General features: G+C 38.7%; 1 protein-coding gene and 1 long non-coding RNA gene across 2 annotated transcripts; one reads left to right on the top strand and one right to left on the bottom strand.

The window, feature by feature from the left end:
* Positions 1-22,544: 22,544 nt before the first annotated feature.
* Positions 22,545-74,302, bottom strand: cdh2 (cadherin 2, type 1, N-cadherin (neuronal)). The gene is made up of 16 exons (XM_067417108.1): positions 74,106-74,302; positions 70,940-71,048; positions 46,765-46,973; positions 43,672-43,812; positions 43,348-43,503; positions 39,917-40,061; positions 39,662-39,834; positions 37,362-37,499; positions 37,088-37,273; positions 36,246-36,499; positions 35,409-35,551; positions 31,755-31,988; positions 30,610-30,843; positions 29,377-29,516; positions 27,004-27,168; positions 22,545-24,610 (listed from the first exon to the last, which is right to left on the bottom strand). Exons 1-16 carry the CDS (start codon positions 74,154-74,156, stop codon positions 24,404-24,406), a joined length of 2,685 nt encoding a protein of 894 aa, XP_067273209.1. The 5' UTR covers positions 74,157-74,302; the 3' UTR covers positions 22,545-24,403.
* A 138-nt stretch (positions 74,303-74,440) lies between these two features.
* On the top strand, positions 74,441-91,793 carry LOC137041130 (uncharacterized). The gene is made up of 3 exons (XR_010898049.1): positions 74,441-74,616; positions 85,336-85,354; positions 91,706-91,793. It is a non-coding gene; the product is annotated as an uncharacterized lncRNA (long non-coding RNA).
* The last annotated feature ends 52,386 nt before the right edge of the window (positions 91,794-144,179 follow it).

Genomic DNA, 144,179 nt, shown 5'->3' on the forward strand with positions numbered 1-144,179 from the left:
AAAACGAGCGATCGCATGTAATCATATGCATATTAAAAATAACCTGATCATCGTCAATAATCAGCATATGAATCAAAACTATCTAACGTTACTGAATGAAATGTGGACCCAGGACGAGCCACAGGACTCTGTGTAAGCATTAGGGGTGTTGATGGACTCGATCTACTCCATCTGTGTTTGATCATCGCTCTGAATCTGATCTGGAAACAGTCTTTCACAAAAATTAGATTTTCTCAGCTTTTTGTTCAAAATGTTGCTTTTTTTATAAAACCTACCCATATTCAAGTGTTGATAAAAAAGGAATGCATGAAGCTAGAATAAAACAATTTTTGTTTAAAAGAAGAGGGTCAGCTCTTTATTTTGATATATTGCATGCTCAGATATTCATTAAACAAAATATTCTATGGGCTATTAAATTTTGGTGAAAATTGTCAAAAACCCTGGCGGTGGCTGGCAACTTTTTTTTAAAAAGCTGGCGGGGAAAGAGTTAAAGGTCCCGTTCTTCGCAATTCCATCTTTCAAACTTTAGTTAGTGTGTAATGTTGCTGTTAGAGCATAAATAATACCTGTAAAATTATAAAGCTCGAAGTTCAATGCCAAGCGAGATATTTTATTTAACAGAAGTTCCCTTTCAAAGCCTACAGCGAACGGCCGGTTTGGACTACACCCCTGCACTTCCTGGCAGGAATGACGTCACTAGAACCGTTTGTTGACTAATCCTCCGCCCACAAGAACACGCAAAATAGGGGGCGTGGTCTTGTTGCTCTCTCACGTGGAGAAGAGCGCGCGTTCAGTGCTTGCATCTCCCCGTTATGGTCAGAGGCGGGACCTTTTCGGGCAAAGTGCGCTAAGCTGCTGTCCAATCACAACACGGGAAGTGCTGGCCCAATCAGAACTCGTTACGTATTTCTGAAGGAGGGACTTTATAGAACAAGGAAATCATCAGGCTGTTTTTAGGACAGAGGAAACAGCGCTGTACAGATAAGTAAATTGTGTGAAAATTACTGTTTTTTTACACGCGAAACATGAACTCATGTTATATTGCACACTGTAAACATAATCAAAGCTTCGAAAACACGCAAAGAACAGAACCTTTAAGACCAGGTAAAGACAATTTTAAGGAATACATAGAAGGGAACACAATGTCAATATCTTCTCTAAAAGTATATGTGTATTGAAAAACATAATGAGTTGTATTAGCAACACTTTAGAGTTTGCTTCCAACTTCCAAGAGGTAGCCATTACTTTAATTTATTTTGCCTAGAGTATTAAATCAAGATACATTTACTTGAGAAGCAAAATTATATCAGATAAGAAGATAAGAGGAGTGAGTTTATGACTACAACAAGAAATATCTAAAAATTCAAAGGGAAGATTGACTCATTGACATCATAGACTGTAAAAAAAAATCTGTGATGACACCTATAGGGTTCTGAAGAGCAGTTTTGAAGCCTCAAAGTTAGCCGTTGCCATCTTGGCAGCTTGTCATCATGAGTTACTCCCGGATAACTGAAAATGGGCAAAGAAGCCGGACGTGGGTAGAGCTAAGGTGACGCGATGACTAACAGACAGCAGACAAATGGCAATCCACCTGTCACTCAAAGTGGCCATTCTTTATGGAGAACTTTAAGGCTTTATATAATGCAAAAAACAAAATTCTACCACCTCACAGTTGTCATGAAGGGCAAAATTAGCTGTATAGACATAAATCACAATTTGTACCAGGATGTAAACATGTTTTTTGTTTTCTGCTGTAAAGCGAGGCATTTTAACGTTCCCTTCTGAAACTTCAAATAAAGATTCAAACGGTCATGAATCTGCTGAAAACTGCTGAAATCACGTGACATTGGCGATCCGAAATCATGAATCAATCCGCTGATTCATAACAGTTTGAATCTTTATTTGAGGTTTGAAAACAAACGCGGAAGAGAAGACAATGCTGAACAAAAGTCGTACTTTTTGTTATTTTTGGACCAAAATGTATTTGTTTTGGGTGAACTAACTCTTTAATATGTCCTGCTGAATTATTTATTTCTGTAAACAAAAATCTTGAAATAAACTGACAAAACTTTTGAACGCCAGCATCCATGTCAATATATCATGTCATAGGTAATAAAAAGAGACCATCTCTCAGTTAAAGAGGAGAAAGAAGAGGACAATGCACTAGCACAAGCCCACATTCAGTGTCTCTGGCTAAATTATTCAAACACAGACAAACAAGTAATTTGAAATATGTACAACCACAATCATGCTCTTCAACACACTGTCTTCACCTCAGCTAGAATAATAGCATCTAAAAATCTTTCATGTCCGAAAGCAGAATCTTGCTTTAGAGGCGTTAAGCAGTATTCATGCTTTTGTACCATGGTATATCCCTTTATAAAAGTCTATTATTCCCCAGGAGTATTCACAGACACAAGGCCTTTATTTCCGCCTGCTAGTTTGATGTAGGTCTGCTTTCTCTCCTTTCGCTTGCTTAAGGTCTGCTTAATGTAATGCTTCCTTTGCTGGATTATATCATTATGAGCAGTAAGCCACATTTCCCGACCCAGCAGTTTGTTGTAACATGCACACATCATAAAATTATTCAGCTGTTCATACACACATTATGTGTGATGTGGTTACCCAGAGTAAAATTGTATTGCTCAGAAGCTGCTCTTTAATAGCTCAGTAGATTTAATGCAGTATTTGGTTTCTCTGATTTTTCAATAAAAAAAAAAATCCTTATGAGGATTAAAAATAGACAAATGAGATAATTTGACACAGTACGAATATAAAATTAACAATTAAAGGTGCACTATGTAACTTTTCTGTTCTCTAAAGAGGAGCTATTTAAAACAAAGGCGTAGTTTGATGATAAGTTTCAGCGCAAAATCTTGAGCCGGTGGTAAAGAATCAGGATAGGACTCAGGATGAAATCAAGCTCATGGATGTGATTATTGATGTTACTGTAGTATGAAGAGCAGACCCGAGTGGTGTGGAGCTGAGCGAGGCCGCTGGAGCGATTGTTAATACGATGAACGCGAGCAGCGGGACTTTTATTATGCCACAGTCGCCGGTGCCATTTCCCCTTTTCCGGTCAGGAGTGAGGTAACGCAGCTCTGTTTATCATATTAGATACATTTGAGTGTGTTGAAAATTGTTATGACGTTACTCTGCGCTAGGGCTGGGCGATAAAACGATAACGTTAATTATTAAGATATTATTTTCCTCGATAAAATGATAACAACAGTTCGATAAATTCTCGATATAATGTTTACGCGCTATGCGTAATTCTGCGCATGCGCATTGCAGACCGGGCTTCTGGGCGCTGCACGCGCTGTTGTTTACAGTCAGTGGCTGACAGGCTTGGAGGATCGGAGTAAAGGGGAGCGATAAAAATGAGCGATAGTGAAGAAAACTCAGCGCTCACACTCAGCTTGGAGGACACAGATATCACTGACAAGTTACTTTGTTCAACTTCAGTGGTTTGGAGATATTTTAGCGATCCCATCCGACATAAAACAGCGATGTGCGTGGACTGCTTATCATAGGTTCACCACACAGAATTAATTATTGCTTCTTCAAAATTCTTCCATATAACATTGAGCCCAACACAGCAGTAAATCTACATTAACTACATTCATGCACAGGTATCACCTTGTTAGTTGTAGTGGGTGACTTACAAGCTAACGTTACCAAACTATAATCACTAAAACATTGGACTTCACTATCATTATTGTTTGTCTTTGGTGATGTATTAATGACTCAGCATTGCATATATCAAAAGATAAATCATTTCATTCGATGTTTAAAATGAATAAAATAGACATTTCCTTACTGGAGTTACACATTTACTGAACTTTGCTCTCTCCCTCCTCTCCCGACCACTGTCGGTGAAGTGTGTGTGTGTGTGTGAGAGAGAGAGACAGATGCACGGTGGACCAATCCACTGTGAGGCAAGAGAGGGGGGACTCAAAATGTTTCTGAACTTAAAACAAATTTTTTTTGCCCATTTGCGTTTTTAGTGTTTTACTACTTACACAATTAAGTATATATAATGATATTATTGCTATCGATTAAATGCTTGCCACAATTAAGATTTTGATAAATAAATAGTTTACCTGTTTGGGAAGTGTTTATGTTTTGACAATAAAGGATAGTTAAAACTTTCTGTTTTCTACATCTTTTACTCAGGAGAAAAAAATATGCCTTTAAACTTTAAAGAAATAAAGATTTTAGATTTATCGTGATCAACTGATATGTAAAATTATATTGTGATATTTTTTTGGGCCATATCCCCCAGCCCTACTCTGTGCGTTTGCTCGGCGGCTGCTGTGACATTTGTTGCACTCTGCAGTAAGAGTAAAGAGTTTCTGCAAAATAAAAACCGAGGGTAACACAGATATGACACAACTGACAGGCGACTCCCTCAGACGTCCTGGCTTCTTGGTAAAAATAGCAATTTTCTCAAGATTTACAAATAGTTGGAAACATTTGGGATATTGTAAGTACTCGCCTGGACAAAATATATAACTCAGTGTTTTTTTGTGTGGATATTTTACATATTTATTTTTTAAATAGTGCTCCTTTAGAGTGCAAGCTATAGCCAAAAAATATGTCTTCCAAGACATTTTTGATTGCTGATTTCAGCATCTCTGCAAATCTGAGCTGTTTGTGAAAAACATGAGAAGCATCAGACTGGCCATTAAAAACTCTCTGTTTGTTTCCTGTTTACTTGTTTTCTCTTTGTGGTTTATAGTCAGCATAAAGCAGGAGTTGTGATTATCTTTTCTTCTCTATTGTGAAGTGCACCTGAGTAAAATGAGTTCTCAAATATGACAAAATGTAGGGCGACCGTGGGACTTGATTTTGTTCATTGGGAAATGATTGGATGGCTGTGGGCTGTGATGTAATGAGTGGCAGGATGTCCCGCCGTCATGCCATATAACAGATGAGAAGAGGGAGGGGAAGTTATTTTAAATCACAAGAGAATGTGAATTAAAAAATATTAATAATGATGTGGACGAATAAATCATTTAAAATAAATACTGCAATATTCCATTATTTTTTTTTTTGAATTGTCAATTGTGATATCATGGCGCCTTTAAAGGGGTGGTTGCATGCAATTTCACTTTTTTAACTTTAGTTAGTGTGTAATGTTGATGCTTGAGCATAATCTGCAAAGTTACAGCACTTAAAGCTCAATGCAAACGGAGATATTGCCTTTAAAAGTTATGGCAGTTTATTGCTTACAAAAATGGCCGATTTGGACTACAACGAGCTTCTTCCAGGGTTGGTGACATCATAAACCCTTGCTAGTGCAGATGTGACTTCTGGCCGTAATGATAAGGGCCGTGGCGTGACATGAAACTACATTTGGCCATCTAACCAATCTAAGGCCCCATTTACACTGCATGGTTCAAGTGACCCAATTCCGATTTTTTCCTCTCATATGACACATCGCGCTGTTTTACTTCCTTTCACCGGTTAAGAACATCTTGGGCTGTTTTGCCAGTGTACAGTGTAAATGCGAATATCGGATACGGGTCGCTTTTGAAAAGATGATGTAAGCGGGTCTTCAAAAAAATCGGATATAGTCACCAAATCGGAATTGTGCATCAAGACCTGCAGTGTAAATGCAGCCTAAGACCATTGTGTTTTTCGGAGGGATGGGCTTCATAGAAGCAGGAAGCAAACGAGTCGTTCAAAGGACAGTTGAGACATCACAGCGGTGTGGAAGAAAGGTAAAATATAAGAAAAATACAGCATAAAAAACTTAAGTATTAAGACATGTTATACTGCACCCTATAAACACAACCAAGCCTAGGAAAAAAACACGGAACCACCCCTTTAAAGGTTCGGTGTGTAAATCGAGCGGCATCTAGTGGTGAGCTTGTGAATTACTACCACCCACCGCTTACCCCTCCCTTTCGAAGCACATAGGAGAAGCTACGGTGGCCGACACAGGACAAAATTTTCTTTGTTTGAGACAGCAGAGTAGCTAGCGCTCTGTAGAGCAGTTTGTCTGTTTAAGGCTACTGTAGAAACATGACGCAAAATGGTGAATTCACTGTTAAGGCTCAGATATACTCCAGTTTGGACGCATACAAGGACCGCTGCGGACAGCACAGAAATGGTGGGGTACACATGCGCAGTAGATTGCCGCGTACACTACCAATTTCCCTCCACACATTTTTGCACGTTATATTGTTTTAACGGCGGATTGAAGAGGTGCGGGTAGCGACGAACATCTTCACAGCCTCTCTTCGATTTCGAAGTCCATTTTGTTTTTTCCAGCGCATAAGCAGTTGGAGCCGTTGTATCCTAGAAAATATGGGAGGCACGAGGATGTCTGCAAAGAGCCTCCGCGCACACCCTCCAATGTCACATGGAAAGTATAACACTAGCTTAAGGGGAACTGTGGTGTATGCAGATAGAAATGGCTCATTCTAATGTAAAAATAAATAAATAAAAGAAACAAAAAACATACCAATTCATTATGTAAGGATACACCATTGAATTTCTGTCAATGGATCCTCCTAAATATTACACATTGCACCCTTAAGAGAAAAATTGAGATCTCATTTGTCATTTTCCTTCCAGTGTCCACAAGCATGTGCTTTAAGATATTCTGATGAACGGTTGATTTCAAGAAGCATCTAAACCACCTGAAAACAGCTGGTATGGTATATCATCAGAGGACACTTGTCTAAAGCAGCCTCTTTCTGCGACAACATGGCAAAGTGCTCTGATTTACTTGGCATTTCAGCACACTGCATCCAAAACGGGACTGAATGCATTATGTGAATGACTCTCTCTTCCCCAGAGCTGTGAACAGACCCTGTCAGTACAATGATATAGCTGGCCCGATCTCCCTCTCATGTCCACTCACATCAGCACAGACAAGGAGAGGGAAGCTCTTGTTGACTCTTCAGGCCATTTCTGTGGACAAGCCAAAGTAATGTCCTGCTTCATTCCCTTTGTCATGAGATCTGGGATGTCCGAGCATGTGGAGGTAACACACACAGCATGTATGCTGACACCCAGTCATCCACAAATGTAGAGATTGAAGGGTACATTATGACTCTATACACTTCAATCCTGGACTGAATGCTTCATGTAGCTCCCACTCAATTCAAATGACATTTCATTTATTACCCGTGTCATGTCACTTCAAACTCATATGGCTTTCTTTCATCCATGTATGCACACATTGGAGATCTTTTTTTAATGTAAAAAATATACATTTCAAAATTGTAAAAAACAAACAAACAAAAAACATTATTGGAGTACATTTTGCTAGAATATATATTTCAGTCTTTTATTGTTTCATGTTTAATTCAATGTGTTACCTGGTGTTTCTTTGTAATTCTTTTCTAAAAATTTAATAGCAATTTATGAGTAAAATCATAACGTTTTTTATAGTACGATGAAAGTGAACCGAGACCGGGTCTGTTACGCTGCATTCACACAGGGTGTCCGCGTTAACATTTCTCATTTACTTTGAATGAGTGACGTCATGCATTGCTAAACTGAATTGTGGGTTCCGTCGTGTCACTTCACTCGGGTTGCAAGGGGCAGAAGTTGAAGATTTCTCAACTTTCCAAGCGCCAACGCAGGCGTCATCCAATCAGATCATCCTATTCAAATACCCTAGAGCAGACGCTAGCCAATTGCATTCATGCAAGTAATGTGATTGGCTGTTGTGTCTATTATTAAATATAAATTTTTATTTTTTAATTACATTGTTGTAGCCATTAAAATAGTTCAGTTTTGTTTTTAATTTTAAAGTATTTATATTTTGTTTTGGTTCTTTATTAAGTTAATTTAGAAAAATGTTTAGAGCATTTTTTTGTTTGTTAAATTAAACATACATTTTTTTTAAGTGATGGCCAGCGGCCGACAGTGAGTTAACCGCATGTTTAATCAAATTAGCCTCTCAAATCAACTCTTGACTTGTCTTGCCTATAGTAAAATCCATAGATATAAAACACTTCAAGCATCACAATGTTACTTTAAACATTTAGCCTACTATTACCACCACATTAAAAAGGCATTTTTGGCGAGCTGAGGCAGGCTGATGCTGCTTGCCACAGCGCTCGCAAATGAAATGAGCTAAACAATCCAAACAAATAAAAAAATCTTATACCTTACACCTCCGTAAAATTAATATAAATCAGATCTTAAATTTCCGTGGTATATGCACACTTATCGGAGTTCACATCAATGAAAGCAAATGATTCAAGCTGCATTTTTTTCCGCAGCTCATATCAAATTCAAAGACCACGAAATAAGAAATAGCGACCAAAAGTGCTTGCAGTACCACCATCACAGGGCTTGACATTAAGCATGTTCATGTGCTTGTCCTTCTAATTTTTAGTTTTGAATAGACAAAAAAGAAATGTTGGAAAGAAATGTTTAAACATGAAACTAAACCTTCAGTAGGTGGCAGCAGATGGCCATCTTAATGAGTGAGTCATTGAGTCATTCATTCAAACGATTCATTCAAACGCTGAATCGTTCAGTTGCTGTGAGACGCGTTACAGTTCTGAAAATGAACGATTTTCCCTGCTTAAATAGAAAAAACACTCAATATTGTCTCTAAAATGATGTTAGTGAATGTTAATGAATTTTTTATGAAACTGTCATATGAAAGCAGTGTCATTTTCAGTCGTGATGGTGTTCAGGAAAACCGCTTAAACACTCTTAGTGTTGTAATTTCTCCTCGAGAGGCTGCACGAGCATCAACAGTTCATTATATATTATCCACCACTATCGATCGACACTTACACTAAATTAATGCACGATCATGCTTGCATTTTGGTGATTCGCTAGTTATTTTTTGTTTTAATCAGGCTCCTGTCCATCGGGCAAGTAAAATTCTCCTTCACTTGTCCCTTCAAAAAATCCACTTGTCCCGGACAAGCGTTAATGTCGAGCCCTGCATCATATCTGACTACAACATCTAGGCCTAGCCCATAACAGTACATGCAACCATTTGCCAGGAGTAAAATGTGCATATGTGGTTTAAACATCCAAATACATTTAGCCAACGCTTGTCCGCTTTCGTCTGAAATGCTTTTCAGTCCACCTTCTGAATTGGTTTGTTTGAGTGATCGATATTAAATACGTCTCGAAAGAATCTCGGAAGGTGTCTAAGCCTACTCCTGGTCATTTCACAATCGGATAGATATCTAGTCAGAGAAAACGAATGAAGGAACCATTTGTAAAAAGGCCATAACTCTAGCAGCTGCACTCTACTGTGTGAGCCAGTCTTGACAGTAGCATAAGCTATCATGGAGTCATGTTGTTTCCATCAGCACAGCACATCTCATTGTTTCTTTTAATTAATAAAATAAATATAAAAACAAAAGGAGAAGCCTGAAAAGGCCCAGAGGCCGTCCCGCATTTTAGGTATGACGTGAAAATTGTCCTGAAGCTCAAAAGTCGGGGCCCATCTGGCTCGGTGTGCTCTATCTTGTACCTCCCGATCTTCTATCTCCCCTTTTTACACCAAGGCAGTGCTGGTGCTGGTTCGGAGCCGGAGCCTGGTTTCAAATCGGTTCTTTGTCTTTCCACACCCAAAGCACCAGCTCCAAACCAGGAAAAGTGGATCTTAAAGGGTTAGTTCACCCAAAAAATGAAAATTCTGTCATTAATTGCTAAACCACAGGTAACGTCATTAACAGGCCATCACTCAACAGGACCAAAATGTATTTTCGATGCATCAAGAGATTCTAACTAACCCACAAATCTGCCACATATTGTGCTTGCCACAAATGTTATTATTACCTTTCTGGTCCTTCTGGAAAGGGAAAGTATACTGTGCATACGTTTTCAATGGAGAGACAGAAAGCTCTCAAACTAAATATAAAATATCTTTAACTGTGTTCCGAAGATAAACAGAGGTCTTTTGGGTGTGGAACGACATTAGGGACGACATTAATTTTAATTTTTGTGTGAACTAACCCTTTAAGCTACAAAAATAACAAACCATATTGTTTTGAGTGCCACAAAAAGTATTAGTTCATATGACTTGTAGGAGTGTGCGATATATATAGTCTGTGATATCGTGATTGTTGTTTTAACGATGTGCGATCTGACATTATCGAGTATATCCCTCACATACACCCAGAGAGAGTGTGTGTGCGCACACGTCCTTGAAGATTAGACTAGTGCGGATGCACGCTTTCACTGCGTGAGTCTATATTTGTAATTGTGATATATTTTATGCTTAAGTTTACTAAACAAGAATTTAATATTAAGTGACTTACATTTTAGACACCATATTGACCATTTTTACTCTATTTCGCCAACGAGAATAGTTCAAAACAAAGTCACAGCACTAAATCCGCATCTCTGGGCAACACACGGTGTTTCCTTACTGAATGAATCAGCTTCCTGAACGAATCAGTTGAATCAATGATTTAGTGACTAAGGCCTAGTCCACACGTACACGGGTATTTTTATTACCGGAGTTTTTCCTCCTCCGTTTTAAAAAACAATCGCGTCCACACGAGCACGGTTTAAAAAAAAAATCTGTCCACATGAGAACGCAAAACTACGCTATGATTGGCTGCCTGATTTCCACATGGGTCCCATCCACGGCACCGATGCACATTCAGGGTATATACAGCAATCCTTAAGTTAAATTTACTACTTTTTAATACCTTTTTTACTACCTTCAGAATATTTTTTAAAACCATCACAACACTGAATTGCAAGTGTTAATCAGCGACCTTTCTATTATTTACACAGATTTTGACATATATAACATACAAAAAAAGAATAGATTTAGAATCGACAGCAGAAGGAAATCTGTTATAAGTTATCATTCAGACACAGTAAAATAGATCTCAACATTCACAAAGGTTGGTGAAGGAGAAGCATTACTGCATACACATCTGATTTCATTTAATAATTGGTAATTCAGCAATTAAATTATTTAGTGTTTTTTTTTCCAACAACAAAACCTGAGCCAAATATTACATTTCTATAGCTGTGATAAGTTGTTTAATTTAACAAAATACTAAAAACTAGTGCTGTCAATCGATTAAAAACTTTAACAAGATTAATCACACATTTTTTCTGCGATTAATTGCAATAAAAAAAGAAATGTTTTTGTACGTTTTTAATATATTTTTTAATATAATAATTTCATAGTTAATCAAATTAAAGTAGAAACAACATAAAGACAGTATATTTTAAATACTTGTTTAAATGGCATTTTTTTGATGTCATGAATGAAGGTCAGTATTACTGATATTAATACAGCTACTGATTTTTTTTTTTTTTACATTCATTACATTTTTTAACAGTTTTAAATTTAAGTAAACTTAAAACAATGCTAACATAAACCCATAATATGTTTACTCCTCCCCTTCCTGTCTTAACAGTTAGAAAATATACAGACATTTAATAAAGTTATCAAAGTTATATGCAGTCTGCACTGCATAAACTATAAATTAAATAGTTAATCCTTATTAAAGCTACAAAAGTTATTTAGTCAAGAGCAGTGGGTCATTTTCTCTGTTCACTTTGTTCTTTAACTTTACTGACAGGAAGCTTTATTGGCTGCTGTCCCTTTAAGAGCAGACAGCCACGCGGATCTCTCTGTTTATATACCGTCTATGAATCGCGCCTCATTCTCTAACAACTCTTTTTGTTCATTTTAGACTTTATATAAATCATTTAAGATTGCTCTTATGAGGATAGTCGTTGAAGATATGCCTTGAAGCAAGTCTAAAATAAAACGTAAGCCAGCCACTTCTGTTGAGCGCGCAGTGCTCTGAGATGATGCCGAACGGCCGCCGAATATGACGTCAGCATCACACACACGCCGAGACGGAGACGAAAGATCTTTGATTATGTGCCCAGATATGCTAAAGCCCATATTTAAACGAACTAACGCGAACGCAGATAGAATTTCAATCAGAATAGGACACCTGATAGTCTGAAAAAATAATACCTAATTTGAAAAAAATAATACCTCTGAGACCACATTTAACACTTTTAATGGCCTTAAATTTGACAATTTTGATTTATCACTTTTTAATACTTTTTAAAACCCCGCGGACACCCTGACATTGCACTGACTGAGGGATGCCATGAGCTCAAGTGAAACCCTTCTACAAGTTCCTTTACTTTGGACTTAGTGACAGGTAACTGTATATACACAGGTGCAGGGCCGAAGTGGACTGTAATAGCTTCACACACTTGCTTTACTATTTTGTATTATTGCATTCTGGCGACTTTTTTCTGCAATACAATGAAACTGAACATGTATCTGTAGGCTATGTGATAAGCGTTGTTAGAATCCACCGCATAGACTCGACACACGTAAATCAAAAGGAGATAATGTGGAAAATCTGACGTCAAACATAGGAGAGAGCGGCGCGCACTTCGACTTAAAAAGCCGAAATCTCCGGTTTCACCATCTACACGACAACGCTGTAACCGGAGTTTCTAAAAATCTTCACCCTGGCCGGAGTTTTCAAAAAAGTCCGGTTTCAGTAACCGGATACAGCGTTTGCGTGTGGACGAACAGCCAAACCGCGTAGAAAAAGCTGCGGTTTTGAAAATACCCGTGTTCGTGTGGACAGGGCCTAAGATAGATTAAGATAGTCAAATGATTCGTTCCTGAATGAATCAGTTGTTTGAATGAATCGGTTGAATCTCAATGACTCACTCATTTACAGTGACTTGCTGCCGCCCACTGGCGGTTTTAAAGTAACTTTTCATGTTTAAAATTATTTCAAATATCAGTATTCTATGTGTTTAAAACATCAAAACATTATTTATGCATAACTGCAGGCCATTTGTCACCTCTAAACTCATTAAAAAGTCTGTGCAAATGCCACTTCTGTTTTAACAAATGCTCATAGAAGGGAATTTTATTTTATTTGACCACCACTTTTGACCACCACACAGAATATGAAGAATATCAAAAACTTTAGGAGTCAGCTGATCACCAGCACCAAGATCGTCTAATTATAGTTATCGAGAAAATCCCAGAAAATATCGAGATATAATTTTTTTGTCAATATCGCACACCCCTTATGACTTAATTTAGTGCACTATATTTTAAGTCTTCTGAAGCCATATGACAGATTTGTGTGGAACAAACAAAATTACAGTGATTTCTTTTAACCCGACCTCATGAGAAAACATGACTTTTATATGGAGATTTTGTGAGAAATGGTGTGATTGGTATAGAAATAATTTTTAAAGGTAAAGTATGATGGTCCATCCCTAAACATAACCGTCAGTGGGGAATCATCAGTAAAGAGATCATATACAAACATATAAATGAGTTTGTACAAATTAAAACAAAGTATTTAGCAGTTTGTCAAAACATAATTACAAAATGCCATGAGGGTGTGCTGTATTTGTCACCGTAAATCATCCCCTCTGGCTCCGCCATAGCTCTGAAATCACAGTTTCAATTGGTTATGTCCAATTTTGTGTTTTGTGTAGGCTACAATGGAATAAGGAAATTCAGAGCTTTGGAACCCCATGAGGGTGAGGACCTTTTATTAACCTTTTTATAGTATTATTTGTTAATTTTGTCTTCCACAATGAATCATAAACAAATGGTTTGGTTTGCATTAAAGCATAAAGGAAAATCTGAGTCATACACACCAGAATCGTACACTGTGGGGGAGTGAATTTGACCCTGACAGCAATGGCAAAGCAGGAATGTAAAAGGCAGAGTTAAGACCCCGGGAAAGAAAGAGAGCGAGATGGGGGATGAGAGTTGTTCTCTCTGTATCAGTTGATCAATGTCATCTCCATCCTCCAGCCAGCACCAAGTCCTATTTTTAGAGCCTCAAACTCAAACTCCCCTTCACAAAGTCTTTCCCTTACATACACACGCAGTCCTCCCTTTCTCTGGTCCTTTTCTACAAAACAGCTCATAAATTTACATACCTCTCAGAATCCCCCTGTAAGATGTGTAACCTATTTGTTTAAAAATAGAAAAGAACATAAAACTCTGTTCCTAATGGAAGCGCGTTTCTGCCACAGAATAAAAAAAAGGTATTTCTTGCATTTCCGAGTGTATATCTCACAATTCTAAGAAGAAATATCAGAATTGCAAGATATAAACTCAATATTCTGTCTTTCCCCCCAGGTTTATAAAGACACAATTGCGTGACAAACTTGCAGTTGCGTGTTAGAAAAATATAAACACACAATTCTGCCTTTTTTCTCACAATTGTAATTGTTCGCAATTCTGACTTTATAACAAGCAAAAAAGTCCGTCATTTTTTCCTAAGAATTGACTTTATAACTCTCAATTGCGATTCACAATTCTGAGAAAAGAAGTCATAATTGCTAGACTGGTTGCCAGCCGAACTTAGTCCCGCCCATAACATTTGAGGTCGGAAAGTTTGGTCTGGACTCGATCTGTTGTGGAGCAACTATGCTTGAACCAGAGCTGTTTGAACCAATCAAATAGTCAGGGCGGGCTTTATACGAGGATGGACAGATGATCAACAGTAGCATAATCATCCACGTCCATAGACTGTAAAAAAAAAGGACATAGTGTCTGTGACATCACCCATAGGATTCCAAAGAAGCGTAAAACGTAAAGTGTATGCGTGAGACGAGCTGGCCGTTGCCTACCTGTCAACATTTGGGTATCAAAATCCGGGAGACTCTTGGGTTGGGGTTGGGGATTTTTAGATTTTTTTTTATCTAAAATTAATACCATTTTTTTTTATATAAATTAATAAATTTCTTCGTTTTTAATTAACTATAATGATATTTTTTATTTTTTTAATTCTTAATTATTTGCCAATAAAAACATGAATTATATATAGATTAATCCTTATTAAAGGTACTTTAGTCAAGAGCAGAGCATATTTAGTGAGTAATTACTTTTGTTCTTTACGTTGTCATTATAAGTGGTTACTGTCACTTTAAAAGAGCTTCCGCTATCGCACATGATGCGTATTTCACACCTCTTTAAACTCATTTAAGACGTTATTTAACTTTTTTAAGGCTGCTCTTATGAAGAAACTTAACAAAACTGGCATCTTGGCATAATTGTGTGTGCTATTGTTCGTTAAAGCGCAAAAGACAATTTGAATCGGAGGATTCTGGGCATTGTGTGAGTTTTTCATACAGCACATTCTCTTTGTCTTGTCGCTCTTAAATGGTTTAAAAGCATTTGCTTGAATAAAATCGTGATCATATAATGTAACAGTAGCCAGGGGATTACAGGAAATAAATATTTACCAGCTGAGTCATCTCCCATCTCTACCATGGTTTCTATACTAATGATGGTTGATACAACTTCCCACGCCCTGCGGAGATATAACAGCACAACTAGGTTGCCAGGTCGAGGCCACAAATGGTTTGAAATCTGTGTGATGTGTCGATTGTATGAGTCGGCGTTTCATACAAGATCTGGCAACTGAAAAACCTTGGAATAACATATTTGTGATCATTTAAAGAACAAGGTTTGGGCCATACAAATTACGGGAGATTTCCAGTAGAAATTACAAAACAGGAGGGGGGGGGGGGGGGGGGGGGGGGGGGAATGGGTGTGAAACACGGGAGACTCCCGGCAAAAACGGGAGTGTTGACAGGTATGGGCCGTTGCCATCTTGCCAGTGCGTCATCGCGTGTCATGCCTGAATAACAGAACATGGGCAAAGAGGCGGGACGCGGGCGGAGCTAAGGTGACGTGATGACTAAACGACAGCGGATAAATGCCTACCTTTCACTCAGTGACCACGCCCTTAATTATGCAGAACTTTAAGGATTTATATAATTGAAACTAATTAGTTATACAAAGATTCACCACCCTCACAGTTGTCATGAAGGGAAAAATTAGCCATATAGACAAAAATTACAATTTGTACCAAGCTGTAAACATGTTTTTTTCTGTTGTAAAGTTGGGAATTTTAACATGAATTTTAACATATCCTTAAATTATTTTTACAAGACCGGCAAAGATCGTTTACACTAACCTTCCTCTTCTACTTTCCAGCGTGCATGCAGCGCTGTCACTCCCACCATGCGCATTATGTGCTGCGCGTAGGGCACCAAGTGCTGAGTTGGAACCAAAAGAATACACCCTCCTCCATTGGTAATTCACCTCTCTAGAAAGTAACGAAGAATAAGAGACCACGCGTCGCCACAGAAGAAGAAAAAGAAGATAGCTATCAACGGTTGTCTGGCTATCACCAGACCAACCTCAATTTAAGATTGAACATTGGTCCGGGGAGTCTGCTCTGTATTGTCTACTGCACAAGAAGCGTGATCAACTGGCATTATTCAAATAACTCTGTACACAATTGGATAGTCCTTCAACCAATCAGACCACAAGAGGTGTGATCAACGAGCAACGACCCATCGTTTCTCTATATGCACTCTAAAAACTGCTGGGTTAAAAACAACCCAAGTTGGGTTGAAAATAGACAAACATAGAAATTGGGTTATTTGAATGGGTCTACTCACTGGGTTCAAACAACCCAATTTCTGGGTTTGTCCATTTTCAACCCAGCAGTTTTTAGAGTGTGTCATCGTGTTAAACCCACCAATAAGGTGGATAAGCCAGGTGGATAAGCCAGTCTGTGATTGGTTCCCGCAAAAGTGTAACAGAAGCAGGAGAAATAATGTACAGGTTTCCAGATTGAGATGTCGGGTGAAATCAAATCGCCTGCAGATCAGGTTGGGTTTACCCAGTCTACAGCAACGGGACTGCGTGCATGCAGTTGACTTCTGTCGACAACTATGCATCGCTCAACATATGTCACTTACTCCGTTGCTCTGATAGGTTGTAAATCCAATTGAGCGCAGAGGCATTTTCTTTCCTGGTTCGGTTGAAACACACCCCATAATCACAGCCCAATGGAGCAAGTATCTGACTCATATTCTTTGTCATTATGACAACGTCAAGCTACAGAATTGCGAGATTTGACTCAAAACTAATGACTCTTATGGTCTGATATAGCTGAAAGAACTGATTCCGGTTTCTTTTAATAGTTCAAAATCATGCATTACCATTTGAATCAATATAATCAATCTTTTACTGAACTGAATCGATTACAGAGGTTAAAGGGTTAGTTCAACCAAAAATGTAAATTCTGTTAATTACTTACCGGCGTTCATCTTTGTCAGAACGCCGTTTTTTTATTGGCTAATTCCTGCTTTAGCATCACACGCATGCATTGTGCCGCTCTTGTAAACAGTTTCTGCCAATAAGGAGCCAGCGTTCTGGCGTAGAACTATGTGAACAGCGTAGGAGAGTGATATGGAAGATATTGTTGAATAAAGTCGTATTTATTTTTTTCCCCACAAAAAGTGTTCTCGTCTTTTCATTCAATTAAGGTTGAACCACTGGAGTCACATGAACTATTTTAACAATGTCTTTACTATTTTTCTGTGCCTTGAAAGTTGTTGCTGTCTATGGAGGGACAGAAAGTGCTCGGATTTCATCAATAATATCTTAATTTAGGTTCCGAAGATGAATGAAGGTCTTACCGGTTTGGAACGACATGAGGGTGAGTAATGACAGAATTTTGTGTGAACTAACTCACTGACACTGATATATAGACCATTTGTGAGATGTCGTCACAGTTTTTATTATTTATTTATTTATTCCTTTATTTAACCAGGTGAAGTCCCATTGAGATATTCAAATCTGTTTTGCAAGGGAGCCCTGGAGTTACATCATTTGCAGCTGTGTGCGCATTGTGGTGACAGAAAAATAGTAGTAAAGTGTTCGAAAATGGGCAAAAAATGGAAATAAAAGAAACAAACAGTCTTCTTGTGCCTTTTGGATGTCAGAAACAAAATGCAAAAAAGGTGTTCTTCATATTAATAGAATACCATCGTTGAAGATGTTGTGAAGCTAAACAGACATTTATAGTATAGCAAGCCACAGACTGATGAAAACAGAGTAGGCTATTGCTGCCATGGAAGCCAGCAAACAAACTAGGTCAGAAATTGCAGATTCTACCTGACCTAAAAAGCCTCAGTATATAAGTAGTATAATGCTATATTCTAGTATAAACTCGAAATTACCTATTTGTTGTTTTATTATGGCTTCCATAGCGTGCTACAGCAGGACTGTAATTTTCTGCCACTAGTCAGGTTCCACCCACAAAACACATAATCGATCAGCAAACACACAAATGGTCTATAGACAAGGGTGCACATAATATTTTTGGTCTGGTTCTCACGTGTGTACCTTGAGATGGTGATACTCACACTTCACGCGGCATACTCATCCTACATTGTCATCACTCCTCCTGACTGCTCTTCTTTTCTCAGAAACATGTAGATGATGATGTAGGCCTGCTTCTTTCTCCCTGGGTAAGCCTGCGATTTGCTGTTTGTATCCACAATTCAGCAGCTGGCCAAAAAGTCTCTGTTGTCATCTTAGACAAGTGAATGTAGGCTAATAGATATTTATGTCAAGTTAAACAGAACTTTTATTTTGACGGGTTGCCGTAAATACCTTGTTTCTGTGTGTTTATGATATATGACTTTTTTGTTTTGTTTAACTGAAACGGTAAAAAATACTGATGAAGTGACTCTCAGAGTGGGTCTGGAAATTAAGTTCATACATTCATGTCCTCAGTGACAGTGAGGCAGAAGCTGTGTCTGTGTGTGTGTGCGTAGCCGTGTGGGCGTGCGTGTGTGCAGGCGCGAAACCGCGAGGCTGCACCATTCACACAACATACAGGATTCTTATCCGCAGAACATACAGGTTCCTTATCCGCATTTTTAGCATCGAGGAAATCATCATAGGGTCCTAGAAAAAGCCAACTAAGACATTAAACAACTACTAATGAACACACGTATCATCACGATTGCTATATTACCAGAGATGAAAAAAAACTCCTATTCTCCAGTAAGTAAATGTGTCTCCGTAGCCTACTCAAACGCGCTTCCCTACGTTTTCTGCCGTGCAGTAGGCTACATTATTTATTTTTAACACGCTAAGTAGGCTGTTATTTATTTATTTTGTTTTGTGGGTCTTTTTTGTCTTTATGTTTTTCAATTATCTAATGTCTGTCAAAAATCCTCCAGAGCTGTACTTTCTATAAATCAGAAGTGGCCTTTGTGCATCTGTCTGTCTGCCTCTTTGTCTCTTTTGTTCATCATAATTTGTATAGCTCAGTGATTATTTTGTACTGTAGAATACCTGCTATGTCAAATAACTTCCTTAGAGCAGTACTAAAATTAGAGTTTTATGATCCGTCCTGGTACAAGAAGATTTGTATGTAGGCCTACTGTACATACTAAAAAGAGTATGTAAACATATAGCTCATCCCAAATTACATATTTAGTAAATCCCTGCAGCAGTCATGTCCTTCCTTCTCTCTGTTACACACACACACACACACACACACACACACACACACACACACACACACACACACACACACACACACACACACACACACACACACACAGAGAGAGAGAGAGAGAGAGAGAGAGAGAGAGAGAGAGAGAGAGAGAGAGAGAGAGAGAGAGATACGTATCCCTTTGGCGTAACAAAGGATCAAGTGTTCCACTGGACTGCCCAGACCATTACTGACAAAACCGAGCACAACTTTTTTGAAACAAAGGACAGAGAAAGAGGGGGATGGAACGTGAAGAAAAAAATGAAATAGGAAAAGAACTCTATATATAAAATGCAGGAAGGAGTTTTATATGTGTATATACATAGAGAGTGGAATGAAGGAGATAGCAGTTCAGAGAAAAGCTTATTCCCCATCCTTCATGTGACCTTAAGCAACAAGACTTCCACTTTTTAGCTCTCTCATTCTCTCAGTCACACACAATGGGACGTGGGGAGGCCAGGCTTTGATGTTGGCACAATAATCTCAGTCCCTGGAGAACGTTAGATAGAGAAGGAGGAGCAAAGGATAGCCCTGAAGGGAGCATAGAAATACACAAGTTTGTGTGTGTGTGTGGACTGTAGACTGACTCAAATGATGGAGGCAGGCACGCACAGACCCAGATAATGACCCAGCTGCCAGTAATCACTTTTAAGGTCAAGGTATGCAACGGCATTTCCTTTTTCCATTTAATAGAGCCCATTCAGCGTTCATATATACAATTATCTCATTCCGAAACCTAACGAGCTGCCTATGTAGGCAACATTTTAAGGCATTACAGGCACACGGATAAAAAAGGCTGCTCAAAAATAGTAATTAAGGCCCCGTCCACACGAAGCCAGCGCTTTCTCAATCCGATCTTTTTTTCCCCTCGTTTCAAGAAATATCTGCGTCCACACGAGATTGCGAAAACTGACTAAAAACGATGTAGTTTGCATGCCAGGCCAGTGTGTGGCGCTGTAATTCTGCCACAGAAATACACTAAAAATGGAGAAGAAGAGTTGTGGCTAGCAGGGGTATAGCAGTGGTCGGAGGTGAGGCAAAATATCACAATAAATACATTTGCTACTTAACAGATGTGTTTTTTTAATGCCTACACCTACCCCAACCCAAAACATACCCTTACAATAATGCAGATACGCTAATTAAATGACGCGATATTGATGTGCGCACGCCCAGTGCCCGTAGTTCTATCCCTTTTTCACCGTGCTGGACGTAGTGTGATGACAACACCGTTTCAGAAAATATACGGATTCGCTGTACACACAAAGACGGAAGATGATCGTTTTCAGATTTACCCGCTTTGGGACCCGGTTTCGAAAAATATCGGATTCATGCTTCTAAAACGCCGGATCCGTGTGGACGAAACGCTGATACGGTACAAAATGTATACGTATACAGCTAAACGGGTCTCCGTGTGGCCTCAGATGCACCGCATCGAGCTTGTACATGTATTTTTTGTGCTATGTATTTTATTAGTCTTGCAACAATATATATACAACTTTATTCAACAATCTCTTCTCTTCCATGTAAACACAGTGCATGCAGCACTTCCAGGTTCTACATCAGAATGCCGGCTGATTATTGTCCAACGCTGTTCACTGGAGCACCACATTACACTGCTTTTAAATTGTTTTATACTGTTGTCTGAGTTTTGAACTCAGACAACAGTACATTCAAAAACATAACTAATAAGTAACAGGTTATTTTCTACACTGGTTTTGAGGCTCTCTCCTGAACGCTGGGTTTTGATGTGCGTGCCACACTGTAGATTTGGAAGTAAACGCCCACAGCTAAGATTGGATAAGATTTGCATATTTAATGAGCTTCAGCTCACCTGTCATTTCACGTGAGGTTTTGAAAGCAGCAACCGGAATGATTCTCTGGACCACAGGGCTCTTAAACGTCTTTATCTAACAAACACAATGATTTATTTCTCATCCACATGCGATTAATTTGAATATTTTTTTTGTATTACTTGCCCCGCCCGATCGGTGGATATAAGAACAAACACACAAGTGTGCGCCCTTCAAATTTCAAGTCAAGAGAGTGAACAGCGCAATCAAGAAAGGAATATTATTTCACTATTTGAGATTCACCGACCTGTTGACTGGCTTATGTTTTAATAGCCCATCTGGAAAAGACATAGCCCCACTTTGCGAGCCCTGGTCCATACATGTCTGAGTCTGACCCCGAATCGCAATGAACCAACAGACAAAGAATTCTCCAGACTATGACAGCGTGCTAAAGGTATGTTCTGTTAGACACGGGCACATTATCAATACGAGATATAACTTTGAGATACTATCACAAATAAAAAAAACGTTTTACACACATACGTGTGTTGCACCATTCCTGTCGGATCCAATATAGAAGGCACAACATTGTGTTTTAATCTCAATATGTCTGCAAATCCAGTCTCGACCTGAGACTTGTTTACAAACGATTCTGCAGTGAAATGAAGCTAACACGCGTGCGTCTTGCCCATGTGAGCTGGAACTTCATTAAAAATAAAGTTCAAACCACACATTCCTAATATTATGATCCGAAGGAAGCTTATGCAGCGACTGTGTTCTTCCACAAGCAGGAATAGCGCAATATCTTGCTATCTTCTTCGGCATGTTTATTGCTGCTGGCTAGCGTGATCCGAACAGCTCCATGAGTCGGTGGGCGGGGCTACTGAATTACACGTGCTTATTATTCTGTAGAGGCGGTGTTTCGCCACACGATGACATCAGGATGAGGCATATTGATTGATCGTTTTCTGGGCCTGGTGTCTATAAAAGCATTTCTTTGGCTAACAAGAAAGTTTTCAGCTCTGAAACGTACAGGATATTATTATACTACCATGACCTTTTATATATCAACAGCTCAGGGGAAAATACATTTCTCAATTCATCACCTTTTAATATTTTCGGTTATTGAAATCTCAGCACATGACTAACTTTTATGCTTGTTAAGAGTATATAGCGTTGTTTCAGCAACATACTAACACAAAACACCATTGAATTCAATTACGAGTCGAGTCTCTCATGTGGAGTGCTATTTGTGATTTGCTACTCATGTAGAGCATTCTAAATCGGTCGCTGGTGAGCTCCCATGATGCCTAGGATCCTGCTATAGAAGCCAGCTGCCTATCTAGGGAGTTGCTAGGTTTTGGAACAGAGCTAACACGTCGATGTAGCAAAGAAACCCAACAAATCAGCATTTCCAAAATTAGACTTTTATTGGTCATTTGGGCTGCAATGGGTCATAATATCAACAAGTAACTGCAAACAGAGCCCGCAGAACTCTGGACAGCCATCGTCCATTAAAAAGCTGTTAATCATCTTATGGCTGTGAGCCTCATGAGTGGACTGGCCTTGTACTTCCATCCTGCTCTTTTAATTGGCCCTCTCTGACGGCATCCAGTGATACACACACGCAAACACACCATTACGGTTCTCTAACAGGCAGAGACAGTTATGATGAGGGCTTAGGTCCACCATTACAGTTTAGTTCAAACATGAAGATCCCGAAGGATCGTGCATTTAGGAGTATGGCCTCGGAGCCTTGAACGTCAGTCGACCTCTTTGATCCGTGAGAGTGGCCCGGGGGAGAAGACAATGGAAATGCAGAACGTAGCAGAGAAGAACAAAGGAAGCGGAAAGTCAACATGGAATCCTTGATGAAGGACGTCAAGCAATGAAATTAGAGAACGGGCAAATGGAAGGTCATTAACTGGGCCAAAAGGGCGAAAGGAAAAAGGAATGTTACGTCATGAAAGGGGAGGGATGAAAACAACGGGTATCTGGACCAAACTTCTGTCTCACTTATTCGCTTTAGTCTCCTTTCGAGGTGGGCATTTCTTTATTTGTGTGTAAATAAATTTCAGAAAGACCGTTTTATACGTAAAAGATAAAAACATGCAAAAATCCTTTTGTCTGTAGTCCAAATTATACATATACAAGTTCTTCACGCCCTGTTCTTCTTCATAGACTACATCAAAAGAGGAAAAATGAAACAAAAAACTATGTACACACCATTTAATTTACAGTGGAGTAAAAAATGAAAGAATACCAGGCATGAAAGAATACCAGGATGACTAAGGCAGATGACATTTCAAAAAACAGAATGTTTTCATTTGCAAAATACTAAATCACTTCAAAAAATGCAGAGAGAGAGAGAGAGAGAGAGAAAGAGAGAGAGAAAGAAAATAAATGAACAAAACAGAGTTCTGCTACCAAATAATAATGCTCGTCTCCCATTTTGCAACCGGCTGCATAAGTTAACGTTTTGGTGGAAAAACAGTGAATATACTTTTTTTTTTTTCTTGAAAAAAAGAGAAAAAAACGCAACAAACAAAAGAAAATAAAAACAAACTGAAATCTATTTTCTAGAATACTGTACAAAGCTGTTCTCTCTGTCTATTCGCTCTCATTCTTCCAAAGCCTTCGTTTTGATACGTGACGTGAACGAACAGCGTGATGGTGAGAAACGCGAACGAAAGCGTGTAGAAGCGTAAAACATTATAAACAGGCTCACGACATTAACACTCCAAAACTCTGAGCCACCAAAGCCATTGAACAGAAAAACATCGTCAGATCAAATGAACGAAAAATGTAAAAACGAAACAAAAAAAATGTACAAAAAGGCACGTAATATCCCAGTGCTTCTGTACTGTGAGATTCAAGTGTAACTTAGCATTCATTTAACGTTCCTTCATACGTTTCGTACCGATGATCCTTCAAACTTAGGCGAAAAAATCCAGGACTGAACCAAAACTAGGCAGATTTCCTTCATTAGACCCCCTCCGTCTACCAACAGAGGGCCTCGGAGAGACCTGGTTTTGTTTCCATGGTGATCTTCCTTCCACTTTCTTGTCTCTTCGTTTCTGAGGATTCATTCTGTCTCTTTAGGGTATATTGGTTTCTTCATTGTTTTGATTCTGCAGACTGTCCACTTCCCGCAATTAAAAAAAAAGTGCCACACTGTTTGTTTTTTTTGATGTTGTTTCTTTTAATTTTCCTCCTCCTCCGGTTCTTCCTTCTCTTTCGGTGGTCCTGCGGTGATGGCGTAAGCTAGTCGTCGTTGCCTCCGTACATGTCGGCGAGTTTGCGGAAGCGAGGGCCCCAGTCGTTGAGGTAGTCATAGTCCTGGTCGCCTCCGCTGCTGGAGGAGTGAAGGGAGCTGAGCGATCCGGCCGTGGAGCCGCTGCCCTCGTAGTCGAACACCAGCAGGGAGTCGTACGGAGGGGCCGTGGGATCGGTATCGGCCGCCTTCAGACCCTAGGGAACGGGATGAGAACGGATGCGCTTTTAAAATAGACACATTTCAAAAATAGCACATCAACATTGTCTAGTACGAGCGTTTTCTAGTCAAATGACTCATTTGGGACAGCGTATTGCTGTTTAAGTGAGAAGGGGGATGGGATGGAGAAAAAGAAGGAACAAAAGAGGAGGAGGGGAGATGGGAGGAGAGGGAAGCGGAGAAGGATTGGGGTCGCCGTGCAAACAGATGCTGGGCTCTGGAACCGGCTAAAGCGTTTATTTATAAGCGGCTGCGTTCTGGAAACGCCACAGCTAAGCACAGTCTGAGCTCGCACAATTAAACAATGAAACACTGAATACTCTGTCAGGGCACTGGAGGAGTAACAGCTAAAGTGAGAAGAGGAAGGAAGGAAGGAGGAAGGAGTGACAATAGAACTGAAACCCATTAAGAAAAACAAGTGCGAGCGTCCCATTTCAAATGCGTCTGCGCTATTCTCTATTGTTTTGTAATAAATGTGTGCAGGTGAATCCACAATTTGAATGGACACAAAGACCACTTGTACTGACTAATATTTCCTGTTATGAAACAATGTATCTTGCCTCTCTGGAAATCTGCAGCTTTTCCAACATTTAAAATGCTGCTCCACCAAATTATTAGTTTATTTTTTATTTTATTTTTTAAGCTCTTGAGAAGTTTAACCTATGAACCTTCTCATATGGTAATCTTTAAAGATTATAAATAATAATATATTTTAACTTCATTTTATTTCTTCTATTGGCGAGGCACTTGATTGCATGCATAGGCGGCAAAAAACAAGATATTCTCCATAAATTTTAACTGATCAAAAAAAATCGATTGATTGGTGGACCTCACATTGGGCCACGATAAGTCATAATACACACAATTCTACCGTTATATTTAGCATTATGACATAACAACCTGACACAAAAGCTTGTGATATTTTTGCACAATGATAAATTAACAATATGATACAATGATAAATGAAAATGATAAATACAACATAATCTAACTATTTGTAATTATAAACAAGTGTGGCATAAATTTATGTACAACATAAATGTGTGGCAACTGTCTTATTGATTATAGTAAATATATATATATATATATATATATATATATATATATATATATATATATATATATATATATATATATATATACATATACATACATATACATACATTTACTTAATTATTTGCATATGTATCCTTTTTTAGTTTCACCTATTTGATTAAAACGTGTTACTATGTAACTTTGTGGAACTTAGATGTTCAAATAAATAAAGATGATGATGAAATGGCATTTTTGAGTAATTTAATTCAATAATAGGGGATGGGTTGTGGAGTGTGGGCACCGAATGTCAGAAACATAAATATGCCTGCATGTTTTGTCTGTAATAATAACAAAAACTAGGCCTTTACAAAATATTAAAATACTGGATGATGTACTTCATCAGCCAAAAAAAGCTGACGCTGGATGATCACAACAACATTCGCTTTCCCAATGGAGCATAGAGGCGCTAAACATGCTAAAGCTAACATTTTAAATTTCAGTTCATTTAAAAGGGAAACCAGCAGTAATAGGCATGTAGTACAGTACTCTGGATATAAAGTGCAAACAGAGGCAGAAACATTCTATAGACAAGATCACGTCTACCCAGAATTTTGGTAGTGGATCAAACATCCGAATGCACACTGAATTTGAATGTTTAAAATGCCTCTGGTGCCTAAAAATGCTGTCTAGCTAGGAAGCTCACTTGGTTTCGCAACGCTGCCATATTGTACAAATAAAGTTCTATTCTTAGCATAACACTCTCCAGACAGAGTGCTAACAGACTAAACACTGTATAGACATACATGTGACATAATTCTGAATCCTGAAGTCGCTTGTCCAAACAAATCTTTCCACAGACGTAAAACGACTATAAACAAAACTCAGAAGTGACAATTTCTGTTCACGTTCAAAAGCTAAAAAAAAAAAAAAAAGACCGCTAAAAAATCCTAACTGACGGGTTTCTTTTAAATACAGTTTGGTCCAAACGATTGGCAAATGCTGCCATGCATAAAGCCTGTCTGTCTTTTAAGTGAGGCTGCTTACATTTAGCAGTAATGTTTAATTCATTACCTGATTTAAGCAGTTTTTTGCTAATCTCACCCTGCTTTGAGTGCAGTCGCACTGCTTAGAGCGTGTGAGGTCTGCATGTGTGCGTGGGAGGGCGTGCATCCACAGACTCCAGCATGAGATATTGAATCCTTGAGCCTGGCTAATGATCAACAAAACTAAAAGGGCCTTGGTCCAATTAACCAATCAATCACCATTAAGTCTTATCACTGGTGCCATCGAGCCATTTTATATGGCGCGACTTCAGGAGAGCGGACTCGCAGCCTACCTCGTGGATGAACTCTCCTATGTCTCCGGGATGGGGCGCGGCCGAGCGGATGGGATAGTTGGGCTCGGAGTGCATCGGTCGCTCGTCCAGCCGGCGGATCCCGACGGGCTTGATCATGTCTGGCTCCAGAGTATCGGGCTGCTGCAGCTGGCTCAGATCATAGTCCTGAAAAAACACAGATAGCCAGAAGAGACAATCACAAACAGGGTTAGAGGTCTGCGCAAAGCCCTTGGATTTCTGGAAACATCTGCATGCCGAACAAGGAACGTTTTGACCTTAGTAATGCAATTTAAATTTGCTTTGTTCCATATGTAGGGCATTCATGTGGGTTTTCTTTTCAGAAGTTAGCTAAATATGATAAAAACCTTCCTATGGGAAAAGTCCTATTTAGAACAAAATACTTAAAGACCCCCAGAGGTAAAAATCTAGTTTTTTAATGTTGTTTATATGTTTATGTGGGGTTTTAAATATGTGCAAATTAATAAGTCAACACCATTGTGGAGTATTTTCATCCTTAAATCTATGAGTCTCTTGTTTCTTACGTCGGCAACTACCTTTTAACCAATCACATCAAAGTTTAGCCGGGTTTTAGCATTTTATTAACTATTCTCTGAAGCAGTGGAGTCTCAAGAGAAGCCAGGTTATTCCGGCATAGTTCTCTGTTGATATGAAAAATATAAACTATGGTGAACTATGTATATGGTGTATGTATACTATATGCCTTTCTCGCGTTTCTAAAGATACTGATTTTCAGAAGGCATCTGTCTGACTCTGAGATCGCGAAAGGGAACATGGTTTGTGTAACATTAGCAATGCATTATTAGCTGTTTGATAATGAACTCAAGCAAAAAGCTAATCATATTAAATACTGTTATGCGTCCGATGTTGTAGAGAGCGGTACATAAAATGAATTACCATTCTGACACATCGACTTGCAAGCTTGTATGAGTGAGTGGAGGTGGGGCTCATTTGCATATTCCTTGATCCGCATATACTAAATGAAGCAAGGGTGTAGTTCATAGGAAATTTGAATGCCATTTTGGCGATCAAATATGAGTTTTAAGGGATACAATTATTGACTACAGTGGGACTGTAATGTACATCTAAAAATATATATAAATAAAAACGTTAAAATTAAAACTAAATGTTTTTATTTATTCCGATTTTTTATTTCTTTTAATTTAGCAAGTAGCCATAAATAGCTTTGTATCCACTTTATTTTGCAACGCCAATGTAAACTACTTTTCTGTGAATGTGAGACTTCTCATCAGCCACTATAGGTAAATAAATAGAAGAATAACAGTGCAGTAAACAGTAAAACTATTTGCGCTACAAGCCAGTGTAATTATGATTATGATAACACATTAAAATAATTTGAAAAGAAATAACCGTTTGAAATATCAAGCAACATAATGGACTGTGTTTGTACTGCTAAAATAACTGGAAGTACATTTACGTTACAAATGGCCATGCCTGCTGTTATGTTAAATATAAGCTGGATAAAAAATATGCATTGATTTTCACCATGACGCTACATTTTGCAATCAGCAGGGTCGTTGTGTAACACATGCCTGTAATTGACTGCACTAATTAGTTGGTCCACTATGTGGCAATACTCACAGTTGGCTTGTTGTTTTCAAGAACTACTTGAAGAAGACGATGGAAAATGCCATTAAAAATAACCAAAGAAAAAGGTGGAAACAACAAAAAATGGATATGGAAGAGGTTAGAATATTTGAAAGATGACATGTCTGAACAGATTTTTAGTCCATGGAGTATTACTTTGAAAAGCTAGAAAACCCAGCCGTGCTCAAGATGTAGAGGCAGGTTGAAAAAATTCAGTGAACCCCAGGCTTTACAGTACATTACTAATGTTTTTTAGATTTAATATTTTAATTAAAATAGAAAAATGCCAAATGTTTCCTGTGGGAGTTTAAGGAATGGAAAATATCATTAACTCATAAAACCATAAAAAAGTCTCCAAAATTATTAAACTGAAAATGTGTGTTGTGTGTGTGCGTCTGTGTGCGCTTAGCACAGAGACGCTTTACAAAAACCAAAGTTTGGCTCAAATGCAAATCTACGAGTCTCACACATACACGCTCCCACCGCCAGGCAAAGCAGGAACTGTTTCATCAAATTTAAAATTAGTCTCTAGCATGCTATGACTTGTAATCATCATTACTTGTGAAATGAATGCTGAAAATGATTTGTTGAGATTTTAAACCAAACCACACCGCACAGCTCAAATTAAAATCGTGAACATTTACCTGCTGCTAATAAAAATTTCGAACATGTTTTTATTAAACATGCTAGGCTGAGTCTAGTTATTGTGAGCTGAAATAATTGTGTATGCCCAGCAGCAAAATGTACCTGGTCTTCCTCTCCGCCGCCCTCCTCGTCGTATTTGAGTATGTTGTCTCGCACGTCGTCCTCTGGATCGATCAGCAGCTGCTTGGCCTGTCTCTCTTTATCCCGTCTCTTCATCCACATCACAAACATCAACACCAGCACTGCAGCGAGAGACAGAAAGTGAGAGAAAGATCAATATAAAACGAGCAAAATGACTTGAGATCAGACAGTTATAGGTGCAGGGTGTAATTTTTAACACCGCCAACCAAAATTGACATTCTCCAAGCTCCGCCCTCTCAGTTACCACTGCTTGCTGAGACAAGCTTCAGAGGTTTCCGTGAGCGGTGTGATTTTTCAGTAAAATGGGCGTATAAGGTAGTAATTATTCTGACAAAATTCTGTGACACTGCAAAGTATTTTATCTGGTGTCTTTCTTTAAAGTTTACATTTTAAAACTGTAGAGATTGCGCAAGCGCTAATCATAAGCTGTGTTTCCATCCAAATTGCTAATTTAATTTAAACGGAACAGTTTCTACATCCCATGTGTTTTAGAACAAAATGTTCACTTCCATGGAAGTCTGAGCGAAATAGAAATGGAAGGTATGGCCATTGGGAAACTACTCTGGCTCTTTTATTAAATGCAATAAATGACTTTAGAGTGCAGAGACATTCAAAAAATGTCACTGCTAGTGAATGGAGGCAGATACCTTATTTTTTGTGGGCGTCAGAATGTCAGACAGTTTTGGTGGTGACAGGAGCCAATCATTTTGACGACAGACTTTGGCTTTGGCAGTGTTTCATGAAAACCAAAGTCATATTTACACAATGAGATTGGTCCAAAGTGAATCATTCAGTCACGTCTTGAAGCACATGATTTGTTTATGCTCCTCTAGAAATGTATTCTATAAATCATAGTTTGTATTTATGTCATCGAACTGAATAAAGCATTCATCCACCTCAAATGTGCTTAGAAGTTAAAATATATATATATATAAAATATCAAATAAAAATAGAAACCCAGCTAAAGTCAACCGAAAGGAGAAAAGCATCATTTAATTTTGATTCAACTGATAACATTGGTCTATGTGAACAGAACTGTTGCTATCATTTCCACAACAGTCTCGCTATGAAATCTTTTGTGACTATATCGCCTCTGCAACCAAAAGCAGATCACATGTGCTTGACAGAAATGTGACCAACTGATAAGAACTCCAATGCCTGGAAGAAACAATCTCTGTCTAGTGTGTGCCTTACCCAGCAGGATGATGATGCAGATAAGAATGGCGATGATGGCTCCGGTGCCCAGCCCGGCTGCCATGATGCGCTCCATGTCCACGCAGTCGCCGTGGTGATCGCACTGGCACACTTTGATGCGCAGGTAGGTAGTGTTAGACATGGGCAGGTTACCCGAGTCTGTGATGCTGATGGGCAGCTCGTATATCCCACTTTCCAGGTAACTAATTTTCAGACTTAACTGAGCATAATCGCCTACAAACCAATCACAAATATGACAAAACACATGCGTCAGATAAAGTGTGGCGAGAAAAATAAATACATAACTGACTAATTCCGATTTGTTAAAGGGATAGTTCACCCAAAAATGTACATTTTATGTTTATCTGCTTTCCCCCAGGGCATCCGAGATGTGTGTTTGTTTCTTCAGGAAAACACAAATTAAGATTTTTAACTCCAACAGTTTCTTTTATAATGCATGTCAATGGGGTGTTTTCTATGAGAGTAAAAAATACAGACATACAAATCCATATTAAACACAGTGGCTCGTGGCGAGACATTGATGTCTTAAGACACGAAACGATCGGTTTCTGTGAGAAACCGTACAGTATTTGTGCTATTTTTTGTACCTCATATCAGAGAAATTGTATCTAGCATTCCCAATGTTATTACTTCCGTCAAAGAAGGTCAAAAACCCTATCATAGTGATTGCGCGGATCGGTCGAATGAGGAATCTATGTAAATATATATCTATGATCGTGCAGTGTTTTTAACCCTACTTGACGGAAGTAATGGCATTGGCAATACAAAAGTAGATTCTTCTGATGAGGTAAAAAAAATAACATAAATACTGTTCGGTTTCTCGCAGAAACTGATCGTTTCATGTCTTAAGACATCAATGTGTTGTCACGAGCAGCTGTGTTTAATATGGATTCGTATGTCTATGTGTTTTTTACTCTCATCGGGACTCTCATAGAAAACACCGCATTGACATGCATTAACTATGATAACGGTTGGAGTTAAAAATCTTCATTTGTGTTCTACTGAAGAAACAAACACACATCTTGGATACCCTGGGGGGAAGCAGATAAACATAAAATTTTAATTTTTGGGTAAACTATCCGTTTAATCCCAGAAAAGAGTTTTGATGAAGCATTGTGGCATACCACTGATTCGAGTCAGTGTCCAGTTCCTGCGGATGTCAGACGGTCGGTTAGGCAGTTCAAAAGCATAGGGCCCAGCGTTGGGGTTGAGGTCTCCATCTACAGCTGTGATATTGATCGCGTTGGGCTCAGGGCGCTCGCACACTTCTGCTTCTTGAGGGAAGACTCGAGGTGCGTTATCATTTATGTCCAGTAGGTAGATTTGCAGAGTCCCCGTCCCACTCGCAGGGGGGACACCTGATGAAGGACAGAAGAGAAAAAGAAGGAAAAGTCAATACAAACATTTTCTCGTGTAGCCAGACCTTTGACTAAGAATAGTCAAATAATCACATTTTAAACACTATTTTCAACATTTAATCTAAATACGTAACCTATATGACAAAAGATAAAATACATTTTTTGCATCTTGACACCTGGAATCTGACTTTAACAGAAGATTCCATACAGCCTTTGCTTCTGAACAGTCAATATGCTTCGTGACTGTGAACGTTTTGTGGGCGTGAGATCTGAGCCGAGACTAATAGTTGAAAACAGACAATACAGATGAACTACAGCAGTTAATGACTTTAAGTTCCTCTCATCTGGGTTGGCTGGCATGATAACTCGTTTATAAACCATAATGCACAATCTATATGATCCAATCAACCAGCCCACGTCCATAAAATATCTGCAAACCACCACAGACTTGGCCATCCCTACTTAGAAAAGAGCTTAGTTTCTGTTTCAACAAGAGTAACAAGACCTTTCGACTTCACTGATCTTTAAACAAAGAACAAGAGATGGGGAGAGCCGTGCAGGCAGGCTGACGGAGCTGCGGCTTTCCGTTCTACTCCTGCTGGCCTTCACAACCCTTTTTTTAATCTGTTCCAGCCTGAGAACAACTAAATCAAGTACGACTAAGTACCCTTAATTTATTGAATCAGGTGTGCGATTCAGCATTGAACTAGATGCGGAAAGGCTTCTTTGTGGGGAAGGGTTTCGGTCAGCAACATACTGCTACTTGCACACAAAGATTTAACTGAGCGGAGGCAGGAATTCACTAAGAATGCTAAGTTAGCGTTGTATATTTGCACCCGCTCTCTGCATTGTTTTAGCGGATCTGTTCAGAAGACAGTTTGCACAATGCAATTCTTGTTCCACAACATAACTCTGCTTAACTATCATAATACGATGCATTGTTTGAGAAATGAACTAGCTAGTCACAAGAGTTTCCTGAAAATTTAGTCACATATAAACCATGTTGCTTCTGCAACCATTTGGCTTTCGCTACAGAGGAACCTTTTCATAGTTCCTAGAACTATTGGCATTAGTACCCACTTTTTGCAGTGTTTGCACTGCAGCAACTAGGAACGATTTTAGTTCTAGAAACAATAACTTTTACTCCTACTTCCTACCCAGCATAACAAGAATTACCAGTGAGATAACTGTAGGCTGATTGGCCAAATGCATGCAAAACACCGGCACCAAGCTGTTATATATTTACTCCACGAACTACCTCAAACCTGAAAATCAGTGATAATGGACCTCTTAACATAAGGCATCAACCACATGACAAACGCAAATACTTTTAAATATACTGTCTCCTTTATTTGTATAACTGTTCCTAGAAAGAACTGTTAAACAGATCATAAACTAATGGAGATTGTGAGTGCTGTGTGCTCAGGCTCTGGCGTTTTCAGCTCTGTCAAAATAAAAGTCCCCCACGCCAGAGTCACAACAACAAGTGCGGCTTACGTCGCTTCCGAGTCTCTACTGACAGAGTGAATGAAACCAGCAAACTGGCCCTAGGGGAACTAGAAGTTCTCAGAGAACCACCCTGGTGGCTAGTTTTTATAACTACCCTGTGTGAATGATGTAAATGACGTCATGTCGGAGGGGGAGTAATAACTTCTCTGGGTCCTTTATTTAACTCAACCACACGATGATGTTTGCAAATGTTTGTTGAAACTATGGTCTCGGAATAAGTGAATTAAGTTGGTAATAGTGGCAATTACGACTGTAGTTGGCTAACGATTCTTTTGGGAAACGCACCCCAGATCGGTTCAGAGTCCTCAGTTGTGGTGGATGCAGCAGACTACAATTATATGAAATACTTTTCTGTAACTGTACAGCATCACTGCACTATATGATCTGCCTTTAAAGGGATAGTTCACCCAAAAATGTAAATTTGATGTTTATCTGCTTTCCTTGAGGGCATCCAAGATGTAAGTGTGTTTGTTTCTTCAGTAGAACACAAATGAAGATTTTTAACTCCAACCGATATCATGCTTAATGCATGTCAATGCGGTGTTTTCTATGAGAGTCACAATGAGAGTAAAAAAACACATAGACATACGAATCCATATTAAACACAAAGGCTTGTGACGACACATTGATGTCTTAAGACACGACACGATCAGTTTCTGCGAGAAACCGTACAGTATTTATGGTATTTTTTACCTCATATCAGACACATCTCATCCAGTATTCCCAATGCCATTACTTCTGCCGAAGAAGGTCAAAACAATGGCACGATCATAGATTGTGTACATCTGCGCAGGCAATAATGAGGAATATATATATATATATATATATATATATATATATATATATATATATATATATATATATATATATATATATATATATATGTATGTGTGCGTAGACATAAACGTATCGTCGCAAGCCACAGGGCTTAATATGGATTCGTATCTCTATGTGTTTTTTTACTCTCATAGAAAACACCCCATTGACATGCATTATACAAGCAACGGTTGGAGTTAAAATTCTTAATTTGTGTTCTACTGAACGAACAAACACACTTACATCTTGGATGCCCTGGAGGTAAGTATACAAGCATAACATTTTCATTTTTGGGTGAACTATCCCTTTAAAATGCCAGAAGTGCACTACTGTAGCGCACAGCTGGATATAACACTCTTCTCCATATTTTCATCAATTGCCGTTTCAGTGATTGCTAGAAAATGTGCACACACATCCCTTTTAAATTAAAATGTATAAAATTATTTTTGTAATTAAATAAAATTGCTTGATAAAATTACCCCCTGCTTTCCAAAGCAAAGATAATTGCCCATGCAAGTAGCATTTTTCCCCGCAAATACTGCTGATCTATAACAAGCCTAATTTGCATAGAAAGGTGTGTTTGTGCTAAAAAGAATGACAATGACTTCATTTACATACAGTGCATTGTTATTTCAGGGCATTTAAATATGGATAACAGGTGGGTTTTTGCACTGGAATACCACAGACAAAAATGGCACAACTGTTTAGTGAGTGTTTCAGGAGACAAGCTTTCAAATTTACAGCGTGTGTGTGAGAGGAGGTTTGTTTCAGAGCTCTGATGCAGCGAGAATGTTAAACACCGCAGCAGAATAGGGCCTAGCAGACTTCTGTAGACTCTTTCACACAGCGGGTAGTGTATGTGCATATGTGTGTGTTAGAAAGAGGCTGCTTCAAAGAACAACCCAGTGAAAGTGAGTGCGTAGACATTCAGAATGTGTTTGCCTATGTTGTTGGTGTGATCATTAACATGGATGTGTGGGCATGTGTATCTCTCTTCGGTTGCAATTCCTCCCTAAAGCTAAAATCAATGGAATCACTTGATCTCAAGTGCTTCTGCATATATACACATACACATACAAACACCGTTGCCCCTACCGTTGTCAGAGGCCATAAATGTGGCATTGTAGAGATTGTTTTTAACATAGGGAGATTCTCTGTCCAAAATAGCAATTGTGGAAATTCGTCCATTGTTGGGGTCGATCTCCAGCCAGCTGGCAGGGTCAAACAATTTAGAGTACCTTTAAAACACAAACACACCAAACAGAGACATTTAAATTTTCATACAAAAAAAAACAAAACAAAAAACACAATAGTTATATGTGGAGTGGCATACTTTCTTAATACTATTTCTGCAGTGTATAGTACATATACTAAATTTGTCAAAATAAGAAGGATACAACCGAGCATACTGCACTTGGCACTGTATCCAACAATGCAATGCCTACCATTTCCAGTGTGACCAGTGTTGTTATCATTAACTAAAACTATTCAAAATTGCTTTTGGTAATTAAAATAAAGCTGAAATAAAATAATGCCTGCTCTTTTTCACAATTAAAAAGAAAATACTGGACAGTATACAATTTATACCGTCAAATATTCAAGTAGCAAGCTAGTATTTCTTTCTGAACATACCCATTAACATTTAATCATAAAGACCATATTTATGACCATATATGTTACATGACTGTGTTACAACATATTCTTTTTGCTCCTGTACCTTTAAGACTTCTGTATGTAAATAACCTCTGACATGATTGACTGAGCGACAGTCTCTGAGTGATTCATTTTTGCAGCTTAGTTTCCATAAATGTTCTGGCTGGACTAGCAAGAAAGCTCTGCTTTGCTCTTCATAGTGCATTAAACTCTCCTATTTCAAACAATCCTTTCCGAACTTGGAACTGTGTGTGTAGATGCATGTGTGTGTTTTAATACCTAATAGTCTGCTGCATATATCTGTCTGGATCATGAGCAGTAAAAGTCGTTAGCATCGACCACTGTGGAAGCCCCTCCTCCAGTTTGATCTGTTTGGGGTTGGGGTCAAAGTTTGGGCTTTCGTTCACGTCGATGACGCGTATGGACACGGTGGCTGTGGATTGGCGGGTGCGATGGATCCCGCTTGCCAGCGGCACCTCATTTTCGGCGAGAACAGTCAGCATGAATGATCGATTCATCTCAAAATCAATTGGCTGTACACAAGAACACACACACAAACACACACACACACACACACACACACAAAATTAAGTTAAAGGAGCTGTTAGGGAAAATAATCAAACTGATACAATGAATGGATCGTGTTGCAATTAAATACACAGAGGAGAAATATTTGAATAATAATTAATGAATGACTCATTCTCAATTAAGAGACATATAAACCATTAGCTCAACAGCAGGTGGAAGCTGTTTCCATGGAGACCGTCTTTTACTCTGTATTTGAACCTGTGCCTATGAGACTCTACCAAGATTCTAGTGAATAGCAACACAACCCAATTACAGCGTTTATACAACAGTTAGTTCTGGTCCACGGATCTAATTGGCCGAGCAGAGTGCTGAGACTTTTCACTGTTTATATCACTCCGCTTATCTGTGTATGCAATGTTCCAGACCAAAGAATGTGAGCAGTGCGGACTGAAAGTAGAAGTACGTTGTGTGATTTTCTGTCATGTGTGACCAGAAAGTGTAAAACCCAGCGGTTCTGAAGCAGAATCGTTCACATACTCAGTTCCAGACCATCTGTCAGTATGTTTATTTCTCAGGACGTTTGTGAGCGTTACCTTGACAACGGTGACAAGGCCTTCGTTGGTAACAGGGTCAGTCGGAATGGAAAAGCGTCCGGTTGGATCCCCAGATATGATCCGGTACATGGCATTCCAGGCAGGAGTCCCCGGTTCATCTTTGTCAGCCACGGTGAGATTCGTCACTATAACATTCACACGGTTCTCTGGGACCTCACCATGGAACTACAGAGACAGACAGAGAGATCGATTTTCAGCAAAGATGGCTTTCGCGAGACGCGTGTTCAAGTGTCTGTGTGTGTGTGTCACTCACAGTCTCTCGGGTGAACTCCGGAGCGTTGTCATTGACATCCAGCAGGCGTATGACAGCAGTGGCTGTGTTGGACAGACCATACGTGGGGTTTCCCTCCATATCGGTAGCCTGAATGATCAGGGTGTATTGAGGCACCTTCTGCTCGGCACAAAAACAAGAAAAGTTGAGTTGAAAACACAGGAAGGAAATGGTTTACAGCAGTGGTTCTCAACTGGATAAGGAATATGAGAAGCGATATGTTTGCAGGGCTGCCAACTCTAACGCATTTAGCGTGAGACTTGCACAGTTGACGCGCTCACGAAACATCTTTTTTCTCCCGTGGCAAAAAATCACGAAGCAAAGAGGACACAGACAGACATGACGGAGCAGGTTATTTTTTATATGAAACAATGTCTCAGCTTTCAAATTCTGTAAATTTTATTACGCTTGTCAAACAATAAATGCTGTTTTGGCGCTCTTAAATGTGACGTGACAGATCACTGTAGCACCTCAGTTCAAGCGGCATGCGAACTGATCGTCTCTTCTTCTTTACTAGAAGTTAATAGTAAATAAATATGAATGAACATTAAAAGCTATGTTGAAAGATACAGTACAACTTACGGAAATGTATCATGTCTCATGTAATTGATCAATCAGTGTTTCAACCACAGAAAGGGCTGGAGAACTAGACTGGGTAAACCCAGCCTGATCTGCCGGCGATTTGATTTCACCCGACATCTCAATCTGGAAACCTGTACATTCATTTCTCCTGCTTCTGTTACACTTTTGCGGAAACCAATCACAGACTGGCTTATCCACCTGGCACGCTATTGATGGGTTTAACACGATGACAGATAGAGAAGCGATGGGTCTGATTGGTTGAAGGACTATCCAATTGTGTACAGAGTTATTTGAATAATGCCAGTTGATCACGCTTCTTGTGCAGTAGACAATACAGAGCAGACTCCCCGGACCAATGTTCAATCTTAAATTGAGCTTGGTCTGGTGATAGCCAGACAACTGGAGAACAATATGTCAAGTAACATTACATTTACCTCAGGAAAGCCATTTAATAACCCTATCATGTTAGTTGGCTAGAAAAAAATTGCTATAGAGAGCAGTATTTTGCTACATACAGTATATTTACTATATTACATATTTATTATATTTTTACTCATATCATTAAAGATATTATAATGTTTTATTATATATATATTTATTATTTTGAGTTGTTAAAAAATCAATTAGCCTAGCAGCCCTGTATTTTTACAGCATTAATTGAGAGATTTTTTTCCTTGACAAAAACGAACATGTAGCTGCTGTACCGGAATTAAATCGCAAGCTTTTTGAAAGTGTGACATTTCTGTCAAGCACTAATAAAAACAGTAGCCTACCATTCATCGTACTATGTTGTAACTAAACTAAATGAAATTCTGTTTAGTTACCAACATTTCTGACAATACACAATTACAATTCTTTAGGGTGACCATATTTGGATATAGGGGGATAAAGGACACGGCCCGGCAATGAGAACACAAATGATACTCGAATTTTACTCAGAGATGCCTTATTAACTTTATTACATTTAAAGTATGCCCTCTCTGTATGGATAGAAAATTGTTATATTACAAAATACTATCTATAACCAAAATGTCTGTGTCCTGAGAAAACAGGAAGTTTGGTCACCCTAACTTCTTAAAATAAGCTTTTATTTTTTCCAAAGTAAACGAAAAAGTTGGCAGCCCTGTCCAGCCCTAATCTTATTACTTCACCCCATTAGAACAGATAAGTGGCACATTTTGGGGGGGTTTTGACACACCAGTTGAGAACTATGGAAGCTTGTTTCCGAAGCAAAATAAAAATAAATAAAAAAAGGTAATTGCTATTGCAGAATTTTATCTCAAAATTCTGACTCTTTCCCCCTCACAATTCTGACTTGTGAGATATAACTTCAGAATTGCATGATATAAAGCTGAGATAAAAGTCACGGTTATCACAATTATCTATAAACTATAGATATTACTATAGATATAAACTATACTATTAGATGAAAAAGAAACTTAACAAAATAGAAATGTTGCTTCAGCAACTAACTGAAATTAAATAAAATAAGTTCAAGTTAAAGTATTAGAATTAAAACTGAAATAAAAAATATATTACAGCTAAAAGTAAATAATTAAAGACAAAAGTTGAACTAAAAAAAAAAAAAGTAGAATCTAATTGGAGATATTTAGAAATACTATATTAATATATAAATAATTATACAATAAAGCTAGTGGTTGTATATTTTTGACATTCTGCTAGCACACTTCTCCTCATACCTCACGGTCCAGGCCTGCAGCTACAGTGATGATTTTGCCCGTCTTGTTGTTGATAGTGAACATATTGGAAGAGGGGCTCTCTGGGGTCTGGGAGAGGATCTTGTATCTGAGCATCCCATTGGCTGTATTTGGGTCATCCTTATCCTGGGAGGTCACCGTCATCACAAATGTACCTAGAACCGAGCAAAAAATGTTGTTTTTTTGTTTTTGTTTGGACACATAAACTGCGTCAAAAGCGTGAATGTGTGTGTGTACCTGGTTTGGCGCCCTCATCCACGGTTCCGTTCCAGATCTGGTGAGTGAACTCGGGCCGGTTGTCGTTCATATCGATGACATTGATGATGATGTCAATGGGGTTCTCCATCTGGTTCCCGTTGATGTCCACGGCATGAGCACGTAGCTGTGAACGCAAACGCACACTTATAGGCACAGTTTACATGTGAAATCTTTATGAAAACAAAAGCTGGAACAATAAACACACAAGTCTACATCTGAGCAGCTATGCAAACAACATCTACCCTTTCACTGCTTTTTTTCATCCGAAAATACTCTACAGTTCAAAACTTTAGGAATGGTAAGATTTAAAAAAAACAAACAAAAATACGAATTTAAAAGAAGCCTCTTGTGCTTACCAAGGCTGCATTTACAATCATTAGCGCAATCCTTTGATAAATAGAACGTTTCAATTAACTTATTTAAAATATTTTTATTTGTAACATTTTACATTACTGTTAATTTGGATCAGTTCACTGTGTCCTTGCTGAATAAAATTATCACTTTACAAAAATTAAAACCGTTCTAACTTTGTTCAGCTATGAAATGCACAAAGTGAATTGCCTTCAGAATCCAGTTTAGAGAACGACACTGAACATCCACAGTATTTTTCAGTGTCTTTATGCCATTATGAGCTTTTTATAATGCAGCATTCAAACGAAATGTACAGTATTCAGTTCACACATTTTCTGCAGCCAAACGAGCAAAACTGTAAAAGCACTAGCAATACTGACACACTGTCAGCGGAAAAGAGGCTATTAACCGCCACACTCATTTACAGCGGTTATTCGGGTTAAGAAACTGATGTAGTTGACTTGGTTGCAGTTTGCGTGCTGGAGCAGTTTTAGGTCTGCTGCATATATGCATGAGCTATCCGAAGGAAGCCTGATGCTCCACCTTTGGCACCATTAGGAAGCAAATCATTTCATATTCATGTAATCTCTGCATAATTTGAATCTGAATGTGGATTAGGTAGACACTGAGGGAGGTTAACAGCCTCTCGGGTCCAGTAGTAAAGTGAAAGGGTATTGAAACCAGGCAGGAGAAGTTTGAAACTACTTCCAGGGGAGATTGAGGATTGTTCTTACTTAGGAAAAGCCAGATTTAGGGAATGCCCCCCTGCGAGCACAATGAACGAATGTGTGTGTGTGACTTAGTGTTAGGATAAGCTCCTCCGAGTTTAATTTTGCCTGCTCTCCTCTTCACGGTACAGTGGATTAGAGGGATGTCAAAGGTCACATTCTCAGACTGGCTGCCATGGTAACTATGACACATGTAATTTATTGGGAGTTTTAGAGGGCTTCTCTCTGTCCTGGATGGAATTCACAGATCTAAAGACCAAAGGCCTGGTGTTTAAACACTGTGTATGCATGAAACAGCATAGAAGAGTGCACAGGCTAACCCACGCACACGTTCGTTTTTTTATAAAAAATAAACTTTCAATTAAAATTTAAATAATAAATCAACTCTTTTACTGGGCAATTTGGCGACTCCGCTGGCCAAACAATGAACTGAACCATTCAAAGCACCACATTTATAATAATGCTAGTCTTATACTTTAAGCATCATGAAGGAGTAATACAATTTATTTTTTTATAGCTAATTGAAAACCCATTAGAACATTATACAATAAAGGGACATTGCGTAATTATGGAAGCCCATTTCCAACACTAAAAAATAAAAAAGTGCGACTTTTTATCTCAGAATTCTGACTTTGTTTCTCGCAAATGCGAGTTATAAAGTCAGAATTCTGAGATATAAACTCAATTGTGTGATATAAAGTCACAATACTGAGAAATAGTCATAATTGTGACTATATCAAGCAATTGCGAGTTTATATCTAAGATTTCTGACATTATATCACACAATTGCGAGTTTATATCTCAGAATTCTGACTACATCTCGCAATTGTGAAAAACAAAAGTCAGAATTTTAAGATAAAAAGTCCCAATTACTCTCCCGGAATAGGCTTCCATTTTTTAATAGATATTTTTGCATTAACAATATTTATATGAGAATTATAATACATATTTCAGGGATATATCTCATATATATATATATATATATATATATATATATATATATATATATATATATATATATATATATATATATATATATATATATATATATATATATATATATATAAGAAAATTTATCAGTTGAGCCCAATTAGATATAATGATGTTTTATCAAGATATTATTTTTACATTTAGATACATATGTAAGGCAGAAGGCCAGAAAATATACTATATGGGGTTTAGTGTTTTCCTCTTTAAGTTTGTACCATTTTTCTATTTTGTTTAAAATATACTAAAAACAAACAAACAATGCACAACAAAGATCATTACCAAAAACGCCCCTGAGTGCTTGTGATGTGTATCGCTCGATGTTTTGACGTGTTGCTCAGTTTAACTAGAAACGGTAAAATGGTCATAGTTGTCATTAGATCTTCCAGTCTGTTGGAACCAAGCCAGGGTCTGGACCCAGACCGTAGTCCGACATTTGAATATGCCTGACCTATATCTTATTGGCACAGATGAAATTTACCATCAGTATAATCAATTTTCCTTGCTAAATCTTTCTTTAGTAAATTTTACTACATTTTCCTTTAGTATTTTTACATGATTTGCCTAACATATCTGGATATGAGTTGAAAATTATATTCGGATGATGTTATGCATAACAAAATATGTGGTTATTTCAGTGGGGAATCTTCCACCATAACTTATTTGTAGGGCTGCCTTCTAATAGGTCAACTAAATGTTAGTCAAAGAAAAGAGGCTTAGACAACAAAATATGAATTATTTGGTTAGTCACAGAAAAAAACAAACAGGAATTGCTGAAGACACGCGACATATGTAAGTAAGTAGCCTACTGTCAGTCACTTTACATGCCACTCGCTCAAACGCTAACCTAGATAAATGTGCGCTATTATTAGGCTCATATCCAAGTGTTTGTGCAGTGTGGAAGTTTATTAATAAATTGTTAAAATGTTCAGACAGTCTGCTTACTGTTTTTCCAGACATTCATAATTACTTTTGCCGGTGTGCTGTGGCAAGCTTTATGTGTGCGCTTGAGCGCTTAATTCATATTTTAAATGCTCATTAGTATTTCTCTGTAATCTAGAACAGTGTTAAAATATTCATTCTCAACCCTAAATCTGAAACCATTTTCCGATGCCACTCCCCAACCCCAAGTATATATTTAAATAATTAAATGCATATCATAAACGTCCAACTAGTCGACTTAAAGGCTTACATGAGTGACTGCTAGTCGATTCGAAAATTCTTTAGTTGAACCCTACATAGTCAAAATCTTGTGCAATCATTCATAAGGTTTCATAAATTTTGCACATACGTTTTACATGACATCTCGGGACATTGAGACATAAACACACACAACACACTTACATGGAAGTTGGGGATGTGTTCTCTGTCCAGTGGTTTGGTGACGGACAGGATTCCTGAAATGGGGTCGATGATAAACAGGCCGGTGGGGTTTTGGTCGGCTCCTGGTCCGGTCACGCTATAGCGCAGTGTGTTACTCTTGTCCTTGTCTGACTGGATCTGAAACACACACACACACACACACACATTTTGCAGGATAAACATAAAACTGAATTTCATGCATGTGAATGACAACTCAATGAATGAATTACCGTTTATTTTTATGTACGTTTTCGAATACACTTCACATGATGAACCAATGTTGTTTTTCTTTGTGTACACACTCACTTTCACAAGCTCTTCGGGGAATTGTTTTCTGGAGTTCTCAAGCACGTTGACAGGAGGAATGACCCAGTCTCTTTTCACGCGATTCACACTGCCGTCGCCCTTGACAACCACACTGTGCCGCGGAAACAGTATCACTGGCACCTGGCGAAGAAAAAAAAAAAACAGAGAAAAAAGAACAACAGTTAGATTCACATACACCCACACGCTCAATGTACATTAGGTGACGTGCACACACCCACACACACACACACACACACGCACACACACACGCACACTCACACACACAGTGCAGCACTTGCAATACATCTGCCCTGGCCCCAAATAATTACAGAATTAATTTTACCCTCTGTAATGGGGTCATAAATATCACTGCTGCTCCATCGTGAAATCCCACAGCAGTAACACCCACATAGTGAATGTAAAAGTGTGTGTCAAGTTTGCAGTATTGTTCCATTTTCCTTTTCTATGAGCCGAAGGCAGCCAGAGATGTGCTTGACCAGACATTTGCCCTGCTCTTAGTGTTATACAGAACAAAAAACCTTCTAAGTGTTCACTTAAGAGTTCCTTACCAACTACCAACACAATACAAAGACCACTTTAAGATTTCTTTATGCAAGTACAAAAGAGTGTGTTTGCTTATAAAGCGACTCGATATTTCCTCTCAGTTAATATCAACCAAGCCTCCCTTTCTCTTGACCTATCTTCTCTCTCTTCCTCTCTGAGGTGAAATATTGCTGGTAATGACAGCGACATGGGGGCGGACGGCAGTTCGATGTTGACGGAGGGAGATAGATTCTCTAGTTTTTCTCTCTCGCTGCTATGACTCAGGTGATGAGCTAACTCATTACCCTTGTACCTCCTCACAGTCTCGCCAAACCAACAGCATAAACATCGAATGAACTGATGGAAAAACATCTTTCGTCACAGTTCGTTCTCGTTTACTTTTCATATCTCCCATTTTCTCTCTCATTTCACATTCATCGCCTTTCTATTGCTGTCTATTATCTTCATCTTTATAGGGCTGGGCATTTGATACTTAATGAAATTCAAAATGTTTAACTTTAAAATAAGCAAGGAATGTTTTTCCAATGTTTTATTTTATTTTACAAAATTAACTCAAGATTGATGGATACAGGGTTCCCAGTCTGCTTGCCAGTTAATTTCTATGATGTATCCATGAATTAGCCATTCGTGAATACTTGATAAGATTTTTATTGAGTTTATCGAGCTTTATCGAGCCATCTGTCGCAGAAATACTTGACCATAACTAGAAACAATTATATTGTCATGGCCTTTTAAGATTTTATTAATATCCATTTATTGTCATGACTTTTAGAACCCTGGAAAGCACACTTATGTGGAATATTTGCTGATATTTTCATGTTTATCAGGTTTGCGGGAACCCTGAATAAAATAATTTTCGTTCAAATACACCAATAAATCAATACATAGTAATAACAGCTATATTTATCTACACTACCTTTTTAAAAGTTTGGGGCCTGTACAATTTAGTTTTTAAAGAAAATGTAAACTTTTATTCAACAAGGATGCACACTTGCTTTCAACATTGGTAATACTAAGGAATGTTTCTTGAGCAGCAAGACTAGCCTGACAAGCCAGACCCACATCAAGATGTTTGGTCTGGAAACTCACCATAGACAGGGCTCAATCTGAGGGGCGGGATAAACGGTTGTCTTTCAAACTCCCTCTGCAGGATAGCGCTACAACCAACCAGAGCAACGAAGGTGAAGCAGAGCTTGTTGATAGATTAAACATTCACCGTATCCGGTCGGCAAAACTCCGAACACATCTTCCCTTTTTAAGAATGACTTCAGTGCCGTTCTTTGTTCTTTTCTCAGAGAAAAGCTTAACTCCAAGTCTTCCAGAATCGCGGTCAAAGCTGATTCGAAAGACCGCCGTTCGCCAGTTTCTGTGTTACTAGAAGCACGCAAACGCAACTCGGCCGTCATCATTATGGCCCCGCCCACCGACTCTATACACGATGTGATTGGCCTGACAAGAGTTTGGCGATTACAGCTCAGAAGGGTATTGAGGGTTGCTAGACGACACTCGCGGGCAGATTAGATTTGCTATCAGCAAGACAGCATATTAAAATTATTTCTGAAAGATCATGTGATGAGTAATGATGCTGAAAATTCAGGGTGCCATCACAGGAATACATTTACTTAAAAAATAAAAACTGCTTATATTACTGCTTATACTTCTGATCAAATAAATGCAGCCTTGGAGAGGATAAGAAACAAACAAAAATTATACTAACCCCAAAATGAAAACTGCCTTGCAGATACTTTTGCCACATTCTGAGAAATGACGAATCTTTGAGTTTTGAATAAAACATACCCATTCATTTTTGCTAATTACTTTAAATCGGAGGTGTAATGAAAACATCTCACAAGATAAGGAGGGACTAGTTGCAAAACTAGTGTAATGGCACGTACTTTAGAAAACGTAATGGACAAATTAAAAGCTCATTAAAATCGACATGATATTCCCAGTGTTGCAAACTCATGGGTAATATATTGTGACTGCCCACCCTTCTCCCTCCTTTGCCTCCTCGACCATCTCGGTCTTTATCTCGCCCTTATCCGCCCTCATCCCCCGCCGGCTCCTCTCGTCCTCCTTCCCCTTGGCGGCAGTGTGTGGGCATGTGCGAGTCAGTAATAAAGAGTAAATTCTCCCTGTCTCTGAGCAGAAGGCAGGGCTATGAGACATATGGTTAGTGTTCCCAAGCTGAGGGTCCAGATCTCCACTGTCTAATGTATCCTCCTGCCTTAATGTCTCTTTAGCATCGTTAAACATTAATTACAGCCCTACTATCAACGTGTTAGTGCTCTGCTAATTTTCTAATATAGTTTTATTAGTGCTTTGGCTTTGTCACAGAGGCCCTCGGATGAAGAGAGACATTTTGTGAGCTCACATTCGCACAATGGCTGTTTGATAGTGTAATTGCAGCGTGAGGCTAGTTTAGAAACGCCATGCGCTGTTAGCGATCTGACACGGTTATAATTAGTGTGATTTTCGCAGTCACGCAGCCGCCGTTCCGTTAACGTGCGAGTGCGCCTCACTTCCTACCTGCTTGGGCTGGGTGAAGTTGACGTGCACCAGCCATTGCTCTTGAGACTTTGCGTCCTTGGCCTTAATCTCCAAGCTCTGCCCCTTCCTGTCGGACAGCTGCAGGGTTCGCGCGGCGAAAACCGTCCCGTCGGCCTCTATCCGGAAATCAGCGGGGTCTCCGCTCTCGAAGCGCAAGCCGGAACCTCTGCCACAGTCCACGAAATCCACTGCAAAAGAGAGAGAGAGCAGACTGAGTGCAGGCCTTCTTTTGTTTTTAAACTGCAAATATCTTTTTGTGTGTGTGTGTGTGTGTGTGTGTGTGTGTGTGTGTGTGTGTGTGTGTGTGTGTGTGTGTGTGTGTGTGTGTGTGTGTGTGTGTGTGTGTGTGCAAAAAACAAACAGGAAATCACATTCCCACTCCTCGACAAGGGAATAATGGTTTTACTTGGTTTTAAAAGTGAGGACAAGGAGAGCGAGATGGAAAGTGCGCACTGACACACACACAGAGAGAGAGAGAGAGAGAGAGAGAGAGAGAGAGAGAGAGAGAGAGAGAGAGAGAGAGAGAGAGAGAGAGAGTTGGTAGGAAAGGAGAGCAGGTACAACTTCTGAAGCTCTTCTGCATTATTCATGCTGAGACATCCCCTGCAGGCCCCCAGGTGTGCTGAGGAACGGAGGAACAGGAGGACGAGGAGACAAAGAGAGAGAGGGACGAGGGGAGGGAAAAAGAGTGAAAACTGAGAAAAAGCCGAGTTGAGAGGTATCTGCGGCACAGCACTGGAGGGAATCGCATTAGAAGTACAGACATAAACAAATGAATGTGCTTTATTTATTATGCCGCAATTAGAGAACACAGACAGACAATTACACGCCCAGAACTGAGAGAGGCACCGGGACGCTCTCCTATCAGGACGCATTTGTTTGCAAGGAGCCTCGTATTGACTGGGCTCATTTGTCTGACATTTTTCATCTTTCGAGCAGAACGGCAGATCTCATTATCCAGCCCAGGTGGACGGCACACGTGATTTCTCAGAGCGTTAACGTGACACGGTATATAGCTGCAGTGGACGCACGATTACTGACAGGGATTCATTTTACCGTTCATCAGTTCTGTCAGGGCATGGACAAATCATAGAAACAAATGTAACCGCATTAGGGTTGGCCACCTCCATGCAAACATGCACAGACAGCGCATGATCAATTTGCAATATCACATCAATTTTGTTTTCCAATTAAATTTCCAGTTTCCAATTCTCCAAATATTTATTGGGGTGGGCGATATGGCCAAAATCTTATATCATGATACTTATTATTTTTTGCTTTAAATTTCATAATTCGTATCACCATTTTCAAAATAATTTAAAAAACTAATACTAGCCTTAATAACTGAAGTAAGCTGTGATAAAGAAAGAAACCAAACTACAGTAGTACAATGACACAAATGAAATATACCTACCTGACAAACTTCAAGCACTAGAAATACTACATAAATGAATAAAGTATAAAAAATATAAATAGTATTTACTGTGTAAATCAAATATATAGTTATTCTTATTAAAGTTACAAAAGTCAAGAGCAGTCAGAGATTTTCTCTCTTTTTTTGTTTGATTAGCATTAATAATGACAGCAGGTAAATTTAGATGCTATCACTTTAAGGCCGACTGCACGGATCCAATATACTTGTTGCAATATACTTTCTCTCTCAAATGCTAACGTTCACTTGAGACACAAATGCAAACAGATATTCACTGAGACACATAGGTATGTGTGTTTAACCGTTCAAGCACTCTATGAGCGTATATCAGACAGCGCTGAGAAACAGTAATGACAGACAGAAACAGACAGATAGTGAAATTAGTTTTCTTTCACTGCTAAACTAATTGTGATTCAACGGTTTAAAATCACATGATTTTAATCATAATGCTTAAAAAGCAGGCAAACAATAAGCTTTCGTGGCAGCACAGCACAGCAACGTCACATGAGCGTAAATACGATACTCCAAAATCTCTCCCTGTTGACACATTTCTACCAGTTAATCGTTTCTACTGGAATACACAACCCCAATTTCAGAGTACAGCATGTTTCCTCGAATAATAATAACTTATTTTGTTTTGTTACAAATTCAGCCTACAGTCCTTGCTGTACACAAAAACACACATAGAGCTTGACCAATGTAGTCTAATTCATTAACAAATAACTCTTATGAACCAAGTCATTTTAGCAGATCAGAAACATACAGTATGACAAGTGTAGCCTGACTCCTTGAATGAATGACTCGCATGACTCTTTTTCATCAAGACAAATTACAGATTGAATCAGTCTGAAATACAACTAATTACATAAAACATCATTTACAGAAGTAGCAGAGAGTATTTCTTACATAATATGTCTGCAAAATGGATAATATGAATGTGTCTTAGCTTAGTAACACATTGAACCACAATTCTCATGCAGGAAAAGTTCAGCTCATGTCATTTCCTGAACATTTCCTGTCCTTTCTCTGTCAATAAAAATGGTGCAAAAGCCAATTTTCCATCTCCATGGAAATTTCCATTCTTTCTCTCACAGAGGGACACACACTTTTCCTCCGAACAGATGAATTTCTCTCTTTCTACCAATCTGCTCTCAGTGTGTGTGGCCTTGTTTTTGCGATTCTTTGCTCGCGTGCATATGTGCGAGCTACGGCGCTGATTCGCCGTATAGCAATTAGGCCGGTCCGTAGGTAAATTACACCTTTCACTCTTGTTAATCACCATTTATTATGCGAGGACCTCTCAGGGTATTACAGTAGGCTAAAATAATCGCTCACTATTATTAGACATGGCAACCAATGAGACCTTATTGCTGATTATTAGATAAAGACCTGCTGAAGGGGCCGAGCAATTATTATGTTTATCAGATTGTTAATATTGGTAGTCCTGACGTCCTTGCGTAAAGGGCCTCCTATGTTGTTTAATTTTCATTTTTCGAGAATTAAAAGACTCCTCTTCCTGGCCCCTGGCACACCGGTTACCCATCACGGAGTAATGCGTTTAATGTAACGCGATTGCCCTGGCGGCACAAGATCTGCCGCTCGGCAGGTGCGAGGTAGGTGCTTGTGGTGTGTGTGTGTGTGTGTGTGTGTGTGCGTGTGTCAGTCTAGCTTGACGAAGTGCACCGAGTACGTTTTATTAGATGGCTGCACCAGTTTCGCCTGCAGCTGCATTTTCTTGTGCAGTTTTCATGAGGACGGGGGGGAGGGTGTTGTCGAGCGCTATATGTCTACCGCGCTGTCTCCTTCCATTACCGAATGCTGCTCTTCTAACGGATGAAACAGAGAAAACACTGTCTTTGAGTCTTTCTTCTCGTCTGCAGTCTCTTTACGCATCCCTGCAAACTTGGCTTAATGCAGCGAGTAAAAGCCGCATTACTCATCACGTCTCGTGAATAAACACGGCTACGGCAAAACAGTGGAAATTGATTTAATTATTAGGGTGATTTAGTGTAAGACAGAGGTAAATGAGGTAGCTTGCGTGTGTTTTCTCAAAGCCCTCAACAAATGAGTGCATGTATGGGTCTGCAAACCGCAATATGTTTAGGACATATAAAACGGCTAAGATTTTATTCTACACACCTGGTTTCACTAGTTACATTTTGTTTTATTATATATCACCCTTTTCCATACTGAAGAGTCTGACATTCATGTCTGGTGTTATCTGTTAAGTATTGATGATGTATGAGACAATATTCAATCCTTTAGCTACAAAATCAGGGGACGAACAAGTTCATGATTTATCTGTAATGAACTGATACAATCTAAATAAGAGGCAATTAAAAAAAAAAAAAAAAACACAATCCATTTTCTGTCACCTTGACCAATGAGATGGAAAATAATTTGTCAAAGTGCTAAATGCAAGCTGGAGATTTAGGAGGCTTGATATGCGCATGCATGCGTGTCTGTGAATTTGCATCTACGTGTGTGAGAAGGTGATAAGACACCACAGACGTGTTTAAGAAGCAAGACGAGAGTCAGTTGCCCTTCACTATGTCTCTTCAAAATCACCAGAATGATTTTAAGAGTCAGAAGCTATTCCGCCATTATTTACTCATTATTAACCCATCATGTAGCTTCAAACCTGTATGCTGTCATTTCTTCTGATGCACATTGTTATGCAATTCTGTAATCAGAGGCTGTCAAGCTCTAAAAAGGACACAAAACATTTTAAAACATATCCTAAAAATCCTCAATAAGACTAGAACTCTATTTCCAACATGGCCAAAACACAACTTTCAGTGAATTACAACTATAATTTGACTTCAGAGAGATTGGAACATTGTCACTTCGACTACTTTTTTACTTGTGTCCATTTTGCGCTCCACAGAATAGAATATTCAAATACAGTTTTGAAATGACATAAGGGTGAGTAAATATTGACATCATTATAAGGTGAACTATCCTGCTGTATACTTTTGCAAATGAGGGCCTGGCCACATGTGCTCTTTCAAGCTGATTTGGTGAGCCAGCAGAGGTGTGATGTGCTCTGTAAGCAATCTCTTTCATCTATTAGCATTTAGCATTCAACACCAACTTCACATCTTTACCGCTCAAAATGTCCCCGCTATTCCCTCCCAACGGGACTCTTAGCTCATTTTAATACAAGCCGGCTACAACTGGTGTGAGCTTTTAGTAGCAGCAAGACATAAATGAGGAAAGTAATGGAAAAATAGTTTTGTTTAGCCCACCGCCCCCTTGAGAGAGCGTAAAATAGCTGTCTTAATGTCGTCGTTTGGGGTTTCATGGTCTCCGAGACATACTGAGCCTTCCTGTGAAAGAATTCAGATGGATGTGGCACTTAGGACCCCACTCCGCACTGAGCTGAGCTGTCTTTTGTACTGCCTGCCTATAATTGCCCTTTTTCCATGACTTTTCTAAGGGTGAGCTTCCTCTAATGGCCGCATCGCTCAGCCACATCCCTCGGTGGGCATGGCAACTTAGGTTTAACTCGTACACACTTCCATGGCCAAAAATACACAAAAAGACTGACACATTCACATATAGACCTAAACACAGAATGGGAAAATGCACCAATGGGAACTAAATCAATTTGAAAACCAAAGTGCGCATTAAACTGTTAGAGCTTTTCAACTCATAAAGGGATTCATTATCTCTTTTGGAAACCAGCACAATATGTAGCTCCTATAATGAGCCAATGGCTATTGATAAGTTGCCAAAATGTTATAATGGTGAGTAACAGCTGCTTTTATGTGTTTCTCTGTTAATGTGAATCATCTTAGTCTTTGATCCAAAAGAACAACTAACAACATACCATATCTACTGTTTCCCCTTAAACAAAGTGAGTAAAACATAGAAAGAGAATATGACATTCCCACTTAAATTATCCTCTCGCCTCTTCCCTCATTTGTTGAGATTTATACTTAAGATCAAAAGAACATGGTGAATCTCACGGCTGATTAAGCTCAATCTCAACCTGTTAAATGACTTGATCACATGCAAATGCATGCACGCTTGGATAAGTACATGTAGAGAGAACTGTCATTTTGTGCCTCATACCTTTTCCTCACACTAATGATTTCAGTGTAACTGAATGCCTTTGCAGATTTTGCAGATGTAAATATGTCATCAAGGTACAGTTATCTAGCTGTCAGACATTGAGCAAATAATAATGCTGGGTCAAATATAGACAAACCCAACACCCTGGGTTGCATTATTAAATAACGTTTTCAACCCAACACTTGGGTTTGTCTATATTTGCCAAAAACCTAGCATTATTTAGACTGTCAGAATGAGTTGTGATCGTCTTTTGTAAAAATGTGTTTATAAATCTACTTTTTATATAAGTAAAATTTTAATTATATTAGATTTGCATTAGATTTTTACATTATTTACATTTATATGTCATTTTTTTTGACAATTTTGAAAATTTGAAAATGAAAATTTACATTAGATTTGTATCAAATACAATATAACTATTTAGCTATTTATTTATAATTTATATATTTATTTTATATTACATTTAAGTTGTATACAATATAGCTGCTGTTGTTTTAATATTATTGTTTATAGTCTATTTTTATTAGCGGATAGATTTCTGTAAAATTTCTGTTTATATTTTCATGGATTGTACCACACACACACACACGCACGCACGCACGCACGCACGCACGCACGCACGCAAACACACGCATACCACGCATGGGGTGATTCAATTAATTAAAAATAATGATTTTTCAAACTGTGTAAAGCATAAAACATTTAAATATTTGAAAAGGAAAAGGTTGCATCTTTCTTGTTGTGCCCTGGACATGTACCATGGTATTTTGAAGCACCACAGTGCATTTTTGTATAGTTAATTTGGTTACTCCCTGCTAACAAGTTGGACATCGTCATTTAAATATTTTGGATTTACATGCAAATTCTGAGCCCAAATGCTTTGCTCTAGAAGAAGGTGTGTAGTAATGTTTTGTCATAACCTGGATGCTAAAAATGCGAATAAATATATACCACAATGCAGAACACAACTATACACCACCACATTTCGCATGCAGAGCATTTGTCAGCTTCTAATGCCAATACAGAAGACACCTCCAAACAGACACAAATAAAATATGCAATAATTTTATTTTTTTTGGCATTCACTGGATAAGCTCTTTTACAGACAAGCTCAATTATTCATTCTGCATCATAATAGCACTAAGGGCCTTTAGGTTATTTTTTCAATCATAATTTTTTTAGAGCGACACTCCAGTTTTGCATGTGTGTTTGTGTATGTACGCATGCGTGCAAAGTCATTTTAACCCCTGACCTCGCTAGATTGGTGGTGTCTGCGAGGACTTAGGATTTATGACCGTGCACAGAGCCACACACACATAAACACACACTAAAGCACACACACATGCAGCATATGGCAGGGGCTTCACGCCAAACCGATCCTGAGCACCTAAAGCGGGCAGCGCATTCCACTGCTGTCTGTCCTTCTCACACACACACACACACACACACACACACACACACACACACACACACACACACACACACACACACACACACACACACACACACACACACACACACACACACACACACACACACACACACACACACACACACACACACACACACACACACACACACAAACACTTCTAACTGCTGTTTTACAAAACATAAGCTGATTTTAAGCCCTCTGACTAATTGTCAAGCACAACTTGAGGCTTCATAAATGCAGTCCAGCACTTAAACCTAATATTCCTGCTAGAACATTAGACACATTTCAATACCTTCATCTCATACCATTAACCAGAAATTGTTTCAAATGCACCAGACCATGCCACAGCAAATGGCTCCATCTTTTCTAAGCCAATTCATAAGAAAACATTTAAACAAACTAATTGCACAAGCATTCAATACAATTCAATATTACATGTTTTCCATAACTTTCTTTTTGTATTTACTCATATAATTACACTATAACATAGAGCCTATTATAATGTGTGACCGAACATCCATGACAATTACTACTATTTGGGTTTGAGAAGCCAGAAAATTGCTTTTGTGACAACGTTGCCTGTGGGGACGCTGACTGGGTCACAAAATTTGCCGCGTCAATGGACAGACATTACAGTAGCAACCTTCTTCCCCTGCCTCTCTTACGTGATCACGTCTCCTACACATACTACTCAGATAAAGTACTTGCATTTAAGTCTTCTTACTGGAAATTCAGAAAAGCATACTTAAAAATCACAAAACGCCATTCACAATGTATTTCAAGTGTGGTAAGTGTATTTCAGGTTGAAATAGAACATTCAGCGGGCATTAATGTAGGGCAGGACTTTATCTATTAGTATTTGATTGGATCATGTGAAAACATGTCAAGTTATGATATTGAGTTAATATTCTTTTGCACCTGGCCTTGCCTAGAATTTGATGAAAGCGCAGATTTCCTTTCAACACTGTACACTGTACATTATGACCAGGGAAATATATTAATAAAATAAGTCCAGTTTGATTTAATGTTGCCTTTAAAGCATCTCTCTGCTGCTGTTTCTTAAATGTGCTCTGGTTTCTGAGGTGTGATCTGAAGCGAGAATAGAATCCAAACTAGAGTGAATGTACGAGTTAAAGAACGGTTCATTTGAAACCATATTGATCTGAATATCAATGTGTCCCTCTCAATGTCTATGGGGACCACCGCCTGATTCGCTTTAAAGATTAGCAGTGAGAGAACCATATCTGACAGCTACACAACAGAAAAACCCTGACCTACTGCATTATACCGGGACAAAGCACTGCACTATCATCAATGGTCATTGGACGACGTTACAAAGGAAGAACTAGTGTGGTAATTCAGGGAGAGGTTTCTTTTGTTATTGTTCCGTAACAAAAGAGGGGGAAAAATGAAAAAAAATAATAATAAAAAATGACATGTTGACTTAAAGCATAAGAACAACAAACAGCCGCCCTCCCTTTTTTGACCAATGAATTTCATGACCTTCTAAGACCTTTACACTATGGATTCAGTATGGACTTTGATTCTTTGAATCCACACCTGGAAAACAGTGAGAATACTTAAAGGGGTGGTAAAACACGATTTCACTTTTCTAACTTTAGCCCGTGTGTAATGTTGCTGTTGGAGCTTAAACAAAATCTGCAAAGTGACAACGCTCAAAGTTTAAAGCAAAGGGAGATATTTGCTTTTAAAGAAATCAATTTCTAAGGACTACAGCAAACGGCCGGTAGGGACTACAGACTTTTCCTCCAGAGTAGCATATATATCAGCAGCTCGAATATTTACATAAACCTCTCCTCCGAGAATATTAAATAAGGTGGCCGAGGCCATTTTTTATTGCTGTGGAGAAGAGTTGTTGTGGTGTAGGCTGGAGTGTTGTTGCCACAATGCAGACAAAACACTGTTATTTTAATCCGGATTAAAGGTCAACTTTGTTCAGCCTTCCTTCCTTCTTTTTTTTACTTGGTCCCTCATAATTATTACCCAATCACTCTCTGTGCTGCACATTTTACGGAGGAAAGCTTCCACAATCGTCGTGAGTTCAATGTAGGAGTCGCACAACGGCTTTTCCTGAAAGATGGAGCAGTTCCAACTTTAAAAACAGGCCACAACCTGTAAGTATGATTTATTTTTCATCGATGTGTTTTCCTGTAATAGTTTGTATTGTTAATTGTACGTTAACAAGGAAGTAAACAAATGACAACACTGTTTGTTAAACCAGTTTGTTAAATGCTCATTCATACTCAACGTTATCCGACAAGCACCTGACGTTACACAAACTTTTTAAAATCTCAATAGCGAACTTGGAATTAGTGTATATTATTCTCTCGATCAGAAGTTTTATGTATTTTTTATCTACATGCTTGTTTATCCACAGACATGCTTAACATGGTTCTGTGTTTGATTTGGCTACTGTAGTAAAACCAATGTTTATTGTTCATTTTGGGTTAATAGTTCTTGCGACAGATATTTAGCTGTAATCGTTCCAAAAATACAAAAGGTACCATTCAGTAGCGATCATGATAGATCCGCAGTCTTTACAGACTACTGGTAAAGATAAGGGGCGTGACGTTTCCGAAACACGTGCAGTAGGCGGTTAGCAAATCACAACACACTGGGACACCAATCTGATCCCACTGCATATTTTTGAGGGACCGGCTTCATAGGAATCCGGAAACCATTAGACTGTTTTTACAAGGAGGGACAGAGCAGTGTAGAATACAGGTAAAATATATGAAAAATAATGTGCTTTTTAAAAACAAAGCATGAACACGTTACAGTGCACCCCACAAACACAATCAAGCCTTAGAAAGAATGTCACCCCCCCTCTTAAAAAATGCAGTGAATAAAGAAATTGAAGAGTAACATGAACTGGGACATTGTGAACCTGCAAACTTACACACACATACGCATACACTCTCCTCAGCCAAAGTGTTCAGAGTTTGATGTAAAATGGATGGTAAGCCACAGGATTCATTAATTGGAGGTTGACGGAGGGAGGAGGGGATTATACTGGCTCCAGATTATGTGTGTGTGAGTGATTGAAGACTCCCTCGGGTCAGTAACATTGACCACTGTAATCGCTCTTCATTGTGTATCACGAAGACTGACAGGAAATAACAAACAGCAAATAATTGCAAACATCTGCACTCTCTCACACAGCACTGAACGCAGATGATACTGTAATTTACCAAGATTGCTCAACAAACCGAATTCTGTTTTGAGATTTTGAAAATAGCAGCATGTGTGTTAACAGATTTGGCTGCCTGTCGTAATGCACCTTGCTAAAAACAGTCACTTTAATCTACAACAGATTTTATAATCTGTCTCTTCTAAAACACAACCCAATGTTTGTGTATGTACCAGGTGCCGGCGCATGTTTTCACGACTTCTTTTAATCTGTATTTAGAAAGCACAGATTGAAAAAAAAAATGAATTGCAAACAAACGAAGACAAAGGCAGGATTAAGACTTCCTCAAATCTTGAGTTCCTGGTAAAATAATAGTGATTTCAGCTCAAGGACTGATTAAATTTATAGTGTGTGTGTGGCATGTGTGCTGGCATCCCGCTGTTATTTGTTTAAGAGGTTCTTCCTCTTTGATCTCTTCATCTGACACACAGCAGCCGAGGATAGGCCATGTCAATAAAGGTACGTTCACGCAGACAAAAGCAAAAAGACAAACTGTAACACAAAACCGGAAAACATTGTTGTGGGGAATCACAGTACACCCTGAGGGAACGATATTTTCGTATGAGAAAATCTGCATAGCATCTCAGATGAGGCCCAAATACAAAATACGATGCAAACTTAATTGTGAACGAACCACTTTGTCTATTACGCACACTCCTGATCGCACTCATATGTGCTGAGAGGGGGCAGAATCGTGGATATTGATTTTTTTGGGGCTAGCAGAAATCCATAACCTCCTGTTCAGAACAGATGCCCATTAGATCCTGCAGTTCAGGGTAAAACACCCTTATTGCAGACCCAGAAAATAGAGTGCTTTTGAACAGGGTGTGTGAGGAAGTGGAGTACCTGTCCTCAGGTGTGTCAACGATACAGGCAGACCGTGTGAAACAGGACTCCAGCGAGCCTACAGAGGTTTCAAATACGCTCGCACACACACATATAGTGCAAAAATGAGCAATGGAGGGTCGGCTTTCCTTTATCGACGCTCCTCTGTGAGACACTCGATACCATTTTAAAGGCGAAGGGAGGGTGTATACCGTACCTACTACAACGGTTAAAAGCAAATCTAATCTTGCGCAGAAAGGAGTTAAAAAAGTAATACGTGTGCCTGAGGTGTTGGTTCTAATACTAGGTCAGAACTACATTACCCATAATGCATCAGGAGTGTAATGAGATTTGTACAGGCACTGACCCAGATAACCAAGCCCGCAGTGGAGGAGTGTGTGCGCGTGAACGTGTTGCCGGCTTTTCTTTGCGAGTACAGAAAAGCAAATGTCAGGAATAAAGTTACACATGCTTTTGGTTTAGTGGACTTTCGCGCATCTTTAAACGTCAGTCAGAGAAAGAACAAATGCATTCTGTTAGCATAAGTGTGTCAGCTTCTGTGTGTGTGTGTGTGTGTGAATGGTGACAGCTGGGGAGACAGTGGGATACAGTATTGCGGACAAGGACGGACTTAGTACTTTGATATGTGTGCGAGTGCTGGGAGGTGTGTGTGTGTAAGTGTGTGTGTGCGTGCGCCTCAGGATTATCGCCAACTGAGCAGAAGAAAAATAAGCAAGAGATGTATTTCAAAACTCTCAAATTACATAACCATGCGCAGATGTAACACGCAGATAAAACTATCAAACATCCATCCTGAACATGCATACGCTTTTGATTTGTAGTGGACGTCAAAGATTCCTCCGGCTGTGAGGTCACGTTTGCGCCTGGCTAGTTTCTGTTGACTCAGGAACAATACTCCCTGCGCAACCACGCTCAGCCAAATGGGACGAATTAGGCCAGGTTGCCTAGCGCCATGCTGGTCGCCCCTGACAACCCCAAGGCCTCCAGCTCAGGAGCAAAAGGGAAGGCTTTTTGCAAAGGGGAGGAATAGAGTTTCATTCGGCCGCATGCTCTTACAAAACACCTCCCCCCAGGCTCGCAAAACAATGTCGGCCGTGTCAAATCAATCGGCAACGCCCAAGGACATCAATATGGGGCCAATAAATCTCACTCGAGGGAAGCCCACTCTCTCACCTCTCCGGCCATATGGGAAACATTGTAATAACGTAGCTGCAACGCTCGACTGGCAGAGATATGCAAGTTGAAACATTGCGGCACATGGGCGGTGCTGTATTAACCGTGGCATTCGCACAGGTGATAGAGTATCGTGAAAATAAAAGACGGAAAGGTGATAGTGGAATAAAAGTGGGGCTGGGAAAAGGGGAGACGGAGAGCGTAACAAAAGACACAAAAGCTTGTCTCCTTTGAGGAACGGGTGAGTGTATAAACCGCAAAAGCGTACACTAGTAAACGACGCTTCAAAGGAAAGGCTGAGACAATACAACACAAAGATGGGAATATTATGATGAGACAGGCAGTGGGAGAGTGAGAGTGAGAGTGAGAGTGAGAGAGAGAGAGAGAGAGAGAGAGAGAGAGAGAGAGAGAGAGAGAGAGAGAGAGAGAGAGAGAGAGAGAGAGAGAAACACAGCGATCAAGGCGGAGGGAGACAGACCGAGATGATGTCAGCGCTCTAAGTTTTCGAGATGGCCCCTCTGAGGGAAGCTGTGCAGATCCGTAGTTTTAAAGGGATAGTTCTTTCAAAAATGAAAATACAATCATCTTTTTTTTTTTACCATCATAGCATTCCGATCTTTATTTTCTTCACTGAAACACAAATACGGATGTTAGGCAGAAGGTCCAAGCTGTTCTTTTTCATACAGTGAACACTGATGTTCATTTATAATGCCATGCTCCTAAAAAAAAAAAAACCCATACAAGTGACCCATATGACTTGTGTTCTATACAAATCTTATTCTGAAATCATGATTTATGTGAGGAACTGACCAAAATTCACTGAAAATGTTCCCCTTCACTGCAGTTCACAAATTAAATGTGGTTACAGTGAGTTCACTTGGTGGCCATATTGGAAAAGTGTTAATACAATCTTTACTGTGATTGTTATGAAACATGTTTAAACTCAGGTATAAAACTGTGACAGTGACAAATGTGGTATCAACTGACAATGGTGGTAGCAAACTGTTTTTTTTTTTTTTTTCAAATCTACAGATGACTACACAAAGCTGGCGGTTTATTTTACTAGAAGGCAGGACTTCCTTATGCATTTCCAATTGCACCTGACCAATACAGAATAGCACTTACTGATCACCACAGCAACGACCAAAAAGCACACACTCCTGGATCATATCTACATCTCTCATTCCAGATTTGTGCCTTCAGGCGGGTGTGTTACCATAGCTATCATAATCCGGTGTACTGTATTTTGCGTACGTGAGTTTTTGTTGTGGATGGCTATTGCTGCGCGTTTAGCTAGAATGCCATACAAAACCAACCCATTGGGCCACTGAATCTGCATTAACGACAACAGCTGGGGCAACAGCCTTAGTCCTAATGGGTTGTTATCATGGCTATCAAAATCCAGTGTTCGGTATTTTGCGTACGTGAGTTTTTGTTGTAGGTGGCTATTGTAGATGGCTATAAAAAAATAAAATAAAAATAAAATAAAAATTTGTGTACTGTGCTAATTAATTGAGACTTCTTACAGCTCTTACAGGTTGTTGGCCCCTTTTTTGTAAGTCGCTTTGGATAAAAGCGTCTGCTAAATGATTAAATGTAAATGTAAATGCATAGCAATTGATTGCCAAATAATATTTTATGATTACACAGTTTTAACATGTTTAACACAGGTTTAACAAACTATAATATATATATATATATATATGATTCATCCAGAGTGAGTCATTGAATCATTCATTCAAACCGATTTCTTTTGTGTGTTAAATAATAATAATAATACTTTTTATAAAATGGACTGCTGCAATTAACATTTTGTCAGAACCTCTAAATTATGTTATTTTGTTTAGTTGTCTGTTCAGAATCGTGGGAGAATAGTGATCGCTATTTCAAAACCAAAAATAAACAAGCAGTATGAACTACAGTGATACTTTTCTAAGGATTTTTGTGCTTTTTAATGTTTGACATTACAAACCATAACCATCCACATTCATTGTAAAGCTGCTTTATTCTCCTGCTTAACATCTCCGTTTGTGTTTCACCAAAGAAAGAACATAATACAGGTTTAGACCGTCACCAGGGAAAGTGGATGATTTTTGGGTGAACTATTCCTTTAAGCTAGAGAACAGAAGTCACATGAGCCGGTCCAATTATCACCTCCTGCACCCGCTAACTCCTGTGCCAGCTAATGTCTTTTCTCATTAAACACCAGAGAAATCATTTTTAATCGCCATTCCTTCCTCTCCCGTTGTGCATGAGTGCATTTAAAAAACGGACCCATATCGGGTACAGCTGCGATCCATTGTCCTGTATTAAGGTCATGCTAGCTTTACCCTGATCCAAATATATCCCTCCATCTTACGGGAAATGCAAGAATTCCACTTCACACTCTCTTCCCTCGCTTAGCTGCTGACACACCTAAATCGGCGAGCGAGCTGATAGCAGAAGCAGAGGTGTGAGGAGAAGGGAAACAGGAGGAAGGGTGTAATAATGATGGGACAAGAGCGTTCATACTGCAGAAACCTGAGCGGAGATGGACACATGCCAGTCCAGCTGTCCCCTCTCTGATGTAGACTATCCTAACTCCTGTAAAAACACACACACACACACACACACACACACACTTACACGGAGGGGGAAAAAATGACGCATTTGTCTGAGACATGCCAATCTTGGCTTATCCTGATTGTCGGGGGGCTGGAGGGTAGGGGTACTTACAGCTGTCAACCGGTGGGCTCTGATGGCATTGTACGTCCTTATATATATATATACACACACACACATGGATATTTGCAAACGGAAATCCAGTGCTGTTGTCAAATGCCATTAGGGCAGGATTAACCCGTTGTTCACCATTATCAAATAAACGGTCTTTAGATCTGAATAGCTCACACACTCATGCACAATTACGTCTACAGCTGCAACCTTTTATGGATAAAGATTAGAATAACACAAATACCAGCCAGATTAGGGGTGAGGGGGGAGGGTGTTTTGGACTGGTGGCGAGACAGAGACAGGGTAACGTCTGCTGGGCTCGCTGGAATGTGTGTGTCTCTGATGTGAGTCGACTCGCATTCTTCACGTCCGCGGTAGCCGTACACGCCGCAAGTCAAGGCAACATAAACACTAATAAAGTATTGAAAGAGCTCCTGCCAGGCATTTTAAACCATCCAACACACACAACTGTATGCTAAGAGTGTGTGCCCCATATCTTCCCTCAGCAGGATGGGAGAAGGAGAGATTTGGCAGAGCATGAAATAGACCACGGACATAGGAGCGCATTTGTACACACATATGAGGAGAAAAGCATCGCTCCATTCAGCGGGCTGTTTTAGCACGGCCGTGTTCTGTTTATGCGCACACTGAATCATTGGGATGGTCCTGATGACATCATAATTGGCCTTTCCATGTTTCTGCGCTGCACTAACTGGATTTAGGAATGATTCATAAATTCACAACCACCATCTAAAGACAAAAAAAACAATCCAGTCATTTGTTTCTGTTCTTTTTACTATTTGAGCTGTTTTCCTTCTTCTAACCAGCTGTAAAAATATCTATTTTCAAAAATCGGACGACTAGTTAAAGCTACACTGTGTGATATTTTCCCCCATCTAGCGGTGAAAAGGTATCTGACCATCCAGTGAATATTAGTTTCTGTTCCTCTCAATTCTGATTTCGTTTTAACTCCTACGGTGGCCGATTTAGTCCAAGATTAACAGGGCAATCCCCCTCTTCACATTCGACACGGTGCCATCGAGTGTTAAAACGCGAAAGGCGAAGCTTGAATTTACGGGTATGTCCCTCTTTGGCTAATGTACTTTCAAGACGGAGGGGCAACATGGCGACCGGCATTCGAACCCCTCACCCATATGTATTTTCAATGGCATATTATAAACTTACGAGAATACTTTATTACTTGAAAGAAGTAAATATACATTAATGAGCACATATATATTTGAAAGAACTAATTGTTTTTAGCTAAGAATAAACTAAAAAAGTTACACAGCGTAGCTTTAAGTAATTGATCGAGACAAAACGCATTTGCCAAAAATGTCAACAGTTTTCCTCAGAGGATCTTGTGCAATAGCTAAAGCTAACAGCATGCTAATTAAAATCCCTGCTACTATATACAGTGTCTGTGTGTGTATATATATATTACATAAAAAAAAAAAAAAAATATATATATATATATATATATATATATATATTTTTTTTTTTTTTTTTTTATATATATATATATTTTACACTGTGTTCTCCATTCCACTCCAGCCTTCATATCTCTCAATCATCCTCTCCACCAAAAGCCCCTGACTAGGCCTGATGATTGAAACCAGACTTCAGTGTAGTTCAGCCACCCCCGCATTCTCACAGTGCTCCAGAACACAGTCACCCAGGCATGCACCCAACCGCAAACTCCAGGCACGTAGAGGTCAGTGGTGCTGACCAGTGTGTGTGTGTGTGTGTGTGTGTGGGAGAGATTGCGAGCAGTGGGCTTCTGAACCGCAGGCTCTGTTTAGCAGCGGTCAGCCTACGATGACACAGTGAGGCCCAAACACACAAAAACTGCCTTTTACAGCCAGTGCTGCATAAACACCCTCAGAAACAGAGCGCAATGGGTCCGCGATCCGATAGGGAACTCTTAGTCTCACCGAGTAACCACGCTGTGATTAGCATACACGCCACATAATTACCCGTTTCCTGCGGTTAAACACCATTACTGTGTAAATGATGTCTAAAATGCCTTCTGTTTAACGATCAATAATCCTCTGAGTATGAATATTCAAACCACACCCATATTTCCCTATTTTTCTCCTCTGTTTTCTCTCTTTTCCTCTCTCCACCCCTCCCCTTGAACCAATATGGTCAACACGGTGGGAAGGAATCCATCATTACTGCGGAAACTAGGGCATCCCGTATGAACTTGCGTAGTGCATTTGAAAGCATGCGCGTGAGTGCGTGTGTATGCGTGTGAGAAACAGAGTCAAGCACAAAATTAGAGACAACAGTGTTTTTGGGTCACCTGACCTCTGACAACAAAAAGCCAGAGAGAATGGAATCAGACAGTTGCCATGACACCAAAGCGCCCAATAATAATCCCGCAACAGTCAAAAGGGGCTTACACGCGTGCACGTGAAAGACAGATAGAGAAGGACAGAAAGATTTGGTGTTGTGTTTGCTTAGTGTTCCAACACCCTCAAGCACTGTCGAAAAATGGATTCAACAATAAAGACGGCCCAGGGCCCAGTGGGAGAGCGTTTCGGGCCAGTGGACAGGATAGTCTCTTGCACTGTTGGGCCACTGTTGCGCTGTCACTACATTTTACGTTTGTAAATCAGGTGTTGTTATGCCTTGCAAATATGTGCGTGACATGCTGAAAATGAATGTTGAGTTCTGCTCATTTAAATGTCACACCAAGGTATTACAATGGCTTTATTAATGCCATGAAATTAAAATAGACAAATGAACAAATCAAGCTGTTAGCTTTTAATTCATGTCTTGCATGCATTTACTCCAAAAAAATAATAATAAAAAATAAAATAAAAAAATAATATATCACATGATATAAATTTATATCACGCGTGTTTGTGATTTAAATGTATATATATATATATATATATATATATACTGTTTTATATTCACACTGTATAGCAAATTTATATATTTATATTGTATATTTACATTCATATTTTTAAAAACACATTTAGACACTCCACCAAAGACCGACTCAGACAAATCAGCAGTTTTCCTTTTTGAATTATTTAAATGAAATGTTAAACAAAAATCAATATTTTTATGTAATATACTAACATTTTTATAAAATATATATTATATATTTTTTATATTACTATAATGTTATATTATACATTTTTATATAATATATATTTATAGTATATTTATATTTAATTATGCCATATTGTAATTTATATAATTATGCCATATTGTTATTTATATGGTAATGCTATAACTCAAATAAAAAATTGTGAAAAACATTAGAATGGGTTAAAAATAATAAACTAATTTTTCCATATTTGTCAAAAAATTATTGTTTTTTACAAATATTAAAATTAAAAGCAGACATATATTTTATATACAGTACTATATTTGTTATTATTTGTATATTGTACATTTGTATTGCTGTTTTTTTGTATTCCTGTATTTAGAACACATTTAAAAATGCTTGAAAAATGCAAATCTTATTTGCAGTGGGGCCAGTGAAAATGTTGGCAGGGTGAGTGCAAATCTGATCAACTGGCCCAACTGGGACAAACACACACACACACACACACACACAAAAATCCTTATTTTTGATCCCTGCGTAAGCTTTGCCAAAACTACAATCCAGCTCCGTGAGCAGCCAATGATAACCATCGAACACAGCATGAGTCTTGTCTGATGTCATTCTTTACTCTTCGAAAATACAGCTTATGTGTTAGAGCAAAGCGCTTCTCTAAAAATATCCGTCGAGAGGGCTGATGTCACACTGGACAGGTTCCACGCCTCCCCCCGCGGCACCAAACCTTGAGGCCAGCTGACTAAAGAAACACTGAGATTTTTACAGCGATTTAACGCAACATTAACAGGTGCGCATACACACAGACGCTAATGAGAGCGCCGGATCTCGTGGTCCGCAGTAATCCTGGTATGTCTGGTACAGACCACCCGAATTTATATTGAACTATAATGTTCAAAGGGCTAGTTTTTCGTCTTTCCCGGGTTCACAACCCAAGGATTAATCCATTCTTTTTCGTTTTTTGTTTTTTGTTTCTTTCTTTCTTTTCTCACATGCATCAACTCTCTCACATATGCATGCTCTGATCAATACTCTTAGGGTCTTTGTTTTGCCGAATCGATTTAGGGTAATGAAGTCCATGTGGCCAAATCCTACAGGGAGTGAGAGAGGGATTGTCAAGCCTAGAGGTTTGACCGTACGTGGATCAGAGGTTGAGGCTTTAGAGAGGTCACGTTTTACTCTCATCCATTCTTCTTTAACATAGACTACCTCTCCACATGGCCATTAATTAAGCACGTCCCGTCCTCCTGTTGCATTTAAATGATCAGGAAGATGCACATTTCTCCAGCCTTAAAGAGACAGCTCACCCAAAAATTCTGTCATTATTTATTTACCCTCATGTAGTTTCAAACCTGTCTGACTTTCATTGGAGCCCTTTGGCCAAATGTATGGTCAAAAAAAAAAATACCACGAGACATTTTTCAAATGTGTTCCACAGAAAAATAAAAGTCACACAAGTCCAGAATGATTTCAGGTTTCATTTTTTGCGAAAGCGCAGTCGTTGGCAACCTGATCTTTAAAAAGTATGACAGCAAAGGCCAAGCCGGGTGACTCGCGCTGTCACTCAAGTAAACGGGCGAATTAGGACTGAACTGAACCCTGGGACTCACATTCTGATGGTGAACTAAGTAGAGAACAATCCACTCCTGTAAATCTCCCTCTCACCCGGGGTTTAAAGTTTTTTTTTGTTAATTAAAAATGTCAGCTCATTATCACGTGTATATGAACACAACAAAGAATTTCGGTGCCTGAACAAATAAGACAATAGCACGCTTGGTAATCTTTAGACAGCTCATTAGGTACTTCATATTAAATTTAAAAACACTGAAAGGACAAAAGCACCAGGAGTGCCCACCCCCAATTCTAACACTCTTTCTCTGTCTCTCTCTCTCTCTCTCTGTTTTTTTCACTTGCTCCCCTGTATTCCCGTAACCGCTCTTTTAATTCCACCTCAGTCAGCCCATTGAGGGGCAGTGAACCGCATGCTGATGACCTCACTGCCGCGCTCTGATTGGTCAATCTCAGTGACCAACAGCCCCCACATGGGCCAGACAAAAAAGCCACTCTGTCTCTGTCACTCTCTCCCCCCTCTGTGTGTTGACTCATTATTGTTTTCCAGCTCTTTTCTTTTACTTGTTCGCAGAAACAGGCAGAGCTGAAAGTTGTGTTTCGTTCGCTCTGATCGGAAGTGATCAAAAACAAACACCGCCTTTTGGCTCGGTGCGATGCGTGCTCCCCTATACGGTAATCACCTCTCACCCACTGCATCTTCCTCTGATCGTTTGCTCTCTCCTGTTTTAAAACAGATCAAACGAGGAAAAACACAAGTTCCTGTGAACACAAGGAGGACATGGAGTGAGAGAGAAATTTGTGGAGTACACATACTCAGCGGTTAAAAGAGGCTTGAGTTAGGTATTTCATAGGGAAAAAAAAGTTACAAAATGACTCCTCTAGTAAAACAAGTTTGTCTTAAAACTTCAAAGCGTTATCTCTGTTCGGAAGAGATGGGAGAATTATATAAGGAAAAGAAAAACAGATGAAAGCTGGAGAAGAGGCCTAAGAGACCTAAAAGGGGAGAAAATAGTTTACTGGCTTGTAGGGCTATGAAATAGCATGAATATTCATGACATTTTTCCAATGGATGAATATTTCCAGGGATAACACAATGGTTTTCCTAAAAATGTAAAAGTGAGTGAGACTCAACGTTTTATTTTCATTAGACTCGCTTCTCGATCTGATCTGTATGCTTGATTTATTTCCAGGAATCAATACACACTGATCAGGCATAACATTATGACCACTGACAGGTGAAGAGAATAACTGATTATCTCTTCATCATGGTACCTGTTTGTGGATGTGATATATTAGGCAGCAAGTGTACATTTTGTCCTTAAAGCGAGTTTGACAAGGGCCAAATTGTGATAGCTAGACGACTGTGTCAGAGCATCTCCAAAACTGCTGCTCTAATGGGGTGTTCCCTGTCAATATCTATCAAAAGTGGTCCTAAGACCATGGGCGGCCCAGGCTCATTGATGCACGTGGGGAGCGAAGGCTGGCCCATGTGGTCCGACCAAACAGAAGAACTACCGTAGCTCAAATTGCTCAAGAAGTTAATGCTGGTTCTGATAGAATATATTAATAGTGAAGCCCATGCCTCGGCGGGTCAGGGCTGTTTTGGCAGCAAAAGGGGGACCAACACAACATTAGGATAATAAGCAATAATAAGAAATCAGCAAGAGAGAGGCAAATCAGCATATTAAAATGATTTATGAAGGATCGTGTGACACTGTTGAATAATGATGCTGAAAAATCAGCTTTGGCATCACGTGTAAATAATTAACATTTTACAATATATATTACAATAGAAAACAGTCTATTTAAAATTGCAGTGAGCATAATATCACCAAACTTCTGAACTATAGATTAAAGAAAAAAAGATCATTCTTTATATAAATACATGTATTGCTGTTTACTACTATGCATTTATATTTGTGTGTACAAATGAAAATGAGTAAATGTTAACTGATGAGTAAAAGACGGAAAAAACAAGCCTTGATTTTTTTTTTTTTTTTTTTAGCAATAATGGCTGTTATCAATTGCCATGCATACATATCAAAACATAAGTCAAAAGTCTACAAAAACATACTTTTACTTTTACTTTTTTAATCCACATTTCCAGCCCTACAGGAAGGAAATTAAAATTGTTCAAACCAACAAAGACTGCATAAGCACATTCTTTGGGTACGAATCACCAAGTGGGCTCAGTGAGACAGCACTAACTGTACATTCCTCTGTCCCACTTAAAAAGAAAAGGAGGGACCGAGGGGGAGAGAGAGTGAAAGAGAGGCTGCAGGGGAGAAGAGAAAGTCTTCATCCCTAAGTCATTTGCCTAAAAAGGATGTGATGAATGAATGTCAGGGACACAAAACATCCACCTCATGTTTAACAAGAGACTCCCCCAGTCCTCGGTCAGGAGGGGGGAGATGGAGAAAGAGTGAAGGGGGAGGGAGGAAGATAGAAAGCGAATTCTTGTGTCCATGGGCAAAAGGCACTGTGCGTAACAGAGTTCACATTGACTTGCTAACCGTACAGGCCGAAATGGTAATGAAACGAGAGGCGCTTTTGTGTTGGTGTGGTCAATGCGATACAGCTCACCTTTCTACTGAAAAGGACATAGGAAGTGAATCAGTGAGTCAACTGTGAGATCAAATGACTGGTCTGTGTGAGCGCAATACAACTCGGCCCTCAGCAGGTCCTGACTCACGCACACACACTTGGGAAATTCCTATCAGCCTGTGATATGTCGACTCTCAGTGTGAAATTTTAAGCAAGTGTTATCACTTTTATTGCAATTGTCACAGGTCTGTGTGTGCGTTTGTCCCACAGTTCGCAAAACAGACCTCAAGAGGCACAAAGCTACAGCAGTTCGTATTCCACGACTCACTCTTCCACGGTAACCCATGAATAAGTCAATGATATGGAAATGTAAAATAATATGGCACTTGTTGAAAGTCAAGTAACAAACAAGTAAAAAAGAACAACTCCCTGGCTTGTTGGGACAAAAATATTCGGCTTAGTGATACAACCAAAAATATCCTCCTGAAACAGCAAAAAAATAAATAGTTTTTGAGGGACCAAACGTTATAGATGTGTTTTGACTGTTCCAGCATCTATTTCATCCACATGACTATACACTATAAACTATACATAGATATTTGGATATGCTATAACAGATAAACAAGTAGGCAGTGTGGATGCGCTTCACCACAAGTAGCACTATGTCAATTTCTTTGGGTTGAAATATTGAGGGGCAGCTCTGCTATTACTGATTTAATCAACAACATTCAATGTTCATTTGCCCTAATTTTCAGCTAAATGAAAACTGTTTTTGGTAACACTTTATTTTAAGTTGACGTAGTTACTACATACTTAGTACTAAGAGTAAACTATGAATAATTACCCTAACCATAACTTTATAGTAAGTACATGTAGTTAAAGGGATAGTTCACACAAAAATGAAAATTAACTCATGATTTACAAAGAAAGTGTAACGCCTCTCGCAGTTCAAAATGCCGATGTCATAAGTCACGTCAGTTACGCTTTTTCCGTAAGTTGAATACAGAAGGCAGTCTGGTTAAAGCTAGATATTTTACTTAAAACATTTTTAAATATGGATATTTTTCTTACACAAACCCATTGATTCGCTTCAGAAAGTCTTTATTAACCCCCTGGAGCTGCTGTGTGGATTACTTTCATAATGGATGGGGACACTTTTTTAGGCTTCTAATTTTGGGCTTCCATTCACTGCCATTATAAAGCTTTGATTAGCCAGGACGTGTATTAATATAACTCCAATTGTATTCATCTTAAAGAAGAATGTCATATACACCTAGGGCGGCTTGAGTGTGAGTAAATGAAGGGGTAATTTTCATTTTTGGGTGAACTATACCTTTAATAAATAATAATTAATAATTATTTGAGTAAGTACACATTAAAATAAAGTGTAACCCTGTTTTTTTTTTTTTTTTGTCTTTCAGCTAAACAAATTATTTCGGTCCATTTTGCTATATAATGTAGGCTGAATCATGAGCCATGGCTGTAACTGGTGGTTTAGATTGGTTTATCTACTGGAAATGTAATACATGTAGTTATGGCCTTTTTACGACATCGTAATTAAACACAACGCAAGGATGTTATAAGGCCTCCCAAGTTTACAACCGCAGCACAAATGTGGCCCCTTCTGGATTGACAGATTGTATTGAGATGGCTGACTGGGATCTGTGCCATCGACCGACTGTATGGATACGGACTGGTCTAATCAATGCTATCGATCACGACAGGGGGGTTTCAACCACAGAGGGGGGACGGATGATTCAGCCCCCCAAATATTTCACACTGTGACCCTTCAAATCACATTTCACCAAAACGCTGAGCAGTTCTCCTCCTCCTGCTCCTTTCTTTCACTCACACATATATCCCCCTTTATAAACACCCTCCGCTAAATCAACCCTAACACTTAACCCCCTCCCCCCTCTTGTTCTTTCACATACAGGCGTAAAGCCCACCCATCCCCCCTGTCTCTTTCTCTTCCCAACAGAATCAGAGTGAAAACCGAAGCATGGTGAGGGAGCGGTTTGCTGCACATTCGACTGGCGTTTATTAGAGGATAAATGTAAATGAAACATCGTTGTTTACCTTTGAGCAGAAATTGTCCCTCAGTGATGACGTCGGCGGTCATGACGTTGTACTCGTTCTCAGTGAATCCCGCTTGACATGGCATCGCCCCCGTGCCCTGGACCGCCACCTGCCAAAAAACACAAAAGCACCAGACAAATTAATCCCCCGATTAATAGTGATTAATAAACATCACCCTTCAGCACGGGCCAACCTCCACCACGGCGAGAGCCAAATATCCAGAATCCCAAGAGGAATCGATGGACATAACGATCATGCTCTTTCACCATAAACAGAGGAAATGAGGCAGAACTCTGCTCAAGAAAAAGCACAGCGATGAGACTTTCCAGAGCCGCCGAGTCCATCGATCAAGCTCGAAATGAACTCTTTAAATTAGCAATGCTATTGTATTTTTCACCGATTACTCGCTAATTTGCAGCAGATCGGCGAAATTAAATAAGGTTCATGGCATGACGATTGACTGGGTTGCTCCAGGATTATTCCATTTTTCTTTATTCTACTTTCCTCAAAGGATAGCGAGGGGGTTCTATCTCCCCCTCCCCCGCTAGGGCATCTGTTATTTTGAAGGTGGGTGTAATTAGACTGATGAGGTCAGGAGGGCGAGACGTTAGAAAAGCAGAGCTGACCAGGCTACGCATACTCTGCCTTGAACGCCGTGGTCTGGCGGAGAACTTATCACATAAAAACACAAACACACACTTGTGCAGCTGCCGTAAGCACTCCGGTGACAGGCCACAAACCTTGCTTTACGGCTTACGCTTAAAACAGGCATGCACACCTAGCATTTAATGGGCAGGACAAAGACTTATTCATTCATTCTTGACTTGTCTTATTAGAAAATAAACCACCAGCACTGAGTCGCTCTTAATAGCGTGAGCTTATATGACACACAAAGTCTGAATCTTAAGCAAATAGGGGAATTTGTTTTTTAAAGGACGCTTGAGAAGATCAAAGGTGATGTCCACTGTGAAACAGGCTCTTTGTGTTGGAATAAGATCAGAGGCGTGAAGAAGATGGCTGGCTGTGTTTGTTAATGGCCCCATAGTCAATTTATCAAACATGTTTGTTAGCATGCTGCTTGTTAGCTCGGTGGATGCTGACTTAAAGCCCTACACCAATGACCAATCAAACATTTGCTTTTGTGCTAACAAAATCATCGTCAGGCTGATCAGTTTTTTGATGTCGTCATCTGGTGCTGCCTCGCTGATTATATATCTGCAGAACCCCTATATAAAGCTGCCACTACAGGGGTGTGTTTGAAAATCTGACTTTAAACTGTCCTGTCAGCAATTGCTTAGCAATATGCTGCCTCTGCACATCCACACAGAGCGACTGATTCTAGATGGAGCCGCACCAACGGTCCTGCTGACATGAAGAATCAGAGGCAGATAGAGGTTGCAGATGCTATAAAGCTAACGGTGATCATATAAAGACACTGTCATATGTGGCTTCATATATTTGTGGTGAATTACATTGAGATTTGTAGTTATAATTTCAGTTAAAACCTCTTTAAAATGTGCATTTATTATTTTTATGCACACGTTGCTTCAAAGAACCACTTTTAAACAAGCAATTCATTTATGTTAGCCTATCACTTGGTTCATGACATATCGCAGCATTGTGTATTATATATTTTTTAATTAATACGCCTGTTTTTTACAGTTTCATGTCTTGAGTGTGTTGCAGTCATCATTCAAAACATCAAGCCATTTAGAAAAATATCCTAAATATAATTTGTATAAATACTATACAAAGTTATACAAACCCCATTCGTTTTGGCTATAAAAAAGTCCAATTATGTTTGTGAGTTGACTAAACTGTCATTGAAATCAAGTCGTAAACATATTCCACCACGTTTCATTTTTAACATGTTCGTGACGAGTCAATAAATCATTGAGTTGTTGATTTGAGAACAATTTGAGCTCAGTTCGCTCAATGAATCGGCTCACTTGAAAGATTCGACTGAAAAGAATGACTCGTTCACCAAGCGAACATCGCATACAGCAGGGGGTTTTAAACATGAGGAACCGTTATAACACACACACACACACACACACACACACACACACACAAACAAACAACAGTAACATGCTATATTGGTGTTGCACTTTAAAAACTTGCAGCATTATCATATTTACGAGGTCAGGGCTGCTACTTCTACTGCAGACCACAAATACAATACAAACATTGAAACCCAGACCAAATGGCTGGTGGCCAAATGTTAACTTTATTGCCAATGCAAATACTAAGCGTTTGGTCATCATAACATAATTTGCCAGTCGTTTATTTCTCATGTGTGTGTGATGGAAACATAACAACATGAATGCTCTCCGCGTTCAAACATTAATTCTGCTGGACTCTGCATTTTCAGCAATTCAGAGGACAGCAGAGCAGACCCAAAACCTGACAGCACGATTCATTTCTCCGCTCGACGATTCGGGTCAGAGTGATTTGTCATATTTGGGCTACGCACAGACCCGTTGTTCGCCGTGAGAATTCGCATTTGCACATCTAAAAGAGACAGAGTCAGCGGAAGACGACAGTCGCCTCGCGGCCACTTTAATGAGCTGTTCATTAACTGATTATTGCTACATTTGTTTCATCACTCGGAAAGGGACCATTGTGACCTAATCACCTCCTCGGGGGCAACTTTTCAATCTCGTGCCGAAAGAAGAGAGAGCGCGTTTGAAAACCCGCATTCATCTGCGACTGGCTCCGGTTCAGCACGGGACGGTTTAAACGGGGCTGCTAGTACTACAACCCAACGACTATACAACATACAAAAAGCATCGCATACAAAGTCTAACCTCTTGTGAATAATTGGGAGGCGAATATAATATAACAAAGACTCTCTAGAATTGCATAGGAGGAAAATTAGATGCGACATGAAGTATTTAACCCTTCGAGATTATCAGAAAAACCGATAGTGCTGAATTTAATCTAGGCACTGACGCCCTATTTAAATATTCTGCCCCTAAGCAAAAGCGTTTCTTTGCGTTTTTACCAAAAAAAATCCACACCGATAATTGCTCTATAGTTTACAAACACAGAGTGTATAAATAATGGCACATTTCTGACACGCCAAACCTCAAACATAAAGCAGCATCGCTACAACGCACAGCTCGTGCCCGAGCGCACATCGCCTCTCGGACCTCTTCATTTTTACCTGCAGAGCGGCGAGAAGCCCCAGCATCACGCCTCCCGAACAGTACATCATTTAAATTCCGTCCTTTGTGAAGAAACCGATAGAGTTGGCCGTTTTCCGTTGCGTTATAGTGTTCCGTAAGGTGGCGGCGGCATGTAGCGACAGAATCGTTCCTCCGTTTCTCTCTGGCACTGATCCGTGCTGCTCTCGGTCTGGTACTGACGCTCCGCTCTCTCTCGCACTTCAACGGCAGAGCAGCGCACTCAGTGGCGCCCTCTAGCAGTGGCCAGCGGTACTGCGCCTGAGAGGGGGCTCCTTTCCTTATGTCACCCCCTTCAGCCTCCGGAAGTCACAGTGAAGAAGACAAGACCCCGCCTCCTTCACTACAACAAAAGGAAGATCTTCTTTCTTTAACCCCACCCAACCCCTTAATGCCCACTAATCGGCAAGAGGGACTGAGAATTCCTGGATTTAAAGTGCATGTCTCATCTCATCTCATGCGGGTGGGCTACTTTGAAAATCTAATGTTGTGGTAGGTAGCAGACTACTTCTGAAAGCATTGTTAAAAACCTCATGTAAGAGACAATGTGTCTGCAGGTCATTGTTGCTTTAAATTTAGTGTGAATTTGAGACTACTGTTAACACAATACTGATCAACTGTACTTATTTGGCATTCATGAAACGTTATTTGCGACAATGGACCACAACACCAGTCATAAGGGTATTTTTAATTTATTTTTTGAGATTTAAACAATCTAAAAGCTGAATAAATAAGATTTCCATTGATGTATTCTTTGTTAGGATAGGACACTACTTGGCCCGGGATGCAATTATTAAAAAAAATTGTTATCTGAAAGGTGCAAAAAAAAATCCAAATGAAGTCCATAGCATATTACTAATAATGCATTTTGTTATATATTTACGGTGGGGCATTTACAAAATATCCCCTTGGAACATGATCTTTACAATGTCCTAATGATTTTTGGCATAAAAGAAAAATTATTTTGACCCATTCAATGTTGGCTATTGCCACAAATATACCTGCGACTTATGATTGTTTTTTGATGGTGCAGGGTCACATATGTAGAATCCTTAAAGCATAGATATTAAACATTGTTTTTTGAGATTAATGGTCAGTTTTACAGAATTACTGAATGACCAATTAGAATCAATATTCCAGAGACCTCTAATAAAATCCAGATAAAGTAACTCAATATAGGCCAATTTGGCTTTAGTTATGCCAAAAATCTCATGAGTATCAGATGGGGGAAATTATGCCTATCTTATGCTGTGAATCTTAAACAGTGTGAATTGACAATGTAAATGGATTTTATGACAGTCCTGAAACTTGATTAGGGAATTTGCTCAGGTGATGTCTTATTCCACTGCTGTCTTGTGGGCATGACTGCATCTCTAGTCGTGACAGGCAGGGACAGGGACAGGGAAACTGGCACTTGGAGTGCCTGTGACAGCAGCGAATGTCTATGGAGCAGATGTCCTGTGCTCTCTGAGAGAGTCTCCGGTCATCAGCGCGCACCACCATCTGCTCATCATTACCGGCCCGGCCGAAACACACAAACACACACACCAACCGTGGAGCCACCGGTCTGTCTCGGTGACATCAGAGAGGTTGGCCTTGACAGAGAGCGAGAGAGATAAGCGATAAAGAGGGGGCAACAAAGGGGAACCTGTATTCCTAATAGTAATTTTTAAAGGGATATTTCAACCAAAAATAATCATAATTAACCCCACATGATTTTATTTCTTATGGGGAGCATGGTAAATATTTGAGGAATAATGACTAAATTTCAGTAGGATCCTCACTCAAAAACATTATGCTTTAGACATTGACAGCCCTCTTTCACTTTCTTTGCGAAAAGTGAAGATATTCACTTAAAAATTCGCCTTTTGGGGTCCACTGCAAGAAAGAAAAACAGGTTTAGAATGACATGAGGGTAAGTAAATGATGACAGAATTTTTCAAAACATGTATCCACAAAGTCTATCTTTGTACAGTGGTGTTACCTGGGCATTTCATCACATTCATATGTTTCATGATTGTGTATTGTCTTTGGCACTTTTATTTTTCTCTGAATTTAGAACTGGACAAGCGGTATCTTGTGTTTTCATTACAGTGGCTTAAGGTTTTCAAAGTTAGCTGGATTGCAGACTATAAATGATCTGTAATATTATCTACCTTCCATCTTATTAATGTCCTGAAACTGCTTCATGAATCCTTCAATCAGCTCATCACCTGATACAAATTTATATTAAAAATGTAACAAGAGGAGCTATCTTGTAGGATCGGGCAATGTTCAGACTTTAAGAACTAGCTCCCATTCATACAATGCGTGTGAAATTGGATTCAATTCGTTTCAGACCACAGGATCTTGAAATGCAACTTGAATGGGAATGGCAAGAAGACAATTTACTCTGTTTTTATTCAAAAGAATTCAACACAATCACAAAACAATGGCATGCTTAATTTACAAATAATGCAAATACACATATATAACATAAAAGTTGGTTATTAAAAGTTCAAACCCTGATTACAAATCAATTTGAGACAAATTGTGGATAAAAAAAGGAATGCAATAATTTACAAATCTCATAAACTTATATTTTATTCACAATATAATATAGATAACGTATCAAATGTTGATAGTGAGACATTTTAAAATGTCATGGCAAATATTGGCTAATTTTGGATTTCATGAGAGCTACACATTCCAAAAAAAGTTGACAGGTAGCAATAAGAGGCCGGAAAAGTTAAATGTACATATAAGGAACAGCTGGAGGACCAATTTGCAACTTATTAGGTCAATTGGGAACATGATTGGGTATAAAAAGAGCCTCACAGAGTGGAAATGTCTCTCAGAAGTCGAGATGGGCAGAGGATCACTAATTACCCAAATGCTGCGGCAAAAAATAGTGGAGCAATATCAGAAAGGAGTTTCTTAGAGAAAAATTATAAGAGTTATTAAAAAGTTATCATCATCTACAGTGCATAATATCATCCAAAGATTCAGAGAATCTGGAACAATCTCTGTGCGTAAGGGTCAAGTCCAGAAACCATACTGGATGCCCGTGATCTTCAGGCCCTTAGATGGCAATGCATCCCATACAGGAATGCTACTGTAATGGAAATCATGACATGGGCTCAGGAATACTTCCAGAAAACATTGTCGGTGAACACAATCCACCGTGCCATTCTACGTTGCTGGCTAAAACTCTAGAGTTGAAAATAGAAGCCATCCAGAAGCGCAGGCATTTTCTCTAGGCCAAGGAACATTTAAAATGGACTATGGCAAAGTAGAAAACTGTTCTGTGGTCAGTCAAATCAAATTGTAAGGTTATTTTTGGAAAACTGAGATGCTATGTCATCCAGACTAAAGAGGACAAGGACAACCCAAGTTGTTATCAGTGCTCCGTTCAGAAGCCTGCACCTCTGATGGTATGGGGTTGCATGAGTGCGTGTGTCATGGGCAGCTTACACATCTGGAAAGGCACCATCAATGCTGAAAGGTATATTCAAGTTCTAGAACAACACATGCTCCCATCCAGATGTCATCTCTTTTAGGGAAGACCTTGCATTTTCCAACATGACAATGCAAGATACATACACATACTGCATCAATTACAACATCATGGCTGCGTAGAAGGAGGATCTGGGTACTAAAATGGTCAGCCTGCAGTCCAGATCTTTCACCCATAGAAAACATTTGGTGCATCATAAAGAGGAAGATGTGACAAAGAAGACCTGAGACAGTTGAATAACTAGAAGCCTGTATTAGACAAGAATGGGACAACATTCCTATTCCTAAGCTTGAGCAACTTGTCTCCTCGGTCCCCAAACATTTGCAGACTGTTATAAAAAGAAGAGGGGAGTCCACACAGTGGTAAACATGGCCTTGTCCAAACTTTGAGATGTGTTGGTGCCATGACATTTAAAATCTACTTATTTTCCCCTTGAAATTACTATTTCCAAGTTTAAACATTGGATATGTCGTAAACATTAACATTATGTTGTATGTCGTAAACATAAACATTATGTTGTATTCTGAATAAAATATTGAAATTTGAAACTTCATCATTGCATTCTGTTTTTATTCACAACAGTGGCATAACTTTTTTTTAAATGTGCTAAAGAATTGAATTTCTAGCATTTGGTCATCTTCTAGGTTAGTGGAACGAGCATTTTGCATAAAATATATTTTTAACCTGGATAATATGCGATTTACAGTTAATATATAAATGTATTCTATAAAATATTGTAAATTGTAAATTGAACATATTAAACACATATAAATACATTCAAATTAAATGCACATTTCTAAATAAGGAATTTTAAATATTAATTATTAAGAGCATTAAATCTTTCTACACGCATCATAAAACTTAAACCTAGCATTTAATTTACAAATAATACAAATATATTTCCTGATTTTCCAAAAATGTATATATGTCTATGTGTGTGTGTGTATATATATATATATATATATATATATATATATATATATATATATATATATATATATATATATATATATATATATATATATATATATATATATATATATATGTATATATATATATATATATACAGTATATATTAGGCTGTCAGTCGATTAAAATATTTAATCACGATTAATCGCATACTGTCATGAGTTAATTCGCGATTAATCACACATTTTTATCCGTTTTAAATGTACCATAAATTAACGTTTTCAAGTTTTAATACTCTAATCAATAATATTGGGTATGGACAAATATGCATGCTTTATGCAAATGTACGTTTATTATTAATGAAACCATACTCATGGTTCATACTTTACCATGCTTGAAGACTAGACATGTATCAACATGTATGTTTTTCAAAGAACTAGTTCATGTCTCTTAAACCTGAGCTTAAAAATTCAGAATAAGCAGTGATTTATGTAATTTTAACAATATAAATAAAGGGAGTTTTTACACTGGCAGCTTAATTGACAATGGGGGGTGGGGGGCAGTTCGTATGACAAATTCAAACGGTCATGAATCAGCGTATTGATTCATGATTCAGATTGCCAATTTCACGTGATTTCAGCAGTTTGACACACGATCCAAATCATGAATCAATGCGCTGATTCATGACCGTTTGAATCTTTATTTGAGGTTTGTAGACAAACGCGGAAGAGAAGACAATGCTGAATAAAGTTGTAGTTTTTGTTATTTTTGGACCAAAATGTATTTGCGATGCTTTAAGAGATTCTACTAACTGATGTCACATATGGACTACTTTGAGGATGTTTTAACTCCCTTTCTGGACATGGACAGTATAGTGTGCATACACTTGGATACGCTCTCGGACTAAATGTAAAATATCTTGTGTTTATGTGTTTATGACAGGATGAGTCATTAATGACATAAATTTCATTTTTGGGTGAACAAACCCTTTCAATACTTATGGCCTGCAATTCTGCTACCTTGTGCCTTACTTGATCGTTATGGTAATAGCAATTCATTGAGGTTAAAATGTTGATTGGCCCATTATGTACAACAGACTACTTAATAGTCACACATATTTAGCTGCTTAATGAATTATTTGGGAGCAAATGACCAGCAAGTTCCTCTCAAAATCTATAAGTAGACACAGCCCACTAGTCTTGCAATGCTAAACGCATTATGGGCAGAAAAGAACATTATGGTCAGCTAGCTAACTAGCCATCACTCCTCATGGGAGGCCGCCCCACAGTTGAGCTTCAGACTCCCTACAGACTGGAGAAATAATTTGTTTTCCTCCAGACTACATTTTCCATGCCCTGAACCATATTTCAACCAGACCATGTTTTTCATGCCCTAAAGTCCCTTTGAGTCATGATTCATGCTGAATTGCAGCATCTGCTATATGAATAAAATGAAACTCTGCAAATATAACACGGTTGTCCCATAATGATATATGGAGATTTACTAGTTGGTCTTCATATGAGCCAGAAGTATTTAGAATCCATGCATGAATGATGCAGGAGACATGCAGGAAACTGTAGCTCATTATTAATTTACTTCACAGTGATTGGCTTTTGAATGGGGACGTAAAGTCTCATTGGTCCACTGAGAGATTGATATGGATGTATTAGAGTACTTTAACAGTTATTAGGGTTAAAGCTTGCACCAAGAGTGGTTTTTTTTTTGTTTATTGTAAGAGCTTATATGAGATGTGTCTTAAAGGGATAGTTCACCCATATATAAAAATTCTGCCATCATTAACCCTTAAAAAGCAAACCTCAGGTCTTTAGTGACCCAGGTCATCATTTAGTACCCTCCTCCTCATTATTATTAATATATATTTGTTAAAAGTTAGACATCCAAGTTACTCAACATTCTAAGTATTTCCCAATCAATTCATTATAAACAATATCACAAAAAAAGATGATAATTGAATCTTTTATGACTGTATGTGCAATTCACTTTTATTCCATAAGGTGGCAATGTCTAATACACAATGATGAAGTGACGTTTCACTCATAGTTACCGCAGACAAAACACCTCGGTTACGTATGTAAACTTCCCTAAAGAAGGCAATGGAGACGTACGTCAGATGTCACCAAGGAACTGGGATCACTTCTGAGAGACCCTATCAGCTTTGAGTGTATAGAGCACATGCCAATAGCCATTGGTTATGCAAGATTTGAATCTCGTGCTCCCCCAACAACGTGAGTATAAATAAGGAAGCGAATGCAACGCACATTTGACCCCCATCTGTTTGGGCTGGGAACTGATGCAGGGAGAGTCACTGCTGCTGTTCCACAAGACCCATTCAGCAGAGTATTGGATAATGCTGGGAAACCGTGCTCTGAGGGGATGCTGTAGAGTCCACATATTACCCTATAGGAGGTATTATGTGGAAGATACACATATAGACTGGCCATTTAGGAAGTACAGCATATGATATGTCTCTAAGGTGGCCCAACCGACCTGGATGGGGGACTACAATGGACAGAGGCAGCAGAAGACACAGGCTCGCTGTAGACATCTCAACCAGAGGGGGCAAGGCACGCCTTGGGTATGGTACGCCAAGGCGATTGCATCTATAATCCTCTGGGCCATTCTCTGCTTGGAGACAGCCTTTCTCTTCTGCTGGCCTCCATAACAGATTAAGAGTTGTTCTGAGGTCCTAAAGCTTTCCATTCTGTCCACATGGACGGGACAGAGAAAAGCCAGGGCTGGGTCTGCCTCCTCCAAGGTCAGACTTTACAGGTTCACCACCTGGTCCCAAAAGGAAGTGGTTGGAACCTTGGGCATATATCCGGGCAGGGGTCTCAGGATTACGTCAGAGTTAGCCGGCCTGAACTCCAGGCACTATTCGCCACCCAAAAATGCTTGCAGGTCCCCTACCCTCTTAATGGAAGTCAATGCAGTCATGAGCCCTGTCAGGAGTCTTCCAAGACAGGATTTTCAACTCTGCTGACTGCAATGATTCAAAGGGTGTTCTCTGCAGTGCCGTTAACACCAGAGACAAGTCTCAAGAGGGCATAGAGTGAAAGTGAGGTGGATTTAGTCTCTTTATTCCCCTCAGGAACCTGACTACTACAACATTATGTGTTGTGATAGCGGCAACATACACTTTGAGGGTGGAGGGAGACAGCCTTTGTTCCAACCCATCCTGAAGGAAGAAAATCACAGAAAGCACTTGACTAACAGGTTCCACTTAAAAGCATAGAAGCGTCTCATAGAGGGGGCTCTAGCCGCAGGGATGATGTCTATCCACAGTTTGTGGTAGATACCTAGAACCTCCGTGTCCCATCCACGGACCAGTTATGGAGTTGTTTTCAGAGGTCTAGACAGGTGCCATAGGAATGGGTCATGGAGGTGCTGCCTCAAGGAGCTCTAGTTCCTGTAACCAGGTCTGGTTGGGCCAGTATGGCACAATTAACAAGACCTGCTCCCCCTCCTTCCTGACTTTGCACAGTGTCTGTGCTACAAGGCCCACTTGGGAAAATGCATACTTGCAACAGCACATCTGTGCTGAGGGTCCCCTCGGTCAGGGAGTAAAACAATTGGCAGTGCAATGTGTCTGGGGCGGCAAACAGATCTACCCGTGCGGTCCTGAAGCGTCTCCAGATTAGCTGGACCACTTGGGGATGGAGTCTCCACTCTCCTGGGAGCATTTGCTGTTGTGAGAGCTCGCCGGCTTTAGATGCTTCTGACTCCAGAGGAGGAGATGTTGTGACATGCTATGAGAGTGTAGACCACCCTGTTTGTTGTTGTACTCAATGGTCACAGTGCTGTCCATACGGACCAGAACGTGCTTGCTTCGTAGCGGCCCCTTGAGGTGGCCAAGTGCAAGATATACTTAAGGCAGTTCATGTGCCATTGTATTTGAGGCCCTGTCCACAGACTCGAAAATGCAAGCCCATTGTACGTGGCCCCCCTAGCCAGTGGTAGAGGCATCCGTGGAGACCACAGAATTCCTGGACACTTGTTCTAGGGAAACACTTGCCTGTAGAAATGAAGGATCCACCCACAAGCTGAAAGTTTGACAGCAATTCTGTGTTAAATTTCCACGGAATGAACCACTCTACCATGCCCATCTCAGGACTTGGCCGTGTAGCCAGTGTTGAAGCGACTTCATATGAAGCAATCCGAGCTGCGTTACTGCAGCTGCGGATGCCATTTGCCCCAGGAGCCTCTGAAAATGGTTTAGTGGGACAGCTATTCTGCATTTGAATGAATTCAAGCAGTTTAACACCAACTGGACAAGCTCCTCTGTTAGATGTGCTGTCAGATTGACCAAGTCTACCTCCATACCAAGAAAAGAGATCCTCTGCACAGGGGAGAGTTTGCTCTTTTCCCAGTTGATCTGAAGTCCCAACTGGTTGAGGTGACTGAGCACTATATCCCTGTGTTCGCACAACTGCTCTCTCAACTGGGCTAGAATCAGTCAGTCGTCAAGGTCATTGAGAATGCGAACACCATGCTTTCTCATGAGAGCAATGTCCATCTCTGCGACCTTCGTAAAGACACGGTGCGACAGGGAGCCCGAAGGGTAGGACTTTGTTGTTACTGTCACTCGATGGTGGATCTGGTGAAGAAGCTGTCAGTGATCAAAATATGGATTTTGAAGATATTAAATGATAGTTTTGAGATTGTTTGAGAGTGCAAATATGAGCCAGATGCTTAATGTACTGGGAAAGGAGCTCTGATGAGGACAATGATGATGGTATAAAACATCTGCTCAAACTAAACCCTTCCAAGCTCCAGAATGTATCAAAATTTGCTTTGTTTTATTGCTCTGTAATTGTTACAATAATATCAAAAGAGTTTAATATTATAGCAACAGGTAGAGATCCATCCATGTTAGATATACTTCCGGGTTGCTAAAGACACGAATATGTAATAATGATTGGCAAAGCATTCATGCATTTTAGGGCCCGATACTATGAAGTATGAACTGGTGTGACTTTATTTTGTACAAAACAAAGTTCATTTAGGAAGTTCTCTCTGCTGGTTCAAACATTGGTCTGTGTGACAATTATGCAATTGGTAGGTAGGGCTCTGAGGCGCAGCCTTCTTTGTCACAGAAATCTACTGGGGTTATTTTCTTCTGTTAAGTTCGTTGAGCTCAGATGGGAGTAAAAACCTGAGCACAGTGCTTTATAGTATAAATAGAAGCTGCAATTCTTATAGAAAGAGACACTGGCATTGTTTTTTTTTTTTCATATGTATTACATAGCTGTGTTTCCATTCAAAGTTGCGAATTTAACTTGTGCACAAAATTGCAATATCACATAAAACATTTACGACTAAAACACTGTTTCCATCCATCAAAGAGAACATAATCGTCACTTCCTGATAAAATGCCGCTAAAAAATCACTAAGAAACATAGGAGAAACCACCATTGATAATAGTTGTCATAATAAATTATTTGTTTCTCAGAACATGCAGACAAAATGCAATAAACTTTGAGAGGCAGATGCTGCTGTTTGGGAATGCAGTCGTGTAAGACAAGGAGGGAATTATACTGAGCATCTTTGACGAAAGACTTCTGAATGACCAAAACAGCATTTTAAATGCTTTGCAACAAGATTTTTCCACTGGTTAGTACAGTTACGCCGCATTCACACGGGGCGTAGGCATTAACGCTTCCCAATTACTTTAAATGGGTGACATCATCCGTTGCCGTACTGAATTGTCGGTTCCGTCGCGGCGCTTCACTCGCGTTGCAAGCGGCAGAAGTTGAAGAATTCTAAACTTTTCAAGCGCCAGCGCAGGCGTCATCCAATCAGATCGCCGTATGCAAATATCCTACAGCAGACGCTAGCCAATTGCGTTCATTACTGCTCCGTGAACCATCCAGACCATAGACCGTTAAAAATCCAGACGCAGCTCCTGGACCACTACGTCATATTCTTCCCGCTGTCGGCGCTTTTTCAGGATTTAATGTACTTAACAGCTTCGTGCACCTGTGCAGTGCGCTGACAACAACTACACAGGCAATCGCACTCACACATACAACCAAATCGGCATCCATTTCGTCTCACAGACTAGCTGTCATAAAAAGGCGCTTTTTTGTGTTGTTTTGGTCCAAGCGGCAAGTTAATGTGATTGGCTGTGGTCACTATGACGATCGCGTCAGCACCCAGCTTCAGCCACGCTCTCCGTCATGCGTTAACGCCTACGCCCCGTGTGAATGCGGCGTTATTCTGTTGCATCGTGCAAAATTACTCTACTCTGGCTCTACTCAAACCATTTAATTATTTTGAGGGTTAGGGTTTAACATTTTAATTTAAACATCCCTCTCAGCAGTGTGGTCTTTGTCTTGTACAGGTTTCCAGACTTAGCTTTGTACGGCAAAATCAAATCGCTGGCATATCAGGCTAGGTTTACCCAATCTATTTTTTGTCGAGATGTTCGCTAAAAATAAACCCACTGCAAAGGTATTTCAAACTATGTTTTAGCCCTAAGTGAAGAGTGTGAAAAAAAAAAAAAAAACTTCAGCGTGAATATATTGTCAGCCAGTATTTACTTACCCTCATGTCGTTCTATACCTTTGACTTTCTTTTCAACACAAAAGAAGATATTTTAAAGAATGTTTGTGTCCATAATGAAAGTAACTGGAGTCTAAAACGAAACAACAGTTTGAGTAAATGATGGCAGATTTTTCTTTGTGTGTGTGTGTGTGTGTGTGTGTGTTAGCTGTGCCTTTTAAACTAAATGTAATTATGTATGGTCAATGACTCCAGTTTCATTCTCTATCTTTCTTTTTCTGTAGTGATTGTTCCCTGAGGGAGGTAAGTTATGAGAACGCTCTGATCCTATCTCTTACTTATCCCATTAGCCAGCCACTGTGTGTTTTCTAGTGAGTTTAAGATGCTCTGCATGTTGCATGTATGCATGTGTGTGTGTGTGTGTGTGTGTGTATTGAGCTAAGTGGGGTCACATTCTCATGCACTTCACTACAGTGTATCTAATAGTCTACATTCTAAATCCATTCCTCCCTTTTTCCATCAAAGAATACTTAATTTTTTCTTGTCCTGATTTCCCTCCAGCTTTCTTCTGAGTTTTACCGTAGGCCTTGTATCACTAAGAAAAGACAATCCACTTTGAAAGGCTTCATAATCTTCTAAAAGTCACAGTCAAAACAAAGTATCTAACCATATCAACAGTATAAAAAACAAAACAATGATGGTGCTGTGTGAATGGTTCTGATCTAAATGTCAGCTGCCACAAGGTTTATATGTATGAGTGAGCTGCAGAATTTGCATTCAATACTCCGCTTTTCGGAACCATTTGTAAACCATCATCTTACAAGCTCATATGACATGCACACTTTCACATGCCTCTAAGCTTCTCTTAGCATCTTTAAACATGAAGTGGATTTGCTTTACTATCTGACAAATTTTCCGCAATATTGGTCTGTCAAATCCAGGTTGTGAAAGTGAAATCTGTCATAACAATGGCTGAAAATATCATCAAACACTTTTAAGCAATAACAACACTCCCACACTTTAAAACAATGAAGGTTACAAAAAGTTTTTTTTTTTTTTTTTCCCCACACAGTCTGATGCCGTAGGATAATCTTATTATGCTCAGTTGCTCGACAGAAAACCATCTGGGTTGTTCAGAGAAAGCAGGAATACTTTATTTTTCCATTATTTTATCAGTGATATTTAAAACAAATATAAGGGTGCACTAATCTTAAAACACACACACACACACACACACGCACACGCACACGCACACGCACACGCACACGCACACGCACACACTTTTGGGAAATGTGGGGACATTCCATATGCACAATGGTTTATACTGTACAAACCGTATTTTCTATCCCCCTAAACTGCCCCTGCCCCTAACCATTGCAGGAAACATTTTGCCCTTTATATTTTCCACACAAAAAAAAAAAAAAACATAATTTAGTATGTTTATGAATTAATTTACATTGTGGGGCCAACTGGCTGGTCCCCACAATGTAGGTGATCTCAGGTTTTACTATTCTTATTCTTATTCCACAATGTAATATAAACAAGGGCACACACACAAGGAATATGTTATATGCATAATTTATGATTCAATAATAGGTAACCACACACACACACACACACACACACACACACACACACACACACACACACACACACACACACACACACACACACACACACACACACACACACACACACACACACACACACACACACACACACACACACACACACTGTATAGTGGAAACAATAAAAAAAGAATGTGCCATGTCATACAATGCCAAAAATATAGCTTACTGCAGTGTGCAACAAGTGTCTCATAGTAGCCGCCGAACAGTGTAGCAATATAACAACCTTTAACACACTCAAATTAATCTAATATGATGAAATAGCACTGCGTTACCCCACAAAGAAGCTTAAGCAGTCATACCACAATAAAAGCTGCACAAAATCAAGGCGTTATCAAGCTATGCCTATGTTTAACAAATGACTTCTAGCAGCGAAAAATTACATATTGTGGCTTTAATGGTAAATTTCTTAAAGGGGTGGATTCATGCGATTTCACTTTTTTTTTTTAACTTTAGTTAATATGTAATGTTGCTGCTTGAGCATAAACAGTATCTGCAAAGTTACAACGCTGCAAGTTCAATGCAAACGGAGATATTGTCGTTTAAAGTTATGGCAGTTTATTGCCTACAAAAACGGCCAGTTTGGAGTACAACAAGCTTTTTCCTGGGTTGGTGACATCATAAACCCTTGCTAGTGCAGATGTGACTTCTGGCCATAATGGTAAGGGCCGTGGTGTTTCCGGACAACCTGTGCTTGGCACTTCAGCCAATAAAAATACATGAAACTACATTTGGCCATCTAACCAATCAAAGACCATTGCGTTTTTCAGAGGGATGGGCTTCATAGAAGCAGGAAGCAAACGAGCCTTTCAAAGGACACTGGAGACAGTGGTGTGGAATAAAGGTCAAATATAAGAAAAATAGGTAAAAAAAAGAAGTATTAAGACATGTTATACTGAGCCCCATAAACACAACCAAGCCTAGAAAAAAAATGAAACCACCCCTTTAAAAAATAATATAATTATCTAAGTTGCATTTTCAAAACCATAATATTGTACAATTATGATACTGTGCAAATACATCTAAAGATGCTACTGGACACATCTTCAGTGATGTTCCTGGAATCATTGGGTGTTTCGGGTCTTTCAACATCATACACCCTCATCCAGGCGACCCAGCTGAGGCTGATCAGACCCCAGCTTGTGTCCAGTTGGCAAATCTAGCTACTTTGCCCCCATGGATCTCCTCTCTTGAGCCATAGCCATCTTGAGGCTTTCTCTGCTGCTTCGGTGATGTTGTAGATGGCTCTTCTCCTCCTCCCTCCATCAATGCCTAACAGACTGAAGGCTCTGCACAAGGATCGGGCCGCAAATCCCCTACTTCCGACTTCAACTGGGAGACACCTTGCTCTCCATCCTGCTTGCCGACACTCACTGACCAGTCCCTCATACTTGGTGAGCTTCCTTTCAAAGGCCTCTTCCAGGCGATCTTCCCAAGGGACTGTTAGCTCCAACAGAACCACTTGTTTGGTGGACTCAGACAAGAGAACAATGTCTGGTCTTAAGGTGGTGGTTGCAATGTGGTTGGGGAACTTGAGTTGCTTCTCCAGGTCCACCAGCAGCTGCCAGTCCCTTGCAGTGGCCAAGATGCCTGCAGATGTTTTTGCAGCTGGTCTTGGCTGTTCTCCAGCTCTGATGAAGATGATGGCTTTCTTACTTCTGGAGAGACAGGAGCGCTTGGCCCACTCGACTCCTGCAGCAATGGCTTCAGCGATGGCCTTCAGCACCTGATCATGTCTCCACCTATATCTCCCCTCTCCCAGTGCCTTTTGGCAGCAACTCAGGATGTGCTCTAGTGTTCCACGCCTGGAGCACAGTGGACATGCTGGTGACTCCACCTTGCCCCATATATGAAGGTTTGATGGGCTGGGAAGCACATCATAAACCGCCTGGATGAGAAACTTGATCCGCTGTGGCTCTGCCTTCCACAGCTCTGCCCATGTCACCTTCCTCTCAATCACATTCTCCCATCGTATCCAGGCACCCTGTTGCCTCATTCCCACTGTCCTGCAGGTTCTCTCCTCCTCGACCACTGCTCTCACCTCCTCCTGGACTAGGCGACTCCTTTCCTTCCCTTTGGTGGTGTCAATATGGGGAGTTGAAAAGGAACCCAGTCCAGCCCTGCCTCTTGTTACCACTCCTACCAGCCTGTTGTGATGTAATCTTGCTTCTGCTTGTTGAACCGCCCCCTCAGCCTTCCACTTCCGGCCAGTCCTAACTTCAATTCCAGCCTTTGCCACCTTTGCATCTCTTGAGTCTCTATATTGCAACACTTCCCTGGCTCTCGTTACCTTGAACTCTTCTTCCAAGGACTTGAGTGGCAGTTGCAGTTTGTTGCGCTGCCCATAGAGTGCGATGCTACTTAGACTTTTTGGAAGCCCCAGCCATTTTCTGAGGTGGCTGCTGACCTTCCTCTCTAAGGTTTCCACAGTCGAGATTGGCACTTCATAGATGAGGAGTGGCCACAGGATCCTGGGAAGAATGCCATGCTGGTATAGCCAAGCTTTGAACTTCCCTGGCAATCCAGACCGATCCACTGACTTCAGCCATCCATCCAGCTCAGTGCACGTTGACTGGATGGATGCTGCGTCCCTCAAGGTGCTGTCAAACACCTTGCCTAAGCTCTTAACAGGCTTCTCTGTGATGGTCGGGATAGTTGTCCCTGCCACACTGAAACGGGACTTGTCATCTACCTTTCCTCTTTTAAGCACCATTGATCTAGACTTTGCTGGTTTAAAACGCATCCGTGCCCACTCCATTAGCTTTTCGAGACCCTTTAGAATCCATCGGCAGCCTGGTACTGACTCTGTGGTGACAGTGAGGTCATCCATAAATGCTCTTATCGGTGGCTGCCGTTGAGCTGACTTCGTCTTGGGCCCCCTGCACTCTGGTTCAGCAGACTTTATGAGCATGTTCATGGCCAGGGAGAACAGAATTACGGAGATGGTACAGCCTGTTATGATACCGATCTCAATCTTGTGCCAGCCTGATGTCACTGCCCCTGACGAGGTTCTCATCCTGAAATTGTTGTAATAATCAGCGATGAGGTGTCTAACCCTGGTGGGGACGTGATGTTTTGTCAGAGTGAGCTGCACAAGTTTGTGTGGTATTGAGCCATATGCATTCGCCAGATCGAGCCACAGCACTGAAAGATTGCCCCTGTTCTCTCTGGCCTCTCTGATAAGCTGTGTCACCACACCTGTGTGTTCCAAGCATCCAGGCATACCTGCAACTCCCCCCTTCTGAACTGATGTGTCAATAAACCTATTATTTGAGAGAAAGATGCACAGCCTGTTGGAGACAGCACTGAAGAAGATCTTGGCTTCCACACACAACAGGGAGATGATGCGGAACTGGTCTATCTTCTTGGAGTTCTCCTCCTTTGGAATCCAGACCCCTTCAGCAACTCTCCACTGCTCAGGAATCCTGCCCCTCCTCCAGATGACACGCAGGATCCTCCACAGGCGCAGCAGGAGTTTAGGACAGTTCTTGTACACTTTGTACGAAGTGCCGCTTGGTCCTGGAGCAGAGCTTGCTCGCGCATACTGTATATGATTCAAATAACATTAATTGAATAAAAACAAAAGAAGCAAAAATCCCACCCAAATCACATTCTTTATTAAACATTTTGTAGACGTAAAAAAAACCATTTGAATAAAAAAAATTTGATAACCATTTTACTCCAATCAAAGTTATTAAAATGCATTTAAGTCACCTAAAGGCAAACTCATACAAATTTAGGAGGGTTTGAACGTGCCAGTATAGTTGTGTATTATCGGAACTACTTCGGCTTCCACTTGTCTGGACACAGAAATGCTGAAAAGCACAAGCAGTCGGACAGCGTTCAGTCACACTCACAGCACTCATTCAAACACAGGGCTTGCCAGAGGTCATGACAGTGAAAAGAAGCATCATCTGGAGTTATTTCACTTCACTAAATAATGACAAAGCTAAACATGACATCTATCAAAGGCTAAGACATTTTTGTGTTGTTTGACCTTTTGTAGAAATGTAGAAGTTGTTGATTGAACATGTTCTAATTATAAACATAAATGTAAAGAAGAACCCAGTAAGCAATTTTGTGTTTAAAAGGCGTCTAATCGCCATCCAGACCCAGGCCAGACGTCTAGGCTAAAACAAGGCACAGTTTGGGCAGTCAAATGTAACAGAAAATGTAACAGATGTCTAACTATGGACCAAGAATCATCAACCCGATCACACATAAATAGTACGAGTGTGCAATGTCGTGGAATGTATACGCCAAAACTCATTTTTTCGCGTGCATATGATACGCACTTTATGGCGTATATATGACACGCTCTCTTGGGGAGGTTTAGGGTGGTGGGATGGGGGGTTCGTATGTATAAATAAACATTATATATTTATTTATCTGAACCTAATCAACTAAGTTGATTTGACAAAAGAGAAAAAGTTGTGAAAAAGTTGTGTATCCTGTTTTTATTTTATATAGCATAGAACATGTCAATGAAATGAAACCAAACACCTTGTAATCACTGTTGACTTTGCTTACATAATGGAGTATCGTACATCTCTCAAGTTATTTTGTCAAAACCAAATTCAAGGTTTTGCCTGGGTCACTTATAGCCGGACTATCGAGACTATGGTTAACCGAGACGGTGAAAAGATGCCTGTTGCTTGCTGGAACGTGGCATCGCTCAACCTCACAAATATGTTGATACATAACAGAAAAAAATGACCTTTTCAATCTCCAAAAACTGGACTGAAGAACTCAAGAATTTTCAAGAACAAAGACAGTTTTCTGCTGAATTAAGGTTAATTAAAGCATTTAAGCCATTTTAAAATGCTATCTTAAAGGTTGCCAATTTTTGTTATGGAGGTCTACAGCTTTACTTGCATTCAAGGTCAAAAAACACTTTCATTTTCTCACAATGCAGCTCACAGATACAATGCATCTCTTTTCTCACATTTTGGAAAAATATTCTGTCTCTTTAAAGGGATAGTTCACCCCAAATTTAAAATGACCCCATGATTTACTCACCTTTCAGCCATCCTAGGTGTATAACAGTTCCCCTGAACACTGCAGGAGGAGTTCACATGCAGGTGTTCTTCTGGCGTCGCGTGTGAAATCTCTTCATCCCAGGTACAGTCAGTGGCATATGTTTCAGCATGCAATATGAATATAATTTCATGGGTTGTATTTTTTTCAAACGCCAAATAATCGCGATGCTCACGTTTACAAGCCAGCGTCATTATAGTAGTCTATTGGTTACCGTTTTACAGAATCTATATGATACTTCAGTTCAATGTTTGAGTGGTAGGTAATCACCATAACAAGCATGACAGCATCGGTCGGGCACGCCTCCTTCAGCTCACGCCGATGAGCAAACGCTGGTCCAATGTTGATCCTCGTCCTGCCTTTAATCCCATCACTTTTTGGTTTCCTCTTATTGCTTTCCTCCCAAAAAAAACTTTTCTTTCTTATTTGTCTGTGCTTCTTCGGACATGACTATATTATCCGAAGAACAAAGTTGGGCTCGCACGTCAGAATTTGAGGAAGTGTGGGTGTTGGTGGAAGTGACGTATATGCCGTAAAGCAGTCGAATTTTGTAGTTCTTTTTGTTCTTGGGTTACTACCCAAAACTCAAAGTTTAAAAGTACGATTAAAAAAACGATACAGACCCCATCAAGCTATGGAAGACGTGTCGTTCAACCTATTGCAAGTTGATGTATCATCACAAGAGTCTTGAAAATATATTATGAAGGTTGAAAAGTTACCTAGTGCTGCTTTAAATTTTTGGGTTAACTATCCCTTTGAACCCCTCCTTTTCAAGAGCCTAATCTCTGATTGGTCAGATGGCCCAACCTGTTGTGATTGATCTACTGATTACAGCAGGTGTTAAAAAAAGAAACACTTATTACCATTAACTGGATTTCAGCTCTAAAGACTTCCTCAGCACTTGTACACACAGTGATAGGAACAGTAACAAAGTTTTACCGTATCAATCTGGCCCCGAGTCCTCATCTTTTGGAATCGCTGCATGCAAAGTGGATTTTTGGATTTCACAGCTCAGAAAACAGCATCTTCAACAACACGAACCAAACACTTCCAGGCCTCAGCTGTTTGAGGATCAAAGTAGACGTTACTCGTGGGCAGCCAATGAATACAATAGGCTGGCATTATGCAAATTTGTTTGGGCAGGAAGTAAGACTGGAATTACTGATGACTCGTTTTGTCAGTTCAGAATCAGCTTTTTCGTTTGGGAGATATTAACTCCATGTAGACCGTTTACATTGACAAATAACTATATAACTCTCACACTTCATGAATATTAGATAATATTGTAATATTAGAAAAATCTTAGCATTATAGTTCTGTTTAGAAGGATTCAGCAAAATGTGTTGTATTTTAATTAGTGCTGTCAAAGTTAAAGGTGGGGTAAGTGTTATTTCAAAACTGTTTTAGAAAAAGGACTCGGGTAGCCTAGAAATCTAGACGCACCCTAGCGGCAGCAAATTTAATTTGCCCGCAAGTGTGGTCTAGCAACTCTCAATTCCTATCTGAGCTGTATTCCTCAGAATCTGGACGGCCCAATCACATCGTGTAGGTAGGCTAGAGAGTCGGCGGGCGGGGCCATAATGACGACGGCCGAGTTGCGTTTGCGTGCTTCTAGTAACACAGTCTTCTAGTAAACACAGAAACTGGCGAACGGCGGTCTCTTCGGTTGGTGGTAGCGCTATCCTATTGCGTGCAGAGGGAGTTTGAAAGACAGCCGTTTATCCCGCCCCTCGGATTGAGCCCTGTCTATGGTGAGTTCCCAGACCAAACATCTTGATGTGGGTCTGGCTTGTCAGGCTAAACACACGCCACTATCGCGCACACATCCAGTTCTCTTTCGCACTTAAACGAACAATAACAGCCAAAATGGCCCTTTTGTCGAGTATTCTCATAAGAGCAGTCTCTAATGAATAAATAACATCTTAAATGAACTTAAAGAGAAAATTAGATGCATGTGACAGTGCATGTTCGGCAGATCTTAAAGGGATAGTTGTAAATTAAAATTACCCCAATTACACCCTCAAGTCATCCTAGGTGTATATGACATTCTTCTTTCAGATGAATACAATCAGAGTTATATTAGAAAAGTCCTGGCTAATCCAAGCATTATAATGGCAGGGATTGTTGCTCTGTTTTTGAAATCCATATGGATTTGTCCGTCAAATAACGTGCTCCACATGGCTCTGGGAGGTTAATAAATGCCTTCTGAAACAAGTCGTTGCTTTTGTATAAGAAAAATATATTTAAAACTTTTTTAATCAAAGTTCCGGCTGATCGCCTTCCGTGGAAATGTGTCGAAAGTGCCTTCTCGGAGTTCAAGATGCGAACGCGACGTCTGACCAGCGTAGCCTAAACGTAAGCCTTTGAACTCCAGAGGCACTTTCAACACTTTTTCCATAAACTGAATACGGAAGGCGAACTTTACTTTATAAAGTTTTAAATATGGATCTTTTTTTTCTCACACAAACGCATTGATTCACCTCTAAAGGCATTTATTAACCTCCAGGAGCCTTGTGGAGCCCGTTATTTGACGGACAGATGCATTTTTATTGACCTAACAAACAGCAGCAATCCATGCCATTATAAAGCTTGGATTAGTCAGGACTTTTTAAATATATCTCAACTTTTATTCGTCTTAAAGAAGAAAGTCATATGCACCTAGGATGACTTGAGGGTGAGTAAATCATGGGGTCATTTTAATTTTTGGGTGAACTATCCCTTTAAAGTGACAGCAGCCTGTAATGATGTCCAACAAAGGTAACCGATAAAATGATAGCTTTAAAATGATTTTAAAAATGATAAGATGGTCTATATTTCATTTGTAATTTATGCAATTCAGACTGTTTAATAACTTTATTCGATATCCTATATATATGTTGGACAGGCTTCAGGTAAATATGATATTTATGATAATGGGTTTATGTGAAGATAAGCCCAGGTTGAGTTTAAGTTCAGTTAAATTAAAAGTTGTTAAAGCCTGATAGAATCTGAAATTGTAAATCTTAAATTATACTGTAATGTTTAATGTCTGTCATTAATGTGTGTTTTTTTGTTTGTTTGTTTGTTTTATATGTTTTATTAATCATAGAGAAATAGGAGCATAACTGATACTGGCCTTCATTCATTAAAAATGCCATTACAAGAACTATTTAAAATATACTGTCTTTAAGTTGTTTCTATTATTGGAGAGTAACTGTTAAATTATTACAATATAAAAATATATTTTTAAAAAACTCTTATGTTTTTGAATCACGATTAATTACATATATTTATATTACATTGATATTTACATGTTGTGTTCATGTTAAGCCAAAAGTACTAGCCCTAATACACACTTGTTCCTCTTTGTCACACTCTCTAATGGCATTATTCCATTCGTTCTACCCCGGCCCACATCTCTCACTCTTTCAATGAGCCTAATTACCTTTGTGAAAAGGAGTTCAGTTCACTGTATCGAGGTGACTTGTTTTTGGAGGTTGGTGGGCTCTCATACACATAAGTGTGTGTACACTGGCACACACTCTCCTGCTCAAAAAAGGTTTAGGTAGGTGGCATGGGGTGCTGAGCAGATAATTACACCGGAGCGGTGAAGAACAAGGGCTGAGAAGAAAAGCAACAGATCCCTCATTTTCTCCTCTTCACTTTACACACTCCTTTCTTCAGCCTAATGATCAGTATAGCTTTGAGGTTAGGCAAAGGATTTCCACATCTCCCTCTCCTGAGCTTTTCATTCTCTCAGCCTCTCTCTGAGATAGTGGAACAACTCTAAACATGGAGAAAAGACAGTCAGTGAAAGACTCAAAACTTGTATGTGAATTTATTTAAGGCCGATATCTGAGGTTCACTGTTCATGTGAATGGTTTTTCTGTGATTTGAGGGGTTTAGAAATGAGCTCAGGAGGCTTCAGTGTGCTAAGCAATGGAACTGCACAGATATATACACGGTTCTTATTGCTGGAGGCTACAAGGAGTACAAGGAGTTGCCTTGGGGATAAACATCTTTAACCACCAGCCTTTAGGAATAAGATCATATATAAGAGTGACAAATATTATTATTGTTACACTCATATTCTGCTGAACCAAGCCTATAGCAGAATTACACCTGTGTGCATTTGTAACAATAGAACCACATTATTTTTTATAGGAGCAGAACACATCCTAATGCTTTTTGTATGTCTCAGCTGGTGTAAATCCATTTGGGGTTAAGAGTATTTATTCCCATTTTTTCACACATTAATTGCACACACATCTAGTACAATTATGTGGCATTGTTTCATTAATGCAATGTATACGTTTTTCTTGATTTATCCCAAAAGAATGGAAGTGAAATGTGACAACATGCCCCATATGGGGTACATTTTAAATGACAGCTTAAAATGTTATCTGATCTAAAAAAAAAAAAAAAAAAAAAAATCCAAGACAAACTAAAACATTTTGTCAATAAAATAAAGGTATTATTATTTTTTAATAAAATTATGGATTTTATTTATAATTAAAAATATATATATATAAAAAAGTTTAAAAAACAAGCACAGCTAAATACAGCTAGGGGTGCATTTCCCAAAATCATAGCTGCTACCTAAGTTTGCACCCTTTGGTTTCAATGCAATTTGCCATTGCCAACCAACTAAGTTGCTAACAGGTTAGCAACTATGATTTTGGGAAACGCACCCCAGCATAGTTAAAAGCATCATAATAATTCATCATTTTGGAAGGTTGACTCTCAGACATTATTCACCTTTTTTTCTCATAGTTTTCTCATAGTTCTCAAAATAATTCATTAAAGTATAATATAATAACATAGTTCTAATAGGGGCACATAGCCTGGATGCCAGCCGAACTCAGCCCCGTCCACAACATTTTTAGGTCGGGCGGTTCGGTCTGGCCTCGATCCATAGAGGAGTGATTATCCCCGAACACAAACTGTTCAGACCAATGAAATCATCAGGGTGGGCGTTTGGGGGGTAAAATGTGTGTTATTTTGGCATGGTTGCCTTCTAAAATTCGCACTTATGGGTCTATATATCACATAATAGTCGCTTCAACCAGCGGACATAGAAAACAACACGTGGAAAAAAACATGGACTTGGCAACACAGTGCAGTTGAGTTCTGTTGACATTTGACAACCAACGTAATGCGTCGCTTCGTTGCTCTGATTGGTTGTAGGTCTATCCAATTGATATCTTTCCTGGATCGGTTGAAACACGCCCCATAATCACGCCCCATGAGTCAATTTCAGACTCATATTCTGATTAGAATTGAGTATGAACACTTCAGGCTATAAGGTAGGCTATATGTAACAATCAAAGTGACATTAGCATTAAGAAATAGGTAATGTCACAAAAATGACAGTTCTGCTGTTGTTCATAAGTAGGCCCTCTCTTCTTCTTCTCTTCTTCGCCATTGTTCTTGTATCTTGTTTCCTGTTTTCTGTTCTGTTTGCCAGCTTTGTAGTCCATTGTAGTTTTCCCAGTTCTCATTGTTCTCATGTGTGTCTTGTTAACCTATTAGCCCTTGTGTAGATTGTATGTAGCCCCTGAGTTTCCCTTGTTCTTTGTCAGTTATTGTTTGTCCTTACGACATGTTGGATGTAGCCTATCTTGTGTTCCCATGTGTTCTTTGACTCCTGGTTCTTTTGTTATTGTCTTTTTTAATTTTTTATTGAACACTCATTTGCATTTAGATCATTGTCTCTGCCTGCTATCCTTCCGCCCATGCCGTTACAATAATAGATGTTGTACAACCTGAGACAAGGACATTGTCGTGTCACCGGAAATAGAGACATCAGTATCCCAATGAGCCAGAGTCTTTACCAGTGCCACAATTTGTGTACATGATATATTGATTCACAATCGAGAGCTGATTGAGACACATCCTTTATGTCATTAGCTTAGCAACATGCTAATGTAAATGCCTATGTCGTTATCTTATATTTTAGATCATATATAAGATTATTACAATTACACTCATGCTGCTGAACCAAGGCTTTAGCACTATTGTATATATTTGTGCAACCAGATTCTTAGTTCTTTTTACATAACACAGGGTTGATTTTATATATAAATGAATATATATATATATATATATATATATATATATATATATATATATATATATATATATATAGCCTATATGTGTGTGTTTTACACTAGAGCTTTTTCTGATAGTGTTCTAGAGCTGAGCTCCCTGCGCATACAGACATTCCCTAAACCTGACCAATATTCTGTTATCATGCGCATTATCAGACATCCTGGTTGTTATCAGCATTATCAGGCAGGCTGGTATTAGGCCTCTGACCTCTGACCGGTCACTATCTGACCGTACGTTTACATGGGCGCAAAGCTGAGCAGGCATTTTTAATTTATTATCTTTGGGAGCTGAGTGTAAGGCTCGTGTGGGGTATTGTGGGATTGGCAGCGTTGAGAGCTTTAAAAAGTTGAGAAATGCACACGTTTATGCAAATAAGAGGCAAAAAACACCAGGCACCGTGTGAAGTGATGTCTGTCATAAGCCTTTCAAATTTTGCAAATAGTGCTGGAGGTTCTGGAGGATTCAGTGCTTAAAACACATTGAGACATATTTCATTCAGATTTCAAATGCAGCTTGCATCCTTTCATTGCATTTAGGCTGTAGTTGAGTTACACACACACACACAAAAAGTTATTTGTGGGTCAATGACATGATGCTTCGGTCCAGATATTGAAATATATATATATATATATATATATATATATATATATATATATATATATATATATATATATGTGTGTGTTAGCCTGACATGGTCATACTCAATTCTAGTCAGAATATGAGTCTGAAACTGCTCCATTGGGCTGTGATTATGGGGCGTGTTTCAACCGAACCAGGAAAGACATCAATTGGATAGACCTACAACCAATCAGAGCAACGAAGCGACGCATTGTCCAATCTCTACAGACAGAGCTCAACTACTGTGTTGCCAAGTCCGCGTTTTTATATGTCCAAGGGTTGAAGCGACTATTATGTGATATATAGACCCATGAGTGCGAATTTTAGCAGGCAACCATGCCAAAATACCACACATTTTACCCCCAAACGCCATTTCCCCCCCGGAGAACCCCCCGAGAAGCTATTGTTTTGGGCTATTAGTTGGCAGATTTTGTTGTAAAAACTTGGCAACCCTGTCTGCACACGCGCTGGAATAAATGATCTTTGCCGGTGTTGAAAAAAACCCCAAAAGAATTTATTGATACACAGAGTACTTACCCAACATGATCATCATCTTTGAGAGAAATTATGAAGGTGAATGCATATACAAACAAGCTCTCCGTTTAGGATTTGGATTTGAACAAATATAATCCAAGCCCCTTTTGATGACGTGCATGATTACGTTCCTGTTTATCATCTGTCCGTCATCGTCTAAAGCCCGCCCTGATGATTTCATTGGTCCGAACAGTTTCTGTTCAGGCTTAATCACTCCTCTATGGAGCGATGCCCGACCGAATTGCCCGACCTAAAAATGATGTGGGCAGGGCTAGGTTCGGCTGGCATCCAGACTATATGTCTGTATGTATGTAGGTACATATATATATATATATATATATATATATATATATAGATATAGATATAGATATAGATAGATAGATAGATAGATAGATAGATAGATAGATAGATAGATAGATAGATAGATAGATAGATAGATAGATATACATAATGTGTACACTCAAATGCATCAATAAGAAATATTGTAGAGAATATTTTCTAATATAATATTTTGCACCACATGACATTATTTATCATTAAATTCTCTTTAAACAGCTGTGAAAGTTTTTTAAAGATGTATGGAGCATGAATATATGGTGCATGAATAAAACAGCACATTTCTAAGGACTCTAAGGACTATATTTATGTCAAGTGACTCAAGTGTACTTTGTTCCTTTGTATATAAAGTTACATTTTTTCTAAATGCACAAAACCTGCTGTAATACTGAGCAAGCTTTAATAAATAAATACAATGAATAAATACACTCCCGATTGAGTGAAAACATTTTTTGTACTTCGCAAAATTTATTTGGATCTCTCACTTCAAGATTTTCAAAGTTCTGTTGGATTTGCAGAATATAAACTCTCTCTCTCTCTCTCTCTCTCTCTCTCTCTCTCTCTCTCTCTCTCTCTCTCTCTCTCTCTCTCTCTCTCTCTCTCTCTCTCTCTCTCTCTCTCTCTCTCTCTCTCTCTCTCTCTCTCTCTCTCTCTCTCTCTCTCTCGGGCTGCCTCGCCAACATGCTTGTTAAATAATGTACTTTGATGTTTTTTAAACACATATCAGACGTGTGGGTTGCTAACCAACGGAGGCCTTTAGGGAGCGCAGAAAAAGAGGTATAGAAACGAGGGATAGTTCACCAGGGTACCACTTCAATTCAGCCCAGAATATAGAGACAGTGAGAGATGAAGAGAGAAAAAATAAAAATCTCTGCGCTCCTGTACCTATTTCTTCAATTGTATATTAAGCCGTGCGCAGAGGGAAAAGCATTTACACCCTCCTCTGCCTCTGTTACTCTTAAATAGACTGCTGAGAGATTTTCTGAGCTCTTTGCACAGTCTAAAAGATTTTCAACATGCTTTAAAGTTCATTTTAAATGGTTAGTGGTCTTCTCTCATCTACAATGCTTCCTTCCTTTCTATTTAAGAGTCTATTTCCTAGAACCAGTTTAATAAGAAATCTACTGGGCAAGTAATGCAAAATTTACCCATATGGAAAATTTAGGTCAGACTAAGTGTGTATATATATTCCCTTTGATATTAATAAGTTTCCCTGGCCCATAAAATATCAACAGCGTTTCATGTCGTCAGTGACCACTGCATCGTCCAAAGGCATTCAGTTTGTATGACTGGTTCATGACCCATTTCATACAGTTGTCAAATCCCCAGGATGCAGTCCAAAATATCATCCTCAAAGATATGATATATAGCTGCCATTTCTGATAACCTGAAAACTCACAGGTAATCGAACCAAATGGTGTTGTTGCAAGTCGGGGCTACATTCCAAAACCTTGTTGGCAGCTTTTTAAGTCAACATATTTATTCTTTTGGCCACATTCTAAGGCAGCACTGTGGAAAAGGCAATCCCAGAATGCATTGTGACAAGCTCGGTGAAAAGATCCATCTAATTTGGCAGACAGAGAAGGTGTTGTGTTAACTATAAAAATAAAATAAAATAGCACCGAAGAAATATCTGCATCGTGAAAAAGGTTAGCTGGTGGACAAAATGATACACTTACTGCACCTACAAAACTTTAGGGCCCCACTTTATATTAGGTGGCCTTAAGTACTATGTACTTACATAAAAAAATAAATACAATGTACTTACTGTGTTCAAATTCTTGTGCTGATAGAGTTAGGGACAGGTGTGGTGATATGGGTCAGTTTAAGGGTAGGGTCAGGTGTAAGGGAAGTGCCAACTGTGTCATTACAAATGTAACTACAGAAATTAATTACAGATGTAATTACATGCAGGTATTTTTAACATATAAGTACAATGTAAAAACATGTATGTACACAATAAGTGCATTGTATCAAATGATTAATTACAATGTTAGTACATAGTAGTTAAGGCCACCTAATATAAAGTGGGTCCAAACATTTGGTGCATCATAAAGAGGAAGATGCGACAAAGAAGACCTGAGACAGTTGAGTAACTAGAAGCCTGTATTAGACAAGAATGAGACAACGTTCCTATTCCTAAGCTTGAGCAACTTGTCTCCTCATTCCCCAGACATTTGCAGACTGTTATAAAATAAAGAGGGGAGACCACACAGCGCTAAACATGGCATCATCCCAACTTTTTTGAGATGTGTTGATGTCATGAAATTTTAAATTAACTTATTTTCCCCTTATAATTCTACATTTTCTCAGTTTAAACATTTGATATATCATCTATGTTGTATTCTGAATAAAATATTGTGAAACTTCCGCATCATTGCATTCTGTTTTTATTCACAATTTATACAAGTGTTCCAACTTTTTTTGGAATTGGGTTTGTATTTGTAGTAGGGCCGGGACTTTAACGCATTAATTAAGATTAATTAAATACGTGACTTTAACGCGTTAATTAATTACGCAAAAAAAAAAAAAAAATTTAACCACACTTATTTTTTTTATTTTTAATTTTTGCACCGCGGAACGTTTTTCAATGAACGAGTTTCGCCGGACCGATTATACTGGAACACCAACTAGCGCTCCGGAGTCACGACAACAACAAACCATAGACCCTAAAAAACAAACCATGACCCTGCGTCCCAATTCGCATACTATCCATCCTAAATAGTATTCGAAAATAGAATTAGTATGTCCCAAATCGTAGTATGTTGAAAAGAGTATTCCAAAGATTCCCGGATGGTTAACTATTTCCGGTCCGAATTCGAAGTATGAATCGATGGGCACTCAAACGGCTGATATTGCCCACAACCCACTGCGAGGTGTATGGGGATTCGATCAGAACTACAAACGCGGATAAAAAGCGTTAAAAACTACAAACATGGCGGATGTGCGAGTTCGGTGGTTAAGTAGAGAAGTTTAGATAAAGGGGTTTGAGTGACCAACTATAAATATTTAACCTGACAAAAATATATTTATTCAGTCTTGTCCACATTATATTTCACCTGCAGCAGCATTGTGAACTTTTGTAATGACACGTTTGGGCATTAACTTTTAAATGCATCATTACATTTAAACTGCAAACATATGAGGAGAGTCTCTGCATTAAAGACCCACAAATGGCAGATCAATGAGCGGCTACATTTCTCTCCGATACGGTAGGAGATCAATCTGAATGTGGAGGATTTGAACTGTGATGAATCTGACGATGATTGACAGGGCAGATAAACGGTGACGGGATGCACGTAACTAAGCGACAGAGTCCGTTAAAGATGGCGAAGTAGTATGTCCCGAAGCTTGCATACTTTTCTGCTACACACTCAAAAGTATATACTTTTTCTTCACAAAAAGAGTACATACTTTTAGGACGTAGTATAAGTAGGCGAATTGGGAAGCACCATGAGTGAACATGAACATGAACGAAGAAGCTGATGAGACCGCTTTGCTTGGACCCGTGGATGGGAAATTTTGTTTTAAAAAAACGAAAGGATGGAAGCGTCGACAAGAGCAAGGTTGTGTGCAAGCTATACAACAAGGAATTTGCGTATCACTGCAGCACATTGAGCCTCAAATATCACAAAAATGGTTTTGCTACACTTAATGGCAAACATTGCACTGATCTGCTGGACTGAAATAAATAAACAATATTTTGTTGATTAAGCTTATGTATTCAGTCATTATTCAATGGTATACTAAAAATACATGTGAAAAATTACTTCTCATTGTTCTCAGGTCAAATATTTATATGCAATTAAAATGCAAATAATTTCGATTAATTAATTACAAAGCCTCTAATTAATTAGATTATTTTTTTTAATCGAGTCCCGGCCCTAATTTGTAGTGATAACTGTTTTATAAAAGTAATAAGCCCTGTGAAGCCATGTGGTTTACATGGTTTACAGTGAATTTATAACAGCTAAAGGGGTTTTAGGCACTCTGCTCCATATTGCGCCTAACAACGCCCCTTAGCTGTCATGAATTCACTGTAAACCATGGCTTCTTAGGGCTTATTGCTTTAATTAATAATCCTAGTATTTTTACTTCAAAGAACGCTCTCTTTATATTGGCTGAATCTGTCGATCACGCAGTTTGCAGGACACTTGCCAAAACTCCTGTTATAGTGATGCTCTTACACTACACAATGAATCTCTCACTGAATTTACATCTTGTCTGCATTGTTAGTTATGGTGAAAGGATCTTGTGAGTGTTTGACATCTGCTTAATGCTTATCACTGCAACCTTCTATGGGAATAGATATGCCTATAACGCAGTGTCTATTTACACTAAGTGCAAATAGCGTGCCTTGTTGGCAAGTGCTATTCGCACTAGCTCCACTTAACTATGCCTGGCTGTGCCAAACAAGATTAAAAAAACAAACAAAAAACACTCATAGTTCAACATCTTCAGTGGTGCAATCAGTAAATTTGATGCATGGCTAATATATCACTGCTTTGTCACGATCATCACAGCTTCAAATCCGCATTTTGCAAAGCTTGCTCTTCTCTCTTTTCTCATCACAAATCACATTTGAAAGGCATTTATTTTCAATAAAAATTAAGAAAATGTTCTAAATGTGGAAATAAAGTGCATAGGTGTAGGGAGGGGTTTTATTGTACCTTGAATGCGGCATTCCATTTAATAATTTAAATAAAAAGAATAATTTGCACTGTTATTATTGCATTCTATTATTGTACAACAATACTGAGGTGCAAATAGTATGTATCTGTTAAAATAAATGACAAATTACATCTAATTACTTTTTACATGGCAAAGAACTGCTACTTTTATATAGTGTAAATAGAACAAATCACTTTTTCACTTAGTAAATAGAATCTGCAGCTATTTGCACTTACGTAGTGTAAATATCATCTATCGCTAAGAAAATATGCTATTTTTACTAAGTGTAAATAGCTATTTACACTTGGTGTAAATAGCATCTATCGCTATTTGCACTTAGTGTAAATAGCAAATAAATTCTATTTACACTTAGTGCAAATAGCTGCTGCCTTAAAATAATGGAATAATCAATAGATTTCACGATTCCTTAATTAAAAAATGTAGTAAAAGTATTCGAGAGGGTTCTAAATGTAGTACTTATACAAATATGTCAGCCAATCACAGGCGTTTACATTGAAGTCTCTCAGCAGACATGCCCCTTCAAACAGAGCATTCAAATCAGAGGACTACAATCAGGGTACAAAAAAGCCATTTCTAAATTATAACAATATTTTGATGTAAATATTATATATATATATATATATATATATATATATATATATATATATATATATATATATATATATATATATATATATATATATATATATATATATATATATATAGGTCTTTCTAAAAAAAATAGCATATTGTGATTTTCCATAATGTGATGATACAAATTAAACTTTCATATATTTTTTAGATTCATTGCACACCAACTGAAATATTTCAGGTCTTTTATTGTTTTAATACTGATGATTTTGGCATATAGCTCATGAAAACCCAAAATTCCTATCTCAAAATATTAGCATATTTCATCCGACCAATAAAAGAAAAGTGTTTTTAATACAAAAAAAGTCAACCTTCAAATAATTATGTTCAGTTATTCACTCAATTCTTGGTCGGGAATCCTTTTGCAGAAATGACTGCTTCAATGCGGCGTGGCATGGAGGCGATCAGCCTGTGGCACTGCTGAGGTGTTATGGAGGCCCAGGATGCTTCGATAGCGGCCTTAAGCTCATCCAGAGTGTTGGGTCTTTCGTCTCTCAACTTTCTCTTCACAATATCCCACAGATTCTATATGGGGTTCAGGTCAGGAATGTTGACAGGCCAATTGAGCGCAGTATGGGGAATGCGGCACCTGTACACTCTAAAAACTAATACTATGATTTACTCAATTGTTTTGGTGAAACATTTTTACACTAAAATAATTGAGTACATTTTAAAGCAGTGAAATCAATTATAGACACTATATGAACTGAGTAAATGTAAGTAAAAAAATTAAGTAGATCTGATTAACTGCATTTGTTACATTAACAAATTCAATTGAGTAGAAAAAAATGGGTAAAAGGCATTTTAAAAACCAATATTTATGACTAATATGAACTGTTTTTATTTATGAGTATTACTAACTTGTATAGTATAACTTTAATTTCCTCTAAACCTTTGTAAAATACTCCACAGTCCACACAAACACACTTATACATGACATGGCCTTTATTGTCGACGAGTACAGCAATAACGTTACAGCATATATTACTGTTTTGGCATGTAAAGAATAGCAGTTATTTTACAACATTTAAACTCATGTGACAAACATTTTAGAAGTAAAAATTAAACATTTAAAAGTAATTCAAGTGTAATCAACCGGTCTGTTATCCCATTTCCACCGTATCAGCGCTGTTTCTCGAGCCTGAGATGCGGTCTGCGGGTGGACTTTGAACTTGAGACCGCTGTCCTGCGTTTCATTCGTAGCTGAAAGATGCTGCGAGGCGCCAGACTCCATAACCTGACAATTAACAAACAGTGCCCAGTTTTAATAAGATTTTATCATCCAAATTCATAATATTCATTATCTTTAGGAATAAAGTTGTGTGTTTTGAGCAACACAGCAGGCGTTTCAAAGACCAACGCCACACATTAACTTAAGGTGACTCACACTGTCCCTGTATGTTGTTTTGAATTAAATAAAATGCCTTTAAGCACAGTAATGATTATATAGATAATAAAAAAAACATACAAACCTGAATTTCACAGAGGAAATACCCCAATTCTGCGACGCTGAGAAGAAGAAACTGCTCTGGTGACTGAGGAGAATTCAAATATCCGCACTCACTCAACCATCTGTCGTTGCGTCAGAGGGTGGGGGAGGGGTGCATTGTTTTAATCGAGTAAATTTACTCAATTTCTTCAGTGTGTGTTAAATATTGATAATCTTGATTTTAATTAAGTAATATTTGTGGTTCTTGAAACAGATCGGTTTAATTTTCCATTCTCAAATATTTTGAAATAAATTTCGCAAATGTATTAAGTATATTTAAAATAAATAATTGGTTATTTGAATACTAAATTATTTTAGTGAAAAAAAATTAAATATAACTATAAATTTTAGACAAAATTAACTGTTGGATTTTTAGTCAATTATTTTGGTATGTTTAACTAAAACCATCAAGTAAATGATATTGAGAGATTTTATTAAGTTAATAAAGTTAATTATTACTGTGATATTTACTAAGTCACTGAATTATTTTTTAGAGTGTAGCCCATTTCCTGCACACGCCTGTGCACGGTGGCTCTGGATGTTTCTACTCCAGACTCAGTCCACTGCTTCCGCAGGTCCCCCAAGGTCTGGAATCGGTCCTTCTCCACAATCTTCCTCAGGGTCCGGTCACCTCTTCTCGTTGTGCAGCGTTTTTTGCCACACTTTTTCCTTCCCACAGACTTCCCACTGAGGTGCCTTGATACAGCACTCTGGGAACAGTCTATTCGTTCAGAAATTTCTTTCTGTGTCTTACCCTCTCGCTTGAGGGTGTCAACGATGGCCTTCTGGACAGCAGTCAGGTCGGCAGTCTTACCCATGATTGCGGTTTTGAGTAATGAACCAGGCTGGGAGTTTTTAAAAGCCTCAGGAATCTTTTGCAGGTGTTTAGAGTTAATTAGTTGATTCAGATGATTAGGTTAATTGCTCGTATAGAGAACCTTTTCATGATATGCAAATTTTTTGAGATTTTGGGTTTTCATGAGCTGTATGCCAAAATCATCAGTATTAAAACAATAAAAGACCTGACATATTTCAGTTTGAGTGCAATGAATCTAAAATATATGAAAGTTTAATTTTTATCATTACATAAACAATATGCTAATTTTTGAGAAGGACTTGTATATATATATATATATATATATATATATATATATATATATATATATATATATATATATATATATATATATATATAACTTTAAGGTGTTGTTTTCAGTAGGGCAGTCACTTACGAGGTTCTGTTTATGTCGCTTTGGAAGTCAGCTTCATATATCGGCAGTGTACAGCAAGGCTCTGGAACAGAGCCAGAAGGCCTATCTAACAAACCCATTTTAACACACACACACACACACACACACACACACACACACACACACACACACACACACACACACACACACACACACACACACACACACACACACACACACACACACACACACACACACACACACACACACACACACACACACACACACACACACACACACACACACACACACAGTCTTTCCCCTTCACTTCTCGCTGCAGTACACGCTCTCATCATGATCTCCGTGCTCCACACTTCTTTCACCTCTGACCCCTGTTGCCATGACGCCCAATTGAATACCCCTGGTGTCACCTGCACTGTCATGTCCTGTTTGTGTGGGCTTGCTTCCCTCTGATGAGTCTATCTTTATGTGTGTGTGCGTGTGTGTTTGTGCGGATAATACTCCTGACCCAGACTGTCTTTGTGTCATGAAGGTTGTGCTAATATTTGACTGCCAGCTGAAATATTGTGACCTGTCTCGCAAGTCACCGACTCCCGGCCTGTCAATCACGATCCGCACAGCTCCTCTCTGTCCATACCCCTCTAAAGCATCGATTCGTCCAACCAAATGACCACACACAGACATTTCCATGTTGCTAGCTCATTCTGATTAGCATGCTGCACTCTGTAAATGAGATGCAAATGAAACCTGAGGTGAGCTGGACCGAGCGGGTCACCTGCACGAGAAAGGCCTAAATTAATGTGTGGAATTTGACACGGGCAGGACGACAGGGTTATAACCTCCTCTAAATAAGATCAGCAGCTTTTCTTCACCTTTTGTGCCTGTGCGTGTGTGTGTAAGTTCAAAGCAGTCCGACCTTGAGTAGAGATCCATTCGTCTGGGATCAATACTCATCCCGATCCTCTTTCACTGCCGCCACACACACTAGCACACGGGCCACGTACGCAACCTGCCATTTTTATCCAGTTAAACCAGCTCAGACTTCAAAACCTTCATAACCATAGTGCATAATACAACAAAGCCTCATAGTGTTCAGTGAAAACAATGCAAAGACAAACACCGCTCTGTTCCCCTCCTCCACCCACAACCTCACGTCCCACTTGAAGCCCCTTAAAGCCCATGGCGTTTTTTTCCACTTACATCATGTTATTTGAAATAAACAATATAGTAGGCTATTGTGAGGTGCGGTTGCTCTGATATTTGCCAGAGAATGCTCAGTACTCATTTTTGGCAGTGTAATCAGATTTAGCTTTGTTTGACTTTCATCTCAGCTGTGTGTTATCAGAGTGGGATGATAATTAGTTGCTAGGAGATGGGCACATCCTTTAACTGTCTGACAGCACTAGAAGTCTTTGTCCTCTATTTCTAAAATGCATCTAGAGGCATTTGATGAGAAATGAAAAGAATATTTTGTGAATAGCAAACTGAAGAGCAACGGGTCATCAAATTATCCTGTTGGGATGAACACAAAAGCTAGCTCAAAAAGGTTAAAATAAATCAATTTGAGCTTAAATGTGTACATAGGTGTCATTGTTCTCTTATTAGTTGACTGATTCACTTAAAACCTAATAATTAAAAAAACTATTTAAAAAAAAGGACAATTAAGGTTGGTTTAGTTGACGTTCACATCTGTGTGTTTTTAGAGCTGTCAATCTTTTTATTTTTTATTTTATTAATTTTAACTTATTAAATTAAAAAATACACGTTAAGGAGACAGGTCGGTGTAATGACCGAGGTAAAAAGAGAGGTGCCGAAAGCTGAATTGCTACAAAATAAACTAACTCCTTACCCTATACCGCACACCCTGACAGACAGCTTTCACGACTAATGATGAAGACCTTTCTCCACACCCTAACCTTTCATCACCATTCACCATTACTTCAACCTGCAGATTCCCACACTTGATGTTGAAGGGTTAGTTTGTCTAAAAAGGAAAATTCTATCATAAAAAACTCACCATCATGTCGTTCCAAACCCATAATACTTTCATTCATCTTGGGAACACAAATGAAAGCTTTGTGTCCCTCCATATACAGCTACGCAACTACCACTTTGACGCTTCAAAGCGTTTATAACTAGACTGTAAAACTAATTCATATGAATTGAGTGGTTTAGTCCATATTTTCTGAAGAGACTCAATCACTTGTTAATATAAATTCATATATAAACATTGATCAGCGAACATAAACAGAAGCTCAACCGAACCTCCTTGGTGTGTGACAACAAACCTCATGGGCTCTTGCGGGAGCGCAGACGCATTGCGTAACACATGATTTAACCTCACTGGTTCTTGCAGAAGCTCAAACTCATTGCGTGGTGCATGCTTGAACCTCATTGGCTCCTGCAGAAGCTCAAATGTGCTGCGTCTCCCATGATTGAATCTCATTGGTTCCTGCGGAAGCTCAAACATGCTGCGTCTCACATGATTGAACCTCATTGGTTCCTGCGAAAGCTCAAACGTGCTGCTTACAGGACAGTGAATCTCATCTGGTCTTGCTGAAGCTCAAACATGCTGGTTAACACATGACAATTAGACCTCATTGGTTCTTGCGGGAACTCAAACATGCTGTGTAACACATGACAATAGACCTCATTGGTTCTTGCGGGAACTCAAACATGAGAATGAACCTCACTGATTCTTGTGGAAGCTCAAACGCGTTGCGTAACATGCGAGAATGAACCTTATTAGTTCTTGTGGACGCTCAAACATGAGAATGAACCTCAATGGTTCTTGAAGAAGCTCAAACGTGCTGCGTCTCACATGATTGAACGTCATTGGTTCCTGTGGAAGCTCAAACGTGCTGCTTACAGGACAGTGAACCTCATTGGTTCTTGCTGAAGCTCAAACATGCTGTGTAACACATGACAATAGACCTCATTGGTTCTTGCTGAAGCTCAAACATGCTGTGTAACACATGACAATATACCTCATTGGTTCTTGCAGGAACTCAAACATGCTGTGTAACACATGACAATAGACCTCATTGGTTCTTGCTGAAGCTCAAACATGCTGTGTAACACATGACAATAGACCTCATTGGTTCTTGCTGAAGCTCAAACATGCTGTGTAACACATGACAATAGACCTCATTGGTTCTTGCTGAAGCTCAAACATGCTGTGTAACACATGACAATAGACCTCATTGGTTCTTGCTGAAGCTCAAACATGCTGTGTAACACATGACAATAGACCTCATTGGTTCTTGCTGAAGCTCAAACATGCTGTGTAACACATGACAATAGACCTCATTGGTTCTTGCTGAAGCTCAAACATGCTGTGTAACACATGACAATAGACCTCATTGGTTCTTGCTGAAGCTCAAACATGCTGTGTAACACATGACAATAGACCTCATTGGTTCTTGCGGGAACTCAAACATGAGAATGAACCTCACTGATTCTTGTGGAAGCTCAAACGCGCTGCGTAACATGCGAGAATGAACCTTATTAGTTCTTGTGGAAGCTCAAACATGAGAATGAACCTCACTTGTTCGAATGCTCACATGTGCTGCGTAACACACGAGAATGAACCTCATTGGTTCTTGAAGAAGCTCAAACATAAGAATAAACCTTATTGGTTCTTTTGGAAGCTCAAACATGAAAACGAACCTCATTAGTTCTTGTGGAAGCTCAAACATGAGAATAAACCTCATTGGTTCTTGTGGAAGCTCAGAAAATGAACCTCACTTGTTCTTATGGATACTCAGATGTGCTGCATAACACAGGAGAATGAACCTCAATGGTTCTTGCAGAAGCTCAAACATGAGAATGAACCTTATTGGTTCTTCTGGAAGCTCAAACATTAAAACGAACCTCATTGGTTCTTGTGGAAGCTAAAACGTGTGGCGTTACATACGAGAATGAAGCTCATTAGTTCTTGTGGAAGCTCAAACATGAGAATGAACCTCAATGGTTCTTGAAGAAGCTCAAACGTGCTGCGCAACACACGAGAATGAACCTCAAATGTGTCCGCATGTCAATGAAACAGGCTTGAGCTTTCATTTAACTGGTTTGTGAGTTGATAATTTTTTTTTTTTTGTGTGTGTGTGTGTGTGAATAAAATCTTAAATTCAATCTATTCAGTTTATAAAGGAATCATGTATCTTCAGAAAACTAAACCGCTCAATTCATATGGATTAGTTGTACAATCTCTTAAATAACTTTTTGTAAACAGAAAACTCTAAGGTTTTATTAAAAATATATTAATTTGTGTTCCAAAGATGAATGAAAGTCTTATGGGTTTAGAACAGCATAAAGGCCCTTTCACACTGGACACGATTTTGATGCGCGAATAATTTGCGGAATGGTTTTATTTTCTGATCAACTGTTTGTGTAATGAGCGCTTCCACGCCGTACGCGAATGTGCTACGACGAAAAAACTAAATGTTTTTATTTTTGTTTCGTTTCAATGGCGATTATTTTTTTTATTTTTTTTTACACTAGCGGAGACAAAAACGGCTTTAACCAATCAGATATAAGGAAACAAAGGTGAAGAAATGTCCAGTTGATGTCACGAGCTATTCAATCTACATTAACCTTTACCAGGCATGGCCTTTCTCAGATTACAGCTGTAGGTCTAGTCAAAGCTGTGCACCTGCAGCTGTGTTTACTACTGTGTTTACAGACAGCAATAACTTAACCTTTTATAAATCGTTGTTAAAAAAAAAAACCTTGTGTCCGCAATTATGGAAAGTGAATGTGTTGCCATCAGTATGTCTGTAGCACTTAAATGTTTACATTGTGACTCAACTGGAAACAGCTGGTCCAGGTCAAATGATTTCCTGAAGTGCGCGGTTTGTCTCGTCAGATGCGCTGCTGTCTCGGGATGAGATCCTCAAATTGTCCAACAGACTTTAGACAGTAAGTGCAGTACCGGCCATGATACTGTTTTAGCTCCTGTACAAGATTAGCATACTCCCCTTTAGATTCTCTGTTCTTTTACGACACCTTCTTTTCAGCCATTTAAATAAAATTAAAATCTCGTCTTCACTGAATGATGAAGTGCCCGTGTTTTCTCAGCTGTCGCCGCATATGTTTTGGAATGTTGGAGCACGTCGCAAATTCGTGTCGCAGCTGATGTGAATGGTTTTGACGCGAAGTATTCGCATACGAAATTTCCGCTTATTCACTTCGCTTTTCCGTTACGCATCCGGTGAGAAAGGGTCTTAAGTGTGAGTAATTAATGACAAATTTTTTTTTTTTGGTGAACAATCCCTTTAAGTGCACATGCACACGCATGTCTTTGACCACCTTTAACATTTTTAAATTAAAGATAACAATTTAAATTGTCTTTTAAGGTCCCGTTCACACCAAAAACAATAGAAAAGATAACTATATAAGCTGTTGTTTTATAAATAAAACAAAGTGCAAGTAGGCCTATCACTAAATGAACACTAGATGAATTGGTACAGGCTTCGTTGACCGCTGCACTGTGCTAATGAACTTGTACAGTCTCATTTGTGAGTCATGGTTGTAGCTTCCATTTTCTTTGCAACAACCTTGAATCACTAACAACCTTCAGAGACTCCCATTAGTCTCTATATCCTGCAACGCTAACTCTCAACTTGCCATTTGTTTCCTGCATGCCCTCTTCTATGCTGTAGACCATTTGCTATCTTTCTCCAAAGTCCTACTCTCTGCCCCCCCCCTCTTTCTTTCACTCTCCTTTTTATTGGCTCTAATCTGGCAGTGGTGATTTATCTCTTCTGTCTTCACTCTGGACCAGATGCTGCTGACCTTGCAGACATTCAGAACACTGTGCGCTTGTGCCTTTTTTTGTATGCATGTGTGTGGATGTTTTGTTGTTTATGCACAAAATCACAGAAAATGTCTATATTTCTTTACCCCTTGTTCTGTTCTGTTGAGATCGAGCCATCATGGTTTGCTTTATTTAATGCAATAATTTAATTAAAAAAGGTAATTTCTGTAATATAATTATTAAAAATAATAACATTATATATATATATATATATATATATATATATATATATATATATATATATATATATATATATATATATATATATATATATATATATATATATACACACAGAATATAAACAATTTATATCTGAGGTGCAATTATACGGTTTATACAAACACAAAAGTTTGGGGTCAGTTAAAAAAATAAAAAATTCCTTCTGTCTCAAATCAAACTAATTTTGGAAACTTTACTCATGGAGTCGCAATAAGATCTCCCTATCTCCGGGATTGAACCATTGGGGGCCTTTAGAAGGAAAATGCCAAAAGGAAAGTTTGTTAAGAACCAGAGTCTAAAAGGATATTAAGATATCTTTAATGCTTCTTGAGTTGCAGGCATGTAAACCTGAGGCAAGAAACACAATAAGTGCTTTTTTGCCATTTTTGAATGGTCACCGTTGGCATATAATGATACAAAGATTTCTAAAGTCAACGGATTTCACTAAAAGACCTATCTGTGTAAAAATAAAATAATGATGCTGCCATTTTTCAAAAGTCATGTTATACCCTTCTAATTTGGCTGCACATCTCAGGTAAAAATTGTGGAAAACACATCAAAATAACATTCCTCTCATAGAAACCTACACAATAGCAGCAGACAAAAGTTAAACCTATACAGAATATCAATCACAGAAACACAATGGACAGGTTTCACAGACTAAGCCAAGATTAAGCCTTAGTTCATTTAAGGACATTTAAGTAGCTTTTAAAAACATTTCTGGTGTGCATTTTGAGACAGAACAATCGCAGAGCATATGTCAAGATATGTCAGCGCTAGTATCTTTCAGTTAAACCAGCTCAAACATGCATTTTAGGCTAGGACTAGCTTAAAGGATCACCTCAACATTTTGGGACTTCAGCTTATTCGCCGTATCCCCCAGAGTCCATACATATTATTCTCATTTCTGTGTGTGCCATAACACTGTCTGGCGTACCCACCGTTAGTCTAGCTTAGCACAAAGACTGAAGTTAAATGGCTCCATCTAGCCTACTGCTCAATAAGTGACAAAATAACGCACAACATTTTCCTAGTTAAATGTTGTGATGTGAATAGTTACATCGTGTACTAAGACCGGTGGAAAATGAAAAGTTGTGATTTTTTTAGACCGATATGATTAGGAACTATACTCTCATTTCTGCGTAATAATCAAGGAACTTTGGATACCATGGGTGCAGCAGAGCAATAGTATTACGCAGCGCCTGAAAATAGGCTAACTTCCGTCAACATAACCAACATGACAACCTGCTTGTACGTGCTATGGACTTATTTCAGGCCCTGAATGAGCCATTTACCTCCAGTTTCAAGGCAAAGCCAGGCTAGCAGTGTGTGCATCAGACAGAGTTATGGCATTCATGGAGATGAGAATAGTATGTATGAACTTATCTAACTCTGGAGGATGAATAATCTTAAATTCAAATGAGTCGGCGTGGTGCTTTAAGCCTTGTCTGTGAAACCAGGGGAGAATCTACAAATGCAAATGTCCATCATAACGCACAGCCTCTAACAGATTATCTAACAGTTATCTTAAATTGTAATAATATTTCACAAAATTACAGTTTTATAGTTTTTGATCAAAAACATGCAGGTTCGGTGAGCATAAGCATCAAAAATCGAATCTGTAGGCCTATGTGAGACATTTTCTTTTGCTCATGTGCCTTTAATACTAAACGTAAATGGCCTCTTCCCTTCACATGCGAAATGAGATACTTCAAGTATAAAATATTTTATAACTTCAAATATAGTTACCACATGCGCTACCCCATTCTTTAGTTACAGCCTCACTGAAAATCCTACATTGCATTGTGACAGATTCATAAAACAATCCACACTGAAATGCAGTATAAACAGATAAAGTCATATTGAAATGCTCAGGCCCCTTGTTAAAAAGACATTTCAGCCGCTCTTTTCTAACACTGGGTCCCTTTAGAAGCATACAGTATTATAGAGTGGCAGATGCTACACAGCCAGGGACAACAAAAGGTTTGAAAAACCTTGTCATATTTTCCTTTTATTGTCAGTTTTTCTGGAGTTAAGTGGTAATGGCATCCATCCATAACACATAGGCCTATATATATATTGAAAACCTTGAGATCAAAACCAATGCAGCACCAACTCTTCATTACCATCTGCATTCCCACTGAAATAAACAAACAAAGCAATCTGTATTTGACAACACAATTTCTGCTGCAAACTGTTAATCAATGCTTGGCCTTATTTGACTCTTTTGTGTTTGTCTTGTTGATAAATATAAGGTCATATTCACAACTGAATGCCGTTTTTTGTTGTCTAAAATTAAATGTGAGAAAGACTTGATTGCAGCAGTGCAATTCTAGGGAGAATATCTAACTGTGGTTGGGTTCACATAGAGTGATTGTGCAATTAGGCTAAATGGAACGGCAAAAAGAGAAAAACCTTTTAATGCTGATACAGAGAATTAAAGCCGTGATTAGATGTGCTTATTATGCCACAGCCAAAGTTACTGGTGAATTACGCACAAAATACATGAGTATAGCTTTAAGATATGCTAAAGGTTTGATTAACATTCCTTCAAACAGTTTTTAATAAATCAACATAAAGTAAAAGTTTAATACAAAAAGTTTAGGATGCCACTAACTAAACAGATTTTTCAGTTATATATAACTGGCTTTATAATAGACTATTTCTCTAAACAACAAGTTTTCCAACAGTGTATGGAGACAAGCTTAGACCAAAACCCTGTTAAACAAAACAGCTTAAACCAGTCTAAGTTACTGATACTAGCTTACTGATCTTATGGCCAAGCTGATGTTTGGCTGGTCAGCTGACTAACTTTATCCAAAATGTCCTTAAAACCTAGCCTGACAAGCCAGACCCACATCAAGATGTTTGGTCTGGAAACTCACCATAGACAGGGCTCAATCCGAGGGGCGGGATAAACGCTTGTCTTTCAAACTCCCTCTGCACGCGACAGAATAGCGCTACAACCAACCAGAGCAACGAAGGTGAAGCAGAGCTCGCTGACTGATTAAACATTCGCCGTATCCGGTCGGCTAAACTCCGAACACATCTTCCCTTTTTAAGAATGACTTCAGTGCCGCTCTTTGTTCTTTTCTCAGAGAAAAGCTTAACTGCAAGTCTTCCAGAGTCGCGGTCAGAGCTGATTCGAAAGACCGCCGCCGTTCGCCAGTTTCTGTGTTACTAGAAGCACGCAAACGCAACTCGGCCGTCGTCATTATGGCCCCGCCCGCTGACTCTATGCACGATGTGATTGGGCCGTCCAGATTTTGAGGAACACAGCTCAGAATGGTATTGAGAGTTCCTAGACGACACTTGCGGGCAAATTAGATTTGCTGCCGCTAGGGTGCATCTAGATTTCTAGGCTACTTAAAACCAGTATTTTAACCAGATCCTGACAATCCTGCTAAAAAAAAATAATAATAATAAAAAAAAAATCATATTGACAAGAACCCCTTAACATTTTCCTGTGAACTAAAACAGAAAAAAAACCCATCTTAAACCAGACTCTTCCAGCCAGGCCATGTTGATTAGAGCCAAAACCTCCTCTAAATCCATCAAAACAGACCAGGGGATTGTTCTTTGTACCCTTCTTGGCAAATTCCTGATCTTGTTGTCGTGATAACTGCACTCTGTCTAATTTGATTCTTCAAATAAATATTTGGAATGGGTTAAAATATTAGTATTAAGTTATCTGCGATTACTGTGTGTCCTTGTGTTTTCTGAAGAGGGCAGATGCATTGATACTCAAAACCACAATCAGAATTACAGTGATTGGCTGGCGCAAGACAGCAACGTAGTGACATCATATAATTAAAAAAGATACATGATGAAAATCTTGCCAAATTTCTGGACTTTTACAAACTTGTACTGAAATGGCCATCTTTCACCCATAGAAAACATTTGGCGCATCATAAAGAGGAAGATGCAACAAAGAAGACTTAGGACAGCTGAGCAACTAGAAGCCTGTATTAGACAAGAATGGGACAACATTCCTATTCCTAAACTTGTGCAACTTATCTCCTCAGTCCCCAAACATTTGCAGACTGTTATAAAAAGAAGAGGGGATGCCACACAGTGCTAAACATGGCCCCAACTTTTTTGAGATGGGTTGATGCCATGAAATTTAAAATCAACTTATTTTCCCCTTAAAATTGATTTTCTTTCCCAGTTTAAACATTTGATATATCATCTATGCTGTATTCTGAATAAAATATTGAAATTTGAAACTTCTACATCATTGCATTCTGTTTGTATTCACAATTTGTACAGTTCCCCAACTGTTAAAGCCCAATATGGTTTGTATATAAAAATTTGTGTTTGTATTTGTAAAGCGAAGGCTTGTGGTACCATCACAGAGAGGCATGAAATCCCTCTCCAGAACTTTTTCTTTCATTGTTCCTGGTTGGTGGAACGATCTTCCATCCTTCATATGCACAACTGAATCACTCACTTCATTTAAAAGACAGGTAAAAACTCATCTCTTCCATGAGCACTTAATCTTATCATAAATAATAAAAAAAACTTCTAAACTCTTCCTCTTCTATTTCTCTTTTCTTCTTCCCTTTTTCTGGTTTTTGCTACTCTGAGTAGTATACAAATCTTGGGATTTAGGGCACTTTCTGCATTTCTTTGCCTCTTCTTGACGGATCGCTTCCTGTACTCCTGAGTTGTAAGTCGCTTTGGATAAAAGCGTCTGCTACATGCATAAATGTAAATGTAAATTTAAAGGCTTTACATTTTTTATTTTAGTGCTGTAATAAGCAATTCATTTAAATTTACCTTTGAAGCCTGACATTATTAATATACTAAAAACATTTGTAAAAGTTTCTTAAGGGTCAAGATCAAGTTATCTGTGTCTCGTGTGCTGCATTAAGCTACTGCTATAATATATGTCACCACTGATCTATTTTTTTTTTTTTTCAAATTAATTTTCATATTGTTATTATTATTTAAAATAATTTTCCCGTGGTTTAGTAAGGAACTCTTGTAATAAAATAGCAGTGGTTGGGGTAGATTTTAAGTAACAATGCCACTTGATGCAATCTAATCCTGTTAACATTAAATACATCTGCTCCTGATCAGGTTTAAAGGGTACATAACACACACAGTTTCTGTCAATCTCATGTTAATCTTGAGTACATAGAGTAGTCTTGCATCCTTCATATGTCCGAGGAATCGTTAGTTTTATCAGATTTATAAAATACCGATATGCTGTAGCGTTTATTTCCAAAAACACCCAAGCTTGTCCATGTGTGCAGTGGGCGGAGCCAAGGAGACAAAAGCACACACACAAAATATACATCATGCCATTATCCCTGGATAACATTCGATTCATGTTTATTATATTATATGCACTCATAAATCAATTGCCAACAAAACACAGACATTTGATGCAGTTTCACTCACCACCTGCGGTTTCAACTCGTGACTCTGAACCAACGAACACACTTGGAGAACTCAGGAGGAGTATATTTTGCACAACAAATTTGGCCATGTTTAACATGAGAATCCAACTCTTTAACATTGTAAATAAGTCAGATGCATGACATTTTAGGGAACAAACCAAGGAATAAAAAACACATAAAAATGTAGAAAATGTGACAGGAAATCAGTTTGTTTCAGACGAGCCACCTAAGCTGAGTCACCAAGCACTCTGGATTCAATTCATGCAATGAGATACAAGGAAAGAAACGTTGCATATCAGTTTATTTGTCTTGTATTTCAAAAGAGAAACGCTTAAAACATTTAGTACAGCTTTTAGTCTTCCACCTGCAGTACCGAGATATATTTTATGATGTCAGCATTAATGTAGTGTTATTGTGCTGCCATGCCTAAACTCGTTCCATCTGCGGGAGGATTATCCAGGTGTTTTGAGTTTCAAATGACTCGCAATCTTGGTGGTTTGGGGAGCAAAAACTCACATCTGTGCATCTCCCTGCAAAGTGCTCTTGAGCCCAATAGTTAGCGAGGGCTAATAATTCTCATGCTGCCACTCTGAGGGCATTTCACTGGGGCTGTTTATCACTGAACACATGCAACATCTCAACATAATATATTATTCAGACCTGTAGATTCAATTTGCAGTGCTGAGCTAATGTCTTTAATTTTCCATGGCTGTCAAATGCATTACAGTGTGAAGATTAAAATCACCAAGAGAGCAAAGTACCTCTAGCAAATATGTCCCCTTCCTGTGGAGTTTTGTAGGCGTTTTTCTTTTCCTCTTAAATTTACTTTATGAATAAATGGAAGTGACAGTTTTGTGTGTGTGTGTGTGTGTGTGTGTGTGTGTGTGTGTGTGTGTGTGTGTGTGTGTGTGTGTGTGTGTGTGTGTGTGTGTGTGTGTGTTAAGCACACTAAACATGGGAGCCAATGATGCCATATGGAGGGGATGTGGATTTCCATTTCACAAAGAGTCTGACCCTCACGTACAAGGTTGCACAATGTGTGTGTGTGTGTGTGTTTTGCGGGTTTGTGAAAGGACCTTGAATGTGTGAGGTTGATGGTGTGAAGGTCACAGTACAGTGTGTCAGACACACCAAGAGGCATTGTTAATAAGAAATCCCCAGTCTTTTTCTATGTTTATGTTTCTCTGGCATTCAATGCAGTTATTCATCCTAATAGTGCTCCAGTAAAATCATTAAGCATGGAAAATTGAAAATAATCAAAAACTTTAAGGACGGTGAGCAGTATTACCTTGAATATGTACTTGACAGACTAGATTTCTATTGAAAGCTTCTCCACAAAGGCCAGGAGGAGGAAAAAGTGAAGCATGAGCAAAGACAATAGCGGCGAATGAAAAAGAGAAAACTGCTTGGATGCGCTCCTTTTAGAGGTAAATTATTCATTCTGTGATCCACAACAGAACAGCCTTGTTAGGGAATGTAACACATCACCCACCAAGGGCCAGAAAATGGGGAAAATATTTGTCAAGATCAAAGATCGGCACGTTATAATTCATGACACCAGGGGCGGTGACATGGTTTGGCTTAATGATCAAAGGCAGTCGAGCAGCAGCGTATCAGACAGGCGGCAAGCCAAACAATGAAGCGCAACGCCTCATCATATTACATTCTGCTGACAGACCAGGTTAGCATGAGGCTACAGAAACCTGCCCTCAAACGCCCCTCATTACCAACACGGATCCAAAATAGCCTCCGGCACGCTTAGCATGAAGCTACATTGACATGCACCTTCATCACATGAAGCAATGTTATAATGTTGAGAATGTGCTGTTAATGGAGTGCAAAAATATGATATGCATGACATAATAAAAAATAAAAAGGGGGGGGGGGGGGAGAAGTCATTTGTATTTTAGCATTGCTTAAGAGTCAATGATTGGGTCATTATTGGAGTCATTATTATGTATCTAGCATGTTATATGTTTGCCAACGGTTCTTTTAACCCTAATTGATGGAGTGTGTAGCTTTTCATTTCATGAACAACCATGTAGGAAGACACATCATGGCCATATCTCCGAGATGACAATGTCAAGATTCATCAGGCTCAAATCGGTTGGGAGGGAGCATGAAGAAGCATTTTCACACATGAATCAGAGTCCAGACCTTAAATGAATTGACAGTATTTGGGATTAGCTGGAGTAGACTTTACAGAGTGCTGGAGTTTTGCATTGTCAATACAAGATCTTGAACAAAAATTGATGCACCTCTTTATGGAAATAACATCACAACATTAATTTACATTATCAAGATCTTGTATTGACAATGCAAGTGTCAACCATTCACTCTAAAATGTGTTTTTATTTTTTATTTTTATTTTTTACCCAGACTGATAGGTTCTGCCTGTTGGGTCATTTTTTTGGGTTATTTTCTAAATGTTGGGTAGTTTTGTTTCTAACTCACTGCTGGGTTAAATTTAACTGACAGTAGAAATGCTGCACACCCTCAAAAACTACCCAACCTATTGGGTTATAGTAACCAACTTCTGGTTTGCCAAACTGATAAATAAAATTGTAACAGTCATTTTGTCTTCTGTCCCCAGAGAAAACTTCCTGAGGTGATCTTACGCAATAACTTTTACGGAGTGTCATTCACACTATACTACGCCTAACTATGCGTGGCTGTGCCAAACAAGATTAAAAAAAAAAAACACTCATAGTTCAACATCTTTAGTGCTGCAATTAGTAAATTTGATGCATGGCTAATATATCACTGCTTTGTCACGATCATCTCGGCTTCAAATCCGCATTTTGCAAAGCTTGCTCTTTTCTCTTTTCTCATCACAAATCACATCAGGTATGTTCTAAATCTTGAAATAAAATGGCATACAAAATGTTTAATAATAATAAAAAAAATTATTGGGTAGGTTTAGGGATAGGTGTAGGTGTAGGTGTAGGGAGGGCTTGTTCCGTTAAGGCTGCATCCATTTAATAATTTAAATAAAAATAATAATTTACACTCTTATAAGTGCATCCTGTTAATGTACAACAATACTGAGCTGCAAATAGTATATATCTGTCAAAAATTATAAATTACATGTAATATCTATTTATATGGGAAATAACTGCTACTTTTATATAAATATATCACTATTTTCCCTTAGGAAATAGAAACAAAAGCGGCCCTACTTTATGTTAGGTGGCCTTAAGTACTACATTTACATTTACATTTACATTTATGCATTTGGCAGGCGCTTTTATCCAAAGCGACTTACATTGCATTCAAGGTATACATTTTACATTTTATCAATTCTTGCTTTCCCTGGGAATCGAACCCATGACCTTGGCGTTGCTAGCGCCATGCTCTACTGTTTGAGCTATAGGAAAGCAAAGTACTATGTACTTACATCAAAAAATAAGTACAATGTTAAAACTAAAAAAATAAAAACTATGGCGGGGCTGTGCACAATAACCGACCTGAACACGACAATATCAGACCAGATCTGTGTTTCCCAGAAGCACCGTACGCCCAAGTTGATCGAGACTGTCGGTGGATTTTGGCAAACGCAGCCCAGAGCGCTCTCTCTCAACGGCTCTGTAACATACCAGCCTCGACGACCATGTAAACAATAACACAGCGACCGCTTGCTTTGCTGACATTGTGGTCCTTTTTACCAGCTGTTGTGCCGTCAAATGCTGTATTGTATAATACTGCAGCTGCCTACATGCGCAAGAGGCAACTGTTTACACTTGTACACGCATGCCAAGTGTGCATGAACGGTCATGTGACATGGATTTTTGGTCATGCAGTGTAGACAGAGATTGTGTCTGAAACGCAATGGAAACGCAGTGTAGACGAGGATCGGTTTAATTTTAAAACGCCGTTTTAAAACAAAAACACACTAGTGTAAACGGGTCCTCAGTTTGCTCCTTTAGCTCCTGTCACTTTCTAAACATTTTATGATATTGTTAATGAACTTGCCATCAAATAAAATGATTTGATTTAGACTGTTTAATGCCCATTAGTATAAAAATATAAATCGCATTTGCTGCAAGGAAATGAAAATAACCATCAATGAGGTAAAATAATCCCAGCATGTAAATAATACGATTATAATCTGGGTTAAATTGTGCAACCTGTGAGGTAACTTTAACCCAGTATGTGTTCTGTCTAATATTTACCCAGCGCTGGGTAAGTGTTAGTGTTAGTGTTAGTGTTGTCATCCTGGAATGCGGCCATGATGTGTCTTCCTATATGGTTGGATTTAATCATAGACAGTAAAAGAAATGGACAGAGCTATCCCATTGACTTCAACGGCCGAAGATGAGGCCAATCAGAGGCCCTCACTTCCTGATGGCTGAGCGAACTGCGCAGGCTCAGACTGAGCTTGACGACGTAGATGTGACGTGAGCCTCCTGTCTGACAGCTGTAGATCTTCTAGTAGTTGTGGAAAGTGAAATGTGAATCACGTTGTTTAAATATTTTCTCCCGTTGCTTTTTGCTCACTATGGGCTTCTCTCCATTCTTCTCCCTTGACTTTATCGGACTTTATGTCTCCACGTCCCCCCGACTGTCTCATAGACAGTAAAATATTGCCTGCGAGCGTCTCCTCAGGTCTATATGGTAATTTCTCAACTGTGCGACAGAGTCGCATTGGTTATGACGCAATCGTTAGCCTATTTTTACAAAAACAGCTTCTGCGGGGCGATAGTGTAAGATACAAGGTAATGGAGCCTTTTATGCATTGTCGTGTTTCTTTAGAAATAAACAATGGACAAATGGAGTCTTTAAACGCCTCAGATGTAAAGTTATTCACTGTCAAAGTGACTCAAAAATGAATGGGAGTCAATGAGATGCTAACAGCAGGTGATGGCTTGGTTAGCAATTGCCGTCCCTATGGGTGGAACGCTTTCCGAGCACTAGATTACCCCCTTGGATTTAATAAATTAATAAATTATGTTTAGAAATGAAAAGCTACAAATACTTTCACTTAATTTAAGGTCTGGACTCAGATTCATGTGTGAAAATGCTTCTTCATGCTCCCTCCCAACCATTTTTGAGCCTGAGGAATCTTGACATTGTCATTTCGGAGATATGGCCATGATGTGTCTTCCTACATGGTTGTTCAAGAAATGAAAAGCTACACACTCCATCAATTAGAGTTATAAGAACTGTTGCCAAACATATAACTGCTAGAAACATAATAATCATGGCAACAATGATCCAATAATAGACTCCTAAGCATTTTGGGGGGGATCTGGACAGTGTATATGACAATAATAAGCTAAATAAACACATAATCATGACATGTTTTTGCTCTAGTGGGAATTATTTTGGTGTGAATATTACCTGTTAGATAGCATTAATGTTGCTTTATTCCAGGGTGTAAAAAAACAGCATTTTTTTCTTCTTTTTTCCCCCATAAAAATAAAATATCAGTGTGATCCAATGGACATGTTGAGAGATTCTTTAAAATATCTTCTGTTTTAAAGAAAGAAAGTCATACAGGTTTGGACAACAAGCTCATTAAAAAAAAACATGAACATTTTAGCAAAACTCCAAAAATGTACTTAATTTACTGCAGCTGAAATTAACACCAGTGGCACAAACAACTTTTATTTCTTATCACACAAATTATGATTACATGGGGCAGACTGTCGATTATCTCCATTGCTCAACACTATATGTTATGACCTCAAAACACCATAGTGCTTTTTGACATTTACATCACGTAATCACCTCTATATGGCTTTTCGAGCCCGATCTCACGAAAATGCATATAAATAGTAAGAGTGTGCAATCTCGTGGAATGTATACGGCAAAATGAGTTTTGGCGTGCATATGGTACGCACTTTATGGCGTATTATACGTACGAACCCCCCACCCCCAACCTACCCAAGAGCGTGTCATATGCAGGCCATAAAGTGCGTATCATATGCACGCGAAAAACTGCGTAGCATATGCACGCCAAAACTCATTTTGGCGTATCCATTCCACGAGATGTCACACTTGTACTATTGATACTCATTACCATGAGATCGTGTTGGGCTTTTCTGATGTGGTAAAGTTGTTTGGTAGCTCACCTGGTATAGCATTGTGAAGGTTAGGGTAAACATTTTCTGTTAAAGTTAGCTAAGACTAAAACGTATCACAATTGTTCCAGCTCTCCTACAACCTATGAGAAGGAAAAAAGTAGTTTAGGCCTGTTAATGATGAGAAAAATGTTCACTTCACATTCCACCAAGTTTTATACTTATCAAGTGGAAAAACTGAAATTGCATGGTTATTACAATTCCAAACACAGCTCTTTCGGACAAAGCCATGCAACTCCATCCGCTGCCATGTAAATTCATTCCCCTCGTCATAGATGCAAGATGACAGCCCCCAACGTCGATGCATTCTTTCCCCTCCATCTCCCTTAATTTGGTATTTTTCTGCTGCTTTGTGGAGCACCAAAAGTTGTGAAAAGGAAATGTTTTATTCAGAGCCAGAGCTGTTCCTTTGTGCGAAATCTTGAATCTAATTTAGAGAGGAGTATTGCAACACCTTACTGACAGCACGGTTGCGGATGAACTTTGGCTTTGCTCATTTATTGCCTGCCACCTACTCTGTCTCCACTGTGTTTCCATGTGTTCAAATACTGCATCAACATAAGGATGCTTCATTAGCATAGCACTTTTTATCGAGGGAATGAAGGTGCTTAGGATGGGTTAAGGTCAGTACAATTGATATTCAAGCAATGCAGTCAATACTGGTTCACAATTTGCGGCCCATTGAGTCTACAAGACGTTTTGAGATCAATATTCCCGCTCTCCAAAGAGCTGCTGATAATAAGTATTAGGAAGTTTGTATTGATAAAAGTCTTTTTAACATGAGGGTTCTGCAGGAAATCATTGAGACAATAAGCTGTGTAGACAGCGCTGTTGAGGAAGCTACTTTGAAACAAGCTAATCTAGCTCATTTGAAGCAGTACAACTACAGTAAAGCTTTTCTTTTGAAGAAGAATCTATATTTACATTGAAGTTCCTCAGGGGGCAGTATTCTTTTGGCAAAAAAACTCAAATATTTTTTGGTTTATGAAAACAGAATCCTCTTAAGGAACTTCAATTACATTACTTGGCCCCACTTTATATTAGGTGGCCTTAAGTACTTACATGAAAAAAATGAGTACAATGTACTTACTGTGTTCAAATTGTATTGCAAAACACCTTTGCTGATATTGAGGTGGGATACGGGGAGAGTTAGGGACAGGTGTAATGATATGGGTCAGTTTAAGGGTAGGGTCAGGTGTAAGGGAAGAGCCAACTGTGTCATTACAAATGTAACTACAGAAATTAATTACAGACGTAATTATATGCAGGTATTATTTAAAATTTAAGTACAATGTAAAAGCATGTATGTATAAAATAAGTACATTGTATCTAATGATTAATTACAATGTTAGTACATAGTAGTTAAGAACACCTAATATAAAGTGGGTCCCATTACGGCATGTAGGCTACCATATTTAGGCTCAGATTTCCTGGAAAAATTATCGAGAGAGCTCAATTCCCAAAATAATTCAGCCAATAATGAGAAAAATTAAAGGGGGCATGAACTGCATTGTTTTAATGTTTTTATGCTTCCTGATTTGCACTTATAATTTTTACATCAAAATGGTCATAATTTAGAAATAAAAGGCATTTTCCTACCCTGATTGTAGTCCTCTGATCTGAACGATTTGTTTAAAGGGGCATGTCTTCTGTGAGACGTCAGTGTAAACACCCACTGCCGTTATTGGCTAACGTCTTTGCATATGAAGTAGCTAAGTATTAAATTAACTCTCTCGAAAACTCTTAGCACATTTATACTATTTCAGCTCTCATGCTAATTGTGAAACTAGTAATTGTACTAAAAGAAACAATGTGAAGTTGACCGTTTCTTGATTTACTGACACATCTGACTGTACATGAATCATTACATATTAGAAACCACTGCTCACAAATCAGGCATTAGAATGGACACAGTTACTTATACTGTATGTTGTCACATTACAGTTCAAGTCTGTTTGCAAATACTGCTCTGAATTGCGACTGATTTACCAACAAATCCACAGTGAAATGTACAGAACAAACAAATAATGCTCAACTGAACCATTCACATTGTTGAAAATAAATAACCACACTAGCGTTAGGATTCTTTGGAAGGTAATGCTATTTTTATTCCAGTAATCCTGTATAGTTTTTTATTCTCCTCATCATCTCACTAACACGCCAGTGGGCGGGGCCAAAGTTGATGTAGTAGGCATTGGTTTTCTTCATAGACAGTAAAAGAAATGGACAGAGCTATCCCATTGACTTCTACGGCGTTAAGTGAAGTCAGTAAAGGAGCATTCACTTCCTGATGGCTGAGTGAACTGCGCAGGCTCAGACTGAGCTTGACGACGTAGATGTGACGTGAGCAACCTGTCGGACAGCTGTAGGTCTTCTAGTAGTTGTGGAAAGTGAAATGTGAATCACGTTGTTTAAATATTTTCTCCCGTTGCTTTTTGCTCACTATGGGCTTCTCTCCATTCTTCTCCCTTGACTTTATCAGACTTTATGTCTCCACGTCCCCCTGACTATCTCATAGACAGTAAAATATTGCCTGCGAGCGTCTCCTCAGGTCTATACGGTAATTTCTCAACTGTGCGACAGAGTCGCGTTGGTTATGACGCAATCGTTAGCCTATTTTTACAAAAACAGCTTCTACGGGGCGATAGTGTAAGATACAAGGTAATGGAGCCTTTTATGCATTGTCGTGTTTCTTTAGAAATGAACAATGGAAAAATGGAGTCTTTAAACGCCTCAGATGTAAAGTTATTCACTGTCAAAGTGACTCAAAAATGAATGGGAGTCAATGGGATGCTAACAGCAGGTGATGGCTTGGTTAGCTTGGTTAGCACCCTATGGGTGGAATGCTTTCCGAGTGCAAGATTACCCCCTTGGTTTTCTTCTGCAGAGGTGGTCTTTCACCTATCTATTACGGGCACATTCCACAATGAGTCATTTTCTCGATTTGGTTACAATAAAAGCAGTTTTTGGACTAAAAAGGAAGTTTTCAGGAGTTCATGACCCCTTTAACCCCATTCAAAGATTATATATGGCCTCAGATTACTATTGTTCAACATTCACTGCTCGTTAAACATCATACTATATTACTTTATTTGGAGAAACTCAGTATCATCAGAAAGATTAAAGACTCCAGCTTCGATATTTGAACACTGTTTATGATAAAACTGGGTTGCAGTGACATTAATTTCTTAATTTATGTCAGGAGTGCATTATTATCGATCTATCGATTAGCTCTTAGTTCAAAAGTGCTCATATTTGGAGAATACTGACATATCACATGTTTGCAAAATATTTTGTCATACAGAATACAACCAAGAGCAACATAAATTAGCATGTGCTCTTTTTGGATGGTAACTAAAAGCGCAAATAACAGTAAATTGACGAGTGCAAACCTTAGTAAATCAGCTTGCATGATATATTTAAATACTCTCCTCCCATACATTTTGTGTCTGAAAGGGACACTCCTGTGCATATGCATACAGGTCAGCCATAAAAATGATTGTGTCCAAGTGCTAATTCTTCACTTTGTGTCTTAAATCCTGACGGTAGTTTTTTAATACCAAAAGAGGGTTTGTGCTGGTGCAAGCTGTTAGTAAATCTGGCCCTAAGTGTCCAACGATTTTAATTTCTATAATTCAGTTATAAATTAATCAGAGCAATAATGTGGCTGGCACAAAAACAAGGAAAGGTTTTGGAATTTGAATGAATCTAGAATGTGGTGACAGTATCAAACAAAGACATAATGTACATTTTATATACCATAAATAAGAAGCATAAACACAAAAATCATAATTCAGGGACTCTTTTTTATACTAGAATGAATTGAATTCCCCAAATGTACATATTTTGGAGGACTGTAAATGTTCAAGGCGAATCAATTCACTACAGTGAAGCAGTGACCTTGAATTAATCTAATTTGAAAGAGAACCATCCAGAAAAAACAATTCATTAAAATGAATCAGATTTACCAATGCTTCATTTGAGAGAGGACCATAGAGTCCTGCAGGGATGACGTATTGTTGTAGGCCAAAACCTATAAACAAGTTTTATCACTTCCGGTTTTATCATCCTGAAGCCAGTTTTTTAATGGAATATTTCTTAAATTGACAGTTGAGAGGATTATTGGTGCTCCGCTGCCCACCATCCAGGACCTGTACTCTTCCAGAGTGAGAAAGAGGGCAGGTAAAATTATCATTCCACTCACCCTGGCCACCACCACCTGTTTGAACTGTTGCTGTTTGGATGGCAATTCAGGTCAATGGGCACTAGAACATCTTGGCACAGGAACAGCTTTTTCCCACAGGCAATTTCAACAGTTAAATGGTTAGTTCATGCCGTTCCAAACCCGTAAGACCTTCGTTCATCTTCGGAACACAAATTAAGATATTTTTTGATGAAATCTGAGAGCTTTCTGACCCAGACAGCAAAGTTATTTTTCAAGGCCCAGAAATGTGTCAGAATTCTGATGTAAAACCTGGAAGAGCTGCACTGTGTTTGCTTCATGGGCAGTGCAGGAGAATGATGCGGAAAAGACGAAATTGTTGAATAAAGTTCTTTTTTGCACACAAAAATGATTCTCATCGCTTCTTAAAATTAACGATGAACCACTGTAGTCCCATGGACTATTTTAACCTTTCTGGGCCTTGAAAGTGGTAATAATGTTGCAGTCTACAGGCAGTCAGAAAGCTCTCAGATTTCATCTAAAATATCATCACTTGTGTTCTGAAGATGAACAAAGGACTTACAGATTTGAAACAACATGATGGTTAGTAATTAGTGATGGAATTTTAATTTGGGGTGAACTAACCCTTTAAAATGCCTCCCAAGGCATATGCCTGGAAGCGCAATATCTTTGTAAACTTGATATTTATTCATATTGTTCATAATACAGTAAATATGTTCAATACATGCAAATATGTTTCTGACTAAACATATCAGTGTCTTAATATTTTTTATCCTTAAGTTTCATTACTATATTTCTTGTTGTCGTATGTGTATAAGTGCACCTTCAATATCAAGAAAAGCACAATATAGCTCTTCCTGATTCTGAAATGCCTGAAATAAGCTATGTGGGTAAACACAAGCTCAAGATATTTTCACGTTGTATTCTATGACCAAAAAACAAACAAATAAACAAAAAAGTTTACTTGTCTTGAAACAGGCAGTTGATAAAAAGGTTTTCAGGGAAACAACCGAAGGGTCAAGGAAACTTCACGCTGAACAGGTAAGCTCATCTACCACTAGTCTGCTTTTACAGCGCCATTGTGATCTTGTAAACTACTCTAACTCAAAATTTCAGAGGAGACTGAAAGAGGTGTCGGGTGACATAGTTCATTTATAGCCTACGTTTAGCGTTTGATTCTGTATTTAGGCTTCAAAAGTTATCAAAGCTGTGTTCATTTGTGAAGATTATCATGCCGAAGCATCATAAACTTTTAATCTAAAAGATTTTTTGTTTAGGGATCCAGGAAGATGCTAAATTCCAGGTTGGCCCACAAGAAAAGTAATTAATGCAGCACACACAAAAAAAAAAAAAAAAAAAAAAAAAAATATATATATATTATGTATATATATATACATACATACACATACCCGGGAAGAAGAACTTAAATATTAGTCAATGAAAGTGTAAAAAAATGGGTCACATGACCCACAGGGGTCCATTTGTGTCCTGTTTCAGTGAAGTGCACAGGTCACATGGCTCCATATTTTCTCTTATGAAAAGGGCATTTTTCACTAATTTCCTGTCCAGATAATCTCCCACAAAAATACGAGTCACCTTCACTGGTAAGTAAAGAAGTATTTTCAAGAACTTACATTATATATCATCAAATGTTTGAGAGTAAAGAACAAAAAACTGTTATAGCTGCCTGCTGGAGACATGTCCTCTTCGCCCATACATCCTGTCACCTGTACAGCATCCAGCCACCACTGCAGTTTAAACCATTTGTTTAATGTGACATAATTTCGGTTAAATATTTGGTTTCTTTGCTGATATGTATTAAATGAACACTTAAAAACATTAAAAAAAACTTTTTAACATGCAGATATACATACTCTCTCTCTCTCTCTCTCTCTCTCTCTCTCTCTCTCTCTCTCTCTCTCTCTCTCTCTCTCTCTCCCCCTATTTATATATATATATATATATATATATATATATATATATATATATATATATATATATATATATATATATATATATATGTATTCACACACAAACACATATGTAGAGAGTATTCTATATTCTAATTCTGTAAAAAAAATCACTCATTTATACATTTTTTTTGTTACTTTAGGTAGGCCTACATTCATTTAAAATTTAAAATGAATTTACCATTGAAATACTGTAATCTGAGTGTTAACATTTTATATAAGTGAAAACCTCTAACACACTGTTTTACAATATTGTTATATGAGACATGTATTTTGGAATGTTTTTAAATTAAAATTAAACAAAGATAACCCACTTGACAGGCTCACCGTTTCTTTGCACAAACGAAACAATGGCTGCTTTCTAATCAGCAAAATTAATGCTTTCAGAGGGCACTTCGAAGGGAGAATAATCGTGAAGGCCACGCTTCTATATAGTTTCAAACTGAATTTGTAATAATATATAAAAAGGCGATTTATGTGATAAACTTAAACCACAACTTTAAGTCTTTTAAACCACTCAAAGTGGATGGTGAAATCTTCTAAAGGAATAGGGCACAGGGCCGATAACTCTGAATAGAACAAAGCCCAGGTGCGGCGCAATCAATGACGTCGACACAGCAAAATAACGACAAACTATGACTCTAACCAAAGGTGGAGAGCTGTCGTTCCAACGACACAAATTTGCGATGCAGTTTGCGAATGTTCGTTAGAACTATGGTTTCGGGAAACACTGAATCGTTGAACTACGTTGGTAACGACGGAACTTGACAGATGACGGGTAGTTGACTAACGATGACGGATAGTTGACGGATAGTTAGCTAACGATGCTTTTGGGAAACGCATCCCAGTTCAGTAGAATGAAACAGATTTTCCACCGCTGCATTTGAGAGAAAGGATCATCTGAATTAATCAGTTCACTAGAATAAATTTGACTTTCCAGTGCTACTAGAGAGAGGATCATTTAGGTGAGCATGTTTGATTAATCCATGGGCTCAGATATTAAAATGGCATTGTATAACAGTTGGTTGCACTGCACAGCTACTCTTTGGAAAAGTATCTCACTACTAAAAAAAGTTTAGTTAGTTAATCCCAACGCTGGCAGACAGAAGCAGACAGTGACATATCCAAGATGAATAAGGTGGCACATTGGGAACTGAGTGAGAAATCTGAATATTAGATATTTACCTACATCAAGCCTCTAACCATCTGGAAAGCAACGATATATTAGAGAGAAAAGCTACAGCTGTGGTCAAAATGAAATAAGTAATATACAATGTGATTTATTTCGGGGAGTTTATTGCAGTTTTGGAGGCAGTGCTGGTGCTATAAGTAGTCTCATTAATATGAGGCTATGAGCGTGAGCGCTCTAGGCGACTCTGAGATATGATTGATTCAAAGGTCTACTGATATCAGTCTAAATATTTCTGCAGTGCAAGAATATGATTCACTTTGAAAATGAAATTACAGTAGGATTTGGCTCTAAGTGCAATAATAAATGAATTGGAATAGGAATCACCTCTCGGTTTATACATTATGCATGAGGGTATTCAGAAAGTTGAGTAATGGCCCCTGCATTAAAGTCCGAGTTAGAACTGCAGTATGTGCGAGCGTACGCCCATGTTGGGAGGAGGGAATGAAAGAAAGACTCGCAGCTTGTGAGTTTTATGTAATCGGTCACTTCCATTATCCTCCCTTAAATCATCTCTACAGGGGTCCGTTTTTACAGTACTTTCTCTCTCTATTTTCACTCTAACATTCTCTATCTCTCTAATACCACACTTTCTTTTCTCATTTCTCATCTGTCAGTAAATCTTGATGTTTTTGGTTTTGTATTTTTCAACGGTTTCATATCCATCGGTTGATTCTGATGTACAGTTTACTGTCTGGGGAAGTTAGAGGAACAACATTCCTCTAGTCTTCTCTGACACAAACAGTAGCAACGTTTTCAGGAGAATGAGTTGTTAATGGTGTAGCTTTTCCAGGAATGTGACGGACACGGGCAGAAATCATGTTCCTGAATGAGCAAATGTATTACAGTTTTATTAACGTTACAGTGGTATGAAGTAGGACATGCCGAGAGCCATTGGGAGTGAAATCTAATGAGAGAGACCTGCATAAAACCGGTCTCTGAGCTTTTATTATGCTTTATGCTGCAGTTGCCACTTGTGGGGTAACGCAGCACTATTTTACATGGTTAAAACCATCATACTAAACACATTTTAGTGCACTGAAAGTTATAACGTTACTCTGTGCATTCGCTCGGTGCCTGCTATGAGAGACTTGTTGCACTCTGCAGTAATCTAGATCAATATTAGAATATCATATTAATAAAAAAAACAGGATGACTAAATGACTGTTGCTAAATGACATGCAAATAATTTTAAAGTGTATGTTATAATGGAGAAGAAAGCTCTCTCTGATAATGCTATGTTAGCCACTTGACAAAATAGTGGTCTCTAAAGATGAACCGCGTTGAGCGTATACAGTAACTATGATTCTTTTTCTGTTGATAAACGTATATTCAAATTATTAAAATACATACTATTAATGGAGCAATTCCAATTGGGTCCTAACACCATCGGTGCTCGGGCCTACTTAAAGCGCCTTTTGGTTTTCCATGGTTTCGCATATATGAAGTCACTGACAGGTGGCACAAGGACCCAGTCCATAACTGGTTAAATTAGCTGATTTATCTGGATTCAAACATTGTTGGTAAACAATATTACAATTTTACAGGTCAACAAAATATATAACATTGTTCTAATGTTTTTAATCAAAAAAATCTTACATATTGTGCCTTTTATGAAAGAAAAACAAACTGGCCCATTTTTTTTTTTATTGTTTTTTTTTTTACAAAAGTCTGTAGTTAAAATGATAATACTTTTGACTGTAAAAAAATATGGACATAGTGTCCATGATGTCACCCATAGGATTCTGCAGTGAAGTTTTGAAGCCTAAAGTACAGAGACGAGCTGGCCGTTGAAGGCCCTTGTACGCTTCGGTTGCGTCGCAAAAGTGGATCCCCACGGTCACTGCTGTCACAGGACTTCACCAAATCAACAGTTACCAAAGAAGTGTGTTTTTGATGAAGCGGTGATGATAAAGGTTCACGGTCGTGCTTTATAAGCAGGCGGTGAGTAAAACTGCTTCAAATGTCTATGTTGTTGGCTATCGTCGCGTAAGTAAACATCAGTAAACAACACGATCGTGTATAACGTCAGTTAATTTATCAATGGAGCATGTTTACTGTAAAACCACCCAAACATAAACCTAGCGTTCTCACAGAGCGTGCTTCTTCATTCAAATGCGCTAACGGTTACTCCATTGTTGTTCTATGTATAACGTTACACTAGTCTGACGTGCAAAACCATTTTGCTTGCTACTGCTAAGGTTTAGTCGCATGCAATAGTCCATAAACCAAATCATGTCCTCCTAAACTGCGAGTAAACACACAAAAATGTTGACAGACCACTAAATACAGTACATACCACAGAGACGGACATCCTGATGTTGTTGCTTCCCCTGTTCAATTTATTTCAGCCTCCGGATCTGATTCTGGATCATATCTGTATTAGTTGAATCTGATTTAGGGTAGCGTTTTTTTCTCCACGCTTGAGGACGTCACGGTATTGTGCACGCTCGTCATTCTTTAGCTCCGCCCACACGATACGCCTCCAGCCGCTCAATTTTTTTTCGGAAAGACTCGGTACAGCCTATCTTTCTTTTATAAATATAATAAAACTAAAGACTTTTCGAAGATATGAAGGATGCAATACAACTCTATAGGTACTCAAGATTGACATGAGATTGACTGAAACTGAGTGTTTCACCCCCCCCCCCCCCCCTTTAAACTGCAATTCCTCAACTGGCCGCTAGAGACAGGTCAATGGGAGAAGGGAGCAGAATCTCATTGAGCCCCATGTTAAAATGCCCCGCTTTACAGCAGAAAAAACAAAACAAAAACATGTTTACAGCCTGGTACAAATTGTGGTTTTGATCTATACAGCTAATTTTGCCCTTCATGACAACTGTGAGGGGGTGATTTTTTTATAACTCATTTGTTTACATTATATAAAGCCTTAAAGTTCTGCATACCCAATAGCTGTTTGTCTGCTGTCTATTAGTCATTGCATCACCTCAGCACCGCCCACGTCCCACCTCTTTGCCCATTTCCAGTCATCCGGGAGTGACGCAATGACGAGCTGCCAAGATGGCAACGGCCAGCTCGACCCTACTTTAGTTTTTTTGTTTTTTTGTTTAGAGCTTTATTTATCCCCTTGGGGCAATTAGTTTAGGCTCACATGGTGCTTCACATTTAACACTAACACATATACATTCAAACATTCAAAACACACACACAAAATAAATAAATAATAATAATAAATAAATAAATAAATAAATAAATAAATAAATAAATAAATAAATAAATAAATAAATAAATAAATAAATTAACCAAATTTGTTACATAAGCGAACCACCTCAGGCACAAAAGTAAATTTACTTTTGCTAACTGCTCTTCAGAATCCTATGGATGGCATCACGGACACTACAACTACAGTATATATATATATATTGTTTACTATTCTGACTGAAAATTACATCGGTGATAACCTACAGCAAACGAAAGCGCAAGAGACAGGGCAGTGGGAGGTTCGGAGAGGAGTTATAGACTAGAATATCAGATTGTAATATATGTATTTACAATTATATCAAACAGAAACAAAAGTACGAACATTCGCTTGACCAGCCGCGATTTATTAAATGATTTATTTACCTCCAGCTCTCTTTGCAGAACACAATCCTTGATCCTGGCGACTACCCAACCATTTCCTCCTTAACAATGTTTTTTCTTTTTCTGCTTCTCACTGCAAATCAACGCACAGACAATTTGGATCTCAAGCTTTCTGCAGTCTATAACTTTCAATAACAATTCCAGTCTCACGCGAGTACTCCGGTCTGAGTCATGGCGTGTGTTTGGTTGTGAAACGTAGTTTGCGGACGGGACAGAGTTGTCTGTGATTCTTGCTCTTGTACAGTCATGCAGTGTGAAACCCCCTGTCACCAATCCATCGTTCAGTGTGAACACAGCAGTGATTGAATGCTTGCCCAGATAGTCATGCAGTGTGAAAATAGCAGTGACCCAATGAGTTTTAAAATCATGCAGTCTGAACTCGACATTAGGCCATACCAAGGCAACCTCCCGAGATCTTTCTTGGAGCCCATACGGAAGTAATGTAAACTGCAATTCCTCAACTGGCCACTAGGGACAGGCTCCAGAAGGGTACAGAATCTCATTGAGCCCCATGTTAAAATTCCTCACTTTACAGCAGAAAAAAAAAAACATGTTTACAGCCTGCGTTTCATGACAACTGTGAGGGGGTGAATATTTTTATAACTCATTCGTTTAATTTATATAAAGCCTTAAAGTTCTGCATAATTAAGGGCGTGGTTACTTTCAGTGACATGTGGATAGCCATTTATCCACCGTCTATAGTCATTGCATCACCTAAGCTCCGCCCACATCCCACCTTTTTGCCCATTTTCTGTTATCCGGGCGTGACGCGCAATGACTCGCTCACAAGATGGCAACGCCCAGCTCGCCCCTACTTTAAGCTTCAGAACGGCTTATCGGAATCCTATGGGTGGCATCATGGACACTACGTCCATATGTTTTTTACAGTCTATCTGCCATATGCTTGTCAAAATGAAGATTACTATGATTTATCACTTCCAGTCAGTCCCGCTCACAATGTTATCTTTACTGGGACGTAATTGGGTAGATGTGCATGTTTGCGGAGTTGAATTTGAAAATGGCAAAGCAGATATCAATAAATTTGGATATCCCAGTTGTACTGCTTTAAGAAACCACGTCGAGCAATAAATCTAGGCTAGGCTATGTTTAGATTCCTTTGAACACAAACTCACAGAGACACTTGATTATGATGAAATAAGCTCTGTGTTTAACCAGAAGCCCCATTGTCTCAGGCTAATATTGTAGGGAGTAATTTAGATAAGTCCCGTAACTTCAAATTGGAAAAACATATTTGTGTCAGATGGACTAATTGCAGAATTTCATACAGTACCATGTATTGTATTGTTTTTATGGTATGGCTACAGCTACAATATAGCTGAATTTCCAAGTCACTTCCGCAACACAGTTATGATGTCGGGTTAAACCGCATGGTGTCTCAACGTGAAGATGAAATTCAAACCACATACACATGGTACATTACATATACATTTCCAATAACTCACACGCCATCGAGTGAGAAATTCAAGATGTGTAATGCGAGCCAAGAGATGAAACTGTCCTTCCGCATCATGCATTATTTACTACATTTTCTATATTATTCATGGTTATCTTGTATCTATTATATATCATTTTAATGTGTAATCTACTCTACTGAGCGCTGCTGATTTCTGATTGCATAAAGCACAGCGTATCGTTTGCAAAGCATCCATAAATACATGGGCAACATATAGAGACTAAGGCCAAATATAACCTGAACAATGCGTTTCCATATATTGTTTATAATTGGAAAGAGTAAAGCTGAATCTTGTCACTATTTCTGTTCCAGCTGCTCCGAATACCACATTCCCTATTATCACAGCATCACGTGTCATCAAATCATATTTTGTTCATAATTGGATGAATAACAGTTAGAACAATGATCTTTTATTTGTGTAATTATGAACCACCTGTTTCCAATTTAAAACCAAAGCCCCATAACAACAGGTTTGGAAAAACATCTCTCAGTGCTATAAAAATAATCATGCTCTGCTTACGAGCCAGGTCTGGCAATTAAAATTATTAATTGAATTTGACATAATGCGTCAATAGAGCCCCCTTATTAAGTTCCAAATGATTTGCCAAAGTTCTGCAAATGCAACAAAAGTAAAGCCCAGTCAATGCCTGCAGAGATGCTAACTGCTGTCTGGAGTAGCCTTGGATCAATACCAACATTTTTGGCTCTGGTACCAATTCAGGGTACTAAATCGATACTTCAGGCAGCATATAAATAGCCTCCGGTCACTGATGAAATGAAGCTGTCAAATGAAGCTGTCACTAGATTCAGCAATCTGATGCCAATAATTTGCGATTAGTCTCATACAGTATTTTTTTTTTTTTTTTGTCAGCAATGCATTAACACATTCACAGTTCCTTTTTAAGATAAAAAAGGACCAGATATTGGACCAGATCTTTTTATTACAATTGAAAAAAATATGTTGGATTTACTTAATTTTTAAATGTCAACAGGTTCCACGTAACTGGTTTATGTTTAATTTAATTAACATGGTTTATTTCAGTAAAGTTAAATTTTTTTATGTAAGGTTAATTCAATGCAATTTACTTGAATCAGGTTAACATTCATAATTTTGTCCATAACTATTAAGTTCAATTATTCTAAAATGAACAACAAACAATAACCATAACAAGTAAACCAGTTTATTTACAAAAGTTATCTAACAAGAAAATCTTTTACAAAATATTATTGTTAAACCAGAATAGGGATTTTTTTCCATCCATGGAATGCCCAAAGTAGTTGGTTTTTATTATTTAAACAACTTTAATTGTTATAAGCTGATCCTCACCCCAAGCACATGCTCTACGCTTCACCACAATGGTAACCTCCAAAAACACTAACATAACACACACTTTTAAATACCAACATAACAGAACATTAAACATTAAAAAGCCTCTCCATTTTCCCATCTTGTTAAAAATGGACAAAATAGTACTTTATTTAAACATTTAATCTCTGAATTCAGCCCCTTTGCAAAACATTATGGCAAGTGAAAGTCCTGTTTGTTTGGGTTACTTGATTAAAACATGTTATTTAAAAAAACAAAAAAAACATCAAGTTATGTCAAAGAGTAACGGTTTTAAGTCAATATAACATGAATCAATTATATTTGAACCAGAAACCTGATATAATGATGTTAAAACAAGATGAGTTGCTTAAATAAAGTGAACAGCATCATACAGTCATTTTTTGAGTGTACCTAGGGTTAAAGCCTAGCCTAGAAATCTAGACGCACCCTAGCGGCAGCAAATCTAATCTGCCCGCGAGTGTCGTCTAGCATCTCTCAATACACGTCTGAGCTGTAAACACCAAACACTGGTCGGGCCAATCACATCGTGTATAGAGTCGGTGGGCGGGGCTTAACATAATGACGACAGCCGAGTTACTTGCGTGTTAACACAGAAACTGGCGAACGGCGGTCTATCGAATCAGCTTTGACCACAACTCTGGAAGACTTGGAGTTAAGCTTTTCTCTGAGAAAAGAACAAAGAACGGCACTGAAGTCATTCTTAAAAAGGGAAGATGCGTTCAGAGTTTTGCCAACCGGATACGGCGAATGTTTAATCTATCAACGAGCTCCGTTTCACCTTCGTTGCTCTGGTTGGTTGTGTACCGTATCCTATCGCGTGCAGAGGGAGTTTGAAAGACAACCGTTTATCCGCCCCTCGGATTGAGCCCTGTTAATGGTGAGTTTCCAGACCAAACATCTTGATGTGGGTCTGGCTTGTCATGCTAGTTAAAGCCTACACTGTAAAAACTTTTTGTTGGTTTAACGTAAAAAAGTAAGTAATCTGGTTGCCTTAAAAAATTGTTTATTGAAATAAAATAAAAAAATTGTTGATACAATTATGTAAATTGGTTTAATAAATAGAAACTCAAAATATTATTATATCTGAGCCACATAAAAAAATGTAAAAAATCATAAAAATAGCACAAATAAAAATAAATAAAACACACAATTACCCAATATGCTTACAAAAATCTTTTAATAATATTTAAATTAAGGTTGTCGATTCTCAAAAAGGTTCATTGTATTAACTCAAATTTTTAATTTCAATGAACTCAAAATTTTAAGGCAACCAGGTAACTTATTTTTAAAATATTTTTTTTAACAGTGTAGTCCGTAGGTGTGGTAAAACCGCTTGATCTTTCACCATAGTGAGGAAGAAGACGATGATGAAGTGGTGGAGGTGACAGATTCGCTCCGCTAAACGCGTCTCTCGCAGATTAAAATGTATGTGTGAAAATGTGTGTGTGTGTGCGTAGGGGGTGTTTAGGAAGTCCTGTCAGGGCGCATCAGGGAATATGAGCCGCTTTCTCTGCGCATGGAAATCAATCACCACCGCCCGAGAGCCACCTGCACTTCCTGCATCTGGAGTCGCCATGCAGAACATTATCCCTTAGAGCCAGAGAGCACCGGAAATGCTCCTGCGCTTTACTGTGGCTAGATAGCGCCTTAGAGCATGACTAAGGAAAGAAGCTAGCAAAAACAACAGTAGAATGGAAAAATAGATGAAGCGGACGCGAGGGGGAGGGAGGTGTGATTATAAAAGCTATTTATTAGAGGTACGAGTTGTTTGTGGCAGTGATGGTGATGATTCAGTGCTGTCTCCGACCAGCTCTCTCACTCTACAGCTAAGGTCATTACATACAGCCTTGATATACTCATATGGTAATGATTCACTGTGCTAGCTGCTCACGGTACATCATTAGCTCAATCATCATCTCTCTGTTTCACCCCTACACGCTCTCAAACCATCATAAACATCAGGCAATAAGACAAAGGCATGGTTGTGTGCATTCATTTATGTAGTTCTGATACGCTTTCTTTTGATGGTTAATTTGAGATTGTTTTCAGCCTCTGAGACAGATATGATTTTACACTAGAACAGTCAATTTATCATGTTAATTTAGCGTAATTAATTAAAACAAATAATCACAAGAATCTGATCATAAATTATATTGCTGGTAAAAATAGAAATATTATCGTGCAGCAGTGCAAAATACATCATATAAACTATAAACAGTTATGACTGCATTAATCAAACTCTGCATGAATAGAAGCTCACCCCAAAAATACATTTATGTCATTAATAACCTAATATTGTTCCACACCCGTAAGACCTCCGTATCAGCGTATTGATTCATGATTCGGCTCGCGTGTCAAACTGCCAAACTGCTGAAATCACGTGACTTTGGCGATCCGAATCATGAATCAATCCACTGAATCATGGCCGTTTGAATCTTTATTTGAGGATTGAAAACAAACCCGGAAGAGAAGACAATGCTGAATAAAGTCGTAGTTTTTGTTATTTTTGGACAAAAATGTATTTGCGATGCTTCAAGAGATTCTAATGAACTAACTGATGTCTATGGACTACTTTGATGATGTTTTCATTCCCTTTCTGGACATGGACAGTATAGTGTGTTTACACACTTTCGGACTAAATATAAAATATATTAAACTGTGTTCCGAAGATGAATGGAGGTCTTACGGGTGTGGAATGACATGAGGGTGAGTCAAACTGTGAGTCAAGATTTATTTTTGACATAAATTTCATTTTTGGGTAGACTAACCCTTTAATTTGGCATTTTTTTTCTATATATAATTTTTCAAATCGAAAAACAACCCATCCACTATTATTATGAACTATTATGTTATAGGCTAATCATATGATACAATGCTCTTATGATATTAAAACAAATGTTCACACTTTATTTTAAGGTGTCCTTGTTACAGTGTAATTATACATTTAAGTAATATTAATTAACTAAGTTTACTTACTATTAGGGGTATTATTAGGTTTTTTATAGGATTAGTTGCATGTAGTTATGCATAATCTGTTGTTATAACTCCACATGTAATGTGTGACAAGGACAACTGTATCATTCAAATGTTTGGGGTCAGTAAATGTTTTCCAGCAAGGACCTAAAATGATCAAAAGTGACAGTAAAAACATTTATAATGTTATATAAAATGTTGTTTTCAAATAAAAAACAAACATTCTTTTGAATTTTGTAACCATAAAATAGTTTTTTTTTTAAATCACAGTTTCCACAAATAAATAAATAAAGCAGCACTTTTTTTAACACATATTTACAATATTACTGTAATAAATAAATGCAGCCTTGGTTGGTATTGATCTATATTTTTAAAAGTCTTTTTTGGCCCCTATATATATATATATATATATATATATATATATATATATATATATATATATATATATATATATATATATATATATATATATATATATATATATATATATATATATATATAATCTAGTTTGATATTGTCATGTTGTGTTTCATTTTCAATGACTTTTTTGTTTTGACTATTTCCTGCGTTTCATGTTCCAGTAGGACCCTGAACAGTGCATTTTTTGTGTGTCTCCGTAATCTAAAACGCCTTTTTCAACCTGATTCAGCTCATTAGAAGAAACTCCAGGACCAGTCAGACAGAGGAGACTTTCAAAATCGGGGTCCTCCAGGACCAGGGTTTAGAAATACGTCCACATATGGCGAGAGTGAGAAAGATATCCTCTAACTCAGTACTGGCAGTTCATCCCACCCACCCTTCTGAATCCATCCAGCCCAGCATGTTTCATGTTCTTGTATTATGTTCACTGTCAAGTTTCTCAGTTTGTCCCGTTCTCTGTCAGGTTTCCTGGTTGTCATGTGATTCCATGCCGTCATGTGTTCTTGTGTCATGTTCTCATTGGTTCATTGTTTCATCATTGTTCGCAGGTGTCCCTGCATTCCCACATTTGTTCAGTGTATTTAAATCCTCATGTTTCCCTTGTCCCCTTGTCTGTTATTTAAAGGAACTGTATGTAAGAAATGTTTCACTTATTCATTAAAGGGCCCTGATATGTCACTAGACATTAAGAAATCATGTTAATTTCAAATTTTTATCACTGACAACAGTAGTCCGGCCAGGAAATTGTCATTTAAAAGTTGTTGTTGCAGCCCTCAACTGATGTTGATGTTGTCATGTTGTGTTTTGGCCTGAAGCTCCACCCTTCACCTATCTACCAATCACAAAGTCAGCAGTGTTTCGGCATCCGGGTTGCCAGATCTGCAGTTACCACAGCTGCAGCTACAAACATTCCTTCTGGATCCTGCATCTGGCCAACATGACATCATGACTTTGCGTAAACATACACACCACTTTCTAAAGGCAAGTGGCGTGTTATCTGTATGCATTTTGAGCTATCCGTGTGTATGTCTACGCCGTGTGATTCCACGTGTATGTCTACACCTAAGCGAACCATCATCTCCGCGGGTATGTCTACGCCATGTGATTCTGCCAACCTGATCTCACAGAATTAATATTTATATTTAATATATATATATATATATATATATATATATATATATATATATATATATATATATATATATATATATATATATATATATACTTTTTTTTTTTTTTTTTTTTTTTTTTTACTGCCTGCAATGTTATGTGCATTTTTCAATTCATATTTTTATGTAAAATGCTTTGAGATGTAACATTTAAAGGCGTTATATAAAATAAAGTTTAATATTATAATAATAATAATAATAATAATTATTATTATTATAGCGTAATTTTATATTTTGGAGTAACTAACTCCACTCCTACCCTAACCCTACCAACTCTCAACAATATAAAACACATAACAGTAACATCCAAATAAATGTACAGTCACAGTTATTTATTGCAAAAACGGATTAAAAAAACAGTATAAAAGTATTAACTCATGTTGCATTCCAAGTCTTCTGAAGTCATACGATATCTTCATGTGAAGAACAGAGTTGATATTAATGTTTTAGTCTGAAATTTATTTGAAATGATGATCGCGCCCCTTCGTGAACAGAACACACACGCACTTGTTAATATCTCTGATTTAAATGATACACAAGACGACAAGTTTAGAATGAGATCGGTCACGAGACACACGAGAGCCAATGGCATTTTACAATCAAAGCTGACGTAATGACGCAATTGGTCACGAGACACACGACAGCCAATGCTGTCAAACCTGACATGATGTTTCTTCCGGCAGCAATATTTGAAATTTTATTATTAATCTTTGGCGGATGGACTCAACGTTCTGATCGCTTTTGGGATATTTGTACTTTCTGGGTAGGTTAAGAGGCTGTGTGTGTGATGGGTAGGTTTAGGGGCTGTGTGTGTGATTGGTAGGTTTAGGGGTAGGGCAGTGGAGGCGGGTAGAATGAAATGGCGTTGATAAACACGCTAACAAGTGATTATGCGTCTTTATAGCACGCCAAAATGGCATACGAATTGGCGTGTCATACATTCACCATTTCATGAGAACAGTCTGTATCTGGCATCCTCGAGTCAGGGGGAGGGGGAAAGGGGATACAC

This window comes from Pseudorasbora parva, chromosome 15, assembly GCF_024679245.1.
Source record: "Pseudorasbora parva isolate DD20220531a chromosome 15, ASM2467924v1, whole genome shotgun sequence".
Taxonomy (NCBI): domain Eukaryota; kingdom Metazoa; phylum Chordata; class Actinopteri; order Cypriniformes; family Gobionidae; genus Pseudorasbora; species Pseudorasbora parva.

Bases quoted from the DNA above. Each gene is read 5' to 3' on its own strand.
- cdh2 (XM_067417108.1), bottom strand. From the start codon at position 74,156: ATGATGTACTGTTCGGGAGGCGTGATGCTGGGGCTTCTCGCCGCTCTG. The intron at 71,049-74,105 runs GTAAAAATGAAG...GTTTTTTGGCAG, and splicing joins GGCTTCTCGCCGCTCTGCAG to GTGGCGGTCCAGGGCACGGG. The intron at 30,844-31,754 runs GTATGCCACAAT...ATTGGTTTGTAG, and splicing joins GACACTGACTCGAATCAGTG to GCGATTATGCTCAGTTAAGT.